The sequence below is a fragment of the Gallinula chloropus genome, assembly GCF_964237585.1.
Source record: "Gallinula chloropus genome assembly, chromosome: 5".
In the NCBI taxonomy this organism is placed as follows: Eukaryota; Metazoa; Chordata; class Aves; order Gruiformes; family Rallidae; genus Gallinula; species Gallinula chloropus.
In genome coordinates, this window is record NC_140090.1 from 55,197,244 (window position 1) to 55,341,422 (window position 144,179).

At 39.4% G+C, this 144,179-nt stretch overlaps 1 protein-coding gene across 1 annotated transcript; it reads right to left on the reverse strand.

The window, feature by feature from the left end:
- Positions 1 to 30,557: 30,557 nt before the first annotated feature.
- On the reverse strand, positions 30,558 to 111,302 carry RET (ret proto-oncogene; the record flags this gene model as incomplete). Its single annotated transcript, XM_084264293.1, has 20 exons — positions 30,558 to 30,715; positions 32,615 to 32,762; positions 34,340 to 34,439; positions 36,324 to 36,461; positions 40,435 to 40,505; positions 43,115 to 43,237; positions 43,346 to 43,560; positions 45,034 to 45,141; positions 48,818 to 48,965; positions 50,106 to 50,362; positions 51,811 to 51,930; positions 55,648 to 55,758; positions 56,604 to 56,729; positions 57,424 to 57,682; positions 61,914 to 62,113; positions 62,559 to 62,760; positions 64,437 to 64,678; positions 65,162 to 65,452; positions 67,113 to 67,364; positions 111,257 to 111,302. The coding sequence occupies 20 exons, from the start codon at positions 111,300 to 111,302 to the stop codon at positions 30,558 to 30,560; spliced, it is 3,315 nt and encodes a 1,104-aa protein (XP_084120419.1).
- Positions 111,303 to 144,179: the final 32,877 nt, after the last annotated feature.

Genomic DNA, 144,179 nt, shown 5'->3' on the forward strand with positions numbered 1-144,179 from the left:
TAACGCTATATTAAAATACTCTTGTTTAAAACTTGGTTGTAGAAAATAAGTGATACTTATTAAAACTTATCCAGAGATTTGTTAGCTCTACATCCATTTCAACTCTGTTGTGTAATTATAGTTTGGGGGAAGTTCTGGAACTTAACTTCAGCTTAGTTGCAGTATGTTTATGCGATTTGAAACAACCTGCCCACTCTAATACTCCTTGTATGTGCGTTAGCCAGATTATCTGATGGCGCCAGCAGCCACAAACCCCATCTTCCTCCATCCGTGCAAATAAGTCACGCTGCCACAATGCATACCGTGTGTTTACAGCAAATGCCTTGCAACATTTATCCCCAATTACATCCCTGTGACCATTTCTCCCTTCCCATTTAGCTTCCAGCGTCAGGATACTGCTTGGGAACCAGATACCACATATCACTGGCATAATGACATTCAGCATCCTCACTTGCAAGAAAGCTCCAATAACAAGGCCTGAAAGACTCGAGTCATTTATAGTGCCAACATCAATGTCTGCAATAGCTGATCCTAAGTTTGCATGCATGTCATGCAGACTAAGTTTTACAAGAGCTGCATGCCTTAAAGTTGTCCAGCTGCAGTCTACAAGACTGCTTGAAGCAGTTATTAGTATTTCTAGTGTTAAAGTCCCAGCCTATAACCCTGTTCACATCTAAAGTATCCATTATGTAGAAATTCTCAATGCACCAGCTTAAAGGCAATAGTTATCCGAAACTGAAACTTTCTTAGCTCAAGTAAAGCTAGTGGATGCTTTGGTACAAAATAAGGAACAGTTTTATCAACTGAATTGTAGATAACATCCTTTTAAGTCCCAGACACTAAGTCCAAGACAGAAGTTAGTCACTCCTCACTGCACAAACACAACATTATATAAATGCAAGTTAAACGCCTATAAAGGGTGATCAACACCAGATGTATCCTCAGACTCTTGACCAGGGTCCAGATGTGGTGAATAAGGGAGACTGAACTAAAAACAATTTAGAGGATAAAACCAGTTCACAGAAATGATGTCATTTCATCCTGAGCTTTCTTTAGTACAAAGTTGCCTAAATGATGTTTTTTCACATCGCTTCCTGAATTCTTGTCCTGTTATACCGCCAAGAGGTGAAGCCATGATTATTAACAAAGAACTGTATGTTTCTTTAAGCCTAGAAAAATGCTAGACTAATAAAGCCACTCCGTGCAGAAGCTGACATGTCTTAGATCACTCAAGGCATACTGAAAAATGATCAAACTACCTGACTTGCATAAAATAATGACAAACCCACTCCCAACTATTTTCTACTGAACAGCCTTAATACTGCTGTCAAGGACAATAATATTTTTGCCTCGCTATATACAGAAACACAGCCACTGTATCACTACAGAAATCAGCTTTCCAGGTTATGAAGAGATGCTTTTGGTACTGGGAATGGGGTAGGAAACAAGGCTGAGTCTTACAGCTCAGCAGGACACGGAGAGCTTTGTGTTTTTCCTTTACCTTTCTCCTCACTTTTACAGGATAATTAAAGCAAATGAAAGCACACACTAGAAAGCAGGAGCTAATATTTCTAGTTGAGACAGATTATTTGGGCTAACATGGTACAGTTTGATAACAGGCACTGCGGGCAGCTGCATACCACAGTTTGACACTGAACCTCTAACTTAAAGGCACCTAAATCACCTAACCGCCTACTCTCAGCGGCTCTAAACAATCACTGCTGTTAAGCAGTTCCAAACAGGCACCCCTGAAGCTGAGACAAGAGCCTAGCAGGTCTTTATTCAGTTGTTGCTCTACCAAAGAATTGCCCTGTGTTCAACTCCGATGAGTCACTAAGTTTCTTTAGGTCTCATTCACGTCTCAGAAGCAAGTGACAACAGATTTCCTGAGGTGGTGTCAGGAGGACACAATGTACCCGGAGATTAAGATTCCCTCAAACAAAGCTGGAGGCAATGAAAGAGCAACTCTGTTCTTAATAACTTTCTTAACCGCGGCCAAGTGTGCATCATCACGGTAAGCCTGGTCTAAGGAAGTCAGCACACCTCCAGCGCGTCCCCACTGACATTGTACAACACGAGCACTGCAGATTATGAACCACCACAGCTATGCCAGCCTGCCCACTGGCACTGTACCTACTTACGCTTGAGGGCTGGTTTACGAGCGCTGCCTTAAAGGGTGCTTAGGGAAGAGAAACAATAAGCCTTTTCTGAGGCAATGGAAACTACGCGTGGTGGGCTGTAGAGAGCTCCTGGTTCTTTCCCTTCTAGGCTCTAATTATTCCCTCATTAGCTGAAACCCTTTTCTAGTGAGCGAGCGACAACCTTAACAAGACAGCCTTTTTGCACAGAGATAGGCCTCACCTATTTATTTCTGACAGCTTTCGCAGGAACAGGCATTTTCCCCACTGCAGCTTCCCTGTGGCCTTTAAAGGCAAGGAATGTTTGTGCAACCAGTTATGTTAAACACCATTAAGATTTTGAATTGCACATGGAGAGCTGAAGGGGTGAGTTTCCTAAAGCACTGGTGACTGAGCCAATTTGGCATCTCTTTTTTTCCCCAGTATTACTTCTGCTGAGAACAGCCATCCTAACAGTCAGACACAGCTTTCATCTTCAGTCCTTCAAGGAGTGAGAGGAGCCAGTAAGAATCTTAATTCTCATCCCATCAAGAGAGGAGGGTTTACAAGGCCTCTTTTTCCACTAGCCTCTCTTTACAGAAAAGCACCAGTTTTACATATTTAAAACCCAAATTCAACATGAATTATATCTGGCACAGCACTATTTTAGGAATTCAGGTAACTACTCCCAAGCTGTAGAGGGCAATTACAAGAGAAAGCAGGCAGGAAAACCCCAGAATTAGCAGCGCACACAGGATCCCAAGAATCACAATAGGAAAGTTAATTCAGTGTCACATGGTACATTCTGAAGTTTATAAAAAAGACCAACTACCTGGAAATAAGCAATGATGCAGCAGCCCCTGGGATCAGCATTTAGCGTTTTAAGTTCCATATCTTTAAATTGCACATGCTCATAGTTCACTCGATTTCAATTCTTTGAAACAATTCTATCTGCAACACTCCCGGTGATCTCCAAAGAAAGAGGCATCTGAGTGTTATACAATGCTTAGAAAGATCTGCAAGTTTTCCAGAAGCAACTGGTTGTTATTCTTTCTGCATTTCCAGGGCCTTATGTATATTCAACTATGGAAATGTTTCTGTTCCTTACAAAAGAGCTCATTCATTCTCCAAGCACAAGGGAATAGACCAGCATGCTAATTGAAAATGCTTTTAAATTTGTTTTTATTATATTATTCTGTTTTGGTTCCTCGTTGCAAAGGATGAGTACATCTTTCTGAAGAGAGGAAACATTCTCACTTAAAGCAGTGACCTAATTCAGTATACACTTGCTTCATGCCAGCCTGTATGGATGTTCCTCATTTTAGTATATTCTGCTTTAGACATCCTTTTCATTCAGCATGCCCTAGATGGTCATAGTTTAGCTGCTTACGGAATTCCAGCCGATTTTCATAGTTATTTTATTGTTTATAATTTCAACCAGATGCCACAGATATTCACAGTTTCAAATCCCCTCCACACACACACATACTTCTCTCTTTGGCAAGTTACACAATGAAAATGTAAGGTCCAGTGTCATCCCCTGACTATTTTATCTTCAGAAGAAGAGTGTCACTCAAAACAGAGTTGTTTGTTAGAGAAACATTGCTCACACAGTTGTTTTTTCACTTGCTAAAACCAACACAAAAGCAAGTTGGCAGTCTTTGCTGTCATGGACAATGTTTTGCATAAACCCTAGAGTGAGAAACCTCAAACCATAACTTAAGTATGTAGAAACAAACCATCTCTGCTTAGTCTGTTGAGGTGCATCCTCAGAAATGACACAAAGAAATTTGTTCAGGGCTTTATTATATAGTTCTAGTCAAACGAGCACCGATGACAGGCTTTTCTGCTGTTTCAAAGGTTAATGGAATGGGAAATGCAAAGTTTATTTAAAAAAATCCAAGGGAAGAGCTGGGATCCATAGTTGTCACTTTCCACAGAAAACTCATCCTTAGCCTAGTACCTCACCCTTATTGGGCTGACCATAAATAACATCTCTATAGCAATTCCACCATCGGATTTGCTTTCAGCTACGGCTCTGTTACCCAGGCACGCGCACACACACACACACACTCTACAGGGCAGGAAAGAACTTGAAAGCAGCTATCAGTTTATGGAAGATCTACATCAAGAAAGCTAGCAGGAAAGTGAAAGTAATCACAAAATACTGCAGACCTTAAGAAATTCAGAATAAATCCTGAAGAATTTGAAAGATCTACTTAAACACATCCCAATCATTGCCCACAGCAGATAATCACATCAGGCACAAGCAGCAGCTTATTTTCAATTATTTTAAACTTTAGAGCATAATACACCTTTCCAGTTCATCACAACAAGCCAGTTCAGTTTGTAAGCACACAAAATCAGCTTTGCTACTCACAATATCTGACTGACACTGAAGTGTATTTTTCTTTCAGCCACCTCTTATGATTTTCATGCAAATTTCCTCATGTCCTCCTCTATACCTCCTCAGTATTCCCATCATATGGCATACTACCTTGGCACGCTCATGTGGACAAACCTGTGTAGGGTAAAACCTGCCAGAACACACCCCAGCATTCCTCAACAGGACAGAGCAATTCCTGCAGAAAGTTACTTTTCCAGACATTGCAGATCTAAATCAGAAGTCCAAGATTTAAAAAACCCAAAACAATGAGACATCTGCCTTGCGGGACTAGGTGACAGAATCATCTCTCCATCAGATCTCAACCTCAAAAAAATTGTGATCTGAATTCCCATATGCTTATCAGCTGCACTTGGCTGATAAATGCAAAAATTCAGCTCATGTCCATCCATCACACGGGAGACTCCAGGTGGTATCTGATATGCATTTGCCTGTGCTACCACAGCCAGCCACACCAGGCTGCTCATCAGCTAACAACCTGGGATAACACCAAGCTTTCACTTCAGCACTGCTCCTATTCACTCACCGGTTTGGTGGTATCCTGTCTCCCTCTGCTTTCTTCGTTATAAACTTCCACCAGTAAACCCTGCCAAAGCCAGAGTCTCAGCGAAGATGTGTGAGGAAGAGGACAGTGATAACTGATCACTAAGTGTCTTACTTCATTTTTAATTAAGGACGTGGAAAAAAACCCCACACTACCACACAGTCAACACAAGAACCACTGTATACATTATGAACAGCCTGTGATGAATTATAAAGTGCATGAGCATATCTGCAGTAGGTAACTTCAGACATTTGTTTGGTTCCTAAGTGGAAAGGAAAAACATTCATGCCTTTGGCACAGGGATCATAGTAGTACTCACAGTGTACCAGGAACAAGTAATCCAGGCATGGGAACCCGCAGGAAAAAGCTACTTAAGTGATAGGTGACAACAATGACAGCATCTAGTATTCAAACACAATATTCCCTTTGCAAATGGTTTATTTCATAAAAGCAACACTGTGTTTTTGCCAGCAGAAGTGCTCTGCTCCAAAATAAAATAAAGACTAATCCTCCATAAGGAGGAATGTGACAATCAACTGTAACATTCTCACTACACAGGGAATATAGACAGAGTTTGTTATATTCCTTATTTCAGGCAATAGATCAACTCACTCTCCACACTAGGGAAAAGCTTCATCAATAAGAAATTCTGCCATTTACCAGGCTTTTATGCTTTTTATTAGTTGCATCTTTTCAGGAGATGCAAGTGAAGCAGCCCACTTCATACAAACTTTCAGACTAAAATAGAGTAGGGTTTCATTTTAATAGTGAAGCTCAATTATTGTAACATCAAGTCTACCTAGGTTTAGGCTATGAAGGACAACCAAGCAGGTCTTGCTCTTTAGAGCCTTCCCAAACCCTCTCTTGAAATCCCCCCTCAATTTCAACTCATCCACTGGCATTTGTTTTCACAGTAACACCACAGATTGTCAGGGCTGTCTGAAGGACCTGTCCTGCTGCTGCACCACACACCCCTTCCCTACTCCATGAACATGACCAAAAGATATATCAGCATGCCAAGCCAACAGAGTAGGAAGTAATACTGAACACTGGTTTTACTGTCTCTGTTCCTAACCTAGAAATGGTGGTAATTTTGCCACAACAGCCCCTGGAAAAAGCAATGATGCTATTGTCCTCAAATGAAGAAAACTAACTGTACTGAAATGGTTTAAATGCAATTCTTACCTAATCTACTATGAAATAACAAGGGGAAAAAATGGCCTTTTGCTGGAGCAGTTTTATCTCCCATAAGTTAAGAGAAGTAAGCTAGTTATCTTACATCCCCACATTGTTGTTCCTATACAAGTTAAGTGAATAAATGTAAGAAAGGTATTGTTCACATTATTTACTTCATATCTAATCCAAAGTAAGCACTGAGCTTATGAACAGGAGCCCTGCTTTGGCTTCAGTGAAGTGAAGCCAGAGCAAGCCCATTTGTCTGGAAACTGCTGAGCTGAAATTGGAACTGGAAACCCAAGCAGCTAGACCTTACCTCGGCCGCTCAGTATTATCCTATTTCAGATAAGGCCAGGAAATAAAAGTCAACTCATAGTCACTTCACTGTTCCTGTGAAGACACAACTGCTTGGCAAGAAAGAAGCTACATGGAGTGTCCTAGGTGGAGACAATTGAAGGAGTTTGCTTTGTTTCCTTGCTTGTTTTAACATTATTATTGAATAGCTATCCTGAAAGACTCACTACCTTCATCTTCCATAAGATAAATAACTGCTCTATTTTATACACCTTTTCCTACAGCTCATATTATTATTTTGAGGGGTTTTGCATTACTGTAGGCACTATTCCTCTTTCTAAATTTGGCAAAAACCCGAACTCCAACCTTAGGGAAGCAAGCCTTCTTCCTCTTACTGCAAGTAGTCAGTACTATTATGAGGCAAGTACTTTCTACTGGTCTTCCTAACATCTTGTAAACAGTAATTAATTTTTTTTTTTACACAAGCATTAGGCAAGAATCTCACCTAATTTTAGTCCATGCTTTCAAATAATGTTATTAACAACATATTCTATGTGAAGGACTGTATAAATTATATGGTCAGCTGTAACGTGGCAGCAAGGTGGGTTCCTCATCCACGTCACACCAACCCACCAACCCCACCCAGCCAATGACAGCACTTTGCTCTGTTCACTGGAGGCCAGCAGAACTTCCAAACAGTGCATGTAACAATGCACAGTCAATCAAGGGCTCAAGGGGAGAAGGACAGTTGCATTGCTGTGGAGGACAGCATAAGTGAAACAAAATCACAGTTCTTAGAGCAACTTGATCTTATGTTCAAGGATGCAGTGAAGTTTTTATACTCCTTTCAGTATGACGCAGCAACAGGTGCAGCAAGAAGCAGAAATAAAAACTGATGCCCAATGGTCTTTAAATAGGTAATGCTGTAGGAGGGTTGTTGAGGGGGGTGAGGTATGTGTGTGTGCAGGAAGAGTCTGGTTTAGGACAGAAAAAAAACAGTTATACTTAAATCCTATCACCTTATAGTGCATGAGGAAAGGTAAAAGTGTCTAAACATCTTAAAAGACCTCCAAGTAAATATTTCCCCGTAAGAGATAAACATGCTCCAAAACACAACAGAATAGTAAAATAACTAGTGAACCTGGCTCAGGTGCACAGCACTTGCCCAGCATACCTACGTTTTCACTGGTGCCACCTCCACTAAGACACCCAAACACCAATAACAACCAGAACTGTCCGCTATGGTAGCAGGCAAACACAAAGAGCTGAGAATGATGTGGTCTTCTTGGAATTGCTTTGCCTAAACATACCACATCTAACTATGATATCAGAATCAAGTCCTCTTCTGTTTTCTCACATCTCTTAATTATCTATTTCTCTACATACTGAGATGAAGACAGTGCAGTTACTGTACCCTGAGAACAGTGAAAAAAATATTTATTCCAATATATGTAAGCTGTTGTACTATTTTTAAAGGATAGTTGTTATCCAAGTTCACATGCAGAAACAGTGGAATATTTCCCACTGCGTGAGGAAAGGAGATAGGTCATGAATTGACTTTCCTTACACTTGTAAAGCCAATCTGAAATGCTCTAGAGCAAACCAGTTTCCCTTTGAAGCTCTCAAAGGTGACTAGCAGGTGGTTATCACACACAGATTTCTTCTATTGCCCTATGAAAGGAAGAGATGGAAAAGGACAGTCCTTAGCCAGGGTGTGCTTTCTAACAGTTACAGAGCTAATTAGCCAGCGTTTTAAAAAGCACAGACTATCCTGTGCAAGAGTTGGATTTTCTTCATTTTCTGTAATTTTTTCTATGCTAAGAGCTATAGCATGTTAAAGGAAGTACAAATTCAGGTTTTGAGCAAGCTGTAGCAGCTGAACTGGAAACAGTGAGAAGTTAAATTCGAGCGCACCTGAATCTTTCTTAAAAAGACTCTCAGACTTCTATTAATACCAGTCTTAAAAGCAAAAGTGTAGAAAAGCAATTGATGTAAATTTCATTGAAAAGTTTCATTGGAGACTATGCACTAAGTACCAGAGGAACATTCCCATTGAAGTTATGATTTATTGCCAAATTTCATGGGGTTACACTGGACCAAGTAATATTGGCACAGATATCTCTTCATGGCAAGTTTGAAGAGCAGTAAAACTCCATAAGAGACCACTGGAAGATGTTTCTGTGCATTTTGTCCAACCAGCAGTTTGGCTTGAGAGTTTTAAGGTGCCTAAAAAAATCAGTTCAAAATACAGTTTGATACAGAAATCTTGAGAAAAAAATGGTGCCTTGAACATCAATCACCCTAAAGTTTTTCTTAAACAAACTGAATCAGGTAGCTTAAGTTGACCAGTAGTATTCAAAACTGGGCTAGTTTTGTTATACATCAGTCCACGAATCAAAGAACGCAAGAAGAAGGAACGCAACCTACAAATATTTTTAGAATGTCTAAAATTCAGTGTAGTAGTTTAGGTTCTGCTTTCAGCATAACACATCAGCCGTGAATATGTCACCAGAAGTGAAAGCTGGATGCCAAATGATTGAGAAACGTCTGGTGTGTTCCAGAAGCACAGCTAGATGCACTTACGTCATCTGTAATTTTTCAATTTGACATTATAACTAAGCTTTAACTTAAAAGACTAGCAATACCAGGCTTCACTGACAGCAGAGGAGCTAGCAGTTTGTAAAAACTATCTATCTTAATATTTGGTTTCAGCTGTTTTGTTTGCTTGGTTTTTTGTTGTTTTTTTCATTTGTTCTTTGTTGGGTTCTTTGTGTTTGTTTTTGTTTTTTTTTTTTAAGGTGCCTTGCATTGAAGGCCCCAGTATGAAAAACACAAACACCAAACACTCAACACTCAATATTACCCTATTCCATGCCTTTGTTTTGTTTTTCAAGCCCCTGAAGTCACTCTCTGGACCACTTGGACAACCCTTTCTCCTCTCCAGGAAGAGATGATCATTATTTGGAGGGGAGAGAAGCCTAGAATTTCTGTAAACTTCTGTTGAGGTTTTGCAGGTTCCTTATACCATTCTTCTGTTGTGCTCATATTTTGCAATTTTAAAAAAATAATAATGATTGGTTTGCTTCAGAGCAGTGACATATACATTGTTATCACAAGCACCTGCCACAAACTATTCAAAGTGTCGTATTTGACACATGGTCCCACTGGCAGCAACTTCTATTACACTATTCTAACATTTGTTTAAAGTTTTGTTACTCTCTCTTCTTGCCCCTTCAGACAGTTGACTTAAATCCCTCCCATTTCCACTCTCCAGGCAAACCTCACATCAGCAGGTAGGTAAAACTTATAATAGAAGCTCAGGACCTTCCACAAGTAAGAAGCAGCTCTGAAAGGTTAAATGCAAAACATTCAAAGTCACTGGGTTATGTCTGAAAGCTGAAAAAACCCCAACTTAAAGAAACACGCTTAATAGCACTTCATAGCAGAGCTTGTCCTGCCCAGACATTCTCCTGGAGCACTGCACACAGACTGTGCTGGGAACAGGCAGGCATCACCAGTCACAGGCCAGCACCAACTGCAACCAGTACCCACGTTCCTCCTTTGCAAATTGGACACCTCTTCAGAAGACTTCTATCCATATGAGAAGCTCCCTGTTCACATGAAAGATGGACTAAACCACTATCACTCAGCAGTCTTAATTTCCACTCTACTAGAGTGCTAGGAAGACATGTAAGCCATCTGCTGCCCCCAGGGCTGCGAGTAGTATCAACAGTGCTGACAAGTGTCTTATTTGTGACACCATTCCTTGGGGAAACCTCCAAGAGACAGCAGAAGTGCTACCACAAGTCATCTGAAAGCTATCACCCAGAAGACTTTTCCAGGACAGGTTTTACTTCATAGAAGTTAATGACTCTAAACTGCGCTCAGTGCTAGCAGTTTGTATTTTCAGAGTGTGCTTCAAAACACAAGCTCATTTCCCCCATTTTCACTGCTTTGATGCAGCAGTGTTCCCAACATGCTTCGGTTGCTTCCTGGGCATCACAGCTCAACACCTGCTCTTGCAAACGTAAGACAAACTCAACCCAGAAGAATTAAGTATTATTTCTACTGCTACTACAGAGACAATACACCTAACTAAACACCAGATGGGGAATGCAGTAACAAAACATCTGCCTGGTGAGCTATCTTGCTACAATTAACTATCAGCTGTTAAATGTCACTGGATAGACCCACATCTACAAAACAGAACTGATCACAGAGCCTCTGTACAGCGGCGCTCCAGCCATCACATTTAAACTCTCATGACACTCTACAATTACACACCCGCAAGCTAGAAACTGTTCTTACACGTCTCTCTTGCAGTCAGCATCTGAAAACTTATTAGGATCCTTTCTCCTTACAAGATTATCTGAGACCAGTCACGCAGTTTTTTAGGCGTCCTACAATTTTGATTTTTATATGAAAGCGTCAAGATAGTATATCAGCAAAAAGTACAAATAACAGTGCAGACCTATTAGCCTCCCTTTGTGGTTGATGTTGATTTGTCAAAACTAAATGAGAAGCAGATATCTATATAGGGATAAAAAAGCCCAAGCTGTTTAGAAACTTCACTTGGAAATATTTACAATGTAAATTTGTATTACAATGTATTGTATTTCTAACTGTGCCTTTGAGTCCTAGCTCTTCTGCTTTTTATCATTTTAGCTTTGAACATGAGAACCAGTCTTGGATCACACTCAGCTCAGAACAAAACAGCCACAAAGTATGGGGCAGGACCCATCTCCAAAGGATTCGTTAGTCAAAGAATTTTTCTTCTGTTCCACACAACTTAAATATCCATTTCCTTTCACAAAATGGTTTGGGTTGGAAGAGACCTTAAAGATCATCTAGTTCGAACTCTCCACTAGATCAGGTTGCTCACAGTATGCCAGTGAGAAGTAAATTTAACTCCCTTAGTTTTTGGGAGAACAAGTGCCAAATGTGTCTACCAGCCCAACCCTCTTCCAGCATCAGCCCAACCATCCATCCGCAAGATGCCCACACAACTGTGTTACCTCATTTCTGCACATTGCCTGTTGCGTACTGGTACTCACAACTCCTGGGTAAGCGTTCTTAACCCTCCATCTATCAAACTAACCCATTAACTGACAACTTATGTAATTTCTGGGCATAGCAGAGAAGCTGCTAGGAAGGACACGTGTGCTGGCTATCAGATGCTGATCCAGGCCTTCCAGACAGCTGCCCTGAGCGACAACCCACCAGAGAGCCCAGTATGGTAAAAGAGAAGGATCATCTTACAGAAGAGTGAAAGCTTCACCAGCGAAGTAGCACTGCCTGGTACAGGGGAGGAACTGGCAAGAAAAACAGCGAGACAGACCTTTATCACCCACCCATGAAAGATTTGTTTAATACGAAAGAGGAAGGTGAAAGGAAAACACAGGCAGACCTGCCCTTTGTCACCTCTTGCACCAATTGAGAAGACATGCCCACCCACCACCACAGGACAGGGGGCACAGATGGGATCCACTCCAAGAACCCCCTGGACACTGTTGGGGACTAAAGGAAACAATTAGACCCAAGCAGAGCACAGTGCTGGAAGGCACATATACTGCAGGCAGATGCTAATGAGTAAACAGGCCAATCACTGTAGTTGTTTTTTTATTACAGTTGGAGATGATTAAGAATGGCAGGAAATGGTTAGATTAAAAAAAAAAAAAAGTACATGCAAGATTTCCTCACACGATAGCTTCCTTGCCTCAAGACACATTTGGATGCTCTGAACTTCACTTTGAAACACTGATGGTCCATTGATGCTCTTTCCAACTGCTCACATTTGCAGTCACAGCACCAGCAATGGCTTGCCAGCTTTATTATCTGGCTGACTGGAGTCTTACAGTATTTGGTTTGTGAACTGGAAGAGCCTTTAAAAACAGGTAAGGTAAAGCAGGGGTCATCCCAAGCTATTCTTGCCCCCATACCTGGTTGTGAAATAAGTTGTGGAACAAGCGTCCCCCACCAACCTTACTATAAACAGAAGAGACACAGTGTGGCCAGCCTAGTGCCAGCCTAGAAAGAGTACAAGCTTCTCACCCATAGTTTAGCTTGCCATATGTTCATGTGCAGCAAAGTCTTCCAGTGTTATGAACAAAAAACTCATTTTCCTTTTTCCTTGTAACCACTGATGTTTAGTTACTGCATACAGCTTACAGTGATTATCTAGCTTCTCTAAGACAAAAGTTTCTCAGCTAGCAGCAACAATCAGAACCAACACTTCAGATAAGACAGACAGAGTTTAGGGTAGCCAAGAACTACTAAGCTGTCCAGTGCTATTGTCTACATTTTTAGATATGCACAAGATACCTGCAGCCTTACTAGAAAATTTTTTCAACAGGCTTAGACAAAAGCAGCACCTAAAAAAGGCCTCAGACCATAATCTGTCCCATTCCTTTAGCACCAGCTGACACTCATGACAAGAAGGGCTGCAACTCGCAGTACCGTTCCTGCCTACAGAGGTGAGCTTCAGAAAAAAAAAAATTAAGATTATTAAAGTCATTGCGCACTCTGAGATTTTTCTAATAAAGAATACTAATGGAAGAGCTGGGCTTTTTAATCAACATTCAAAATGAAATGGTTCTGGCAGGTAGGAAGAAGTGCTCTTCCACAAATTCTTCTTATAAGCCATGGGCTGTGACTCAGAAGTAAAACTACACTGCCTGTCTCATTAAAAAAACATTATATTTCTCTGTGAACATCTTCCGAGTTATGATCTTGTTTTCCCATTTCCAGCACTAAGCTTGCAAGAACATAATTATCTGCCTAGACAACACACAGTATTTTTCTTTTTTACACAATCTATTATGCCCCTGAAACATTTCCTTTCCATTGTACCATTTGAGAACTTTTTTTAAAAAAAAATAAAACCTTGCCCTTGAAATCCCTGCCTGTTTGCCATTTTACTTTTCCAGAAGCAAGACTATTACAGACTCTTCCCATACTTTTATTCTGGAGGGCTGATCCCCTAAGAGGTTAGAAGACAGATGCGCTAACTGAAAGCCAAGCACATTATCAGTTCCAGTGCCACCGAAATCATTAGCCAAAGCCTGAATTTCATCCCACCTCCATGATTTCACTTCAGCGCTATTTAAAGAGAAAATACTGCAAGCCACAAAGCTTGTTTCATAATGACAGACTCTTTCAGAGTTAAGAAAAATATTGTGCAATTGTTTTTTTTTATTGTAGAAAACAAACTGGCTTCATATTTCTCATATCCTCCTCTCCCAAGCTTAATTTTCTTTCTTTTAAAAGTTAAGGCCATTCTGGTGATCCTTTTTACAAAGGTCCATGGAACACTTCTGGCATGTGTATGAAAATAGCAGACTGTGGTGCACGGGTAGAAGTTGTTATGCCAGTATGTTTGTGGGTTTTCTTGGCAACAGACCACAACTGCTTATCATTTAACTATGCCCTCAGATGATGTTTCTGAGTTGGGAAGACCCATATCCTGGGGCTGGAACTTAACACTTGAAGAATTTAAATTCAAGAATAACTTGGTGTAACTTCTAGTGTAGCAGCCTCAGTGATAGGTTTGGGGCTTTCTGGTTGGTATTTTTTTTTTCTTCCCCCTTTAAGCATGAGCAGGACACCAAAACAAAGTCATGGGATCAAGAAAGGAAAGAACTATTCATGATCAACTGATCTTAATCACACTGAAATTTTCATGGCTTTCTTCCAGGAACAGACAAGCTAAACAATTTCTATCTGTGATGTACAGTCCTCTACTTCTAAATCATTTTTCTTCCTTCCATTCTCAGTTTACCAATTGTTTAGGACAGTGGTGCTGTAGCAAGTCTCCTGATCCTTATGATAAGGACTTACTGGCAGAGGAGTCTCCTGTAAAAGCCTCAGGGCATCACCAAGGCCCATAGCTAACACCCCTCCACAAAACACATCTGCCTCCACTGACAGCTACTGGGAATACTTCCAAGCTGCTGTCTTTGACAGTGTTTGGGGACTCACTATCTAGCTAATAAATCAAGGGAAGCCAGAAGTTTCCTACAGACACACTGAAGTAGGATAGGCACTCTCAGCTAGTTCAAGCTGGAGAAGTAGTAACTGCCTTATTTATGAGCTCTGGCAAAGTCTCCAAGACAAAAAAAAAACCAAACAAACAAACAAGAAATAACTTTTTAAAAAAGGGGGAAAAAAGTTTATGTTGTATGACCTTAGCTTGAGGGATATTCAGTCTGTGTTAAGACAGAAAGTTCACACTGTTTTGCAGCTCTTCCAAGTTACCCATCAGAGCAACAGAATACACTTAGACCTTATCCATCATCTACAAGCTTAGCAGAAGAGATCAGTGTCTCATTTTCTCCCTGATAAAGGGACTTGAGAAGAAAGAAAAACACCAACTTCAAAACCACAGATTAATGTTAGTCAAGCAAATCTGGATTATTCTTCACTGAAAAACACATAGCATCGAGTTTATGCTCACTTTAAAAACTGTCCTGCAAATGGCAACCTTCCTGTTTCTGCTTTAGGATCCCTTCTATAAAGGAGTTAGTTTCAAGATTAATAGACTGATAACAAGGACACAACTTTATTTTTGATGTTCAGTATCAAAACATTCCAACTTTCAGTTTACAACAGCACAGAATTTATGGAGCAAGAACCTGGCTACCAAAAAGCAGGAGATGTAAGCCGTAGTCAAACAAGCCCAAGTAACCCACTGAAAATAATTACGTGAGCTCTTATCATCATTTCCTCTATTGAGGAGGAGCACTGGTGAAAGCAATTGGGGTTTCTAGCCGTATAAACAGGTTAAAACCCGATCCCCACCCAGCCCATGCACCGAAATGGGAGATGACATTCTCAGCACCCAACTTCGCACTACTGCCAGTTACACCCGGTCACGAGAAGGTAAGGGGAACGAGAAACGATGCTCTCTCCGGCGATATTAAACCTCGCTGCAGTTCCAGCGCTGCCTCCACATACGTGCATCTCCACAAGCGCACTCTCCTGAACATTTAAGGCTACTCGACAGAATGGAAACGCAACCGTGAGGGGCAGGAGAGGTGAATTTTATTGTTGAGACAGCGCTAAGAGAAAAACCGAATGAGGCGCGTAAGGCCCCCGCCATACGGACGATGAGGCGCAGCCCAGATCCGCGACCCCATCTGCTCGGCTCCAGGCCCCGCTGAGGGGGCACCGCCGGCCGCGCCCGCCCCGCCCCGGGCCGTTAGCTCGGGCTCCGCACCGCCCAGCGCAGCCCGACCCGCTCCCGGCCGGGAGACGAAGACGGACCCGCCACGATACCGCTACTCGCCGGCCGGGCGGGCGGGCGGCTCCCGAAGGGCTGATCGGCACCCTCCCTCGGCGGCAGGGAGGGAGGGAGGCGGCCGCGGGCCAGCCCTCTCGGCGGGCCGAAGCCGGCGGGCAGATGAGGCAACGAGGAGCCGAGTGAAGAGCGCAGCGAGCCAGGGAAGGGAGCGGGGCGAGGGAGGTGCCGGACGAGGGGAGCGGGAGGACCGGAGGCGGCGGAGGGGCGCGGGTCAGCCGTACTCACCGCGCGGGCCCCGCCGCGGAGCCGCGGCCCCACTTCCTGTGCGCTAGGAAACGAGCGGGCGGGGCGCCTCCGCCGCGGCCCTTAAAGGGGACGGCACCGGCCGCCCCCGACCGCCTCCGGGGCGGGACCGGGTATCGGTCGCGCTGTGGGAGAGGGCCCCCACACGCGTCGCGGTGTCCCCCGGGCTGCCCGTGGGAGGCAAGTGGCGGGGCCGCTGCCTAGAGGCGGCTGCGAGGGCCCAGCCGGACCTCGCCATCTGCCGCCTGGCGTGCCGGCCTCCGCACGTCGTCAGGCTGGAGGCACATTGGGCGCTGGCGCTGCTCGGGAAGGCGGGAAGTGCGTGTCCGAGAGCCGCTGACAGGGGCGCGATAAACGCAGCGTGCCAGGCCACGGCAGGGGCGAAGGAGGGCGCAGCTGCCGCTCGCCATGGCTTGCGACGGGCCGCTCCTCGGGCCTGGCCCCGATCGTGCTCTGTGTCCCGGCGAGGGCCTCTGCCGCCACACGTTCTGCATGGGAAGCGGCCCTGCTGCTGCTCCCGCCCGGACATTCCGCCCGCTGGCTGATGTGGCTGCTCAGCCCGGACAGGGACTTCTCACCCCTCTGCGCTTGTGCTTTCTTGTGGGTCTGACCACAGTACCACGTAAGGTAGGAGGTCAGACGCTGCTGTGCCAGCTGAGGACACCAGAAGCCTGCTCCGCAGCCATGCCCATTTTCCACATGGCAGTGAAACCTAGAACTGTGACGTAGCCTTTTTGTCGGCAGTGTTTGGTCTACATCAAGCAGAATTTGCTGACAACTGCTTTCTTCTTACACAAATGTTTATTTACGGCTCTGTGTTTCCAGAGGAACGTTTTGTGATATTGGTTTTTTTTAAATTCTCTGCAGGACTTGGCTTGAAAGGAAGCCAGGCTCAGGATCTCCTGTGCTTACCAGCTGTCTGCATGAAGGGTGGCCTGTAACAGCTTAAAAGGGAAAGTAGGGGCCAAGAACATCATGGGAACCAGGTGAGGTAGTAAAGTTCTCTTGTAACTATGTATCAAATTGTTCTGGTCCCACTCATCATAAGCAGGGTTATGCAGGCTCAAAAGCAAGTAAGGGCTTCCTCTGTAAAGACCCGCACCCCCACTTGATATGACTTCTGGTTTGCCTGTGACTTCTCATTTGCCCAAACTGAAAAGGAGGGACTGTGTGCTTTCCAGAGCAAAAACCCTGATGGTTGCAGTGTTGGAGTATTGCTCTGCCAAGGACTGCACAGCACTGAGCACAGAGAAGCCCTTTGTCTTCAGGCAGACAGAAACCTGTTCGTTGATAAACATCTACACTACACAGCCTGGGTGTCCAAGGATCTGGTATGTTCAGTCCAGATTGCAAAGTGTCAGACAACAACAGTCTTGCCAGGGAAAACCTGAAATAAACAGTGATTTTTAAATAGATGGCCCACCCGCAGGGAAAGTGCACGTTCCTGTCCCTCAGATCTTGTCATGAGGCTGGCTCATTAAAGTTAGGTATCCATCAAAAATACACTTGAAGAGGCTCACAGAGAAGAGAGCTAGCAGAAATTTAGATATTCACATATGTGCTCCTGAAACTAGGTAAATGTGGGTTCATTCATTTTTTAAGCAGTATGTAAATATACTGCTATTTTAAGACCAACACCTCATGTGAAGTTTCAGTGTTGCGTATTACAGATGACTGTCGAGTACCCCTCTGCCCCTCCTTGTTTTCTGTGTTGTGAAAAATGTATGAGTTTACTATGGAGTTGGGTAATTTTACTGATGCTGGAGACTACATGGTTCTGCAGACATATTATTTGCAACTACAAACAGCATAACAGAATGGAAATAAATCATTGATTTCATTGCAATGCCTATCTTGAACTTGACAACCCTTCATCACCCACTGGTTGATATAGGAGAGCCTTCAGGCTTCCCAGGTACCACTCTTCTCCACAAGAGCTAGTTGCCACCGTGTGGGGAGATCTCTACCGAGCCTTAGGAGATTGTACACAGAATACAATCCTTCTCTAAGTGCTGGGTTGCTCTATATACCAGAATTCCTTCACTTCCAGAAAGATTATTTTTTTTTCGGATTTAGTGAAGGAAAGAGTAATAGGTTTCTTCATCTCTAGTAGTAACAACTTGAGTATTTGTAATATAAGAGGTCTACCACAACAGGAAAAACGTTTTGGCAGTGATGATGTGTGTAACTTCCTGACTCTTCTATCAGCATGAGCTATTCCAAGTTGAGACATTCCTTCATAACTCAGACCTATATTTATGCTGACAGATGCTGTAGATCCTATTTGGTATTAGTCTCACAGGCCCACAGAGGAATTCCTGGTTTATTTATGAATAAAGTAGGCAATAAAACATGTAGCAAATGTCTGTGTTTTAAGACAATTTCATCCTAGGGATTCTCCTTAGTGAAGTATTTCCAGACCTCCTAGAATACAAAAGAAATAGGTGTATAGTGGTGACACAGCTTTGAATTTTATTAAAATATGATGATTATTTTAGAGACATAGAGACAGACTAAAAATATTTTTCTAAACCTTGGTAAAAACTGTTCATAAATTGGTACAGTTAGAGGAAAGAAAGTAGCTGGCATTAGCTGAATCAAAAAAAGATTTCTCTAGAACAGCATTATGTCCAGCTTTTAGCAGTCTTTGTTTTTTTTTCCTTTCTCTTTATATCTAGCCTTTTAATTTTTTTTTTCCCCCAAGCATATGTGTGGGCTGGAGGGGAAGAAACAATAGAAAAAAGAGAGAGGAGATAATCTGACAACATGATGCTAAAGTGAAGTAATGTAAATGAGACCAAAGGAGAAAAGAAAAAACAGTGGATATTTTTGTTCTTTTATCCTCTCAAGTCAAAATGAAACATGTATGTGGACTAAGAGAAATGGTCTGTTATTTTGCCTGAAAATTTAGAGCTTTAATTGCTAACAATAGTCATTAGTTTGCCTTGACACAGGGCTTTTTGTCAAACACTGCAGCTCACTCAGCCTGAGTGATGGCACCAGTCCAACATGATCTCATATGAAGCTGCTTTCTTTATCCTTAATTGTTGCAAATTATTTATAACAGTGAATTACACAACTAAAAGTATAAAGAAATTTTAATAGCCTGCAATGAACCATCTTACAGTATTTTGAACGTCTTGATTTATATTTTCTTACCTTAAAATCCTCATTTTGAGGTTTTGTTTGCAATGATTTTCTGTAACCCTTTGTCACTGGTCCTATCCAAACACATCTTGTTGCTGTGGTCTATGAAATATGGGGTCATAGGAAAGGTGGTGCACTACAGTAGAATGTCTGGCTTAGGGAATGCTAACCTCGATCTCAGGCTCTGCTGACAATGCTGTAGAGTGTGAGCATCAGCCAGGTCACTGAAAGGGTGACCTCAGGCTGGCGCTGTGCATACCTCCCAAAGTAAAAAGGACATCATTGAGATCTTACTCTTATCCTGGGGCATCTACAATGACTATGAAAGGTAGGTGGAAGGTCTGGATATTTTACTTCACTGCTTTAGAGATTGCGTTAATCCCTTGGTTTACGATAGAAGAGACAGTACATACATAACCTTACTTTGTACCAACACACAAGCAACTTTACCATGCAGCAACCTTCCTGTATTGAATTTTACGGTCCTTTTGTTGTGCATTGTTGTAACATTTTGATTTTGTCAATACTTAGACTTCTGGTTTCTATATTTTTGAATGTTGAAGAACTCCATATATTTATATAGTGGTTTGGTGTCAAATAAATACAAATTCTTTGGTACTGTAACATTCTAAAATTCAGACTCTGAAATGTATAATTTATACAATGTTTTGGAAATGAACTGCTATAGATTGCTTTTTCCTACTGCTTCAGGATCACAGTTGCTAAATTAACTTCCTTTCAGAAATTCCCATCAGAAAACAGTCCGTACAGACTGTATCAACCAACTTTAAACTCATATAGAGTCTTTCCGTGCATTAAAGCAGACTCAGTAATTTTCATACTCATTCATGAAACTAGAAGGCATTCCATATCAGAAAAGATGATCAATACAATCACAGCTATAAGCAAACATACATAAGATTTAATAACTTTACTATCTGAAAAAGCTTTCTTCAGGTGGCAAAAATGCTTTTTATAGTCCACTTGTTTTTTTCTTTGAATAGTGATATTTTAGTTTAACTTCATCAATGGTATGGGAATCTGGAAAAGCATATGGAAAGTTCTATGAGAATTGTTAGGATATAATCTATCAAGATAACTTTTTCAAATCAACAACTCGTTAGCAACAAGTGTTTGCTGAGCTCTTTGATGGTACCAAATGGATCCCAGAGACGTGACTGTACAGGAAATGCAGGCCTCACTTTGTTTTGTGCTGCAGAGGAAAGGGAATGTGCAGAAGGGGAGTTACAGGGGTCTGGGTTAAGTGCCTGGGCTGTCCTGCCTGCTCCAGCTGGGCGCAGCAGGCAATATTCTGCAGCAGTGGCTGGTCATGTTTCCTGGCCACATGGCCTTGTGTTTGCTGGCAGTTACATTGGGTCATATGCCCAGGGCTCCACTGCTCACTTGGAACTGCACCAGGGTATCATACCCAACTAACCTGTAACATGTATGGAAAGTAAGTCACATACATAGTGCTGTAATTCTGCATTGGTTTATTTCTGGCTACTCCAAGACACCTTTACTGTATAGCCTCTGTCTAATAACACCAAGAAGTGCTTTATGTGTTTTTCTAAAAAGAGAAGACAATTTTGTCACAACTATATTGGCTATAAAGCAGCTCTGAAACAAAGCCCAGGCAGCCGTATTTTCTACCTAGAATGGAAAACAAATTAAGAGGACTTAGACTAGAGAACTCAATATTATGCAAACCATACCAAAAATGACACATTCCTTTTTTTTTTTTTCCCCTTCTCCAGTATTACAAAAGAATAACCTGTTAAAACTATAAAGTAATATATTTTAAGTCAGTCCTATTAAATTACTTTTTAAACTGTAGTTTTTACTGTCTCGGATGCAGAAAGAGAAATAAGTTAAGATTTTTATATATGAGATTGAAGCCAGGCAGTCTTTGACGAGCACTTCTCGTCTGAGAAGACAGCAGTATAAATTATCAAGGTCTTTTGGTTGGTTATCTGGTAGAGTTCTTTTTTGTATTTGAAAACCTCATGCACCAAAGCTCGTTATTCAGATAAAGATCTACATTAAATACAGTATCTTTAGAGAAGGAAATAGTTGGGTTTCCTTAATCTGAGATGCTTCATGTTTTATGCAAAATACTCTGTATATCAGTATTTAATATGCCGTATTGCCTAATCTGTTGTACCCACTGGGCCTGCACAGCAATCAAAAAACCCGCCTTCCACAGAGAATAAAGACAAAGCTGTAGGGAGGTACAGTACAGACATGATCATTCATGCTGACAGATGAGCAAACAGGACAAAACTGGTGTTCATTTCTCTGTACAACAGACAGGGCCAGAAACAAAGAACCTTCTCATGTGTTCATTGTCTGTATTGTGCTGGCCAATTTTTTGCAGTATCTGTCTACTCCACTCATTTTTGTTTGTTTTTCCCCCAGGCTTTTGTTTGTAACTGCCCAAAAACATCCACCACCCCCCAAGTCCAGCTGGCTCATAAAATGTTATGTTTGTTGCTCTTTGTTTCTACCACCGCTGACTGTTGTGTATACATTGTTAAAATGTTTTTAGGTGCAACATTTTTCCTATTTGTAAACTATTCCTCCCTTAAAATGACATTACTACTTTGATTTTATTAGTAGCACTTTCCTTTCAAGGACTGGAAAAATTATTGCAACATTGAAACAGTGTAAGACTGGGCTAAAGGAAGGTGGGGGGGCACACTGTTCCCTCCTAGAGAGTAGCATAAACAATCAACGTCAACCAGGAAAAATACCATACTGCAATTGAGCAGTGTTTAGATTTCCATGGAAATTGGCATCTCATCCTGTGGTGGAAAACCCAGTGCCTCATGTTAAAGCACGCCATTGGGAGGTCACTATTATTATAAAACCAGTTGGTAAAGATGACCTGATCGGCAAACTCAGGATCAGCTGTCACTGAGCTGCCTTCCTACTGGTCTCACAAGGTCCTCTAATTTTTGACTTGTAACAATTGTTTTATCTCATCTTTGATAAGAAAAAGCTTTGCTAATACGAATCTTGCAATGGCTCACATCTGTTGGTACAATGGAGCTCCAAATTAATTCAAAGGAAGGTTTTGCATTAGGCATGCAATCATAGGAGAGCTGAATTGCAAGACGACTTGAAATTCACTTGAATTTGTTCCCATTTCTCAAGAGCGAGGAAATTTTTTCCCCTTTTCTTCTTTCCTGATCCTATTTTTAGAACTAGAATAAGAAAGACCTGATCTGGCAGCCTGTGCCCCATTTAAAGTAAGGGATATCAGAATCAGAAGTATTTGCTAGAAGGAACTGAATGGGTTTATATATATATATATAAATAAAATGTTTCTCTTTAATTTTCATTTCACGAATGCCAGTTACCAGTTCTTTGACTGTGCTAGTCAAGTGACAATTTGTACTATTTTAAAAACCAAATCATATATATGACAGAGTAAGGACAGAGATAAGAAATTTTTTACACTGAGTGTTTCTGTGATGCCAGCATCTTAGAGACCATGTGCAGGCTGCATTACAGTTACTGAAGCATATGCAAAACATGGGGAACTTCATTACCAATGCAGACTGGTTTCTAGAACTTGGCCACGTGTAGCAGGTGATTAGGATGGTGCTCACATGTAGGCTGTTTATTCAGGGAAAAGCCAGCAAGGCTGGGGTTCTGGAGAGGTGAAGTCCTTGGCCACCCCTTGCCAGAGACAGGTAACCACCCACAGCAGCCCGGCACCAACTGGCACAACTTTCTGTCCCAGCTTCCCAGGCCAGCAGCAACCTCCCTGCTGCAGAGCAAGGTCAGGGCACAGCAAACATATTCCTGGGGATGGGGAACCACCAAGGAGCCTATTTGGGAAATAGGCAAGCAGACAAAAAGCTCTAACTTTAGTTTTTAGCATAATTCCAGTATCGAGATTAACTAGGGACTCTTGTTTAACCGTGACACGTACGGAGGTGCTGCTTAATTACTGAGAGGGATGTGGTATTTTTGTACACTCAGTTGCAATGTAGATTCTGGAATCAACATGCAAGGTACAGTTCTGTACCTTCTCTGCACCCCTGAGCTATGTGTTCAGGTCACTACTGTATGTTTGATGCCTTTTATAGTAATAAAAATACTATGTGCTATTCATATGACTGCATTTCAAGGTCTAATACCATGAATAGCATTCTGAGTTGCCTAATAAATATATGATTATCATTTGGAATGGTAATTGTTCTAAGTAATCTTTAGTTTAAGGACTAGCATTTCAAAACATTTATTTCATGTTTCATAACACTAGTAAACCATAATGGAAACTCAGTTAAGCAAGTAAAAATGATTCAATAATCATTATTTCTGTTTGGTTAAAAAATTGTTTCCGGTGTCTTTACAATGCTCCTCCAAAATTTTAAATCATATTAAGAAGATGAACCCATTACCAGCTTTCTCAAGGAATGGAAGCAGCCTCATCTGTCCTATCAGCCACCTCTTATACAGGATTTACATCCACCCTTTTGACCTTTTCCTTCCCAAAAAGATGTAAGGTTGTAATTAAGGTATTCCAAATATCTTCCTTTTTTGTGACATACTTTTGAATAAACAGATACTAATAAACAGATTCTTGTTATTGGTAACAGTTTAGAAAACAAGTAGGATTGGCATATCACTGGTCCTATTCTATGGACTTGGTCTCTAAGCTTACTTCTTCACAAAATCTGAAAGAGGAAGTAGAATTGTTATTTTTTCCCCAAAATAACTTTAAAATTTCCCTAAATATAGGCAAGCAAGATTCTTAGTAAACCACATGCTTCTAATACAAGTTCATTTGATTTGGTTTTATTAAAAAAATTTAAAATACTTCCATCCTTAAGCATAGTAAATTCAGACAGGAAATTGCATTGGCAGCTGGCTTTGAAAGTAGCACATGTTGCAAATGAAAATCAGTGCTCACATCAAACTCTCTCAGTGATGATCATGTCAGGAGCAAAAGCCCTGAACAGTTGAAAAATTATTTAAGGGTTTTAACAGGTACTTATGTGACCTGAAGAATACAGAAAATTCAGATGGCAAACAGCAGTGTTTGACTGATATCCAACTGCAGGCTGAGTTGCTACAGGAATTGAAACCTGTGGCTACATCACAGGCTAAAAAAATTCACGTTCGACAGTCCAAGTGTCTCAAGTTATTCTAGATGAGATTTCTACCAGCACAAGGCAAAAACTTAGGGAAGTGCATTTTTGCTCCAACCAAACCTGCTTTGTTTGCATCTGAACACAGACAGGAGCTGTTTTCCATCTCCAAAGTCCCTAAATGTGCAGAAAGTTTTATTTTGGCATTTCTAAACCTTCCTCTTGATGCTGGGAATTTGTTGAAATTAAAAATCCAAACTTTCTGGCTAGTGATGATTGCATCTTTAGAGACAGCTGTATAGATGGGTTAATGGTGAGAAGCCAGCATCAGCAGTGTTACAGGGCTTTAACTGGTACAGGCTTCTGTGGGAGGAGGCATGTTAGCTGCAACCCCACAGAGGTAAGGAGTACTCTCTCTTTTCAGAACAGCCTCACAGCTCAGGGCACAGGCAGTCACAACCCATGCTGTGTTTGTCAGGTACCCACTCTCTCGTAATGTCAGGGGGTTATGTGTACATTACCATCTCAGTTCAGATCAGGACTATAAAGTGAACCTCCAATCTTTGACTTCAGATTGCTTTTGTTCCATTGCTGGGTTTATGAACATGTGAGACTACATGTGTGCTTCCTGGTGAGCATCACTGTGAGCCCACCTTGCAACACATTCTGCATGGCCTGTGCCTGGGAGGCAGAAAGTTTGTGTTCTGCCAATTCTGTCTGGTCAGCTTATCCCTTCAAAAGCTTCAAGAGTGAGAAGATAGGGAGCCCCATCCTGCACAATATGAATAGAAGAAGGGATACCTATCTCCTCACCACCTCAGGTCCTTCTGCCCCTGCAAACTACAGACACAGAAAACCTGTGGGCAAATTAGTGTTCCTACCCAGATCAGACCAAATGGGGAGTAAGGTAATAGTGGAGTTATGTAGGCAAGAAAGGGACCACACATACTTGCTCTTTGCAGTCATCTGTTGTCTCCTTGACCAACAGACACAGTGCATGGTGTGCGGTAACTGCACAAATATTTTTGGCAGCAGTGTTGTGAAAGGTAAAAATTGTTAAGTCTCTACAGTATTCACAAATTAATTATTTCACAACTATAATTACAAAGGTAAGGCCTTAGATGTGTTGACCTGCATTCTCTTCTGTCCTCCACTGAGGAAATTATAAAATACATAAGACCTTAGTCCCACTATAGTTGATGTGCTTTCTAGCAGGGACTTCTGTTTCACTGCTGAGACCTGCCAACACATTTCTCAGGGAATAATCATAGTATCTGGCTCTCTTAATAACAATTTTGTGCAGAGTGAGAAAATGAAGCTGATACATCACATATTTATTCCTCCCAGTCTGTAACTTCATCCTCTATTCGTATGTCATCTTGTAAATGCAATAGGAAATGCACACAAAACACAGGGCTAACTTAACTTCCCCCAGGGACCAGGCTGAGGGGACCTGCCCCATCTACAGAGGAGGCAGGAGCAGTGGCTGTTTGTACCTTCATACCCTACACACATTTTGAAACACTGTATCTATGCAGACACAATCAGTGACCACGCAACCAGTGGTTCCTTCCAATAACTAAATCAATGTTGCAATAAAATAAGCATCTTCTTATATTGATATTTTGTATCAAGATTTGCCAATTAGCTATACTTTCCTTGTTAAAATCAGCTGCTGTTTATTAGTGAGGAGACCCAGGTCAAAGCCAAGTACTTTGTGAAAACCCCATCCGTGTTATATTTGGGAGCTGGTTAAAAAAACCCAAACCAAACAGAAGTGCCTACTGTAAACATCACTATTTATTCAAAATATGCACATTACTTGCTATCAATGTAGTAGTCTGAATCTCTACAGACTTCTGTGCTTAGCTGATTAAATGGAAAGCTTTTTCTCGTGTCAAGGTAAAAATGCACTTAAACCAGTTATCTTACACGCTAATACGTATTTGCTTAGATCAAGCAAGGATAGAATCAAACTCTTGGTCTGACACCTAATGACAACAATCATTACCTTGTCATTGATTTCTAAAAGTTACTAATTTTTTTAACTGCCTTGCAGATGAACACACTTTTCTTTCATTCTCTTTTATAATAGAGAAAGTTGGAAAATTATTTCTTGACATGTAAAGTACAACTACGGTGCTCTTAAATTGTTCATACCATTTTGGATTGGCCTGTAATCCATATGAAACAGCTTCCAGATGAGATGAATTTGGATTATTGTGAAATGTGTCTTATCAGCCCAAAGAAAGAAGTTAAATATTTCAGATAAGTTTAAGGAGAAGTGTACTTGTCTGGACATGGAGCCAATACCTTTAAGGAGCCAATACCCTCATACTTGATTTCAGAACATAATCAGCAAAATGAACTTTCGTAACAACTTGAAAATAATGTTTCAGCAAGTAATTTGCTGTGTTGCAATGCCATGCAACTCACCACAAGAAGAGAGGGACTCTTCATCTTCTCAAAATGCATTAAGAAAATACAATTCTCACTATCTTGTAATGGGAAGACATGGGTTGCTGTGCCACAGAATTAGAAATGAGAAACAAAGGTGGCTTACATGAATTTGTCTTTTCTGAAGAATTGGTAAATACTGAAAAATAGTGGATTTGCTGTCTCTTCTGGGTATACATTAGAGATATGTTTGTGCTTATCTGTCTTCTAGTGTACATTACCTACTCTAAGTTACAGGACTGTGCAAGGGATGAGTAGACCCAGGCTATTGCTACTTTGTCCATATTTTGATAGTATCTTTTGTACTTTCACTAGCAGGCAGTTGGGGCATACAATTTTAGCCCAGCAAACGATAAGGAATAATTTCTGAATGAACCCGCTAACTTCAGAGGGGCTACTGAAGATACATGAAGTCAGATGCAGTGGACACACATAGCTTAGGTTTTCTTATTAAGGTTTTACATACTTTTATACATCTTTAGGGAATCAGAGGGTTTTTTATCAGAAAGATAGCTCGGGCTGGAGGAGTCAAACCATTCCTCTCACTATGGACAATCTGCACTGTTCGGGGAACGTTGGTGCTACCCCAGAAGCTGGCAATGCTGAACTCCTCTCTGGTGTTCTGTTACGAAGTTACCAGCCTGGCTGCAGCAAGAGGGAGGGCTTTCAGAGGGGCTGGGTTTTGAAAAATTTCAAAATTACAAGTGATTTAAAAAAAAAAAAATAAAGTTACAGTAGAAATATCCTTTTTAGATATATTTTGAGGCTTGTATTATTCATATAACATTGATTATAAATCATTTTACTGTACATTTTTAAGAATTTAAACCAGATCCAGTTGAGCGTACCATAGAGAATTATTCATGTTTTGCATCGCAAACTCTAGATAAAACCAAATCATCTAGATATTATGTACCTTATATTATTGGGAAAGGATTTTTTTTTTTTTTAATTTCTTTATAGGAAGCAGGCTAATGTCTGCAGGTGAAAATCTGAAACCTCACAGTATGTTTTCTGCGTATCATATGTTGAATAAGATTGTAGAAAAGAATATTACAATAACTTCCTTGTGCTGCTGTGGTGACAAGAAGGACATGTGAGACTCACTCTATTACCCCAATCCTTCACAACTCAAAGTGCAGACCAGGTAAACTGTGTCACCCCTGCTGTTATTTAGAAAAGGCTGGCAGAAATCCTTAGAAATAAATATTCTCCCCAACTTGTACATTTAGGTGAGTCATTTGGTCCCTTCGATTTTGCTTTCCTTAAGGTAGCCAAGAGACTACGTTCTTTCTGGCACCAATGGAAACAGCCATCTGCAGTATCACTTTTTTCCCCACATGGGAAGTACATTTACTCTCTAATGGGGAACTGAAACAAGATTGTAACCATTCTGACTAACGGCAACACAGAACAAATAGGAAACACTTCAAGGGAAATATTTACAAAAATAGCATACACATAAGACATAAGAAGCTTTCATATCGTGAATGAATACTTGAAAGTAATAACCTATTCCTGAGCAGGAAGGGAGTAAAAATCAGCTGGATTACAAAACACTTGTTAAAGATTATCCATTAAGCTGCACTTAATGCAGGTAATTGTGGATGGCAGCTATAATTATGAACTGTATATGCAGAATTGATGTCCAGTAACATAGGTGAAAATAACTCTCAGTGAAACTTTTTGCAGGAATTAATAGTTGAAACAACACTGCGTCACTCTGCAAGTCTAAAATGCACGAATACTTTCTGCATCCGCTGTTTATTTCAGCATCACTTACGATCCCACTCACCTACTGTGCAGCAATGTTGTCACAGGGCTTTTCAGGTAACAAACCGGGCACTTGACATATCCCAGTTGAATACAGTTGCTGAAGATAGCTAATGAAAAGAAATTCTCAATTTAAGGAAGAATTTTAAAAAAAAAAAAGGCAGACCAAAGCCAACAAAAAATCTTGATGCTTTGATTGCTCATGACAAATAAAGAATTCTCATTTACAGACATAAAATACAGGAAAAGGAATGAACAAGGCAAAAAGTTACAAGTGCCGGTTTTGTCTCCTTTCGTCATAGGTCTCTCAGCAGAACAGAAGCCCATGTTATGGGCTTCATTTTCAGTGTCATTTATTTTGAAAGTACGCGTTCTGACACTTGCACCTTGCCACTGAAGGACACCATTATACCACAACTGACCCCCTCATGTATACACAGCTGTATCTGTTTACTGTACATAAGCATACACAAGACAGCAAAGGTTTGTACAAAGGAAAAGTCACTTTGCTTTGTGCTCGTCAAAAACCAGGACAGGATCAAGTATGACACCCGACAGTGAAGGTGCTTAATTCCAACACAGCACTTTAGATCCCACTTTTTGGAAAATGAAAACCTCTGTTCGTGTTTTGGCAGTCTGACTCTCTTGTTTCTGAAATCACAGACTTTAATGGAAACAAAGTTGCTACACAAAACATCTGAAAACAGCTAAATTGGATGGTGACAGGAGCAAGCTTTGGTAGAATTGGATTATTCAGAATAACCGTCACAATGCTAACAACGAGTCACTAGGATTTAAGTCCCAACATTTGTAGCAAACAAAAAGTTATCTTTAACCATATAAGATTACAAATAAAGACAAAAGTAGTGCTGATTATTTAGTCTTCCACATAGAACATGACCCATAGTGAGATCATTCTCCCAAATATCGTCAGTGTTGTAAGCACATTTTTATGCTTCACCTTATCAAATTCCGATGAGATTTTCCTTGTATAGTCTCATTAACAGCAGATATTTAGACCATTTTTGCTGTGTAAGTGTTGTTTACTCATGACTGTAAAGGTAATAGGCTTATTTGGAGCTATGTCATGGCAGTGTCCTGTGCATGGCAGTGTATCAAACTTGGAGCCAAGAGGAGGGCTCCAACTCATTGTACGTGACTGAAAACAAAATCTCTGTACTTGAATTCAGTCTAAAAATCCTGTACAGTCTATTTTGAATTCGTGAGAGGAATTATGATTGTACAAGATCGTACATTTAATATTAGTAAGATGTAGGTGAAAGGAAATTGTGTCAGATGAACACTCTTGATTGCCATCAGTCTATACAGCTTATCTTGTATCAAATTTATCTCCATTGTGCTAAAGGTAAGAGTTAAGACTAATAAAACTAACTCTCTTCTCATTAAGACAAGACAATACATTTTACAAGACTTCAAATGTTGAATCTCAAGTCCTCTATTGAGTTACTTAGTGTTTGCTTCCAAACCAAGATACAGGCTTCGTTAGTGCCAACATCATTGTAACAAATCTCATTTTATAGCAAGTTCAGTAAATTTGAGAGCATATTTCCCCCCTCCCTTCCATATATTGTTTGTGCTTCCTCCTTAGATCAAGTGGCTGCCTGCTAACAGCTGCTATAAAAGTAGCAGTTCAAGTACATTTTCCCATCCAAGAAAGCTGTAACACAGGATGGTTAAAGAACAGCATGAGTGAAACGCAGAACCATTTGCAGTAAGAAGTTACCAAGAGGAACCATATGCGAAATGGCAATCTAGAAAGAAGTACTGGAACTACAACTCTTATCCAGCTTGATATATTTTCTGAAAGGGGAAATCACCAGTTATAATCTTCAGCATGGATAGCACACTTTAGAAACTACCAGTAAAAGGGTTTGCTAATTTAAAAGTTAGTTGTTGGCAGTACAAAGAACGAGCCAATGGACTTTCCATTCTTTGCATCTCTGTTCCCCTCAGGAGTCCGTTACCTTTTACAAAGAAAATTTTAGCTATCAAACTTGTCCATAAATTTTGCCGCTGAGTGTGAAACCATCCAGTTAGCATATACACTATCATTTGCATATCTTGAAAACACAGAGTTAGTGCCATCGAATCTTGTGAGTGGAACGGGGCTCTCCTCAGGCCAGTTCGGGTATGACATGCCTAAAAATGAAAACAGATAATTTTTTCTGCACTGAAGAACCATAACTTCATGTGCAGACAGTAAGGCCCTTGGCAAAACTCCCTTCAGTATTTTAAGCCAGTCCACTGGATTTTGTCCCAAATCAATTCATATAAATGATGTTTCGAAAGCCCTGAAGCACAAATTCAGATGTAGGCAAAAACCCTGAAAAAATAAAGTGCTTACTTGATAAAAAATTGTGTGCGTGCACACACACGTGCATAATAAAAGGCTTATATTTTTTCTTCAGATGAGCCTCCAACTTTCCATAATTTTCTTTTTTAACAATCATGTAAGAATATATTGCTTTGCAAGAGGAAGTTCTTGCTGTACAGGAACTGCTCCAAGAATTAATAAACTCATTTGGGACAGGATCCAAAGTCCACTCCAATGACTGGAAGTATTTCCATTTACTTAAATGGGTGCCTTTCCTTTGGCTTCAGTGAGGTTTTGGGGACACTCTCACACCCTCACCAGAGGTCTTCTGCTTAATTTTAGGAAATCCCAGGAGCACAACTGAGTAAAGTCCAACAAAGTTCTGAGCACTCTCGTCTTGATTCAGCATTTGGACATGTGTTTCTGGCATGCAATCGTTTGCATCGAGTCCCACAATTGCTTCTCAGTTTAGGCACAAGTGATCACCAAATGGAAGCAGAGTGCTTAGCACCATGTTGATCCAGCTGTGCAAGCAGAGAACCATACCAGGGTCAAGACTTTCAAAAACAGAAGTCTGATTTTGTTGCTTATTAAGCATTCAGCATCTGCCATCAACCTCGGTGGCAACATTTTCTGTAACTGAATTCTTTTGACAATCTGGCCACTCAAGTGCCCCAGAGTGAACGGGAGTTGGGGGAACCCTATTAAAGAAAATTATAGCTAGGGTACAGATCAAAAATAGACCCAAAGCCATGTATTACTGGCAACTTTTAAGCTAAAAGATCCAGCTTTTCAAAAGTCGTACTGCTTGAAGAATGAAAAAAAATATCTGTGATGTTAGTAAATATCTAAAAACAAATAGAATATTTAATCAGGAGACAAAATGTAGGAGTTTTGGCAAGAACCATTTTTACTGTCCATCTCACCATCACAATATGAAAGCATATGTTCTTTTTAAAAACACTTGCTACATCATTCAATCAAGGCTTAGTACTGACATTTTCATAATAAATCAAAGGACGTGAAAACAGCTGAGTGTATTTTCAAAATGCCCATTGTTAAATCAATTTCCAAGGACTTTACATGTTGATTATTAGGTCTGTATATAATACTTATATACAGTATTTCTACCATCTGTATAGAATACTCTCGTTTCACTCCATGATACATTAAATAGACATTTCGGCTTATGGATTCAGAATGCATTAACAGCAGCTGAAATTTAGGAATCCATCTTGAGAAATGAAAAATGTTGCAGATGGGCCCTAACACTGAGCTATGATAAAAAACAATATTTAAAAAAAAAGAAGTCTATTGCTTAAATTAGAGATGCAGAATCTAACATAACTTTAAATGTTCTTAGCCCCCCCCAACAGGACAGTTGAATTAGATAATCATTAGCATTTTATATTTCCCCTGAGAATACTTCCCTGATCTTTTTTTTTTCTTTGATATCTAGTCATTTTACTTATTTTCACATCCTTTTAAAAAACATTTAAACACAGCTGCAAAATGACTAAAGGATGATCCTGATGCAAACTTTGACATTTACCAAAAGAAAAAAACAAACAAAAAAACCCAAAAGAACCTTCCAAGCAAATTTTGATTGGCTTCATTCAGACAAGAAACACTGTAATGGGGTTACAGAGTCTGAGAACAGTGCAGAAGAAAAATCATTTTTTTTGTGTGTTGCTAGAATCTAGTAAATGCATGTGAAATTCTACCATAGAGTTTGTTTTCAATCCATGTGGAAGGGAGGGTTCGAGGGAGGGGAGCATTATTACAGTCCACGAGTGGTGTTTCCTCTTCTGAGAGCCCATCATCATAAAGTAAGGAATCAGAAGGTGTGGAAGCTGCAAGATCTAAGTAGTCCTGAGAAGTGAAAACAGAAAAAAATGGGTTAATGTACTCGGCAGCATTGCTGGTTGGGTGTAAAGGCTAAATATGCGTCTGGTTTCTTTAAAACAGGTAACTACAGACCATACTGCATTGGTCTTTTGACAGTACCTCTAGGACATGAGTAGGGTCTCCCTTCCTGCAACCATAGCATCTTTGGAAGTGTCTGACTTGCCAGAATGCTAGACATGCTAGAGACATGTTAATACTTCCATTACTTAATTCTGCACATCACCTAGAAGTTAAAGGGCTGTGCTGATTTGTCTGACAGACAGTTCCTGCTATGCCTGATATTCACGTGTCTGATATACACATATAAATAGATATGTGCACTTAAAAGAGAAGGTACTCAGATCTCATAATTCTACAAAAGCTACTACATAACCATGTATAAATGTAGCTGTGGAAATATTGCCAAATAAAGGTTTTACTACTGTTGCTCTAAAACTAAATATTTAGGTCAGCCGTAAGAATTCATAGGTTTTCATCGATGCTGCTGAATTACTTCCATGCAGAAAAAACAGTGAAGCATTTTCAACTAATCTAAAATATTTTCTTTTCAATATTACTTTTCAACATTTACTGAACCTCAAAAAAGTAAAGTTACACAATTTTAGAAATTGAAAAAAATCTTCAGTTTTCATTCAGAAAGGCAAGAAGAAAAATTACTCATTTGCCAAGCTCTATTTTAGATTGGTTTGGAGTTTAAGTATGACATCTTGCTCACCTCTGTTACACATCTGTCACTAGATCTGCAGATTGTTTGCATACTGATTCTCAGCAGCTGTATTAGCTGTTGACAAGTCAGAGTGATTTCAGTGCAGCCTAGACCTTTCACTTTGCCATTTTGTATTTAGGAGTTATTTTTACATTCGCATTCTGAACAGAATTGTTCCCTTTTATTTAGTCGTTTTTGCACCCAATATAAATGCCATCACCTTCTCAAATCTGATAATTATTGTTATATTTCCACTAGTTTTCATTTGTAACTGCCTCCCCATAACCAGTGGGTTTAAAAACAAAAAGTGTTTCTGTGCAAGTAGGTCTGTATATATTTTTAGTTGTTAATATATGCAACTTGGACTTATTTTTAGACTTCAGCATCCATTCATTCAAAGAAAGTCTATACAGGATTATAATAGTTTTAAAGTAACTCAGAATGGTGGAATCATACAGTTTTCTTATCTCTGTTGCTGTCATATAACTAGATCAGAGTCAAGGAAATACTACATTTTTCTAGTTCTAGACTTCCTAGGGTTATTTATTCAAGGGTGCAATTTAGGAGTGACATTTCACAATAATTTTAGTATCTTTTTATATTTAAGGAAGCTAGACAGATTAAGGATAACTCATCTGCATTTAGGGTTGAAGTCAGCACAGACACTATACAAAGAGGTACCGCTTTCAAAAAGCTAGATGCGTTTGGGAGAAACTAGGTATTTTAATTCTTCAAAATTTGATGAAAAGTAAACTACTCTCTGAAAACCACTTCCCATTATTTCTATATATTCAAACACAAAACCTTTTAAAAACTCATGCTTTCCCACACTTACCCTACTCTTCACCATCATTTTCTCTAGTTCCTTGCTGATCTCAGCAAACGTTGGTCTTTTATCAGGTTCTTGTTTCCAACAGCGCAACATCAGGTTGTACCTGTAACCCAACACAAGGTGAAAAAAAGAATTGTTACAAGTGGCCTGTGCTTCTGCTGAAATAATTTCTAGTACTGAAGCTGAACTGTGGCATGAAGGCCATCCACAAGCAGATCAATCTTTGTTGTGTATTCAATTAAACATTCCCTTGAATCATCAGCTGACTTTCAGAAGGGCTTTTATTTTTGGAGTCTTTAGGATTTAAAACGGTGATGCAATTGACTGTCCTTGAAGAGCTTTAGGTTGGGTTTCTTTCATTATTTTCACTTTCTCAAAGGGCCACCTCATGTAGGCAGTATGCCGGATTTCTAATTGACTTTGTTTGCATATGTCTTTGAATAAGTTTATATATCAACACTATGTGCATCTCTCAACCTGGAAAACTCTCTTATTATATCAGAAAGTATGATTTTGTTCTTCACTTGTTTAAATTTTGTGAAGTTTCCTTAAACTTTTCTTAGAAGTGAATCCTAACTTGAGACTTTCTGCACAAACTAAGATTCCTAGGATCACTTGTATTGTTATTTTGATTATATCTATTCTTATTCTGTCTTTAACCGTCTTCTGTAGGATCCAGCATGGAAACAAGGGGGAGCAAAATTTAAAAATTTTGTAGTTGAGACAGACATTGGCCAAGTTTTAGATGTGTGACTCCCCAGCCTGTGCATTCCATGTTATTTTTCTAGCTGAAGTGCTTTCAGGACTAAGTGATCTAGTCACAAAAATGTTCTAATTGTAGAAATAACTGGCTTCCAGAACTACAGCAAGCTATTGAAAAGCACTGCAGTTTTCCCCCTCATCCATGATGTCCCTCTTACTTGACTGGATAAAGCAGAGAATGCATTTTAAGAAATATGGTCCTTAAAGTGGGCTCTCAAAGGCTGTCAGAAAAATTTCTGAGTAAAACAGACAAAATCTAAGCCAGTCAGAAAACCATGATGTAGCTTAAATTAAAAAAAAGAAACTTGGACGTGGTCAGCTTGCCTAACCTAGTACTTATCTATGATATAACATATGTTTGAGGAATTAAGTCTTATTCCCGGTTGGTTAAGATGTAACACACAAAATTATATATTAAGTATTTGCTACAGGATATTTGCCAGTCACACTTTAAAACTTCTACCTGGCCCTACATTCAGAAACTCTTAATGTTTTTTTTTCTCTGTATGTGGTATTAAAGAAAAATAACATTATATTATTTATATGGTATTTTCTCAGTAAGGATGTGGACTGAGAAAGTATCCTTCATATCAAAAATCGGTTAAATGGGTTGTCATAATAATGATAGCATGGAAACTTTCTAAAAAAGCCTGGCCATGACCAGATATGTGGGCTCAATGTAAGTTCATGCCTCATCTCCAAAAGCTGTGGAAGAATCACAGAAATAAGACGTTTCAGACAGTGTTTTAATAAGTCAGCAAATAAAATATGAACTATCCCCAAACAGCAAAGAAATTGCCATGAGCTTAGCAAGTCACAGAAAATTTATTTCCTCTAAGGTATAGATTTCTTGGTCAAGGTATCCTTTCTCCTGCATAATGCCAGGACAACTAATAGACAACGACTTATCTTGAATATTTCAGCTACCACTGTGTTTCATTACATTCTCCTCCTCTCCCCCCACCCTGAAGTTGTCAAATGTTTCATTCAATATCCTACAAATATTTTGGATGAAGTTACAAGCGCTCAATTGGCAATTTTTTTCCTGCACTGTTCACTAATTTCTTTATAGTCTTTGAGCACTACATAGTTTGATTGTATCTTTGCAATATACAGAATAATATTTATGTGGTATTAATTTAAACCTTTTTTTTTCTTTTTTTTTTTTTTTAATTATCTATTCTAGAGATGTCTTTTGAATCTAATCAGATCCAGAGCTACTTACATTTCTTCACTGCAGTTTTCTGGCCTCTCCATTCTATAGCCTGTTTTTAAGAGGTTAAAGAGTCTTTCAGGAGCAATACCTGGGTAGGGATTGCCTCCCAAAGTTACTATCTCCCATAGCAGAACTCCAAATGACCACCTGAAAAAGAGAAAATAAGCTTTTATTTAGAGTGGTAGGTTTCAAGAACTTAGTGTGGCTTTTACCCAACAAATATCTTTCTAGTGTTTTGAGAACTCGACTAAATTAGAGACATTGCAGAGACAAAGAGGCCGTACAGATGCAGATATACAGCCACCCCTGTTCCCAAATACCATTCATTAAACAGACCAGCAACCAAGACAGTCGAGGTGAGATATACCCCTCTAATATCCATAGACAAAAGCTAACTGCATCCTAGGAAGGCTCAGCTTCTCCAGACAGCAGGAGAAAGACCTTCCCATGTTGGCCCAGCCCAACGGCTTGTTGCTGTTCTGTACAGTACTCTTGGAGGTGCCTCTCTTTTTCCTTTGGCTACAGAGGGAGGCTAACCTCCCCGATTATCCCTTATAGCCCTATTCACAAATAACTCTCTAGATTTACACTGGCAGGCTCAACCATTTACCAAGGGACTGGTTTGCTGTCTTGACTTTGGTTGCCCAGGGAAGTGGTGGATGTCCCCTCCCTGGCAGTATTCAAGTCCAGGTTGGATGGGGCCTTGAGCAGCCTGATCTAGTGAGAGATGACTATGAGGTTGCATTTCTTTATATGTACAACGTGTAAATCATAAGCAACACCTTTGATTTCAGCTGGTCTGTTGGGACATTTCAGTGATTCAGGACTAAATTTTCTGCTTAGAGTTGATGAAAGAGGAGGAAACAATTTATTCTGTGAACTCCAAATGCCTAAAATACAGTTTACCATAGAACAGAAGAAACTGTTTTCTCAAGTGAACAGAAGAAATGGTGAATTTTTTAACCTACTTTATTGACAAGCTCAAACAAAAAGACCTTGCTTAATGAGTTGGAAATACTTAAATAGAGTTAATTGAAGGCATTTTTTGAGGGCAGGCTAGGAGAAGAGAAGCAAAAATGGTTTTTTGAGACACAAAGCATCTAGAAATTACTCTGAATCTGCTCAGCTGACAGAACTGCAAAATCTGGACAAAGGAAACCAGCCAACACTGTTTCACTCAAAGGGGATACTCAGTGGGATGCATTTGGAAGCAAACTGGCATAGAATTTACAACAAATGCCAGCTTTTGGTGCTCTTGTCATTGGGTAATTTCTGTGAAAAGCCCACTTTTAAGATTTTAGGAAGTGTTACACACCTAATGCTAAACCAAAAAGCCGTGTCTTACTTCCCCTTGAAAATTCTGTCTCAAAAACGTTCGCCACAAACCTCACCTCCTGTCTAACTACATTCCACCTGTGCTTCTCACATCTTACAGAGCAATGGTAGTCCCTAAAGTACAGCAGTACCACTTTCAGAATGGGCAGGGAACCCAAACTGTGTCTGAGGCACCCCTAAGTGGTGTACTGCAGTTTTTCTCTCCCATGCCATTAATTGAATTAACTTTTAATCACTCTGCACATTCTTGAAAGCTAATGAATATTTATAGCATTTTCATATGCCTTATTAATATACCTCCTCATACCCTTTTTGAAGCCAATTATGTCTGCCATCAGGTTATAATTCCGTCTGTGATTAATTCCCATAAACTTGGTAGCATGGCAGGTTTTATTTTTAAAACAGACCTCTTCTGCTTAAGAAGAATTTTACAGAAGATGGAATGAGGGATCATACAAGTAATTTCTTCATCAAAGCTCTTTAGTAAACTGGCATATTGGAATAGAATGCTGCAATGCTCTCAAATCATTATACAAATTAAGTAACACGGGAGGAGAAACACGAGATGAAAATTTTCCATTGTGCTGTTTATTGCTGAATAAAAATATGATCAGAAGAACCCAGAAAAGAAAACCATAATGTGAAGAGGAAGACAGTGGGCTAGCTTTCCACTGATGTCACTGACCTCTGAAGCAAAAAGAGGTTTTGTAAATGCTGGCAAGTAGTACTGCTATTAAGCACTGCTAACCACTAACTGTAGAAACGCTTTAGAGGAAAGAAGCTGGAATATAGAAACACAGAGTAGCAGGAAGAAAGAACATATTGGAATTATTCTTGGGTATATTAATATGTATGTTCACCTAAAATATAACCGCACCACCACAAACAAGAATATTCATTTTAAAATATTTCCAGTGAGTGTAATTATCTGAAATATCAATCAGTACCACAAAAAAAGTACTTCCTCTATCCGTTTGCTGCTGTTGGAACGGTATTTGTGGAACCTACCGCTCGAGAGGCAGCCCTGGCTGTGCAACTCTGGGTGTCTCAGCACAGGTCTTCAGGGACATGGTAACTTTGGAGCTGCTATGCAGCACTCAGATTACACCATATATAATGACACGAATAGTGAAGGTGGCCTCACCAGTGAGCCCAAGGCACCATGTACGTGTGGGCAGATACTTAGACCATTTATGCCACTGTATTGGCGCAGACTTACAAAGCACACTGCTCCATTAAGAATACCTGATGCATCTCCAAGAAAGCTGGTACATCAGCATGGCTTTACATGGAAATATTAACCCAGATCTGGGAAGCAGTAAAGCTACACAGCACCACATGCTGCCCAGGGCTCTGAGATAGCTGGTCTGATGCCAGCTGGACAGTCTCTGCATGGCATTGTATTCCATGTACAAGAGATGGGCTCCCAGGCTCATGAACAGCCCATCAGGAAGGCAAACAGGGAGGAAGGGTATTGGATCCAGAAGATCAATCAACAATCAAAGAAGCAGCAGTTCCATGACAACACAATCTGCTCTGGCCCCAAACTACAATGACACATCTATTTTGCAGAAAGCATATAAATTAAGAATACACCAAGATGGTTTTAAAGGAATTTTAACAATTCTGGGGGGAAAGTTATTGTAGAGAAGCAGGTCATCACAATGGAAACTCTGAGAAGGGTAAAGAGAGACCCAGAAAAGCATGTAAGCAGACATGTGATGCTCTCCCAGTTACCCCACTCTTTTTTCTTTTCCTACTCCAAATGAAACAATGTAAATGAAAATATTTTGGAAACTGATTTTGCAAGGAATTTCCAAGACAAGCAAAATATTTTATTTCACAAACTGCTCCAATATGCAGAGAGAAGAGTAAAAGATGAACGCACGTAATTTTAGAAGTACAAATCCAAAGCTTCCTATTTGCACATACTGCTATAATCAACGTGTTTTCTCCCAGTGTGAAATGTCATTGAGATTGGTAAATTTTACTCCATTTGAGTTTAAAGAAAACAGTAATTTAATCATATTATCTTTTCTCCTAAATAAATACTTAGTTTTACAGTGTCTTCCTGGTGACTGGTCACAAGCATCATACATCCCAGAGAGAAAGAAAAGAAAGTTCTAAGTTGAATATATAGACAAACTCTCCACTGGCTGGCTCCTTGCTTATCAGATATGTACACAGTTTAGCTGTGGTTGCCATGCCACTGGCTCATCACAGATGGGGAAGGAGCACATCCATCTTCAGGATCTCTGTTTCCCTAAACATGCAAATGAACTTGCATCTTGGCACTGGAACTGGAGTAGTTCCAGTCTAGTCAGAGCTAGCTGTCATTAAAATTAATTGGTTATGTCACTGATTTCAACAGGAGTGAGGTCAGGCGTTAAGTGCCTCTTCCTTTCTTCCCACCCCATCCCTCACCTGCCAGCAAATGTTACAGACAAGTGATGAACAGGAATTGAGAAGTTTGGGTATGACCATTCTCTTTAGCAAAGACTAACAATTAGTGCCTATATACCCAAAGCCAGCCATGTCACATGAACAGATCAAACCCTTGTTGTTTTCAGCAGAACTTATGTACCTAATTACTTCTGATAATCTTTTCTTCGGATTTAATTCAACAGCATCTTGCATATCATTGCCAGTTGATGGTGCCATCCAAGCTGTGTTGCTCATGTCCCTTACAGAGTAACAGCTTTGGTAACTATCTAACTTCTTGTGCTTCCTCGCTTATCCCCATAACCAAACATAAACCGTAAGGACTGCAAGAATTTACACTTACACATCACTTTGTGTTGTATAGATATGATCAAATAGGGACTCTATGGCCATCCACTTAACAGGTATCCGACCCTAGGAGGGGAAAAAAAGCAACAATGGAATTACTGGTCAGAAAATTTAAGTTTCCAAGTGGAAAACCAAGGTATTTCTCTTCAGAACTGTAACAGATACTGTACCCATACTCCAATACTTTCAAATATAAGAACAACATCGAGGAGAATAATTGTAAGAGGTTTTTTAATCACTCATTCATTTCATTCCACACACTTCAGAAATTTAATTATGTACAATAAGGTATCGAACACAAATGTGTACCTTCTAACAGGATTCAGCCCACTGCTTTTGGGAGACATGCATATGCAAAAATAATAAGGAATGATGATTAAAGAGGAAGAGCTCTCATTTTTATCAGGGATAATGCATAAATGGAAGCACTGAGAGGTTAAGATACCTTTGGCATCAGAACTGTACCTGGGCAGTCATATTCAGCTACTGGTTACTAAATTGAATCTACAAGTTGCTACTTTCCACAGGTATAAATTCACTGATAAAATCTCAGAAATCTGTCCGAGATATTCCTGAAAACCTAGTTTCGCAAAATTCCCAGATGTTTTATACCCTTCACAATACCAGTAGCATTCAAATGCCTTACTACTTCTCATAAAATTCATATCTATATCACCTATCTATCTATATACCTACCTATCTATATATATATGCAACGACTTTTTCAGTAGGATTTAAAACTTCTCCTCCTTCCTTCCTCTCAATTTTTTTCTTTTCCCAGTTTCCCTATGCAAGCAGACAGATCATTGTTGGGCTCTGAATACTACCATAGCAATGAGTGCCTCGGATGTCAAGAGAAAATAACCATTCAGTACATCAGCAGTGCACCAATTAAAGTGAAACCGCCTTTGTGTAAATGTGTCATCCTTAAAATACCAAACAACTGCTACAGATGAATGTAAACCACATAATTAGGAGATAGCTAAATGAATGTTGCAAAGCCCTTTTATACATCATCACATCTTCCAGAAGGTCTTTTGTTTTTTTTAATTTGTAACTTAGAAAACATTCACACAGACTGGCCCGAAAAACCAGGGAAAACAAGACTGAAAATTCACAGTACTGAGGGAAATCTTTTCATAAAAGTCTAGTTTTCACACACAAGAAATGCTGTGGGCAGCTTTCATTTTAACTCATAGAGGGAACTGAACCGATACTTCTACCCATCTTCGAAAGAGTCAAGAGCCAGTAGCAATAGCGAACATCAGTCAGGCCTGGCATTGATTTGTAAAAATTCTGCTGATGTCAGAGACAGGATGATGCAAACAGGCGGGGTTTGGCTTGCTGTATTTGGCAGTATTTTTTACAAGAATAAATGACAAGCCCCAACTTGTGTTCTGAGTTTCAAAGCTACACTCAAATGTTTCTTCCTTTTGGGAAGTAGCAAGATGAGTCAGTAACTCATCTTTCTAACAGACTTCCTTTGCACAGTCCTACAGGTGTGATGGTACCGTATGGTGGGCAAATCCTGCTGCAAGCACTGTGAGCAGACAGAACTGCCTCTAGGCTCCTGACAACAATTTACCATATCAGACAGAACAGAATTGCTTTAAATAACTCCTGGCAGGTAGCATTAGCTCTTAATCTACCCTAACCAGCGAAGTCCTGCTTTGAGATTTGGTACCTTTCATACATTTGGAAGTGTTTACAGGAGGCCTTTGCTTCATTCTTTTGCAGATGTGATAATTCCTGAAATTAAGATCTTTATACAAACTGTCTGCATTTTTTTTTTCAACTCCTTGGGATTTTTTGCTTTCTATTTTTAATTCTAAATAGGAAGAGAGGCAGAGAAAAATGGTGGGTTTTCTTCTGTTTCAAGCAGTGTGTTGAGGAACTGGGCAAATAAAAGGGCCAGCTTCATTTAAAAAAGGGCTACCCTCTACCTATAAAAATGTTAATAGTTAAAAGCTCCTGCAATGAAAAAGGTGTCATTCTTCTGTATTTACATAACTAAATACATGTTATTTTTAAGCATCCTGTGTGAACTCTTTAGCCTTAAGAAAAAGAAGTAATTTATTACAGACTATTTGGCACATGCTTTTAAAAAACAGCAGATTTCCTTCTACTCTTTACATATTGTCTTGCAGCTTTTCACAGAATCATGGAACCATGGAGGTGGGCAAGGACATGACCACTCTCTGCTCAGAGCATGGTCAGTCAACAGGAGGTTATTGAGATCATTTCCAGCCAGGTTTTGAGTATCTCCAGGGACAGATATTGTCTGGCCAGCCTGTTCCAGTGTTCAAACAGTGTTATGGTAAAAAGAAGGTTTTTTTTCTTTTCCTTACGCAGAATTTCTCTTTTTAAAATAGTGCCCATTGCCTCTCATCCTGGCTCTGTTGACTTTATTCCTTCCCATACGGTATTTATACACATCAGTAAGATCCTCCTAAGCCATCTTTTCTCCAGGTTAAACAGACCTAGTTCGGTCAGCCTCTCCTTGCACGTCAGATACTCCAAGGTCTTAATCCTCCTAGGAACCCCTTTTACCTTTCATTGACTTTCACATATTAGAAATGAATTGCTTTTGTTTATAAGTCGACAAGTCCTGCAGTATCAATTCATTGTTTTGATTAGGCAATATTTCCCACTGCTGTTTCTTAAGTGGACCGTACCTTGCTCCTCTTGACATATGAATCTTCTTCATATACATCACGGGAGAGGCCAAAATCAGAAATCTTCATTTTGCGCCCTTCTGCCACCAATACATTTCTGGCTGCTAAATCACGATGGACAAGCTGTTGAAAGAAACCAATAATGTTGTTAATGCTTCTTGTGGGGGAAACAACTGCTGACACCTCCATCTATCCCAAGGACATGCTGATATCACTACTGCACTGTCCTACCTTCATTTCTGCCAGGTACTGCATTCCCCGTGATATCTGCCAGGCAAAGGAGATCAGATCTCCCATTGTTAAGGCTCTCTCATCAGGGTTATCCAAGTAACTGGAATTTCTGTTGCCATCACTACCCACATAGCTTGGTCCTACTTTGCGACTTTCCCTGAGAAAACTGCGCAAGGAGCCGTACTTGGCGTATTCCACAATTAAATACAGTGGGCCTGAAATAAACACACACACTGATAAGTAAACAACTAAGAGATAGCCATGTTATTTTTTTCAGAAGGGTCTCTTCTAATCAGCACATTGTTTTGAACAGTCAGATGCTTCAGACACCCTGGCCTTTATACAAAAGACACTGAATTGGCCATGGGATCAAATAATATTTTTAGCTTCCATTCTCTAGCAAAGCAAGTGAGTTTCAGAGCAGAATTCAGGCTCTTGCCTGTATTCCCTCATGTATATAATTTGAGCCTAAAACAAAGAGAAAACCTTCTTAAAAAACTCATCTGTGAAACAGCTTAACTTAGAGAAACTTCTCAAGTGTGTGACACTGAGCTCACAAATCATCAGCTAATTCTAGTATTGTATTTAAGGTGCCTTTTCAGAGCACTTAGAAACATTCTGACATTTCAATCCATTAGTTTCTCCTCCCCATTACCCACATGAACAATATCCACTCAGTGCTTTAATGCTAAATACATTTGTCTGCTGTATCAAAGCCCTCCCATCCCATACGCTAATGAATTAACTTGGTATTTATTAAAAGCGTGTGACTCAGAAACAATTCACTTCCTTTGGGATGAAAAAATACATTGTGTTGAAAAGAAAAGAAAATGACCCTCCCCGCTGGTTCATTACCTTACTAAGACTCAGAGATGACTCAGTCCAGAATTACATTCTCTCTCTACAACTAGAAGTGCTGCTTGTAACAGCACCAGGTGGGCAAAGACGACAGGCCTTCGCCCAAGGTCGCAACATGCATACTGTGATTTTAGGCTGCATAATTACACATGCAAAAGGAAGATGTTGCCATGCAACTTCATTTAACACAAACAGGACTCGTTCTGAATAATTTTGATGCAAAACAATGAAAATCTGCTTCATTCACAGTTTATAATTTATGTGTCTGAAAATTTCCTGCCTTGAAATACACTTCCCAATGACTCTGTCTTTTTGCAAATATTTCACAACAAGAGGAGACAACAGTTTTGTGACAGAGGAGAACTGAGTGGCAATCTAACTATCCAGCTATATGTAACAAAATGATCTGCCCCGTCTTTTTTTTTTGGCTTTTGGGTTTTTATCAAAGGGAGATCCCGCTCCCTGGCTCAGGCCTTGAAGCATTGTTTTAATATGAAGAACAACAACAAAACCCCATTAAACCATAAGTACAGCCCATATTTGAAAATTACCAAGCGTCAACATAAGATATACTGACTGGAAGAGAATTGGTAGTAGATTGGTTAAATTTAAAATGGCTTCAGAATCAAAATGTGTATTGAAGAAAGCCACAGGAAGAGGAATTAGCTATATTGAATTAGCGTTTGCCCTTCCTTTTAAATATGTCCTTCATTTTTTCAGCCAGCAGAAAAATGTAAAAGGTGCTCAGAAACTCTAAAGCGGTGGTCCAAACCCATCAACTAGCTCTTTATTTCCTTCCTTCATCTTAATAACAAGCTTCTAATATTTACCATCTTGACTGCAGGCTCCATAAAGTTTGATGACATGAGGATGGTTCACCTGTTTCAAAAGGTTGAACTCTGAAAGGAGATCTCGCAGCTCGCTCTGGGAGGCATTTTCTGCAGAAAGTGTCCAAACACACAGTTGTGGTTAGGAAAGTACTACTCAAGAGTTGTCTACATACCATCTGAAGTATGAGATCAACCACTTCTACAATTCACAAGAGGTTGGAAAACTCCATACTTCCTCAAAGGAGAGAAATTTTTCCACTGTCCTGCAGTCATTTATTTCAGAAGCAAGTGGGATGGTAGCTGCTCTGGCATGGTAACCTGCTCTAGTCATCAATCTGCCTAGGTACAAATGACTACAGAAAGAGTAGAGCAGCCAAGAACCAGGACCACAGGTTGTAACTTCTTGAAGATGCCATAAAAGTCTTTGCAGCCTTTTTTTCTTGGGTTCCAAAGCAGCTTTTAAGGGTGAATCAGTGCAGTCAAAACTTCAGAAGTATATGAAAGCCAGGATCAAACAAAAAGAGACTCACTCAGTTAACTCCCATGATATAGCACTCCTCCTCCCAAATACGTTTTCTGACGGAGTAAAAATCCAATAATCTACTGTTCTACACGTACAGCACACATCCAGATTTAGAGTTCAGAAACTAAACATACAGTTCAGATTGATTTTACTGGGAGACACATATGCAGTCTTTGCTGATGTCAGTGGGAATCATACAACAATATATAGCTCCAAGAAGCTTTCCTAGCCTTCCGATCATTTTCTCTTTGCTGAATTCTCAAGGCTAACAAACTTCCCCTTTGAAATCAGTGGGGCTTCAAAGACAGCACGGGTCAGAGATAACTCTTTTTTTACCTCATCCTTAATCTGACACACAGAACCTCACTTGATGCTTCCTGCAGAGTGTTATTACTGGGAAGCTGACAAGTATGTGGTCACCTTTATATAAGGCTAATAAAAAACAAGCTCAGCCTCTGATCTTTGGTACCGTGCTGTATATTTTTGCATAAAGGCTGTAAGCACCAAAGGATTTATTTACATATCCATTTAAAATATGCATGCTAATAGTTTACCCTGGTCATAATAAATTTTTATTCTGTTCTACTGTATGTTCTTATCTGCTATGTATTATCTTATGGTCAGAACCTCTGCTCAGGCTTCAAAGTCTTCTACCCTAGTGAGTGCAAGATCAGATGTTGTCTCACTCCTGATAGGGACTACAAATATGTGAATTTATGTAAATCAAAGATGAACATCATCAACTTAATGCCTGCAAGAAAGTCCTCGTTTTCAGCTCTGGAACTGTGTAGCATGTGCGAGAAGAGAACAAAGTTTCCCATGTACCAGGCCTGTTTGTCTGCTGGAAAAGCTACCTTTGATAGTGCACAAATAGTGACAGTTAGCTCTGAAGCTTTATGCCCCTTGCTTTTACGAATTGTAATAATATCTATTTACATATTGGCTGGTGTTTTCCCCTTTAATTTTATTCTAATGAGGGCATTCGTACCATGCAGGAGGTCAGATGTAATGCCTATCAGAAAAGTGGTAATACTGGGCTGAAAAAAATTTCCCTCTGTTCCTTTAAACCTCTATCCATAGCTTCAAGACTATTTTGTCTCAGATAATTACTTACTGTTCCGTGTTCCCTCCCCAGTACATAACAAAGTTGACAAGGTAGGGAGAGTCCTACCTACACCAATCTTTTCTTAACCACAGAGAGTGCCCATCTATACAGCTCAGGCAGGTGACTGCTTCTATGCAACAAGCAAGAGGCTTTCCCCTTTAACATACTGGTATACTTATGATCTTTAAAGACCAGGCTGAGTAGAGTCCCTAATATCTGGACAAACTACCCCCTTTGCATCTGCTACAGTGAAAGATGGGTGATGTTGGCCTAATCCAAAACAACTGTCTTTTATACTTCCTGATAGCGTTATAAAGACCTCCTTGGACTAATGCAATGTTTCTTATACTTGAGTTGTCATGTGTTAACAGTAAAGTTAAACCAGTAACAACAGATAAATATTTGCAGAATGACTTCTCCACAGTTAAACTGGGAAATGGCATTTCAGGTGACTATCTGCAATGCAATTTACATTACAATGGGATTCATTAGAGCCTGAAGTATTACGGTAAATGTCAGATCAATTTATTAAAATAAGGTGCTTAAAATAAAGTGTTCCTCCTTCACAGTATCAATTCTGTCAATTCTTTACTTTGCAATAGCTAGGGAAAGCTCAATGATAAATTAGCTGCAAGTAACAGCAAGGTTTTTATCACTATGTCTTGGAATCTTAACTCAGTCGCGTGTTTATGAAAATGTGCAAGAAAAATCAGTGACATTAAATGCACAAATAAATATGAAATTAAATTATTACTAAGACTGTTCTTTTCATAATGATATACAGGTTGTTGAGTAGTACAAATAATGCTTCACTAGTCATCAGCTCTGAAAAGACTTGGTTCCTAAATTTCCTGGATTTCCTGCATATGGCCTGTTCTCCACTGAACCTCTTGCAACACAGACGTGCGCTTCATAATTCATTTATTCCTTGGGTAAAATGATGGGGAACACAGCATCTTCACTCTCAACCAGCAGATGTGTTGTTTTGTTGTTTTTTTTTTAAAAAACAACCACCTTGTGTAAAATAAAAATTGTAATAAGTAGTGTCACATTTTCCTATAATTACATGTTTTTACTTATAAGCAGCAGTGAATGGTTGAAGTCACTCAAAGTGAGCAGACCAGCTAGAGGAATCTTCTTGCATGCATCAGGCTTTCTAAAAGCTGTTTCCCTCCCCTCTTTGTCTCATACATTCCCAGGTGCCTGATATGTATGGCGCATATGAATTAGTACAGAAGACAGCAGAGAACAACGCAATTTTCTGTTCACATCTGTTTCATCTTTTAGACTGTGGTGAGTCAGTGGCCTTCTGAAGGAACTGGTTTAAGCACTTCCACTGATCACCTTCACTGTCACTCCATGCCTAGTGAAGTCCTTATTAGAAGCCAGGCTCAGACATTAGATATCTGAACTCCTATATGGCACTATAAAGGTGGCAAAAGCCATGCACTAGAACCGGTTCCACCTGAAATGTACGGAAATACTCAACACTTTCAGAGAACAAGCAAAACCATTAATTTCTTCATTTTCCTTTCAGTACAATTTCCATATGGGAAAGAAATGGGTATATTTGGGGCTGAAAACTATTGAACAGCAACAGGGACGAAAGCTCAGGGTCTCACATTATCATCTCTGCATTATCTAGGCATACTTTCCCCTCCCCACCAGCTTTAAAGTTTTAAGGAAAACTGAAGATACCAGGAGACAGCACTGGGTATTCAAGCCAGTTTGGCAGAGCAACTAGTAATTGAAAAGCAGATCAGAAAACATAAAAGTAGATGGAATTCTCAATTAGAAAAGTTACTTAATAGGTCTATTATCTCTCTTGACATGATTATAACATGCTTTATTTTAAATGCTTTGTCAAAGAAAACTGAGAGCACAAAAAAATAACAGAATGCTTCAGCAAGCCCTTACAAAATTAAGTCCTTGCACATCATGAATTATAATTTGTGGAAATTAACTTAATTGGATCAACAAATGCTAACACCTAAAGTAAGAAATCTGTCAGAATATATCAGGATGCTGGAAGAAATGGAGGCTGTGACAATGGTTGGTTTGAACTGAGTTTTTACTTTCAGGCTAGGCCCTCTTAAAGTCCATTTAGAAGTTACAAAGCACGGTTTTCAAATAAAAAGACTCAGATGTGAATGTACCTTTTAGCATTTTCACTGCCACAGTGGTATAGCCAGCCCGCCCCTTGAGTCGGAATGCTGTTGCTTTTACGACCTTTCCAAATTCTCCTTCTCCAAGAGTCTTGCCCAGAACCAGGTTCTTCCGAGGGAATTCCCACTTTGGATCTTCCTGCAGGAGAGAAAAGGAACCCTATAAAGATGAAGCAGGAAGAGGAATAGCTAGCTACATCTAAAGCATTACTGTTCAAGAGGAGAACATTTTTTCAGGGATAGGTACACTCCGGTGTATAGCGTTTGGTTGCTCTTTCTGTCAGTGTCAGTCTATTCCTGTGAGAGCTTCTGAACCTCTAGGTATTTTGAAATTATTTCTCCATTACCCTGAAGCCACCCACTTCAAAGCAGGCTGTATATACATAATGGATTGTATTGGCAGGTTGCAAAAATCAGATACTAACTAAACATGAAGCAATAGAGAATAAATGCTCACTTTCAGAGTAACTATGAATGCGGGACCTTGGACTTCACAGAGAAGTGAATCAGTTTCACTCACAGAATAAGGTTTTCCTCTAAGAGTTCAGACACAATGATCCTCCTCTTATGAAATTAGCGTTATTAAACCTTACAGTGGCAAAATGATGACAGATGTACAAACCAGACAAGCAATTAAAGCAAATGGAACACAAGGTGTGAAGACCCGTGTAGCTAACAGAGACAGATTCAATGTTGCCACAAGTGTCATATAAAGTGGCAAAGTGGCAGAGTTTCTCTACCATGTTGGTCCACGCACACACACCAGCTGGCAAGCATCCTGAACAGTAGGTGGTTCAACACAGAAAAAAGGAGATTAAATGTATGATAGTGTGACTGGGCACACATCCTTAGAATGCGGGTGAAACTCACACTCCAACTGATGACTACAGTCTGTTTTGTACTAAACATCCCCTCATTGTGATACCATGGCTTATCACAGAGGCTAGGAACCTACTGATTATTAATATTTAATTTCACAAAGTAAAACCACACTACTGACAAAAGTACCATTACATTTAGAAAAAAAACATTGGCTCAAAGTAGGTCTAAGATGTTAAATTATATTAAAACATAAAAATAGAAGAATATATGGTTTGTCCAGTTACTCATTAAGTATGTTCAGTTCCCTGCCTATACATGTCGCTTCCAGTTCAGCTATTTGAGTTGGATATTTCTACAAATAAATTGCATTTTGTAACGTTGTCTGCAGACATAAAGAACATGCTTTAGGAACAAGACAGGCTTAGAAGAAGAGCTTACAAAATGACATCAGGCTTACTGGTATTTTAAAGGTGTCTACAGATACTTGGTTCTCCATGGAATCTAAAGAAGGCCGGCGGACGTTAGTGGAAGAATAACTGATGGGGTAGGACTGGGCTGGGCGCCGGAATGTCATTTCTGCTGAGGCAATAGGTGGCTTTGGAGAATTCTTGTGGTAGCGATGGATGAAATAGGAAGAAAGCAGCACGGAAATGATGAAGGACAGCAGCACTGCCCCTGCTATCACAGTCTTGCACACGTAATCACATAGTTGCTCTGTGGAGCAAGAAGAGATTCTTAGGATTTGGCTTGTTGTTTTTCTACTTCCAATTCAGCAGCGTATGTAACTCATGCAGATGTGACAGAAACAGAACTCAAAATCATTTCAAAGCGTAGAGGAAAACCCATAGCTAATTCTCAAGGAAACTGAATAATTTGCAAATGTGCCCACTGCACCTACATTTATTTTTTTTTATTTTTATTTTGGACACCAGCAGGTAACTGCTTGCCTATCTGCACATGTAAGGATAGGTATCTCAACACCATAGTCCTGGTCTTTATAGATGTAGGCTACTTCTGACACTGATCTTTAAGGCCCAATCTACCATATATTGATCTTCTGATACTGTTTATCTCTCTGGAGACATGACTGAATTTTGGTTATGGACAACAGTGTATGGTAGGGCCATTCAACTTGTCAAATAAAATCTTCAAATGTGAATTGAATTATATAAATCGTTAGACTTTAAAGAAAATGTCTCTTCAACTTTTTAGAATGTAAAGACACTTCTGCATTGTATTTATGAAAAAAAATATTTCTGAAAAGATTGCCTAATGCTGCAACTGCTTCTAAAGTAATATGCTTTTATTTCCTCTCCATTTACTACTTCCCCTTTGGCAGAAGCACTTTCAGTGTCTTACTTGGGAAACCACATTTCTTTAAGCCTGTGTGCCTCTAGACAGCATTCCCAGGGAGTCACTTCTGGAAGGAACTGAGAGATACAAAATACCATCCTTGTGCTGTCGTTCATCAGATAATCCTGACTTCAGATAATTAGTTAACTTAGCTACATCTGCAACCTGCACCCCAGAAAAAAGTGGAAGCAGTACAATATCCTTCTAGATTAAAAAAACCTCCCAAAAACACAAAGCAAGAAGCTTTATTCTTCCTCTTTTTCTTCTTATGCCTATATAAAATTTACTCAAGGGAGTAAATTGATGTATATTCCAAACAATTCCATTTTAAATATGTATTTTGTGATATATTTATTAATAGCAATAATTATTTAAAAAACCACAAACTCACATTTGAATACTCATCTATCTTTTTCAAACAACTGCGAAGAGGTTTTTACGTTTAAACAAAGGTCAAGGACGAAAGTAGTCCACTCCTCTTGACACAATGGGAGCTGGCTATCTCTGACATTCTGAAGCTGAGATTTTCAGAAATGATTGGGAGGCTAGAATTACTTGTGAGTAACAGAAGTTGTTATTCTACTTCTCCTCTCTGTCTTTGCAAATAGCAAGTGAGTCTCAGTGAAATGCAAATGCTGTTGGCAATCAAAGGATGATCAACCTCTTTGTCATGTAATAATGGATGAAAAAGAATCTTTGGCCAGGTATTAGCAGTCTCTGACCAAAGATACTGCTCATTAACATGCCCACAAGTTTGGACCATAGTATATATACAGATCATAGATACAAAAGATAATGGTTAGACTTACCCTTGATATCATCTTTCTCACAAAAACAGTTCTGTCTTGGAAAGCAGTAACAAATCCCATGTCCTGATTTAATTCCAAGATTTCCAGTGCCTTTCCCATGACCACCAATAATGTTTCCACCTAATCAAATACAAACACAAGCTAAGATTCTCATGTGTAGTCTAGTTACAGTGACAAGGGGGAAGAAACCTCTGTTTTCCATGGTTTTATGCTAGTATGCATCTGACGTTTCATAGGGCAGCACAATACAGCAATAAAGACAGGCATTTCTGGGAATTAGGGGAGAGTCTAAATTCTGACATTTCTGAGATCCTGAAATGAAAGAATCTCAGACTGCCTGAATATCAGCCTGATTAACAGTTATCCCCATTATGGAAGATTAAGATTCATCTATAATACAAATATGATACTTATCTTTGCATTGCATAGTCAGGATACTTTCCTAGTTTCATGTACACTTTAAAAGCTTAAGTAGAATCCCATTAAATAATGTTAAACATCTGCTTCTTATGATCCACTCATGGCTGTACTGACTCGGTTTCCTCAAAAAGCTTTATGGTTCTGTATCAATAAAGTCATCTTACATTTTAAAATTCTCCCTAAAATACCTTTTCTAGCCTACTTATTTTAGTTTCTCTCTGCCATTATCTTAGGTGACATACAGTCCAGTGGTATAGACCAGCCTCAAGTCTACAGGCTCGAGTTCTGTTCCTGGTTCTGATGCCAGTTTCCTCTTACCTTGGGAAAGCAGGCATACTGTTCTAGGTATCACTTGTTCCATTGCCAAATGCAGATAATGATATTTAATGGCATTTGTAAAATGCCACGGGATAGTCTAGTGAAAGTACTCAGAGTAAGTGCCAAGTGTAAGCAACAGAAAATTAAGCTTTAGCTATCCAAAAAAAACCAAACCCCAGCATCCAATGTTAGGAAAAAGTGCAGCAACTCATACAGAACTCTTGATTTCAAGCAGGAGTTCTTCATGCAGAGAAACTGCAATTGTATTTCCAAGTAAATTACTTTTTTCCTGCACATATTAAAAAAAATTACCACTAGACATGACATCTTTTGTCTATAAACTGCCTTTAATCACATCCAGCATTGTATAGATAGAAAACAATCACATTCTGCAAGTTTAACTGCTCAGAAAAACCACTTATTAACACAGAAAGGGATTCAGAAGATGAACAAGGTGTGGTTTTTTTCAATATGGCCTTCTTTTAATTTCAACTCATTTTACTCCATCCCATCTGAGTTGACAGTAGAGTGAATTACTTTTTTACATTTCTTCGGATGTATAACACAAATTGAGGAAGAGGATATTTTTGGCAACAAACCACCTTTTTTAGAAGTGAAACAGAGACTTGAATGTTTAAGCAAAGTAGACAGATTTTGACCATACTTCTGGAAAGGCCACACCTAGTAAATTATTTGCAGCTCAGCTGGTTAATTTTGAAGAGACTGTGCTGGGTCACTGCTCACTGAGCTGACACTGGTTTGAAAATGCATCACTGTTCCCAAAAATTCTTATCCCTCCACCAGCCAACTTGACTGTGAAGACGTAAAGAAAACAATTTTTCCATTATCCTCAGAAAAATCTTATCTATTTATCTATATCTGCCTGTGTTTGAGGAAGGAGTTGAAGGGGGAAGCAAGGGATGAGCAGGTCAATCTAAACTGTTCTTGGTTGAGGGATTTGAAGACAGGTTTTTTACACAGCAGGGAAAGGAGGAGTACATTTTCACTGCAGGTGTACACTGGAAACATGGAGGTTCCTATACTCCTAGAGACCCAAAAATGTCTTTCACCAATGCAATGCTTGTATGGAAATTCCAAGAATCATCAATGTTGTTTTGAATTGTGTGGCATTTCATATGCTCCTGTTTTAAATATCAGCTGTTTTCCATTGCCTTGTGGTGAGAAAGAGCTTTCCCTTCTTTTGGAAGAAGGAAAAACAGAGTGCCTATACCACACACCGTGTAGAAGCTCCAGAAATTCAAAAAGTAAATCTTCTGACTGTTTGACAAAACCAAAGATGATTTCCAATTACAGCTGTAAACAAAGATAGGCAAAGCAAGCTAGAGACCTAAGCTCTATGGTGGGTATTTTTTCCCGATTATCAGAAAGCCAAAGTTCAGAGGAATCTACAAATATCAGTCACTTCCAAATGTTCAGCCAGATTCACACCCTACAACCAGTCCCAGAGCAGTTAGTTACTATGAAAAAGGCTCTTGCTCAGAATGCAGTTAGGCTGCCTCTATTTGATAGGCACAGGCACAGCACCACTAGCTTCAGCTGAGTGCCCTTGAATGCAATATCCATACTGTTGGTGTGAGAAAGAAATTTTGGGACTCAAGTACATAGTCATCATAACAATAGATGAAATATAAAAATAAATGGTTTAGCAATTGTTTGTACTTAAAAATATCCTTGATCTTAATGTGTCTAACACATCTTGGACTTTCTATTCGTTGTTTGCTGTACACAAAGAAATGTCCCCTGCCTGTACAACGTGATATAATGCGCTCCTGCACCTCTGAGATCCCCAAACATGCTCATTTCTTTGTCTGTAAATATTCAGCTTTCAGGCACCAGCCCAGATTCTGAATTGCATCAAATTATGTATAAAATTACCCAACTGGGGCATTAAAAAGGCACACATAGCATCTTGAAAGCCTGTCTTTCTTGCCTGCTTCTATTACTGAATAAGAGTATTTCTTTCAGGCTTCTGTCGAGCAGAACATCTGATGCTGCATATGTTGCACATTACGTGTTTTAGCATTGCAGCCTCTGGCACAAATATTTCCACTTCTAGAATGACAACTGATTGCAATTATTACCAATAAAGAATAATTTTCAGACAATTAGAGCAGTTACTTGCATTCACTTCAAGCGTTTCTGCCACTTTAAGGATTGTTTTCACACACTCTAATAAAATAATTATTTTTGTAATAAAACTCATTTATAAGTCACTTTCTTGCATGTAAGAAATATAGACATCTCTTTATTAATTGATTTTATAGAGGAACATAAATCCCAGTCTCTAAGAAAATGCTATTTAGTCTAAGACACCATTTTAAAACGTAAAATTGTAGTATACCATGTCAGAGACAGAATAATTATTCAAGAAACATCTGTCTTCATTCTTGAATTAGATACTGATAAATAAAAAGATCCACTTCAAAATTATCATCTCATAGAAGCCTGAAATTGCTCAAGTGCAATATACTTCTTTTTTTAACCTTTATATCTTCTGGGTTATTGGAAACTTGCAGGTCTATAAGTGGAAAATAGAAAACTGTGTTCAAGAATAAAGCAAATGCATTTAATTTCTTCCTTCATAAATGCTGTTCATATGAATCTCTGCCTGTTCCTTCCAATAGATAAGGCATTGGATCATTTCAATGATCACCTGTCAAATAAGGCCAGGTGCATTTCCCCAAATGATGCTCTGTAAGCACTTCTATTTTAAATTCAAATTTGTTTCTTCCTACAATTGGAGCTTGAATAGTTTCTATTATAGTGTGCCCAAGTTTGGAAATAGGGCATTAACTTGCCTAGAACCTTTTTCAGCAAATACCTCCACTGAAAAAACACTGCTTGCAAATTAACAGGTGCATCAGAACGAGAATTACTGATAACCTTATCTTTCCATCACTGTCAACCAGTAAGTGTTGGCTGACTGGCTTATGAAAAGAATAGGATTAGTCCCCGTAACCTTAACTCTCCTGCATGATTCAAACGCAGGCATGATAATGCAGAGATGCGAAATATATTGAGTTTGTAAAGGCAGCTGGAATCAAGCAGAACAAAGCCCATCCTAAAAAATTTCCATACTTGTGCAGTCTTGGGGACACACAGCCAGATCTTTGCTTTCAACCACATCACAGGTGCCATCTGGACAAGTCTTGATACTCGGGGTGCAGGTGGAGTAGTTTGTGGTGATCCCTGTTAACACAGAAACAGACAGCTGCACAAATACCACGAGGCTTTGAAGGAAACATAACAGCATCTTCTCAGTGCATGTCAACCAAAAGCACCAAAGCACAGGTTACTTTTCTTTTCAAAATAAGCACCTACAAACATAAGTACCATCTGCTGAAGTATCAGGGAAGACAACAGCTAAAAGCAACAGGAAGAATTATATTTTTCACCAGTTCTGGTTTTGACAGCCCTTCGGGCGTGCTGCTTGCAGTTACAGTAGTATCTGAAAAGAGCTAGCTGGCCATTTTCAATATGTAGAGTGACTTTCACAACTAAGGATGCCTCTACACAATTTCACACATACTTGAATATGAAGGTTACACAAGAAGTCAAAAAGAAGTAGTGACGTGTGCAGTTTGAAGGGATAAAGCTCTGGCAGAGAAGCACTGTTCTGGAGGAGTCAAGAGTACCGTCACATGTCAGATCTGTGCTACAGACCACAGAAAACAGACAACAGAGACACAGTCTCTGTGCTCACACCTGCTCTGACTCTCATTGATATGTTCCAAACTCCATTCATGGCCACAGAGATTATCTTGCAAGCTGTAAGTCACCCGTTCCAGTTACGCTGCTGCAAATCCAATTCACGTACCAGGTTCAGCATTACCAGGGAGAAGATCAAGAACGATCACTCCCACTGAACCTCACTTTCCTTCCTGATGCCTGTTTTGACTGGGTGTGGATTTTCCTAGCCCCAGCTTTTGTGTAGTTTACTATACCATGTTGTCCAGGCAGAATAAATCAGTCTGTATCTACAGAAGTCTAATGTGCTACTATGACAGAACAGACTTCACACAACATAAATGTACCTTTGCCACTCCCCTGTCTCCACTGGCACCTTCCTGTTAGCACACCCAGGCCACCGCACTCTTCGCATTCAGCACGATGCTTACTCTCAGCACAGGAGGTAGGGCAGTCCTCCTGTTTTCTTAAAACTGTTGGGAAGAGTATTTGCTATTAGCGTGGGACAAGGGAGATGAATACACAAGTGGGTCAGCCCAAATCAGAAGGGAAACTCCAATCTTAGGGGTAGATAGGAAGGAAAGAAATATGAAAAATGGAGAGAGAGACTGAACACTGACCCAACTGTGAGTAAACTTAGATAACAGTTAAAGAAAAGTCCAGGTGTTTCTATTCTGTGAAATAAAAGACAAACCTGATGGCATTGTTATCTTTGCTTGATAGCACACTGCCAACACCTGCAACTGTAGAAACGTGCTAACATACTGATAAGAGAAAAATGGGGATCATCAGTACTTATAGCCTCATACAAAACTTTAAGGGAAATTGGAGAATGATAATTGAATAAATATACTTAGGCCAGAGATTTGTGCTTTCATATACATACATGCACTGGAGTTTTTTCTTCCATGAGAATATGTGAAATACAAAATAAAGGTCATTGAGACACACAAAAAAAGATTCCTCTAAATCCAAAATGATCTTGAATGTTAGGAATTGCATATGGTACACCACCTTAGTTCTTCAAACAGTTATTTGTTAGAGGCAGATCTTATTCAGAACTCAAAATGCAAACTGATTTTCATTTTCATTGTTAATATCATCAATTTTTAGATCCCTCTACAAATGGAAGTCTTGTAAGTAGTTCTAATTGACTCGAGTACTTACGAGTTCCTTCTATTATGACAGTGAGGAGGGTTTTGGTATGTTTCCTGCTCTGCTTGTCTGTAGCTTGAATAGTGTATTGTATTTCCTTGCACTCAGGTCTTCGTAGGACAGAGGAATCATTTACATAAAGGCTTCCCCATTTGTCTTCTCGGCCTTGAAGCACACTGACAGGATAGCAGCTTACATTGGGGGACAGTAGTTTGTAGGTGATGTTCACACCACGGAATTTCATACAGTTTTCGATGCAGATTTTTCCTATCTAGGCTCAAACACCAACAAAGAAATCACAGATAACAGAAACAAAACTATGCATCAAAAATACTCCGTGTTCTGAAAGAAAACTGAGCATATTACACTTTGCAGGTTCAATATTTTACTACCAATACAGTATGTGAACATTTCAAATGTGATTTATTCCCGGATAAAATATGAGGTGAAGCATTAACATTGTCTTCAGACTAACAGTGGAAATGCTAAAAGCCCTGACCCAGAGACTCTGATACCTGGTGCCTCCTGCCGATGTTCAGCAGTGCACAGTGGGAACAAGACCCTGGGATCTGGGAAGTCTGAGTTCAGTCCCTGTTCTGTCCCAGGCTGATCACTGAGAAAAACTTTGGTCTTGCTTGAAAAAGCAAACAGCTCGGTGTGAACAAAGCTGAGGCTCTTTCAAGACAGAAATAGAAATTCCTAATACATAATTTTCATAATACTACAGTCGAAAAGTTTCTGGCCAGCAGCACTGCCTGAAAGCCTTAAAAAGGAGCAAGAACCTCATTGTTTCCCATTTGCAATTTTTAAAACATTTTTATGTAAAAATGAAAATATGTTGGTTTGCCATATTTGAACTTCTGCCTGCCAGAATATCTGTGCTGCAGCACTCTTCAGTCTGAAACAATTTATCTATGCAGCACAGGAATGTAAAGCCCCGTCTCCTGTCCAGCTCCTACAGGAACTGATCCAAAGCTCTCTTTGCTTTTTTCCATTTTCAAGAGTGGGATTCGGACCAGGTCCAGAGGCACTGGCTTTCCTTGCAGGAAAAACCACAATGTGAAGGGTGGGGTGTTATTTAAGTGGGGGTGGGGTAATGGTTTCTTTTCAAATCCTGCAGTTAAGATGTGTTTTCAAGTAACAGCACTTCTGGTAAAAGCGTATCTGTACATCTTGGCTTTAGCATTCTCATTAAAGAATGTAAAATAAAAAAAAAAAAGGCAAAACAGTTTTTCCTAGTAGGATGTGTGCCTATGAAGCTGGACTATTTAAAGTCAGAGAGGAAGCTTTTGCAGTCCCAGCAGCGTACTTTGTCATAGGATCATCCCACTTCATCTAACTCTTTCCTATTCACATCTTAGACTGGTCACTTGGCACCATGTGTTGGGTTTTTTTGGTGGCAGAATAACATACAAAGACCATTGAAACAGTCAGAAGCTAGGCCATTTCTTCCACAGTCTCCTCTCCACAGCATGCTGGGACTGGCAGGAAGAGTAGTCAATACAAGACTTCAGCTATTCATAAACTCTGTCTAGACACAAGGTCTAGACAGGTCCCTTCCAGAACCACACTGTTTTAGCTTTGGTGCCACGTCACAACTGGCAGTGTTTTGCAAGAGCTTAGGTGGTGTTAGTTGGAGGCAGTGGGAGAATATAATGATGTTCCATGGCATTAACTTCTATATAGACTAAACTGTCCTTTTGCCTACTCTGTCATAAATGATTTTTCCAGACACCTTTCTCATCAACAGAAATTTCCTGCAGAGGGGATGAAGAGAAACTCCAGGGTACCTGAAGAGCAAATCATCCTTTGAGTAGCACATGGGCTACTTTTGCTTTCTCTATAACTTGAAGAGAAGCTAAAAATGACTCCCTCCCCACCTCAAGAAATTCCTACAAAAAAGATGGGCTTTCTCTTTTTGCCCAATTCCACTAGGCAAAGCCCAAGCTTGCAACTTCGCCCTCCACCACAGGTTCTGGAGTCAGCACAGCTCTCATGTGGCAGAGCCCAGCACCAGGGGAAGGAGGCAGAAGCAGTTTCTCGTTGAGCAGATGAAAAAGAGCCCAATAATCAGGATTAACATAAACACGCAGAGAAGTAACTTACAAAGGTGCGTTTTGCAAGACATGTAATAGTTAACACAGGAAAACCATTATCAGAAATAGGAGTGGAAAAATCCATCTTTTGAGCTCCAGAGTTTAATAAAGTCTGGATAATGATAATGATAATGTTCCTCTTCACTGAACTCCAGGGGCATTTGGACACATAACCTCTCTCACAGTCTCAGCCAATGTTATTCATCATTTGTCTCAGCAAATGTCAATAGAGCTTTAAGTCTTTGAGAAGTTAAATGCCACTGGGCAAGCCTGTACTGTCAGGCCATGCTTCTGTTATTCAATTCATTTAGCTGCTCAAATAGACAAATGGCATCAGCCCAGCAGTTAATAATTTCTTCACGCTCTTGTGTTTTCCTTAGGGCAAGAGACAGTTCAGCCTTCATACTGATTTGGCCCCAGTACTTTTCCTCACTACTCTGGCACATCACAGCTAATTACGTAGACGACTTTAATCATGTGAAGTGCTGGGGACTAGGCTGCTTCCACTGACTTGTGCTCCAACCTGAGCACACTGTCAATTCATACCCAGCCTCAGAAGCGGGTAACAGAAACTGACCGACACCATCTCCAGAGCCAGGATGACTTTTGCATTTTGCTGGTAAAGAATCAGAACAAAATCTCCTCATGAATTTATGTTTGGGCAGCAGAAAGAGACATCTCTTCCCACAGATTTGAAATTGCTGGTTGCCAGCAACAGTTTTCCCTGCTACTACTGCCACCCAGTGAAACTGCAGAGTTCGTGGGAAGTGCCATTGTTTCCAGAAACCCTAAAATTCCCTGTCCTGAACACATGCAAAGCCAGCAGACATAGAAGTTAACTGGTTTTGTTTGTTGGTTTTGCATTCTGGAACTAGAAGACTGTATACTGCCAGACTTCAAACAAACGCGCTCAGGCAACCCAGGGCACACAGAGATAAACATAGCTGAACCACTTAATTTGGAATGAATTAATTCATAACATTATTGTATGCACGTACCTATATGTAAAACCTGTGTGTATATATATATGCACACACAAATAAAAATAAATTCATATATATATGCATACACACCTAACAGTTAAATTCCATGCTTTTTACACTAATGGTCATCCTGTGGCATACATACAGTTGGGGCCCTCTTACATCTTATATACATATGCTGTTATTTCTTTTAGGGGAAAACCCACTGATTTTACCATATATCTGCAGGTAGGGGTTTTTTTACACCACTGAGAATGAAGTTTTCACAATCTGGCACTACAAAAACCCCAAACCTAAGATCAAAAACATTGTCATCTGCACAAAAAGCACAGAATGTGCTCCGAAGTTTCTAACGGACAGCACACTTAAAAGTTGCGGCCACAAGGCATCACAAAATGTTGTAAAGCAGCAACTTTTTGTAGGAACTCTTTGTGTGAGTACACTCAGTTATCTTTCTCTACTTTAGGATACTCAGTATGAACTGTGGGTAAAATGTCCCTTGATTACGCATTAGCACTTTTATTGGTTATGTAAAGCCTGTTCCCTACTCTGAAGGGTTATCAGGCCATAGGGCATTTCATCAGATTAAATATAAGAACATGCAATATACCTAACTTTCCTTTTTCTTTCTTTTAACAGTTAGCCAGAGGCTTAAAGATTAATAAAACTGAGTTTTTCCTTAGGAGTCTTCTAATAAATTGGTTTTCTCTGCAATTGGGATGATCATATTTTAGTCTCAACCCTCTTTGCTACAAATACAGTGGCAGTCTCATAGCTTTATTTAGTTACAAGGTATACTTTACAGCAGCTCCTCCAAAGATCTTCACCACTGATGGTTTTAATATTCACTTTCATAACATTAATTATATTGAACTAGTTCCTTATTAATGTCCATGTTCCATACAAATTACATAGTAATTTTCAGCTGATTAATGTCAACCTGTTAGAAAGTGTTTCTGGAAGGCATTATTAATGGCAATGGTAGTGATTAAGCTAAAATGAGGGTTAAATTAGGAAACACACTAATTACTAACTAGCCATTATCAAGAGAAAAGCCATTAACATACTGGAATGCGTAGAGCTGGGTCTCAAATAGCCAGGATAAATTTCTTCTTTTGCCCTTGATATTTTTCCAGTTATTTATGCCTAAGCCAGTCAATGGTTACAAGCCCTTCTGTCTCTGTTTTTCTGTATTAATACGTCCAATGTGTGGCCCCTTTTCTGTTACTTTGTGATGGGAGAACTAGTGTCCAGTCTACCAGCTACTCGCTGCATCCAGCAGCAGTCATATTGATAGACGCTTTTCATTGAATTCTACTTAATACAGCTACAAACCAAAGCTTTAATGCATCTCGCCCCAGTGATCGATCTACTAAGGCCTATCACTAACAGAGACTGAAAGTATAATTAACACAGTTCTTACTTGTGCGAAACGTTCAGCATTTCTGTTCACTGTAAACTGGTAAGTCACATTTGGAAACTGAATGCTGACAGGAAGGATGGAGACATTGAAATGAAGCATCACTGTTCTTTCTGGCCCATGAAATTCTGTGTCATTCACCAAAACATCCAACTGGAAAGAACGATGCTCTGTGACTGCAATACTTTTATTCAGTACCAGTTCTGCAAAAGAAAACATTAGTCTATTAGCGACCCATGTTATCTGCAAATGTGTATTCTAATACTGCAATCCCCCAAAATTACATCAAAATGATATGTTTCAAAGTTAATCCCAAAAGGAAATGCAAGAGGAGTTAAATGCAAAAATACTGTGGAGTTACATGCTCTTTGCCATTCAAGATGTTAGGAGAGTTCCTCTTCCCTTCTAACGGTCATGCTGAGAACCCTACCATAGAACCTCTCACATCAATATATACCACATGACCCCGTGCACTCCCTATCCCAGAGATGCACAAACTCCATGTTTTCAGTATATGTTTAAAACTGAGTGTTTGCCTAACTTGAATTTTTTCTGCTTTCTTCAGCTCAGCAAAAAGACTAGAAAAGTTCAAGAACTCTTGGTCAGTAACTAATGAACAACTCCTTTATTTGAAGGAAGAAACCTTACTGTACTCGTGTTGAGTTCCCCTCACTTGGCTGCCATTTGGGCTGAAGTGGATTTCATCAAAGATGTGCTCCACCCGAAATGTTTCACTTATCCAGGGATCATCAGTAATGATGGTTCCTGTGTATTTCTTTCTGCTGTTTTCAAGGGGATAGATTGGTGTGGTATCTGCATCGTACACAGTTAGTGTTGCAAGAACAGTTCCCTAGAAAGAAATAATAAATGACATCGCTGAATGACTTTGAAGCTTTTTTTCCCCCTCATACACGTTAGAAGATTTAAATATTGGTCAAATAAAACCTTACAATTTTCACTCAAGGCACTTTAATTTCAATTAATTTTAAGCTTCAGGTCACTGCTGTTTCACACGTATTTGGATATGGGTTAGAAACACAAAATAAGGTGGCATTGGAAAAGAACTTGATATAATCATTTGAGTCTATGTCTAACTAGAGTGCTAAACTTTTGGGGTAGGAAATGAATGCACATGCACAGCTCTTGATTGTCTTTTCTTTTTTGCTTTTTAAAAACCATAAGCAATGTCTTTCTACGCTACTAAAAAAAGCAGGTAACGTGCACCTAAAAGACAAGGAAATACATTCGGACATGTCAGACACATTCCCCGAGGTGACAGAAGTGGCCTGGGCTGGCTGCCTTCTGCTTAGTCTACTAGACTGCTGTTCTTTACCCAGATGCTGAAGCCACAAGGCCTTTAAAATTTTCATTGTCAATTCTGTTGTTTCAAGTTTGTTCACTAGAAAAGATTGAAAGTTTCCAAACATGCTGCTTTTTTTCCCCGCTATAGACATGTAATTTCGAAGATAATATTTGACTTTATAAAGCAGATTTGAGATATTAACTTTCTACCATTCAGAGTTAAATCAAACTCCCAAATCTCAACACTCAGAAGTTAAAAGGAACGGCTTTATGCCCATGTAAATACGATGCGTTCATAGGGGTTTTAAACAATACTCGCTCTAGTCGGGAGGTGGCAGCAAACGCCCAAAATAATTCTTGTCCCTTCCAGATACAAACACGAGCAAAATGCACTTCGAGAGGAAATTTGACTGAAAAAAAAATAAATTGCCGATGTTGAAACAAAAGTCCTCTCACGAACACCCCAAAAGAAGCATGTTCTCTACACCACTGACTTACAAAGGGTTGTTGCTCTAGTGACAAGATCCAAAGAACACCCCTTGTATACTTCTCCACTGAAGCAAGGGGTATACGTGTGCGTGTAGGGGGCAGACACAAAGACATCCTGGGGTTTGGACCTCTTGAATGGTCACCTTCGGGCCGTAAAGGAAAAGTGGGAGGGCACCATTAAAGCAAGATCCTTAACAGCATGACACTGGAAACCACCATGTTTCCAGGTGCAATGTTTGTCTGCAGCAGACAATTGCTCCTCTTAACTTTCTGTTAACTGGTACAGTTTCATAATGTTCTGAATGTAGTTCTGATATCTTCTATAGATTTGCATATGTGGGAAGGATACAGCCATGCACCTGTTGTAACAACTCTCAGCTTTAGTCACCTGGGGGAAGCATCCCTGTGACAAACACAGAGGGGAGCTCACCATGGGGAGATAAAGTGATCTTGACCACAGTCCTAGCAGTGGTCCATCCTGACTTCAAGAACTGCTAATACCTCTTTATACTGTTTAAATCCTGACCCAAAGTCTTTTTACAGACTTTTGGAGTCCGAATAAAATATAACTTGGAGGAGAGGAATTCTACAGACAGAGTTTTATAGTCACAGCTCTGAAAAGTGTAGCCAAATGTTTGGTGCTGACAGCCATTACCCAGAGCATGGCGTTTCCCAGTCACCACGCTTCCCACCATTGCACTTTTACTTCAGGGAATAAATAGAGAGGAATATTACCTCCTTCCTATTGAACTCCACGACAGCATCTGCAGTATCAGTGCCATTGGGAAGGAAGGGAGGAGAGTCATCTTCATCTAACACATTCACCAGGAAGGGCACCTCAACCTGCGTTTCCCTGAAGTCCTCTCTCACGATACATTTGGCAATCAGCTCATATCTCTCTCTCTCCTCTCGATCCAGGCGCTGCGTCACACTCACGCTGGTGGTGTTCTCATTGTACCGGAAGGGCATACCCTCAGCTGAAAGACACAGTATAAATAGGGACAATCACCTTCCCATTATAGGACTCTGAGAGCTTTCTTCTTTCATATTCTTTAGTAATCTGGTAAATCCATTTGAACATCATGACTGTGTGATAGAAGGCAAAGCCAGAAGTAAAACAGAAGGAAGTTGCAGGGTTTTATCAGGTTAGGCAGAAAACATGGAATAGATGGGAAGATCCTACGGTCAGTCTAGAAGAAGCAGAATTTAAAGCTCGGGATAGTCTCAATCTGCTCTTAGCAGGTGCAAATTTCTAAAACCAATCTTTTTTTCCTTAGGTAAGGAGACAGTCCTCCTTCCCATCTGTGTATCTCAAAGGCAAAATCTTCAGACACAGCTCGTGTTTGTAATGGAATTTCCTTTATAGAATCAACTTAGAGGATCTACCACAAAATGGATCAATAACAGTGCAGCTGTCTACATCTGTTGCTGGTGCCCAAGTGTTTCAGTTCCAGTTTTACCTGCCAGAAGTTTGTAAGAAATGCTGAGATTCTGACACAGATGATGAACAGAGGGTAACTGGAGCTGATGAAATGTGCCAGGTGGTTTATTCTCTTTGATGTGAAAGGAGAGATCCATTTCTGTGAAGCAAAGCTGCCTTGCTGTCAGGGAACTGCAAGCTGGTGCAGTAGCATTGATCAAGGAGAGGGAAACCATGGCGCGTGTAGTAGAATCACATTCCTTCTCTTGGAAAGGGTGGGATGAAAGGAATACATGCAGCACTACCTTTGATAATGGCATCCAGTTTCCAGCTTCAGAAAAGAAGAAAACCAAAAAAGAAATACTTTATGAAAGGTAAGCCAACATTTCTTTTACCTGTTTTGTGCTTTAAGTCCATTATTACACAAAACACATACAGCCCTATTACATAATAAACCAGTTCCTGAACACATCATCTGCTGTTTGTGAGACTCTCAATTTTAATAATCCTGGTAAGACAAAAAACCCCTATAGGTGTTACCACCAATTTTATATTGTAGAAGTTGATGGAATCATATCAGCATTTTGTCTATAAGACAATGACATAAAGCATCAGTAATGAGTTTTTTGATTGGACTGGTTTTTGGAGGGACTAGAGCAGAGCGGGGTGGCATCAGGGAAGAGTGTGCAAAACAGTAACAAACGCTCAGAACAGATCTACAATAACTGCTGGCATTTAAGTAACAGCATTCTGATAGTTGATACCAGTTGAGGATATGCATGAATTGTTTATGCTTAGAAAACAAATTGTTTCATCATTATGAAACATAAAGAGCTGGTCAAAAGATAACATGGAAGTTAAAATGAACCTGTCGTATCTACTAATACAGCCTCAAGCCGTAATTATTTGGATTACCTTGCTTTGACTACAGGGAGAACGATAGCATCTCTGTAATAGATCTAATTCACTTGAAAAGCTGATCTAGGTCACTTTGATCCATAGGAACAAAACAAGACTCTCGAGTTTTACCTATTCTTCCTCTGCTCAGTCACAAATAGCTATCCAATAGTCATGAACACCAAGTGTGAAAACTTTGGAGAAAATGAATGAGATACTAAGCACTCAGTAATTAAACAATAAAGGACTAAGTGCCTGAAGTTGAACATTTAAGCATCAGGGCACCCAAGTCAAAGGGTAGGGTTGATATATGGTTCCTGCAAACTCAAGACAGTTACTAGTGACTCCCTCCACCAGCAGAATTTCTGCAACTGATCACAGTGGTATGCCATTAACTCCTCAACCATTTCCTCCTCCACCATCTAATGATACCTAATTTCCTCATAGATCAAAATCACCAAAACCAATTTACCTCTACTACATAAAAGAAGGGAGAAAAACACAGAGATAATTTGTGTCTGTAGTTCAATAGTAAACTTCCCTAACAAAGCCAAATCTCAAGAGAGGGAGAAAGGTACACTTAACCATTTCTTCCAAGAGCTGTTCGGTGGTACATGCAAATTTACTTTGTGAATCCTCCTTACCAGAATTTGAGGACCATACATATATGCAGGAACTAATCTAACATCATTGGTATGGGTACTAAGCAGCCATCATTAGCACAGTGGAATTGGCTTAATTTGCATCCACAGATGAATAAACTGCAAACCTCACTGTAAAGCTGTGACTTATACAGCTGTGAATTGGCGAGGGAGGTGTGGGGGGGTGTGGGGGGTGGAGTGGAGGTAGTGCAACTTCCCCACCCTAGTGGAGTCCCCGATGTGAGCAACTGAATCTGTCCCTGGCCAGTGTTTGCTTTGGCACACTGATCCCTGCATTTGCTGTGGGTTTCGTCAGGTACTCATTTTAAAAGGGCAGATGTGTTTTTTCCAAATGTGATGCTTACACACTGCTGGATAGCTCTCATGATCTGAACGCTCTTTGCATTTACAACAGACACTTCAATAAAGAAAAGCTATTCTTCTCACACTTACACAGCATGTTAAAGTCTTCTCTATCCAGGCTTTTGCTGAGGTAGAGAAGCCCTGTTTTTTCTTTGATCTGAAACCAATGATTTTCATGGGATCGTGCTCGAGAAATGACGACAATCTGGCACAGACGAAAGTGGGCCACTTCCCCATGTGAATCCTTCAAGGCGTGGATGCGCAGGAGTGGCGTACCTGCTGGCTGATCAATGTAGACATTCTCTGTGTACTCTTTTCTGGGGAAGTAGAGACCAAAGGTAGCTGCAAAGGAAGGCACACAAGAGAAGAGGTGTTCCCAGTTACATTATTTTTGCACTAGAGTTTTCTTGAGATACCGTTTCTAAAGAACCAAAAACTTCACTCTCCAAGGATTAAAAAAGCATTTAAAAAAAAAGATGTGGAAGAAGGCAGAGCCTCATCTGTTGTAAATAAATATAGTTTTACTACACTCCAGCCAGGAACATAGCCACCAAAAATTTGGCCTATGGTTTATGTTCAAATTACAAAATCATCTGCTTTTTGAAAGCAAAACTGCTTTGCCGTAAATCTGGGCCAGTTTAAGCAGAACACTTAATGAAGCTCTGCTTGCCAAATTTTACTTAAGTTCATATCTGCAGCTTTCAACTGCAATGCCATTATCTCACAGATGATATTCAAAGGAGAAAACTTTTGATGAAAACACACACTTTAGAAGCCTAAACACCCTCTCTGTTGAGAGAAAACACATGAATATATCAACGGCTCACACGCTTTGCCTTGGACTACATAGAACCCCTCTTACATAGGAGTCCTTTTGTGGCCTTTGTAACCAGGCTGCCATGATATTTTCAATACAGAAAATGGGAATTGTTTAAATAAAATTGATATGAAAGTCTTATAAGTATTTTAAATATGACAGACAGGAAAGCTGAGAGTGTATTTGCCTGAAGTGGGGAGGGAAATGTACATATTAGTTTTAATACGCTGGCTGTGACGTTATTCTCTGCTATGTTCCCCCCCTCACAGATATTGCAGACATTGACATTTAGTAGGTCCAAACTGCCCCTCATGCCTATTTCTTCAGCATATCTCAGTCACTTTGTAATGACCTCCCTGCCCCGTTCCAATGCTTCCAGTTCTACGGCTCCCAGATACCAACACAGTGGAATGCCTGACAGACAGGGAGGGTGAAAAGTGATGCTCATTGGGCTCATATGCATTAACACACAGAACTGTCAGCCTTGTACTTCCCCTGCACTGGCAGTCGGTACCTGCTCCCATATAAAAGCAAACTTGCAAATCGCAGAATTTTGTGTCCATTATTCTGAATTGATAAGGAGTAAGGAATATGTCTCCCACAGCTGCTGAACACATGGAAATAATAACAATTTCCATATGTTGCTAATACAAGAGCATCTTAGCTTAAATCAAGCCAGATACAACTGAAAACGTTGGTAATATGGCAGTAAAATTAGGGATGTAATGCCAAAACATCTTCAAAATAGTATCAGGCTATAGCACATATTTATTTTTTATTATTATTGGAACCATACACTGTTCTACTGAATGAAGAGGACCGCAAACAAATTGTAAACAAGAGACCTCTAATTTCATTTGGAACTGCCACAGAAACCACTGTACCTTGCAATGATTCGTGACATCATCAGTATCCCTGGATGCAATCACATCCGTGAGAGTTACAGAGGTCCATTATGTTTTTCACATACACTTTGCAATGTATGAATAAAGTGGTAAAGTAATACTGTAGGTGAATTCACTCCTAAGTAATTAATTCCAAGGGAAGCCAATAATAATCTTTTTGAGAGTTTTAGAAAAGCATTAACTCCTGACATCCCTGGATTCTGATTCTATCTCCAGCTTTTTTATAAGTTAGATTCCTGAGCATTTGTAATACATTTCATAATTTTTTCAGTCCCTCTGTCTTTTGGAAGCAGAAAAACCTGGTCAATATGCACCGCTAGCAGTCCTAATGAACCGGTTCATTAACAACCAGAAAAAGTGATACCCCAACAGCTAGCCCAGCACCAGTGCAGGCAGATAGATTTCCTTGAGATATTTTCTAAAGAAATCTTGGTTCTAGAATAATGAAAACTTCCTCATAAGAAATTCAACACTGAAAATTCACTGCTCAAGACTAAAAAATTATTTTTAATCCACTGATGCATACAAATGAAGCTTATACAACATTAGCATTGGGATAGAGGAATATTTACCTATTTTGTTTTAAAGCTGGGATGAATGGTGGTAATGTGGGTAGTAGTGCTGCGTGCTCAGCATAACAAACACATCATGAGATACAAGAACTGCCATCGTGGCAGATACACAAAATCACCTCCAGTAAAAGGAACATACAGAAAGTAGAGAGAGAGTGTGTGTATATGTATATATATAAACAGTATGGATGTGTAAAATGTGAAATTGGCATAGGGAAAAACTTGAATTGTAATTATTTATTTCCTTGTCTTAAGCATGTTTACAATGCTTTGCTCTACAAATCTGGGCCCACATGGCACGCTAGTTTTGCACAGTCATGTTTAATACGTTAATAATTATGTGTAATTATAACAGACCTTGCTACTTAAATGTCTGAAATTTTGCATGCACACCTCAGCAGAGTTCAGCATTCTGAATGCTCTGGATTTGAAATAAAAAAAGTACTATTTGCGCCGCAGACTAAATTTTTCTGGCATGAGTTCACAGGAGCAGACTGTGAACTTCTCCACTCTCACAAAAAAAGGGGGAAAAAAATCCTGTAACATAAAGCATTTGATTTCTCTATGGATAGCAGAAATACAAAACAACATTTTCCATTTTGAAAAGAGAGGAGGATTCCTTCCTAAAACAATTTAGAATTTGCAGAATTAAGCAGAAATGTTTTTGACAAATATAAAAAACACTTTAAGAAATTAGGAAAAGCCACAGTAAGAAATTTAAGGAGATGTGAGATCTTTTCTCCCTGATACAAAAGTAAAAGACAATGAAACTAAATTCTGTCCACCAATAGTGTTAAATTTTTAGAACAGAGTGTACTTCTAAATCAAGGACAACACCTAAGGAGAGTTTTAAGTGACATCCATTTCAAGTGAAGAGGTTTTACAGCACTGCAGAATCTTAGATGTTAAAGTAAATTTTAAAAGAACTACAAATTTGATTTAGCCACGTAACAAGATTCACCCAGTGTTGCTGATCTTGAAATTACTGGGATTTCATAAAGTGGTTTGTGTCATGCTCCAACTCGATTTCAAGCCCTGAAAGAGAGGAGAGGTACGCAACAGACTGCCCAGGTCACAATCACGCTTTACATATAAATCTTTGGAGGCTGATTTTGAAGGAGACCTTTGAAGTAGAAACACAGGAACCACTTCTCCTGAGCTGTGATCATTCCTTTAAGCCCTAGTAAGTTAAAACCAGATTCAATAAACTTGCCATCTGGCAAGTATGCTGCAGGAGGAAGAGGTTCTAATCCTGGCCACAGTTCCTCGTATCTTGGAAAAAAGAAAAAAAAACGCAAACAAACCAAAACAAAAAATCAACTCAATTTCCAATGACTTGTGCAAGCTTCCTATGGAAGCCAGATGGAGTTTTTATTGAATCTGCCATTTAAATAAAGAGGAATTGAGATGTTTACACTCACACCTGATGGTTAAAGTGTTTTTGCTTAGGAATTAAAAGGAGAGAAACATTTCACGTTACAATAGTGAAATACATCACAAGAAGGTTGTGCTTTGTAACAAAGTAAAATAATACATAGGGCGAGTTATTAAAATATTTTTTAATCTCTGAACTTTTTAGAAGAGTATGCTTCAAGCTCTTCTCTCTTCTACAATCAGGGCAGAAAACATGGCAATCTCTGATGGATGGGCAATATTACGTGATAATAGCATATCAGTAACATACAGAGGAGAAAAGTGATCATGTTTAAGCGGATGTAATGCTACTGACTAATAGCTCCTACAGGAAATAGATACAGTTATGACAGCAGTTCTCCAGTCCAGGGAGAGAAAGCAGATAAAATGGGCGCGGGGAAATGAGATTAAATATATTTTTAAGCCTCGGTGATTGCCTTCTGAAATAAGGCAATTTTTCATGTGGCTTTTTTCAGTCATGAATGATTAGGTAAATAATGCCTTTTTTGATACAATTTGATCTTTTTTTGAACAAAATTTGTTGCAGAAACTATGTTTCTAGTGCTTTTTATGGTTCCCACTACAGACTTGAGTAGCATAGGTGGACTACTCTTGATGAAAACTATTACACTGACTAAAGCATTATACTTTTACCATCAACAGTGATGAGGAAAAATATAATTTAATGTTTTAGTCCAAAAAAGTCATTGAATCATTTAGCTTGGGAAAGATCTTTAAGATCAGAAAGTCCAACCAAAGTGGTGTGAATTTTTTTATGAGTAAGATGACTTCACTGTGAAAGAAAGCCTCCCAAACAATGCTTGCAGCCATCTTTCAAGGTAAAATTACAGACATAAGAAAACACTTTTTGAAGCAAAATTATCCCAGTCACAAGACTTGCTAAGGACATGCTTAGATAACTGGGAAACCATCTCAGCTCTACATGAATCACTTGCAGAATCAAAGCACATTGGAGATGAGGAAAAGAGAGGACTGCCAGCACACAGTGGGGCCACTGCTCAGGAGCATCCTCTGTCAGCCTAGTCCTCAAAGCAAAGGACCTGTCCACAACATCTTCTTCTAAATAGAAGCTGGTGAAAGTTGTAGCAGCCAGGGAAGTGCCAGTGAGTGAAATGCAGCAGCTACCTCACTCTTGAACCTGGGATTGAGAACCTGACAGCTAAACCCACAGAAACAGTGAAAGCAGCGCACTGCTCAAATTCAAGGCCCACCACTTAGACAAATGACTTACCCCAAGATAAACATACAGGTGTCTTATGTTGCTCATAGTGAAAACTCAGAGCTTAAATGACCACTGCCTGGTTTCAGCTACACCATGTGTATGAACACCTATCACATCTCTTCAAAGTTATTTTGGATCTCATTACTCACATCATCTGAAAAAGGTCTGGCTAGCCTAAATGTATGTTACCATCCAGCTTCTTTATACCAAATCATGTTTTAAGTTACACTTTTTTTCACTACATGAAAACCTTTGCAAATTTTATAGTGTCTGCTGGGAAAACACACATTTAAAAATACAAGCATTTTGTTGTGGTTTTAAGAAAGTATTTAAAAAAAATCAGCAGAAAAAGAAATGAATGAGGGTGGGTTTTTGTTCGACAAGTAATATACACCTACATATCCTGCATCTTGCAAAAGTTACTCAGATCTCTGCAGCATTTTGAAGGACAACACAACAATTTATTAAGAATAGAGCAGACCTCATGCAATCAAAATCCTTAATCAAGAACTGACATGCATCTCCAAGAGAAGGGGTATGCTTTTAATGCAATGATAGCCCTATCATTGTAACATACAGCATTTAATGATATAACAGATGAACATGGAAGCCTGCTGTTAATAATCCCCCATTTGTTGCACAGCATCAGGTTTCAACAAGCAATTATCTGGCAAGGTTAGTTTTGTGTTCCTGAAATAATTATCTTTACTTTTGATGAGTAGCCATTATGTTCCATTACTAGTACTAATATGCCCAACGTTTGATTCATCAGAGAACAAGAGCAGCAACGCACTTGTATATTTTAAATTAAAGGACTTGTCCACTTAATGCCCTTCTAGCCCCCACAGAATTAAGACATAAACTCGCCGCCCTCATAAACCAAAAAGTCAGTAATTTAGAAAAAACACATTTATTTAATGGAAAAGTAGCATGAAACAGCACTGCTGGAGCCGGTGCTATGTAGATGGAACACCCTGCAAGGTATTCGAGACAACATCTGCAATTTAACACAGGCTGATCCGTCCCATAGGAATAAAAATGGTTTTGCCAGCATTTAGATGAACATCTCTTCAGTCAAAGACAGTTTAACACAGCAAACCATCTCCACATTACACAGGGAATTGCTCCAACCTTTCCTTCAGTTCAGCAGCAGGATTTTAAATGAAGAACTCCTCAATGCACTATCCATCACTGCACTGAGACTCATTTAAAAGGTAATCACAGAAGAAAAACTATTTCCAATAGACCTGGCTGTACGTCACCAGAGATAACCACTCAGAGCATCATCAGGGCAAAAGATAGCCATGGTTTAAACAAAGCACCCTGAAAAGCCACTTGAACATCTCTAAAAGGGACCTGTCAACAAGGAACAGCCCTGGAGCTCAGCTCATACATGCAGTTCACAAGCTGACAGTTTCCTTTTTTAGGCCAGGGTGAGAGTTTCAGCATTGGAAACCTCAGGCTGGGAAGAGCTCGTGTCAGGCATCACCTCTCTCTGAGGTCCTCAGCCGACAAGTAATGGCACAAGGCAGCCTGTGCCAGACGAGGACACAGCACTGGTGGGGCAGGGACCCCTGGACCACTGTGCTCCCCTCAGTGTGCCTGCACAGCCAGGGTAAGGCAGCCCCCCGACCCCAGTAGGTGTATAGCCACTGCTCGCGGGAGACTGCTTCTTGTGCAAACACAACTATTAAATGTTTCTCCTGGTTCTGTACAGAGAAGTCAAGTCAAAATCTCCTGTCAGCTCATTGAGCTCAGGCTGCAGCATTAGTGCCCTAGGTATAGCTCCTCGTGCATTTGAGAGTCACTGGAACAATGACTTCATTAACTAGCAAGCCATTAATGTGGCTCAGCAGCGTGACAGTACTTATTTTTAGGTGTGTTATTTTTCAGTTGATCATTACAGGCATTGTAACAGATGCAATATGAACCAGAGAACATAAAAAAACTGTATTATATAAAGTGAAAATTAAATTAATTCCTGTTTGTATAAAGCTGCTTCTTGGGTCCCAAAGCTAGAGGGGATTGATGAAAGATCACCATAGAGCTTCATACCAGAACTTTCTGAAAGTACATTCAAACTTTATGAAGCTGGGTAATTGCTAGGTTTCACCTGTTGTGTACATTTAAATGTAGCACAGTTGTTAGAAAATGGTAGAATGAGTTACAATATTAGCAGTATCAGTGGAACACATGTGTTTTACAGAATACAATACTTCCAGAGGGAACAGGTCCTTACAAAGTGATCGTAAGCAGAAGCAATACTTAACTGGAATATTTTCCAGGACTGTTAAACTGGTCTGCTTTAAGTTAATTGCCTCTCTTGTGATTCTCCTCACCAAATTCCCATGCTCATATTGAAAACAACCCTGAAATTTAGGCTGAAAACATAGAAATTAAGTAGATACAAACATTAGATTAAAAAAAACCTCAGTCAACTACCTGTGTTAACCTCCTAGTAGGGAAAATAAGAATGAATTCCACAAGATAGTAGGTTAGACCTGGTAAAGGTCAATGCTGGATCAGGTAAAAAGGAAATTTGCTTCCCATATCAGGCATTAAATCAGTCAAGATCAAAGGGTGACCCTAAATTTGTCCAAAAGAAAGTACTGCAGTTGGATTTGCACAAACTGTCAGGAATTTCATTTTTGTCTCAATTCAGGAATGGAAAATCTGTGCAACAAGGTACCTACCACGACATGGGAAAATGCTTCTACTAAATCTCTGCAACTAGTTTGCTAATGCCCAGTTCAGACTGAGTTCAAACCTATGCCTACACTCCTCTTTCAGAGCCTGTATTTCTACGTTAGGTTCAGAAACCCACTTTTGAACTTCCTAAGTGTAAAAAAGGCTAAAAGCTGCCCTTCTTTCTTTCTCATGGTTTGGTGGGGATTTTTTTACTTTAGCAAGAAGGCAAGTTTTTGATGGTTCATTGTTCTAAATATCAGTGTTCCTAAAGCTTAAAGCATCCCTCACAAAAATTAGCATGCACGGAAAGCTTCTCTAAGAGATTGCAGGGGGGGCTGGAAATTCTTCAGATCCTGATTCTGTCAATCCTTCTCATTTGTGTGATTAAATACTCCATTTTTAAAGCATAGCTTAATTGCTTGAGAATAACTGCATATAATTTTGCTCTGCATGAGTACAGAGCTGAAATGCAAGACAAGGAAACTGACTATTATATTGCAGCACAAATTACATTAATAAATGTTTAATAGAATTTATTTACATCTGGGCCAGATTTAGAGTGTTTATAAGGCAGCATTAAAAAAAAAAAGATGATGACATAAGGTTTCATTTTCATACGACTCCAATTCAGCTCTGTTCAGACATGATGTATCACGTTCCACACTTTGTATTTCCAATGATCTCTTCACGTTTTGCTTGGACAAGTAATTTCAAGTTTACAAACATCAGAGAAATGATCTTAGAAGGAGAGCCCATGCTAAACGCTGCAAAGCTTCAGTGTTTGCTTGGCCTTGCTTACCACAGGGGACAGGTAAAACAAATCTTCAATTAAAACCTGTGAAGGTAGAGAGGGAGTGTACACAAGTGTGTGCATGTACATATTCAGTATGTATCAAGATTAAAACAAAATCCTAAAAAAAAAAAAAAAGAAACAAACTGGACTATGTATTTGTGAAAACATACAAGGATACCCACAGAGGTCTGTATTTCAGCCATTCCTTTGAATAGCTCAGGCAGAGCAGCCAGTAGGACTGCCTGGAGGGGACTCAGTCTGGCTATAGGGAAGCAAAAGGAAACAGCTACACTACCATGTCTGTACATGAGAGGCTTTCCATACATCTCAACTCAACAGTCATCTGCAGGACCATAACACCCATGATTATAAACAGACAAAAAACATCAATCCCCAAATCCATAATGTCAAAACATTAACTTTCGTATTGTTGGATCCTAAAGTAGCATCTCTAAGTGTCTATCGAGTATATAGACAAGAAACAGGATTATGAATAGATTTAAATTGTGTCCCATGTACAAACTATGTAGCTTTTTCCAACTTTAATATCAAAGGTAAAGTGGAAATTTTTAAAACAACTATTTTTATTTTTGTATGAGATAACTTAAAGCACATTTTCATAACTAAATAGCACCTTTTTTCAGTGTGAATTGATCTAAAGCAAAAGGAATGTTAAGATAAAATTAATTTATTTTTAAAAACAGTGCTAGGTCTTTGGAGGTAGACAGTCACAAAGAACAAGGAAGCACCTCTAAAGAGATTGCTATAAGTACTTCTCTATCACTGTAACATCTTGTGTAATCCTATGTACCAATTTTTATTCTTTTTTAAAGCTAAATTGGAATCATAATGGTTCATTAAATGCATTTTCTCAACATATTCTCCCCCCAGCAGGAACTGGATAGGGCTAACCTAGCACTGCTGAAGGCATATAAATCTGAGATGCAAATAATCAAAGGTTCGTTTCACATTCTAAATGGTCACCTGTCTCCTGCATTACACAGGTTTGTAGGAAGGAGATGAGATTATGAAGAAGGCAGGCAAAACTGAGAGCTAGTATTACAATACCATCTATATAAAACTCGCAGCTCTGTTACAGACAGGCTCTGCGACCCTGGTCACCCTATCTACTGCTTCTTTTTAGTCATGTTCTTTTGCTTGTACTAGTTTCAATGAACCTCGACAAGCCAACACATCTGAGGTTCACTCATGCTGCTCAGATCTCTGGCATGTGTAATTACTCAGCACTATATAACAAGGGATACCAAGACAAAACAGTGGACCCAGTCTGTGTTTTATTTCTCATTTTTTAAAATAAAGGCCTATTTTTCTACTCACTGTGTGCTTTCTAGAATGTGTTTGTGTATTACGTATACACAGAGATTATGATACATGAGAAGCTAGAGAAGACCAGTGATGAATGTATCACTGTTCTGAAATAGACATGCTAGTGGTAAATCTCAAACCCATAAAACCCTTGACTAATAATGCAGTGACATACACGTGCTCTAAACTCTTCTTATACTCCCATTAGCTTTCACACATGCTTACACCAAAAATGCTGAGCTCATATGCACAATAAACATTTTAGTGCTGATTTGGAGAACAAGGTACTGACAAGTAAATAGAATTTAATTTCACAAAAATGTAAGATTAAAATAAATCACGAGCATCTCTCATCCGCGGAAACTGTTCAGCATACTCGATGAGATGAAAGGATGCTCGAAGGTAAAAAACAGATAAGCTTAAATTTGTTATCTTAGTCAAAAGGATATCAGTATCACAATGCATTTCCTACATTAAGATAAGAATTCAGATTGCTGCACTGCTTCCTTAATAAAAATAATGTACTAAACTTTCACAATCCCAGTCATTAAGTGAAAATGAACAGAAAAACAAACTGTTGATTTATGACAAAGATTTGTATATGCACACAAACTCCTGCATTACATTACTACTTTAGCTCAAGTTTCCCCATTTCCTTTCCTCCAGCTGCACTTGATTCTGCACCATCAAAATGAACACAAGCCTTCCTGTCAGTTCTAAGTAGCCAGAGTCAGACATCGGGGATCACTTTCTGACAGCTCAGTCCAACTCCGATGCTAATGACCACAAACAACTCCATTTATTTCCTATGCCTATGCCATCTTCCTAGGACAAACACATTCAAGTGTAGCATGTACCAGTATTTCTCACAAATAGCTTTTTTTCCCTCTCATCATCACAGGATTGCGACAATTAACAAAGTGATAACAGTATCAGTTTTGGATAATTGCACAGGTTCTGATTCTTCCTGACAGACAGCAGTGGCTCCTCTACTCACCCCATGCTAAGAGGGGGCTGACTTTCAGAGAAAAGGTGCATGCAGCACCTTCTCGTTTTCTGGAGAAAAATTTTACAGCATCTTGATCGATTTTTACTTTAGATTCTCCACTGTTGCATTTTCTATATTTAGTGTAGATGTGTAAAAATTCACCTGCTAGACCTTATGTAGTGACAGAAATACCACTGCCTGAATTGTGCTTTATCCCTACCTAATATTTCGTACTTCCCTCATTTTCTCCAGTTCCCGCAGCTCATGAAAGCAGGAGACAGCAGTATCTGTACTGCCTTGCAGTAGGAGGCAATCAATGAAAACTTTTGCTGCTGGTGGTTGAAAATTTGCCAGAAAAACGGTAATGACATGAATGCCCATCTCTCACAGGAAAGTGCTGTTATTAAGAGCTGCTATTCTCTTCCCAAACACTCAAGGGAGCTATGAGCCTGCAATTCAATTTTTCAATCCAGGAAGTGAAATCTCAGTGTAATTGTGAGCTTATTTATTTATTTAAAGTTTTGCCATGAATTAATAGAGCATTTTGGTTTAGTTTACTATATTTTTAGGTGATCTATAGAATTGAAAGCAGGTTCAATTCAGATCTTCTCATTTTGTTATTTTTTTCATTTTTAGTTTATCATTATTTCCTTCTAAGAAATACAGGTATATGCTTCAAATAAAAATCTATAAATACTGTTATGACACATCTGCATTTGAACCTCTAATTTCTTAAGCCACCCTGGTAGAGAATACATTTTCCTAAGTGCCCTCATAATACAGCCCTGCTTTTAAAATAGTTTAACAAAAATCTACATTACACCTGCCATCATTAAAAAAACCCAAACAAAAAACAAGAACACGCCCCATCCAGCTGTGAACATCGCTGCTTAATGAAAATGAAGAACTTTTCCTTTGGGGACTTTTAGCCATTACCACACAGTAGTTAGTCATTATGCTGTTGTCTTAAAGCATAAGTGTTGTCAACAGAAGGGCAGAAATTTTATTGACAATGCTTGGATGCAGGCTGACCTAATACTCATGATGTGTGTTTGACACTGATGGCTTTTTTAGACAGCTCTTATCAACTAGCTTCAAGACAGACATGAACTACATTGTAGTCCTGACAAGATACAGGAATGAACTAGAAAAGTCTAAAAGAAAGAGAGCAGCCATAAAACCTGGAATAGCATGCACCTTCACAGGAGTTTACAAATCTTGATTTCCCTTTGAGTGATCTTCTGGGTTTTAGCCTGGCTAAAACCCAGTCCTTTGCTACAGGGCATGTCAAACAATCCCAGACACCAAACAATCCTTCTCTGATCATTAACGACTGAATATGCTTAACATATTTCATAGTTATTTCAATGCCTTTTTTCACTATAGATTTTTACTGTGAAGTTAAATCTTTGCCCTATGTTTGTATCCTCCACTGCAAAAAGAAGGCAATTCCTTTATATCTCTCATACAGTCATCACTTTTGATAAAGCTTTCACTAATCAGAAAGCAGCAGCATTTCTCTTGGGTAACTTCTGATCACTTGTGGTATTTAATTACTTGCAATCTCTACTACGCTGAGGTCTGAACCGAGTCCTGGGTTGCACTGATGCACACAGATAGTCCTTGATGTTGACATTTATTCTGAACTGTAAGACTACTGGAGGAGTCATTCCCATCACACATCTTTTGATGTATCAACAAAGTGTAAGTGACAGCCCCAGAGTCAAAGAAAGTACTGTCGCCGTTCAGCGACGAGCTGCTGGGCAACCTGACCCAAAACGAATATTGAAGCACAAAGTTTATACATTTTCATTTTTCTCAGATGGTGAAAACGATGCTCGCTCTCTGATGCTTTCTCATCTGTTTCCGAGCTGAAAACACCCCACTGCCATCTCCAGCCACAAGGAAGCAATCGGGTCTCGTTCTAGCACAGTATCACCATGCACATTTTATCAAGGCATTTTGATTTCTCAACTCCTCTGCAAAGGTGCTTGCTGCACCATTTCATCAAGAGCTCGTGTCTTAAATTTAAGTGGCAGCAAAACCCCTCACCTCATTTCCTCTGCCTGCCCCCTTTCCTTATTTAGGCAGTAATATCCACAGGCTAACAGACTAAAACACATAATGAAAGCAGAAGTTCAGATTTCAATTGAATACCACAGAAATGTAAATTCAAAATTGCAGGTTGAGTCCCTCTGCTCAGAAGCTCTTCCTCACCCTTAAGCCCCCCCTGCCCAAACACACTGGCATCAGCAGCCTAGCAGGGTTTTGTGTCATGGGTAAGGCTCAAGTGCATTGACTTTTCCATGAATGCTTTTCATAAAATAGAGTTTCACTGAAGCAGGAATAAATAGCTGCTTGGCCCAATGCTTTTTGTTGTAAAAATGAACCTAGCTTAAACTTAATGCATACACTTATTTATTCCCATTTTATCATCAATGGTAACTATTGCATTTTATGCCAAAAGCAGACCGTGACATACAAACCTTTCGAACTTTCAGATTTCTTTCTATGCAACAGCTACCAATAAAACACTCACAGGAGGGTGTGCTCTTCCTTTCATAAACCTTCCCTGCTGACAGGTTCAGGCTAAAGACTGAAGCTAAACCTTTTTAGAATTTCTGAAGTCAAAGAGACAGAAAGAGAAGAAATGGGGAAAAAGCCAAACTTGCCAGACTAAAGTCCTGGGATTCTCATGCTAAACAGCAGTAAGAAATACTGGATCAGGGAATTTCAGATCAGAAGCTCCAATCTGCAGTTGCAGTTTAAAAAATGGAGAAAGAAAATATGTCATGATATGTAGTGTTATCTGTATATCTTTGCATTAAAAACTTGAGCAGAACTCCAGAGATGATTCTTCTGGAAATAAAATGTGAGCTTAAGCACCATTTGGTAACCTGAGCCTTATGGAAAATAGGAAACCCTATTTCAGTTTTAACATGGATCCACATTGACTCTAAACACTGCCACTAAGGATGTAATGCAAAAATGCATGAAAGAATTGACTAAGCCAGGTATCTAGAAACTTTTGTAACTGATATTGTCCTAGTTTGTGGCTGTAGTGTAGAAGTTGTAGTGTAATCTTCATGTCAGAGTGCCTCTGATGAGCACAGAGCATCAACCAAACACAGGTGCCGATTTTTCACATGTATTTGGTGCCCATTTCTGTGTGAAGGCACAGAAAAATGTACCAGGCAGCTGCCCACTTTTCTAACAGGACTTCGGTGTAAGAACAATGATGGCAGAATTGCTTAAAACTATTTTGTGGCTTTCCTGTTGCTCTGCTCTGGAACGAGCATTGACAAGTTCTGTTGGCACTCACTGGGAGTTCCTACACATTGGCTGGCAAAGATGAAAGTGGTCAGAAGGAAAATAAATACGCAAGTGTCAGTGCCTTGCATATTTCTCCACTTTTAAAGCAACTACTAATTTAATAAATGTTCATTTCAAGGAAAGAGATAAAATGCGGGCTTTATGCTTGCATGAATCTGTCTGAAGGCACTGCTGTTTCCAGTGACTATTCCCTAGTATTTTTTATGTTATGGGAAAGGGTCTGACCTCCCATATTTTTCCATGCTGTGGAGAAGACTTTGCTCAGCTAGCTAATCCAATCAACTTCTACATTAGGAACATGAAGCAGAATTTCAAACCCTCATTTGGTTTCTGATACAAAAGGGAATGCCAATGAAGCCTGGCACCCTCACGGCACTGGGCTCATTCCTCTGGAGGTATTCTGTGCATGTCTATCTCCAAGTCCTTCAGCGTATCAATTCCATTTACTGCTACAAGTACAGCAGTCCACTGAGACACAAGACAATTGCAGGAAGCAATTTAGATGAAGGCTACCTGATCTGCTCCTTAGGTGTTCTCCTCACTAGTATTTTTAGGGACAGTATCACACATACAGTATTTTTATACTACATAAAACTTTAAGAGCACTGGAAGCGCTCAGCCTGTAGCCCCATTTCCTGTGACGCAAGCACTATCCACTTCCCTGACCGACTGCACTGCCTCCCACACACCCCGATACGCTTGTAGAACTGTGGTTCAGAAAGACTGAAAACAACTAACAGGCATCAGATGCTTAGTTAGATTATAGTTAGTGCTGAATTGAGGATGGAAATGTAGGTAACAGTATATAAGGGCAATGATCACTGGGGGAGATCTGCTATTTGCCAACATTTTTGAATAATTTTCAAGCCCATCATCTCACCTGTCTTGCTAGAACAGGAGAACCTTGAGAACCACTGACTGGTGATTATGTCTCATTAAAGGATGCACAGTGAGCTCAAAAGTTTCCTTAAATGCTTCAAGCTTTAAAGATCAGGTATTTCATCATCAGTCTTGGCTCTTAGATCGGAAACAGCTTGAGAAGAACTGGGTGGAAGGTATAGGTATAATCAGCTGGGAGATATTTCAGCTATCACTGCTGTGCCAAGCCTGCCCAAGGTCACAAAGGAGACCCTGGGCACAGAGCCCTTCAGCTCTCCTCCTCAGAGGCTACAGGTAAATGCACACACAGGTTCCTGCTTCTGTGTAAGGAACACTGAGCCTAAACAAGAATATAGACTCAGATAATGGACAGTGCTGGCACACCTTACGAAAATATCTACTTTTAATACAATCATTGGTCTCATTCAAACTTGCTGAGGTCAAGAACCCTACAGATTTATAAGGTTTGAGACTACAGGCAACACTCTGCAAATATTGAAGACAGGATAAGACAACAAGTTTCAACAGTGACATAAATGTGTGAGGGTATTGCTTACACCTAAGGAGAGAAAGATGTATGCTTGGGGACTGTTGCATAAAAGTGTTCAGTCAATGAGAATGTGAAGAATGAGAAAGTGCTACATTTTATGAACCTATGCTAAGGAAAACATACTTAAAAGTCTCAGCTCCTACTGAGCTGAGTAATGATATATGTTGTTTTAAACTTCTTTGTCCAGAATTCAAAATGGTATTTGGAGTATTAGCGCTATTCTAAGTGTTTAATGTGTTTCTCTGCAGCTGTAATTCAGTTATACTTTGTTTTTAAGGTTGGACAAAACCCCTTTTAAACCAAAATTAATGTAGCACATCGATTGTAATTCTTCAATGATCCTTGTCCATTTGAAGGAACGCCACTTTACCAAAAAGCCCAGTGGAGTCAGTCAGTCTACATATCATTAAACCTGCTATTTTTTATTGGATGCCATAAGGACTTTGTGAACCTACCCAACTCAAAGCTCTTTGGCTGACCCATTTTTGCTAAAATACCGCTTCTTACAAAGATCACGTTGTTCTGACTCCCAAAATGGGAATGCCTAGCTGCATATATTTTGTTTTGTATTGTACGTTATACATTTGATTGGTAAACCTCAGAAAGGATCTCGCATGTTGCTGCAGTGATGATCAACAATGTAATTTTAAAATTAGATTTATTCATTATGGGTTTAATTCACTTTTCCCTGAATAAAGGCAGAGTAAATCAACTTATACAGCTGCATGAGCAAAATATAACTCTCTTCTGGAGCAAGAGACAGAAAGTAGAGTTATACAGCAGACCTCCATGGTCATAAGGCTGAGGTCCAAAATAGAATGGGCAACCACCATGGCTATACAGCTCAGATCCAGAGTAAAGTGGCTTACTCCCTTGCAGATCATATCCCTGTTTTCTCAGCATTACCCTTATCGTGGTAGACTGGGTTTTGGGGGTTTTTTAGATACCTTGTCCATCTCTCCATTTATCAATATATTTTCCAATTTAAAAGGAAAATTGAAAAAGCACAGGTGGCACTTGTTCAGAAACTGTGGTCTCATGCTATAGATTTTTTCAAAATGGCACATCACAGAGTCAAAGAACACCTGAGGTTGGCAGGGACCGCTGGAGATCACCTGGTCCAGAGCCCCTACTCAGGCAGGGTCATCTAGAGCCACTTCCTTTTACTTAAGATAATCTTTTATGCTGAGCCTGAAAGAATGCCAGCCAAAAGACATATTGATCACACCAGGACTTTTACAGTGCAAGTATTATTTCCTAGATTTTATCTTTGATTCAAGAAAATTAAAGAAGTTATACACAAGTGAATGATGACCTTCCTAAACTTCCTAGAAGTATTTCTTTTCATGAAATGTGAACAACCTGCCAAAGATCATCATGCTAAATGATTAAAACTAGGAACTTTTTAATGTGGGTCTGGATTTGGTATTTATAAAAGTAAACTTATATACATAAAATCTACACTTAATAAATACATATGCTAATACAAACAGGACTGCATAGATCTTAATTATAATCAGGAAAAAAAAATTGCTTTAAACTTTAATCATGTTTCTTCTAGGGCAGTTTGGATTAAACCTGTCTCCTCTTAAGTATGCAGAATATCCTGTTCTCTAAACCAATCCTTTTACCCTGGAAAGCTTGTAAATGAAGCTGCTAGCTAACATTCAGCATATCACGCTGTAAAGAGTCCAATACTTAAAATACAGAAGCAAATCAAGGACGAAATGAATGCTGCTCATGTTTCTATTCACGTTGAAACCATTTACATCTCAACACCCGAAGTCTGTATCAGTTGCCCACAGACTAGAGGACGTACTAGCACATGCTAACTCACAAGCATGAATACACACCTGGGAAAACCAAACAAAAGTTGCAACACAGATACACACAAACAGACTTTGACCCTAACCTCTCAGATACAATCAAGAGCGTGTTTAGCGTAACTGCTCAGATGCTGTTCCCTAGATAACGTATTCATTGAGTGTGTATAGACTTTATTATATCCAAATACACGGCTACATCCAGTGAAGCTCATAAAGTAGTAATTAGCTTTTCCAATGTTAACTTCCTAGAAGCAGCCTTGCAGTTTCACACCCTTCCTTGGCTCCTGCGCAGCTTTATTTCCAAGTTTTCTTTGAGTTGTCACAAGATTGGCACCTGCAGTGCTCCAGAGCTCAGGCAGACAGAAACCCCTCTATTTCCATCTGAACCGGGCTTCTAGTTATCAACAGATAAAAGTCAGTGAAATTGGATTGTTTCCTAAAATAATGCACCACAACGAAGTTTCCAGTCCTGGAAACACAGATCACAAGGCCAAATATAAGCATGAGTGGTTCCCCTGAAGTGAAGGAAGTTACTCACACGCTCTGTTTTGAGCTTGTGCCTCAAGGCTCTGTGGCCTCAGGGTCACAGACCTTTGCTGCTATCAGTAATACCAGCAAAAGCAGTTTTCACCCTCATTTCAGTCTTTCACTCGTCCTGCACCGCTGCCTCAGCGGTGCCTACACATTGCAGAGCTGTGGATGGCTGAAGGAGCAAGCTGGCTTTAAATAAACTGCCCAGCAGTAAGGCTGTATGACAGCCTGGACCTGTGTTGCCCAGCCCTATACAAAGCAAGTGAGAAGGGCCTTTGCCCATCCTTTCTCTCTGACAGAGGCTGCCAACCAAAGATCAGAAAACTTAACCTGTTCTTTAAAAGCTGCTGCTCACAACCCAGCCTACTGCAATAAGCCAAAATATGCTGAGCAAAGACGGCGGTGGTTCAAGGGGATCTCCTGGCAGTTTTTCACTCGCTCTCAGAACGCCATGTGTTCCCCAGGACAGGAAGGGCCAGCAGCTGGGGCCAACACGCAGAGCGCTATGGGACATTGCCAACTGCCAGTTAAAGCTGTGTGGTTTCACTAGATCAAGCTCGCTGGCCAGTACTTCACCAAGGCTGCAATCAAGAGAGTCTACTTCATCAGCACAACTGACAGGACTGAGGAGACACTGGTGCTGAGTTGTTTGCTTGGGAGACACGTGCAACTTGTCCACCTGCATGAAAAACATACGCTAAGGTCTCTTAATGAGGACTACATTCAATAACTGATAAGAGAACAGATTGCTGTTTACCGCTCCCATGATAATCCAGGCAGACTGTTGAGTAAAGATGGGTCAATTGCATGTATTTTCATTTTTGTTTTTTGCAGTTCTTCTGGAAATTGACAAAAGAAACACAGCAAAACCCCAATAAAAGAGTTGATGGCTTTTGTATTTGGAAATTACTTTAGTCTGCCTTTGGGATGATGAACTTTCTCACACATTTGATTGATGTAACTAGCTTAACTGATTAATCACTTTGCCTCCTAGCAGTTCCTTCCTGCTTATATCCAAGGAAACAGTCAATTAGGACTATAATTAATTCTTCCTCTCGTGATGGGGTAAATTTGGAAGGTTGTGACCACATGAATGCAGGCAGTGCAGCTGGTTAATCTGCAACCCTGAGCCTCATGCTCCTAATGAACAAACTACAGCTCTTGTACTTCAAACAACAGACAAAACACCCAAATCCTCTACAGTCTGTTTGGATGCCTACAAAATAGCACATGGAGGAAATGCAACATTTAATCAGGCAGTTGCACTGAGAAACTATGAATGTGCTTTTATGTCAAAGCTGCATCAATGGGCAGCTCAACAGAAACCATCAGAAACTACAAGACAAAATACTGGAAACTGTAAACCAGGATTAAGCACATTGAACAGTGGGCCATGCACAGCTAGAGAAATAGGATAAAAATTATTAGCACAAAGATAACAATCAAAAACCTTACATGGATATAATGCAGATTCTCCATCACAACTTTTAAGCCAGTTTTTCTTCCAAAACAAGCACCACCGTGACAATAGATCCTGAAAAGCAGAAATTATTTCAGGGAAACCGCAGCCAGAGGCTTTTGAAAAGTCAGGCTACACAGCTACCACATGCCTTTCTCACCCTCAAGTAGAAGTGTTGAAGGAAAATCTAAGGAAGAATTCAGAGAATATTTTAGTAGGTTGACTGCACTTTTATAATTTCCAATTATTTATCTGCATTACAGTTCAGTAGCATTGACCTCCTCCTCTAAGGTATCCTGGATCTGGAGTTTATTTCATTATTTTTGTGAAGCAGTTTTTGGAAACATGTTCTAAGCATCTTACAAGTATTCTGGTTGGTCCAATCATGTTAAATTTATAATACTTCAAATTATTTAATATATTTTATACTGAATAAGCTCATGACAAGCAAGCTAAAAAAGATGCCTTACTTAAAAATTTTTTGAATGAATAAAGAGGTGATACAGAGTTCCACATACACAAATTTACTCTCAGAGTTACAGATCTGGATCAGACTTCAGGCTGAGAGGTTTGGCTTCCTGTCCAGATCAGCTGCAGATCGATTTCACAAAATGACCACAATTCAAGAGAAAGATATGAAAAATCTAAACCTCTGGTTTGCTTCAGCCTTAAAATAGGCTGAATTTACATTTAATTTGGCTCTGTACTTGACTCCTTGGAGCATTCCAAATGGAAATCTCTTTATTAACTCAATCCAAGTCGGCATTACCTCCAGTCACTCAGTTCCATCCCCCCCCACCTTTTTTTTTTCTTTGAAGTCCCAGCAAAAGGAAAAATTGCTGACAAACGTGCTGTGTACCATCACTGTTCCCTATTGCTCATATTATTTACATGGAAACAGCAAATGGGTACTTAAAATAATGATAATAGTAGGTTGGTAATTTGATCACAGATTCCAGATGATTTTCAATTTTTAGGGCTTTAACCACAATAAAATTTGATTTATTACATTTTCTCTATTTATTGTACCATGAATGGAATAAAACTGTGTCATAAAAGAGGCAGCAAAGTAAGACAACAATGACCTTTTATTACCCTGCATGTGTATAAACATGTGCACCCAGAAAAGCACTGAATGTACTTTTAATTAAAATCCAAAATGTTTCTTTTCAATCAAATAATATTTTAACTGATCGCTCTGAAAAAACACAAGTTAACTTAATGCCTCCCCCCTCCACCCCCCCAACCCCCCCATAACCAAACACATGTCCCAGTGAAATTTGCCATTATTCTTTCCAGGAGGAGATCAGCTATGATTTTTCCAGTAACTTTAACAGAATTAATTCCAATTCTGTTTTCCTGGACAACATACTAGGAAAAAATGGGAAACTGCTTTCCTGAACATTTCTTATGAGGAAAATACCATTAAATCAATCCTCATTGATACTGCAGCACCAGGTTGAGCAGACAAGCACCATATTCTACATGCTATTCTACTCAATTAATTTGTTCTTTATCTTTGTTAAAACTTATAGGTGATTGCAAAGATTACAGGTCTAGTAAGGTATCGTACAAAAGATACTGTAGAACAGCTGGGTGGCCACAGATACAAATCAATTTGTATTCCTAAACAAAAAAGCGATTCTGTGTCCAATGAGTACGTACTATTTCAATCTAACTGCTCCCCCACTTTCCTATCTGTATTTTCCTGTGTGTTCTTGAAACCATGGGAATCATCCTGCTGAACTCTTTACTGTTTTTAGGTTTTGATCTCTGAACTGAATTTGTAAATGACTACAAATTTGTCTGTTTTCCGTGTAAGGACAAGTGCTACAGCTGTTCACAGAACTGGCGGGGAAAAAATCCCCACCAAAAGAGCAAAACCAACCAAGAGTGAAAATTCAGAATTAAAGTAATTTCCTGCTATTGGTTAGATATTATTAAGGGGGGGGGTGGAGGGTGGGCAGACAGGATCAAAGTAAATGAATAGTTTATCAGGATTTTTGTCAAGAACATATGTGAGATGTGTTGGAGACATTCTAGTATCAACCTAAACACCTTAGAAAATTAAGGTATTCTACTAATAGGTTGACTGAGACAGATGTAGGCTGGGAGCCTAGCAATTGGTTCCTGATTCCATCAGCACTTAGAAATAAAGGAAGCCTATCTCCTATCAGGAAGCCATGCAAACGGGAAGCCTGCTGCACTGATCACTGTTCCAAGACACTGATCTAACAGAGAAGGTTCCATAGATTGGGAAGAAAAGCCTGGACCAGAGCTCTTAACAATTGCTTGAAAAAACACCTTCTTAGAGTAGCATCCTGTATTATCCCACACTGTTGAAGAGATCATTTCAGTTTCCTTTAGTTATGTACGTTGTCAGGTGGTTGGACGAAAGGAAAATCTGATTGTAAATGTTTTTCCTGCCCCTACAATCCCCCATGAGTATTCGGTACACTACTTCTGTTCTCAAAGTTACATCCACTGAAAGATGGCTCTAAGGTCTATGAAAAAAAATAAGGTTTCTGTCAAGTGTCTGATGGGGTACTGCCACTTTGAGGACCAAAACATCCACAAAGAATCTCACTGTCCAAGGTGTCCCAGCCCACATATCCTGTCCAAACCCCAGGAGCATAGAACAGTCAAACACTTTTTGTGCCAACTGGATGAGTACTCCCATGGTTTGGTAATATATGAGCAACAGGGGGAGGGGGGGGAAGGAATCATGGGGTTTTATGCATTCATATTTGTTTTACAGTGTAAACAAAGTTTTTAAATCCCCAGCATATTTCCTTCATCCCGTTTCACAGACTTTATGCTCTTTTCACAGTATCTGACTTAGGACAAGAAAAAGCATTTCCAACACTAGGTTGATAAGTATTTACTTGTCTAGTGAGAAAAGTACAGGACAATTTGATTGTGTAGTTCTACAACAGCTCATCTAAGATGCAGAAAGGTTCTTCCTTGCAGGAGGTTTTAATAGAACAAACAACACAAATTACACTGTGTGGTTTCTGTGTGGATTAGTGTTCCCAAGCCCTTAAAATCATAAATGTGAAATAGTATGTCCTCATTACAGAATCCCTCCCCATCATTGCAGTACTAAGTGGTCTCACCATGTTTTAATGTCTTCTCACTTCCTCCTTGATTTGTCAAGATTATTATTCCCATTTTCACCTGGATAACTGGAGTACAGAATGGCTAAGGGCTGTATCTAAATGGGTTTTGCTGGCAAAACTATGTCCATTGGGTAAAATCTTTAACACAGATGTGTCTTCAGTACAGACCTAATCCATCTACAATCTGTGCCTTTAAGGACATAATTTCCTTCCCAAAGAGGAGCTGAAAGTAGTAAGGGGGTGTGTGTGGGGGAGTTATGATCCAAATACAAAGTTCCTCTCTAAGAGTGCTTTGCACTGACAGCCCTAATAGACTGCATACCAGTGGACCCCAGGGACTTAACCAAAACCACACACCCTGCTTTGTCACAGGCACCTCATTTAACTGAGGTCTAATAAATAATAGATTAAAGCCCTGGCTGCGATATCATCTCCTCTCTTGCTGTGAGTCTCGTAAAATTGTACAAAAAAGATTTTTAAAAAAATTAAAATGGTTTCTTTATGAAAGCAAATACAAAGTCTTACAAATAAAAATAAAAATTCAAAGCATTAGAGCAGGACTTTGCTCAGATGATTTCTGCTAATGGCCAAGGCACGCTCTGCAGTGAGCACTGCAGGCATCTCCAGAGCAGCTGGAGGACATACAAGCACCCTGCTCCCATGCAGTACGTGGGAGTAACCGGGGGTCTGTAGGGTGCTGGGGGAGCTTCAGAGGCTCCTCAGCTCTACATGACCCAAGACCAGGGCTGCAGCCGGGATACTCAAGGACAAGGACTACAGGGCATACTGCACAACTCCCTTCTGTGCAGGGATCATCATCCAATTCTGGCTTCAATTTCATGGATTAGGGCAAGGCAACAGTGATGTTCCTGAAATAGTTTTGACTTTGGCTTTTAGGTGTCCTTAAGTTCCAAGATTTTAACTGATTATTTTTTTAAGTGCTTATGCGCGCAAATAAGAAGGGTCGGATAGGAAATGTTCATCACAAGCATCAGCAGCTGCTACCCAGAGATGCTACTGATATGGAGACAGCTGGGTACACATTTCTGCGGTCATTTCCTTGATGAATAGAGAGTGCACTGTTGCATATAAAAATGGCATTGTGAAGTCTCTCTGAAAACGCTTTAGATTCAATCCTGACGTGGATGACTAAGACTTATCTTTAAGACTCCAAAAATCTGTCAATCCTTGTCCTGCTGACATTTCACTTCAAGAAGACAATAGCTTTCACCAGCAGGTCTCAAACCTCTGAGAAACGCAACTGATTCTGCAGAAGGTCACAACTGCCATGTCACTTAAGGGCACAGAGGAGAGAAGTTTTAAGAAGGATATGGGTTCAGCCAGCTAGGTCCTTGTTCCAGCAGGAGCCAGAAAAACATGTCGCAAGCCCTCTGGGAAAACTGAGCTGTGAGTGCTCTGGGCAGGCAATCCAGAAAGGTCAGCAGAACAACATATGAGAGGAAATCTTCTCCTCAAAGGCCAACAGGGAAAGGGGCAAAATGTGGGCATGCCGAAGCCTGGTCCTGAAATGTCATTAGTCAAGAGGAAGTTAATGACTCTCTCCCTCATCCACAGGATGTGTTCTCCCCCCATAAGCTATCATTTAAAGACTCAACTAGTACTAACTAAGCATGCTATTAGCTGTTTATATTTAATAATACAGGAACAGAACTACAGTCCTGGCCTTGCCAGGCCTCTTGATTAAGGGCAGCATTGTAACTAACAGTGCCTTTGGCACTTTGACAGTGTCAGGAGGTTAGTGCAAATTTCTGACAGGATTTGTACATCAGTGCTTGCTGAATCATTGACCAACCATTCAATAAATAGATTAAAATTCCTGTGGTTTCAAAAATAAATTAGCAAAATGATGACATTTTCTCACAAGGTATTTCTCCCGACCTTTAGATGTGGTAAAGAGCGGCACAGCAGCTGCAAATCTTGGATGGTTGAATTTCTCCATTGTATCAGCAACATTCAGTAACTGACACATGGGCGCCCCAATCAAAAACCACCCAAGAATGACTGATACACCAGAATCCCACAGTACCGAGGGAAACTGTCAGTAACGGAGAGAGCCGATGGAAAACTCAAAGGCACTACTAAATCAAAGTAATCAAGGTCATCAAAAAAGAAAGATCTCAGAGCAAGGACACACCAATTTCTTTTGATAGAAGCCACATTTACACCCCATACCAGGATTTGGACACTTAAATCAGTTATGACTGTCACAGCCCCAAAAACAAATCCAAACCAACAACCTCCCAACAACCCTATAAAATCACAAAAATAACAATCCCAGCTATACAAAATTCAGAAGATACCACCTGCACTAACCAACTACAAACATTTAAAGGCTGTAAAAATACAGAAGCAGATAAAGCAATACCAAAACCTAGGAAAAACTGTTTTCCAAGGTTCCTTCCAGTGAGATGAATGAGACCGCGGAAGAGCCCTCAGTGCTTGGGACAGGTTGAACCGAGTTGGACAGAGCATTGGAAAAGCACGCTGCAGGGAAACTGAAACCAGACACCTTCAAAGGTCCTTTCCATCAGCAACATTTGTTATTCTATGATTATTCTATAACTAACAGGTCTAATTTGTTATCCAATTATATAGTTTCCACATTTTCACTAAAACAAGGCTGAGATATTTGTCACTGCAAAACTCCTTGCAACAGGCAAGCCACGGTAGCTCAAAGAAACAAGATAAAACAGTCAGATGTCAGAGCTCTCCTGCTGAGTGCTTTAGTCTGAGCGCTTCGTTTAGCAACACGAAGATGTTTATGCTGGCTGCAAGAGGACTTCAAATGGCTTGTCTACAGAAATTACTTTAGAGGAATATTATACATGACATCATCCAACTACATTAAGTCAGTTCAATTACTGCTAATCAACTTAGAATATATCTGTGTAGTTATTTTTAGAGGTTTTACTGAGGTTTATTAGGAGAACATATTCTAGCACTCCCCCTTATTAAGATGCCATGATGTTCAGCTATTTTGAAAAGGAAAATTTGATTTTTATGCTTTTTGTGTAACATTTTGACTTCTCAACAGTTTTATCCTTTCTTATACTCCTCAGGGTTAGTTTATTCCGAGGACAAACATCCATTCATTAACAACGAAAACACAGTGGTTGCACAGAATTTAGTTAGGGGGCAGCCTACAGATTGTCAGGTGTAACTGTCCAAAAATTTCCTTCTCCCTTTTCATCTGAAGCTTGAGGAAAACACTCAAAATCCTGACAGCATCCATTGCAGTTATGCTTCTTATTTTCAGAGTTCAAAATTATATCTATTACAAGTTCAAAATTATATCTATTACATCAAAGACAGTCAATTTCTCAATAAATACGCTTTTACCTTTGGGATGTTGGATGCTACTCGGAGAGGACACTGCTGCTTTGTTTTACTGAAGAGAAGCTTTAAGTTTCCATTTGCGACTTAGGCAGTGCAGCACCCTGCTCCAGAGCAAGGCACAAAGCCCGGTCCTCGGGCACTGGGACAGCTTACACCATATGTCAGTGTCAGGAACTCATTGGGGGCTCTGTGCACCCCTGCCAGTACTGTAGGGTGGGCAGCTGTGCATGGAGCCTTGGCAGCACAGGCTCCACGCTACCTGCCGCTGTACAAAAGATATTTAGCAGCACATGGCTGTGGCAGACTCTTCCACCATACAGCCACTACACGGGAAAACTTTTCTTCTTGTACTTTTGGGAGCAGAGAAGGGAAAATCTTTTCCAGCCCCTCCAGTCTCCTCTCTCATTTTCTATGAAGTAAGCATATTTTAAAGTCATCTTCTGCTTACCTGTTCCACATGGATCTCCTGTTACCTCTCATGCAATAATAAATCAGGAGTGAATCCATAAAAATATTAAACTAACATTAGTGGCATGAGAGCAAGTTAAAGAGAAGGCAAGTTTAAAAAAAAAAGTTACCTTCCCACTCCCTACTTCCACACTCTCTTTAGACTAGTTTTTATTACTTGACCAACATTTTCTAAAGGTCTGTTTTGCTTTCTATACACATGTAACTCCCATTACTGCCAGTGGAAATTATGTATGCACATCAGTAGCAAACCAGACTGCAGGATATTTAGCTCTCTAAGGTATCCATGTCCCTGTTACAGTCATGTTTCAGGAGAAAAGCCAACTGTATTTGGAATTCTGCCTTTAAACAAACACCATATTGCAGTGGACACAAGTACTGCCTGATTCTTCCAAATGGAAGAAATATCCAAGAAAGAATCCTACTTAAAACAACAAAAGAGTAAATTAACAGCATTTATGTTTTTCCACCATTCCCACAATATTGTAATGTCACATGTGATGAAGTTGGTAAGAAATACCTCTATAAGAACTGGTTAAAAATTTACAGCAATGCTTCAAAACAGCAAACAAAACTATAATGTTTATTTACTAGAACTAAGAGCACTTTTCCATTCATAGACTACAAAAAGCTTTACAATATTCAATCTCTACCACCATAAACTGGAGAAGGAAATAAAGGGTGAAATGGAAGGGATCTGGCCAAGAACTGAAAGGACAAGGAAACCATTTTTACTAACTCTTCATCTGACATTTGGTCCACTGCAGACTGTCAAGCATTTCTCAATGAGCCCGTATGATGCCCCCTCAGATGCAAGAGATCATGTAGGTTTATTCTTTTCCACATAAAGAATCCTGATACACACAAATTCAGACAGTGACCTGTTCATTCAAGTTCTTACTATTTTCCAAAGCATGAACAAACTTCCCTTCAGATACCTACACTAACTTTCTTTTTAAGACATTTATATTCACACAGGTTTTAAGTACTCTCTACTTCTAAGGCTGAGTGAAAAATGCACATTAGCAGCATCATATTCATTGTTGTATGCCTGAAAATCAGAGGAAAGCACTTGATTTCCAGTAAGAGCACATTTTTTCATTCCACTACTAATCATCTGACACAGCAGTGTTTTCACTAAACCTCACAATGTTTTTATTAAGAAATTAAATCTAATCATGAACACAGGGCTATGAACTTCAGCATCTTTAGACACCAACACTTGTCCTGCCAGGTTACATGCCATGGGATTATAAAAGCAATCATGGTTTCTAAAACTCTGTATTTCCTCAATGAACTTACTTGCTCTCTCTGTGCCAGAGGAAATTCTGACAGGATCTCAAAACCAACACAAAAGGTGAAATTGAACTTAATGAGAGTTTTGCAACTGAAATACACAAAGCTTGATCCTAATCAAAGTTACTTCACTTCTATCACTGGAGAAAAATTCATAATAGACCATAAGTTTCCTTTGAATACTCTATTCAATGAAAACAGACCCGTATTAGCAGTGTATCAGAAGTCACAAATGCTAGTCTAAGCATTGCAGCTCCAGTCTTCTCCTTTAATCTTCTCTAACTCATATGTATCTCTATGTACCAGGTTGCATTTGTCCCCATGTTTTTCTTGGTAACGCAAACATCTCAAAGACCCTAGCCTGAAAATTGCTCTATAAATACCCAGAGCATCAGTTTCACTTATAGAAGTGATTAACTGAATAATCTCAGCTGTTAGTACCTTGAATAGGAAATAAAATGTCACTCAGCAAGCCATAAATCATGAAAGCTGCCAATAAAAAGCACCTGAACCATACTACAAATCAAGAGGTATGCAAGCTTACTATCACGAAAAAAAAGCACAACCTTGCAACGAAAATACACTTTTCAGACAATAGCCAACTTTATGCAAAATATCCTTGCCTGATTTGTCCTGAAATGGGTTATAACTCTGTGGATACAAGCAGTCATCAATTTTTTAAAAAAAATTTAATTTATTTTTAAGGTGGTGGGGGGGAGTCATAAGGATAGATCCAAGCCCTCTGAAGGCAGCAGAGCTTGTCATAATGTTTGGACAAAACAGCCATCCACCAAAAAGTTTATCATATTTCCTACTACTTCATTTATTTATTTATTCCTTTATCATTTAACATACTGTCATCAAAGAACTGATTGATTCTCAAGTAATATATTAAGGAATAAGTGAACCTAATTAATTAATTTAGTAAAATTTACTACTAATGGAAATATATCTATCATAACAGGATTAATTTTATCAAGAACACTGTCAATTAGCTTGTAAAGAAATACTGGAAAATAAAAGCAGCCTTGCTGGCCTATCGTATGGTTTTCCATAAGGCATTTGTTAAACAGTGCAGGTATATTGTGATAATGGTTTTCACTGTCAATCTGTTTATTTCACCAGTGCTTTTTTTCCTTCTATTTTCAATTAAAGCTCTTTTGCATGTGGTAGCATAGGAACTAAGACCACCTTGGTAAGTCAACTCCTATTCTTGCTTCAAAATGAATTTAGAGGAATGGCACTGAGTATTGCTTTCTTTATCTTTGACAGAGCCAGTAGATGTATAGCATGTTAAAATGTACATTTTAACACACAAGCTATCACGTTTTTCACTTTTTCACAGTACACACGATACACAAAAACCATTATGGATCTAGCAGGCTTTTAATAAATCAAACATCCTGACAAAGCAAGGTATCTTAAGTTGCATTGTTCTCAGGAAATTAAAAATGGTTCATGGTGCACGATACGTATCAAGACTTGTGAGTAATTATAATCATAGCCTAGCAGAAACAATCTACTTCATAATTTTTATAGTGTTTGTGACTATCAGACCTAAAAGCTGCCTAAGTAAATTCCTTCTATACTCAAAAGATTAAGAATGGCTGTAATCTCAGAACAGTTAGCTCTCCTTAAATTCATCTTGGACATGGCATATTCTAAGATTTTTAGGAGCCTTTTGAGCGGGTTTCTCCAATCCAAAAGCAGTCTTTTCACTGCTAAGCTTCCTCATGAACCTGATTCTGAATTTGCACATGCTTTGCTCTAGGTCTTGCAAGATGCCTTGCTCCAGAAGAACCGCGAAAATCAAAGGGTAATGTTCTTGATCCCACTCCCACATTTGCAGTAAATAACAATTTCTCTGAGGCAACTTGTGTCAACAGCAACAATTTGGCTGTCAAATGAAATAATTAGCTTTTGCAAACCCAGGTGATGAACAAGGGAGTATGGGTGGAACTGTTGTGCAAAGAAAGCTAGATACAGCTTGTTTCTAAAAAAAAATTACCTCTCTGAAATATCCTTCTATGGCTTGTTATTGCATTCATTTTTTTTGGTCCTTTGCTGCAGCTGTCTTTTAAAAGAAAATTAAGAAAAGCAAACACAGGTGTTTACTCAAGGATCAATTCACCTGCTGTTCCACTGCTCCAGCTGCCCCTGCCACCTCACTACCTGGTCCAGCCGTACAGCTGGGATGACTCATCTCTGCATGAGTACATTTTGAAATGATGTATTTTCAGGGGTTTGTTTCTGCAAAAGGAGAAGGAAGGATAAAAACCTTTCCTTAATGCCACATCACTTACCTATTTTGCATCTTTTTTTTTTTTTTTTTAGGCAGAAAAAGCACAGTGGTTGAATCCTTCAGGCTTCTGAATGCCAGGCTAATGTGCAATTCACCCCTTGATAATGAAAGGCATCATAATTCAAGGGCATCTGCATCACCCTCCTCCAGATAACAATTTACTGAAGCAGTGAAAGGGAAAGAGCTTTCAAAGTTTGTTGCAAAATTTCAGATCTGTGTTTGAACAGAGTTGATGGATTTCCAGAAGCAGAGTGGAGTGATCTGCTTTGAATTAGCCATTATCTTTTACATCCCTCCATGTTTCCTGTCATCACAAAGGAAGATGAGTTACCCTTTAACTTACTGCAGAATAATCTCTGACTACCAGCAAAGAGGTAGTTAATGCTATTGGCAAGGATGATTTAGGAGACTATTTCAAAGCTCAGTTAAGTATAAAAACAGAAGTCATACTAAAGCAGCCCCTTTCATTCCTCACACTGAGTGCGAGGGAAGGAGGGTTTAATACCACAGCTGGTGGAGATGCGTCAGTATGACGAGAAACTACCGTTTCTCACTTTCTCACTTACTATTGTTGCTAAAAATATAATATATAAAGCACGACATCAGTGCCCAGAACCATCCTTGACCAGATCTGACAGGTCTAAGCGTAAAAAGAGGAAATCCTTACCTTACAGATCAAGCAGATTGTATAAATAAGAAATCTCTAAAGTGAGGATCAAACTATTAGCCTGACAGCTACAGACAGACCAGACAAACCTTTAGTATTCAGAAGAAGGCTTGTTTCTAAATTTATCTGTTAACATATTTTAAACCTCTTATACTTCAAATTCCCTTAATTTCAGAAAGTTGCTTTACTTTCTGTGCCTTAAGAATAACAGCAAACAAGTGCCCTCAAGTCATTTGATAGTCAGAAGTTTTTCGTTGCTTGGATTTTTTTTTTCTGTGATTGGCTTGTTATTCTTACATCATTAAATGTGTATACTGAAGTTTTTCCCATGCAAAACCAAGCCTTTCCCCCAAAAAGGGGGCAGCTATTTATTGAAAATTGTGTTATGGAATATCATCACCAACACCAGGGCTTCCCAGAATTTTATACCACTGTATACCCCTTGATCCTCATACCCTCTTTTATGATAACATACAAGTTTATCATTAAGGTTTTAATTGTAATCACTACTGAAATAGTTGTCTGGTACAGCTTCTTGGATCTTCACTATGACTGACAGACCCTCAGGAGCAAGGAGCCCACAGTTCAAGAACCAGTGATCAAAATGTAACACACTTTTTCCTGACTATTCAGCTGCCTGAGGCACAACACAGAAACACTGACAGTGAAAGATCACCACCATCAGCGTATCATGTTCTGAACTGAACCATAATTTGAGAAGTACCATTCCAGAGAGTAAAACCAAATGAATTTGTATATGTTTACCTATGTACTTGACAACAATTTAACTCTTAATTTTATAATGATAAATCCAGACTCCTGCAAATGCAGAGCACCTTAAACACACCTGATTCACCTCCCGCATTTTCAAAATAACAGTAACATTAGTGACACAAAATCAGCAAAACAGTTTAATTTCTAGTATACTCCTTTTATGTCAGTCTGCAATCCTCCACTTCAGACATTACCATATAAGATCTTGCTGTTGTAAACCAACCATAGGTATTTTAAAACAGACACTGCAAAATTTCTGTGTCTAACTCCATCTGTAGCATTGCCGGGTGGTCTTGGCCAAGGACCTGAAGACCCTGTTAAATATTCACATAGTTCTCACAGTTATCATGATGCCCATCACTGGCCATTGGTTTCCCACAACTATCCAAACTGATAATTTGTTTATCTAAACAGCTCTACCAAAACCATCAGCAGTGAGAGAGTTGCCAATGACCACATTTAAATTACTTTTTAAGACTTCAGCCTTAAGGTCTCATTGAGATAAATGAAGCAATCCTTCCCTTCTACAGCTTTCATTCCAAAGTAATTTGCAAGCTCTGGAAGTTGCCACCAAATTTGTGTCTCATTAATTGATGTCAGAAAAAGTTACCACGGCAGAAGGAACAGAAACTAGTCTCCATATGCTCTCCAGAAGCACGTATAGCATCTTCAAAAGAAAACACCACCCTATTAATAACAGTGGCAATTTCATTCTTGTCTTAAGTATATTACAGTATAGAGGTTACCCGAAATCTAGGGGGGGGAGGGGAGAAAAACACCTCAATTATCTTCATTAAGTGATGCTAGAAAAGACTGATGCCATTAAATGGACTGGTGAACCATTATGGGAAAATCTTGCCCACTCTGCTTTTGACAGTACTTTCTGCATTATCAGTGGTGTGTTTTCCTGGGTAGAGGGAAACACTGATCTGACATTAGCAACGGAAAAGAAACATGCATTTTAACACCAACTGTGCTGGAATTTCCCCAAGCAAGTAAAATAAGTGTATAAGATGGAGAGTAGTACTTTGAATAATCTGTAATGTTTTTTTCATTATTAGTTGATTTTCTCATTGTCGTCTTTTGGCTTTAAGCTCATTCTTTCAAAGCAGGGCTACATTTGGGAGCTTTGGTCTACCCTAACTATGTGCAGGCTCCTAACAAAAAAGGCTACAGGCATGGTCTCTGCACAAATGTCGGTGTTGTTCACAATTGAGGTAGTACACTCCATGATACATGGGTGTATCTGCACCTATTGTCTACTGAGATCTAAGGGCAGTTGTAATTAAAGTTGCTGAAAGGAGGTGTTTGTTGTGAGAAGGGAAAGGTGAGGCTTCTGCAGTTTCTCCGAGTCAACTCTGTGACAATAATGCTCCTTCCTATCTTTTTAATTAATGAAAAAAGAGTTAAGGCTCAAGGTTTCCATTCTATTGTGAGCCTGATGGTGCTCACAAGCTATTCAAAAGCTTGATGGGAAAAAATAAAATCCAAACAAAACATTCCTCCCAGATACAAATCACATGTCTAAAAAAAATCACAGATGATGTGACAGTGTCTGCACTCTTTATCAGGATGTTTGGAAAGGTAATCATATAGACCAGTACAATTTCATTTTCAACAGCATTTCCACACATTTGTAGGTTTCTGTCCAAATGCCAGAAAAGGTGACAGGGTAATGATTCTGCTTTAAATCAAGACTAACCAGGATTGAATTCAGTCCTTGGAAATGAGGAATAATAGTCTCTTTCTTCTTCATAATGATTTCCTGCCTCTATCTTGCATTCAGAATGGGATACCACCTATTGTTATGCCATGCTGGCACACACAGGGTAAATTAAAATCTTCTCAGAAGGAGAAATAGGATAACATTATAAGATTGCACCATATCCCCCCTCTAGTTATATTTGGTAAAACACCTTATCAGTTCCTTCCATGACACCAGTACTGCCAACCAGCAGCAGTTAAGTAGCTCATGCCCCAAGCCCCATTTTAAATTTAGCACATTTAAACATAAACACTTAATTTGAAAATGTTGTGGAATTACAATGAATGCATTGTTACCATGAAAGATACTAACCAACAATGAAAAAATACCAGCTGCAGTTCTTCAAAAATTGAAACATAGCAAAATATTGCTTTTATCAAAGTGAAAACCAGAGAAGAGTACTCAGCAGCAGATGTCAAAGACAAATAAATGGTCCTGGCAATTGCAGTTTAGGATTCAGAGTGGAAAATATTGACAGTAGAGTTATAATCCCAGCACTGTTTTTGTTCATGGTCTTTTTGCTATCATTAAATTCTCATTTAATAAGAACTGCCTAGCAAACTATAAATCCAGTTTAAGTCTTAAGAAAATGGATCTTCAAATCCCATGTCTACTTCCACAAATACTGTCACTCCAATGTATTTCCCTTTCTGCCTGAAGAAAACAGCACTCCCTCTATGCTTCTGGGTGACAAGGTTAGGCTGTACACATATAGACTTTTTCAAGGCTCTAATTAGAAATGCTCAGTGCCAGTGTGAGGTCCCCAACTCATTGCCTGGGATTTGAGAGCACTAAGCACAGTATTAGAACTTGATTTTTAGAAAGACAAAGACCACTACATATCAAGTATGTCCCTGGGGATATTCTGGAAACCAGAAACTCTAGAAACATATCTTGACATCAAAAGCATCTTGCTCCTGTCTATTCAGCTGTTGATGATTAAAAGTATATTGTGATATCAACTCCCAGATTGCACTGACCATAGACTCAAGTTATCATGATCTTGTAAAGTACCCCGATTGATCAAACACCAGGCATTAACCAGCAGGCATACAAGGGCTCCATTTGTCCTACTTCTTACACCCTAAGGACAAAACGGTAACAAGTCAAAAGTTTCCAACAGAGATCATATAATTCACCCAAGGTAGGACTGACTATACAAAAGCAACACCAATACACCATTGTCCCACCTGTTCTTAACACGCTCCCAGTGACAGAAACCCCACAGGGACTGCAGACAACTGATTCCTGTATAATACTTCTGCATAAACTGAAAAAAATAATAATTCTGTGCTTTCTCAGTTGTCTTTGTGAAGAAATCATTTCTATTTTTCTTCCAAACCAACATTCCCTAAATTTCTTGTTATTATCCTCTGCGTTCCAAGAACTATGAAGATCAAAACCGGATACTGCCTAGTCATCAGGAACAAATAGGCCACTGGGCCAGATGGACTTCTACTGTGAGTCCTTGTGGTAATTCTTACAACACCACTACCACGGATTAACACAGGAAGAAAAAAATAAAAACAAAGTGTTTTGTCAGAGTGAGTTTTTAGAGCAATAGAATATTTTTATAAAACACTTATTAGTCTCCTTATTACTCTGAAAAATGCAGTACGATGTTAAAGCTAAACTGAGTTCAAGATTACCAAACTAAATACTTAAATAATGTTCCTTTCCCTTATTGTGTCCTAGAAGTTGTGCTGTGGGCAAAAATTTTCTGAAAGGCTAGAGACTTCTATTGTATACTTTCTTCTAATTTGCTTTCTAATTATCAGGTAAAGTAAACTGACAATACGGTGATGCCAAGATTTCCTGTACAATTTGTTTGATAAAGAGAAAATCTCCCAACTAACTACATGATCTAAAAACACAAACAAAAATAGTCTGCGACAGCCAACTAAAAAAAGGAGGGAGGGGGATATAGCAAGTAGTAAAACCTTATGGTTTCTATTCTTATTTTCTTTAGGCATCTACTGTCCTGAAACCAGATTTTAATTTCAAATTTTATTAGAATACAATGTAAGAAAGGAAAGAGTTAAACACAGAGTCTTTCTCTAACAGTAACAGGCTCACTTAAATACATCAATATTACAAGAAAAAAAGTAATTTAAAAAACGTTTCCCTTTTTGACAGAGGTTTTATGGATGAACTATCACAGTCTTAAGATGATCCTGCTTGTTGTTGAATTTACAAAAATTAAGATTTTATAGTTTGGATTCTTTTCTCTCTCTTTTTTAAATACGAAAGAATCTGGAAAGTCTATATTATAAACTATCAAAAAATCCTTGGCAAAGCAATTTAGGACAACAGATCTTCACAAAGGCAAAAAGTTTATCAAAGCAATAAAACTGTTTAAAAAGCTTTCTCATTCAGAGCACGTCAGCAATGCTGAATTTAAGTATGCAGTAAAATTTCTATTACAGCTATTTTGTGTCTTCCCCCCATTACTTTAAATCTTGTATTACTGAACCCAAAATTTAAACATTCCCATTGCTTTTTTGGTTTCATAATTGGGATTGGGATGAGCCATTGTACCAAAGTAATCAGCTTAATTACTTTTCATTTCCCTGACATTCACAGGCTCAACTACAAGACCTCTACCCTGAATAGCTCAAAAGCAGTAACAGGCAACCATAGTTTCTTTAGATTTGCTTCTGTCTTTTGAAAGAAAGACACTGTGACTATCAGAATACAAAGAGGTACCTAGTACGTAACTCCCAGTTCAACAACAACACAAGTGAGCCAAGGTAGCAGAGCACCAGGAACCATAGTCCAACATCTTCAGTTCAAGGAAACAACAGGCCTACAGAAAGTTTCAAGGGCAGTTCTCACCTCATAAGTAAATAAATATATACACATACACACAGAGAAAAGTTTTTTCATGCTGTCAGTGAAAAGTATCTCAAAAGTGTATTTTGGTCACATTGAGAAGATGGTTAGGAACACTGTATCTAACCCTCAGGTGACAAGGCAGGACAAAGATATCCAAATTAGCTTAGCACTGCAAACTAAGGCAACGTGGAGCTCAATGCTCAGCTCAATGCTGACTAATGGAATGCTAACCTCACCTATATTCCTAATAATAGAACATCCTGCTTCCAAACTAGACAGGTCTTTTTATTCTGCAGGAAGCAAAACACGTTTGAGATGTCACATGCATTTCATTGCCATGACAATCATCAGTCTAGAAACCCATCAAGAAAGGGAAACTTTACAGCGAAGGGTAGTAAAGGGAAATTTGGCACCACAACGCATTGCCACAGTTTTAACTTTGGGAATTTCTGCGCAATTCTTTACTGGGCTTTGATTCAGCAATCCAGGCCTAAAAGGCTTTGCTGACTCAGGATAAACATGAGCGCATGCCTAAGTACTTCAGAGATGTAAGAAGGCTCTGTTAAAGCACTTTACAAAATTATGTTCTACTGGAGGTGCTAAAGCAGCACATAGCTGTTGTTAATAATGTGTCTTGGATACTTTCTCCAGAGGGTCTGTCAGAACTTCCCAATTATCACAGTGCAATTTCACATGGCAGTAACAAAACAGCCAATGCTCTACTCCCAATTTGAATTTTTAGGCTTTGGGGGTTTTTTCTCCTGAAAAATAAACTTACTTTCCTAGCAAAATCAAAAGTCTAAGACTTTTCCTGATGTAAGTTTGTGTATCCTCTCCTTTCCCCTCCTGTTATTTAGATTTCATGAAAAGCACTCTTTTCTTAGTCTTGCAGACCACAAAACAATGGCAACACAATTTAGAAATATTTTCATACAATTTCCCAGTGTTTGTTTCTCGGCTTCATGGAAAGAAACCTGATTACAGCCCTAGAGTACATGCACATTTCAAATCCCCTCCTATTTTGAGATGACCAACTGTGATAAATGTATGTATTAATCATTCTATACTGGGTATTCCCATTCAAATGGACATAATCCATTTCATATGAAAAGCAAGATCAGCTGTTTAAAGCCACAGATGACTGTCAGGGGCTAAATTTCAGTAGGCCATAACTTTTCTGTGACTTTACATTCCACTTTATTTGTATTAACTTGAATTCTTCTCCCCTCCCTGCTGTTGCCACGCAAAACAGCAGAAATAAAGAACTACTTTTAATCCAATAGGTAATTTTTGAGGAACACAGTGGTAGGGGATGGAAAAGATAACCTAGAGAATCAAATCCATTCACACCCACACTTTGTAAACCATTCCTATTTCTTACATCCTCCTTTCTCTTTGCACAGAAATACTTTTAAATGTCTACTCTAGAGTACAGGATAAGGAAGGCCACCTTACCAACCAAGGCAAAAAAATTCCAGACACCAATCAGCACAGATGTATCCTTTTAGAGGAGTCAAAGAGAGCTGCTCTGCAACATCCTTGTTAGGGACCAACCTAAAAGGCTCATCCCCTGATGTACAAACAGTGCAATAAAGAACTACTCAAATTTATGCATCTATTCTTCACAAAACCAGATAAACTTCTCAGTGTCTATAAGTCACTGGGAGATCAGTGACAGTATCATCTGTCACTGCTATTCCAAAGCTGACTTGGAGGACTACTGGATGCCTGCTCTAATTCAGCAGCAAAACTAGTCCTTAAGGGTTACCTGGCCTACTGATGTCAATATATGTTGTGCTGGTTTTGCACATTAAAAGAACAGATAATGGAACTATTCGTATCAGAAAACTTGGTGTCTCTGAATTAGGAGAAAAACATAGATTTAATTTTATTATCTGAGAGCAAAATTTGTCTCGCTTAGAAGCCATAATGGACACTAAAAAAACACCCATTACAGCAACACAAGCAACTTTGTTATACCAGTTAAATATAATGTTTAATTAGTTTTCTAAATGCACACACTGAAAAGCCATTAGACAACCATTAGGAGTAATATACCCATTTTCTTTTTACAATCACCTGATTTAGTTAGGCAAATTTCTCAAGTCATTCAGTCAAACAACATTTGTTTTGGCATTCTTATCCCAGCAAAGTTTCCAATTCCCTTTTTTGACTGTGTTTACTGCAACTTTCCATTAAGCTCTAAAGCACTGATGATCATCATCTTCATTTCGGTAGATTTACAGAGCATTGCTTTCGGGTAAAAACGTGTCCAGTATGCTTATGGTCCCATTTCAAGATCCAGGAATCCAAACCTATTCAGCTATTTTTATGAAAGAATCTGTAACAAAAGAGTTTGGTGGGTTTTTTTTTTGGGGGGGGTGGGGTGGGGCAAGATAAAACATCTGAAAAATAAGATAGCTTTAGATACCTTTGCAGTCCCTTTATAAAAACAGCTGAGCTCCGAAAGGAACGAAATCCATCTGGCTATTCACACCTCAGCTGACTCACTATTTTATTAATGAAAGCTATCTTAATAATGTCATTAAGTAGAAACATATCTACATGAAATTTGTCAGAAGGCTCACGATGACTTTGCCAAAGCATCATGCCAATATATCTCACTGATAAGATCTCCTTGTAAGATAGCTACTAAATAGATTTTTATTCTACTGCTACCTACATCTTCTCTGATGATGATTTATCTCGATGCATCATCACTCTAGAAATTCTGTAAAATTTCAACAATTTAATTCAACTCCAGCATGCCCCAGTATGGGGTTATGTGATATGCCATCAAACATGCATACAACATGCAAAGGAGAATGTTATTGATGGTGCTATTCTACTGAAAGCTGAGAGACTGAGACACAATGAGCAAATCTGTAGTGCAGCTGTTAACTGAACGTGAATCCTGATCTAACCAAACTAATATGCAAACCTCAAATCTACCCCTCTCCTATAGCAATTACTTTATTTATCCTTGCAATGCTTCAGTTGTTTGCTTTCCAGAATCTATGTGTTTAGAAAATAAAAAACACCACACAAAACACGAAACAAAAAACCACATCTGGAGAATAAACAACTCCAAAGTTTCTTTTGAATAATTTGGTGAATTAAGCCCTGCTTCTGCCAAATCAAATGAAAGTAAAAAGTTTGAAAGTGCCTCAACCCTGAAAGAGTATGCTCTTAATATACACCTTCCTCATGTAGAGAATAGGCATCTGTGTTAAAGTAAGTTTAGCAATGCTAGTACAAACACAATGGGCAGTGTTGAGCAATTTGTTACTTTTCAAACCAAGAAACAAATCCAGTCCATCACCAGCTGGCACCACTCTCAGTTCTTTGCCAGGAAGCTGAAGGATGCCAGCGTATGAATAAAGCAAACCCTCTCCTCACCACAGACAAAGTCTAAACGACCTTTACACAAAAAGGCTCTCTAGAAAACACCAAGCTCTATAGCGTGGATTTTTGCAGACTCATCACATATTTGTGCTTGACAGTTTGATCATGGAGAAGAGCACAGTCCAAGGCAGTAACTATGAATTCTTGTCTAGTGTTAGTATCTCTCCTTCAAATACGCAATACTGTCAAAACAGAACAGTTGCTATACGATGCACTGAGGAGAGTGCTACTATTTGGTTTCCCTCAAGCCAGCTACCTCAGTTCAAATCCTAAAAAGACAGAATTAGTACTCGCCTCGTTACCAGCCTGGCCAGCAGTGCCAAGAATGCAAGTACAGCAACAAGTGAACAAATCCCTTCCCTCCTGGCAGAGGCCAAAGCAGGGGAGAACGGAACAAAAATACATGTTTTCTCACCAGTCACGTTCTGTCATTTCAGTTAAAAATGAAAAATAAAAAGAAAAATTAAAAGCCTATACTGTGACGTAGAGTCGTGGGCGTGCTACTGAACGTGCATCTTGCATTCAGGTGCTACAGCAACGCTGTCACACAAGCTGAATGCTTATCTTAATACTACAAGAAATCTTGTCTGTTAATCAAAGCATAATGAACAAGTTTCTTAGCATTAAAATACTGGCTTTTTGTAATCTTCATACTAATTTCCTGTATGATAGTAACAGACCCCATGAATGAAGACAAAGACCATAACTCCAGCAGACTAACTGGAAGAACTAATCAAGACAGTTGATTGCATATTGCCCTGACACATGCCCTGAGAAGACTGGCAGGTAGGTAAATGCAGGCATCTGAGGGACAGAATGTACAGCAAAAATTGCAATGGGAAGTCAAGGGAATTAAGTACAACACAGATGTGGATCCCATTAGCCTAAGTTAAAACACCTCAACACAGTTCAACCCTTTCTGTGGAATGGCAAGGTTACCAACTTCAGCATAAAAGTTAGTTTTCTGAAGGACTAAAAGGTGAAAGACCCAGGGACAGAGATCAAATAAGGGGAGATATTAAGCTCACAGAGGTGCCAGACACCTTCCCTGGAAATTAGCAGGATCTGGGATGAACCTCTCAATCAGTCCTGTGTGAGTGAGCCAGCAGTTTCACGGTCCATGCAGGCAGAAAGCGTGACTGGAGGAAGCGCTGATGCCATCAGCCTAGGGAAGAGCTAGACATTAAGATGCTGAATTTCTGGGCAGAGAAAAGTAACAAAGTAAAAGAGAACCAAAGTGTTATAAGTAACCTTCTTTCTCCTACCAGAAAGAGCAGTGAGGTTTGAAATTTCCTCATAACTTTGACCCTCTCCAAAGAGGACACGTAAGAGGTAATGAAGTGCCTCAGTTTTCTCCACAAACTCCTTCTACCCTTGCCCTATAGTCAGCAAATCTAAGTAAAGAAAAAATCAAAACCACATATTGTCTGACCAGATCACTGGCAAAATGACAGACGCACAAACATATTTATGTCTAGCTTTAGCCTGGTCCCTGACTCAAGCCAACAGACTGTGCTCCACCATTTGATCTGATTAGCAGTGTTTTGATCTAAAAATGTTAGTGCACGGGCTTTTATTTTTTTTTTTTTAAGAATCACATAGGTGTTCTTTTCCTAGGGAAAATACCAGTTTTCTATCATGAAATACAAATATTACAGGAAATATCTAAACTTTGGGGAGAAGAATGTCAATATTTGCACAGTTGGTTTCTAAAGTCTGTCCTTGATCTGGATGCACGAGTTGAGCCAGGACTTGTTGTAAATTACTTGTTGCAACCAGTCAAAACGAAACATTAACAGTAACCCAAGCAGCATGAAAAATGCTGAATCAACCCCATACAGTTTAAACGAATATCCAAACCAATACATTCATCAGTAGATTCATATCACAGTCAACAAAATAGAAAGAAGTTTCCATAATCTGTATTCAAGAGCACATCTGTTAAGTAGCATCTCTATTTCCATGTAGAAGCAGGTTTCCCTTATATTTTTACAAAACTTGTGTAGCGCAATGCTTACAAACTTAATTTTATTCACCAAAAATAGGTTACCTCTTCAAAAATATTCCCTTAACTTTCCAGACAAGGCAATTTTCCCAAATCTTTCCCACAGACACTCTTTTCTACGCTTAATTGAACAAGGTCCTTCTCTTACACCAGTGAGCTTTCAGAAATTAATCAAAGCTCCAGTGTCAAACAGCCATGCAGCACGGTGTGCAAGGAAACATCCTGAAGCCCTGTGACTGACAAGATGTTAAACTTCTGAGAAATACTTGTGCACGCTCCGTAATAAAAATCTGCATTTCTTTTAATTGATATTGATGGAAGAAACTGAAGTCTTCATTTGAGAAGAAATGTTTCTTTTATTTTCTCTATTTCTAGGCTGCTGCATGTTAATACCAGTGCCTGCAGGAGACTCACGCATTGCTTATGGTGCAAAAGCAACAAGGCTGCAGCCTTTCTGCGTCAGAACAAACGGTCCAGTGTGCTTTTTGAAGCCTGCTAATACAAAAGAGCCAAATCTAATCCTTTCAACGAACAGCACGCTCACCAGATTGATTAATCCAGCTCACTTGGTAAAAGGCAATCATGTTCCAAGTTAGAAAAAACCTTTGGGTTAGTTGTGAGCACATTTCAAGAACTACTGCAGTTTTAAGCTTCCCAAAACACCACAGTTTGATAAACCAACAATGCATCAACAGGAGGTGAGCATAACACTGTCACTGCATATCAACTCTGGGTGAGAATCCTCTATGATAAAGTCTTGCCCAGGTGAAAAAGATTCCTTCACAACACCCACCAAGAGCACAACCTAGTTACCACTGAAGAATCTCTGTCTTTCCCCTAAGATGGAACCCACTGAAGTTTCTCGGCCATCATCCCCCTGCCAGGAGACCACAGCATCACACATAAATTGGCTCTCTTTCTAAACTGCAACTCTATGCATGCAGGAATTTTGCTAATACCTCTAAGACATAACAACTCATCTTACCCCTGTTGTCAACTTGGCTTTTATGACATAAATAGGAATTAGTGTCACACATCTAAACAATGTGAAACAGTGCTTCTCCAGCAACAGCCGCATGACATTACTAATATGCTAGACTTCTTGAAATAACTATGAATACAATTACCCTAAAGTGCGACCCTAAATGTACACAACTTTTTTCTTCCCCATGATTTTAGTAAAAATTAGGGGGAATCAAGTATTAAGCCTCACCAGTCAAAGCTGAGAGGGCCAACTAAATTAATATTTGCAATTATAAGTATAAGCAAGTGGTATTAAAAAAGTCTACTTGGCAGTCGATCCTACTCAAATAAATTAACTCCTATAATATTCCTCCAAGCTATAGACAGATCCAAAAGTTAACAATTTATGGTCACATTTAATAGCAAAAAGTCTTTCCAAAGGATTTCCAACTGCTTAAGTTTGATACTTAAAGAAGAAGGGTTTACATATCTATCTTGCCTTGGGAGGACTCACAGGGACAGCTCCCTTTCCCACCCATGACTTTAAAAGTGAAATTCGTATAAAGTTATACAACTAAAACTAAATGACGGTCCAACTGAGACAGAAACAATGAATAAAAAAGCCCCAAAACAGATGAAAAAGCAGCTCTGAAGTTCCATGCACCAGGCACTATTTACTAGGAACAGTATTCTGTGGCATCACAGCATGAATAGGAATAAGTTCATCTGTCCAGCTTAAGTAGAAATCACAACAATCATTTTGAAACACATGCATGTGACTCATTTTTGGCTAATGAAAACATACCACTCAAACTGAAAAAATTAGGTAAATTGCATTCCTCCTAACTCTGTCAAAAACATTAAAGAAAAGAGATTTGCCAAAGATAAAAGCAAAGACGGCGTGATAGATCATCCATCAGCAATACAAGTACAGATAATTCTTCCTGACAGTGGAATGACTTGGGATACAACATATTCTGTTTTGGTTTGGGGTTTTTGGTGGGTTGTTTTTATTGTTGGAGGTTTGGGGGGGAGGGGTGTGTGTGTGTGTGTTTAAAGTGCGTATTCCACATATTTTATTCCCTAACACCTTAGATTTGAGTCCTAGTGAGTTTTGATGAAGATCAGGCCTAAATAATAGTGTACCAGGAAGAGAAAGAATAAAAGCAACTAGAATAATTTTACCACACTATAGAAAAAGTGAAATAAAATTGAGGCTTGATAATTTCTGCAAGTTACAGAGACAAGTTTAAGAACGTGTGAACTAATAAAATCAGTTTGAAAAATAATGAGAGGCAAAAAAGTTGCACATTTTATGGAGAAGCTAAAGTACAACATTAATATTCCAATGTACTCTGTTATACCAACTAGTGAACTGCTGGGGCTGTTTTGGGTATTGTTTGGAGGGTTTTTTCATAAATGCATTTTTGTTGTACAAGGTTGTACTGGATTCTCTAGCAAACAACAACTTTGATTTACTCATGTAAACATCGGAAATGCATCGGCAAACAAAGCCATATGGAGGAAAGAGAGATAAAATGGATTTTCTGTTTGCTTTAGAAACTTGACATCTGTGGATAGCATCGTTTAAGTTGTAATCCAATAACTTTTCATATTTTGGTCATTTTCATTTATCAGTCCGAACCCCACTTTATTTGATGATGCAAAAAGCTCTGGGTGGACAACAGAGAAGGAATAACGTTTTAGAAACTTAAAATAGGAAAGCACGTGAATATTCTTCCCTTTCACATCATAAATTTAAAGAATAAGGAAACCTCACATCTGTTCTAACTTAGCCTTAGAGCTTAAAAACCGAAAAAAAAAAAAAAAGCATTAGGGTTCTTTATATCTTGATTATATTTCTGCAAAGATTTGCGGAGCGGCCCCAGTTGCCGGTGGCATCGATCACCTAAGCCCCGCAAACTTCCCGGCTGGCTGGGCTCGGCGGTACTTACCCCCGCAGAGGAGAAGGAAGCCCGCCGTCCGCCCCGCGGAGGGCATCTTCCCCCGCGCCAGGACTCCTGAGGCTCCGCCTCGGCCGCCGGCGCTCCGGGCAACACCGGGCGGGCTGCGGGCCGGTCCCCACGGGCTCTCAGTCAGGCCGGCCCATGGCCCGGGGCGGCGGGCCGCGATGGGACGTACCAAGCCGGGCGGGGACGGGACGGACAGCGCCGGGATGTCTCTTCGGATACGGGCTCTTTCCGTCGGTCCTCCTGGGTCCCGCCCCGCCGCCACCGGCCAGGAAAAAGCGCCCTCGTCCCCTCAGCGGTGCCGGCGCCTCTCGGGCTCTGCGGGGAGAAGCCGAAGTCACGGGCGAAGCCTCGCTCCGCCGCGCCTGCCGCTGAGCACCCCACGCTGCCCGGGCGGCGGCACCGCCCGGCTCGGGCCAACCCCCGGCCCCTCCTCCGCTCCCGGACGAGGCCGCCGGTCCGCGCAACCCGGGGCCGCTCGGGGCCGCCCCCGGCCGCCCCGCATCGCCGCCCCGCCCGGCGGACAGCCCCCGCCCCGCCCGCGGAGCCGTCGCGGAGGGGAGCGCTGGGGGCGCGGCGGCGGCTCCGCCCCGAGCATCCCCGCGGACGGCGGGCAAGGTGCGGGGGGCTGGGGCGGCTCAAAGCGACAGCGCGGAGCCGCCTTCCGCGGGGTCCCGGTGCACTGGCCCGAGTCCCCCGGTCCCCGTAGGAAGGTAACGGGGCGCGGGCGGGCGGAAGAGGCGGCGGCGGCGGCTAGGGGGGAGAGGGAGGAGGAGGACACGCGAGCCGAGCAAACACACCAGGTGCGAGACAAAGCAGGGACAGGCGCTGCGGCACCAGGATGTATCCAAGTGGCCGCCGCCTCCCCTCCCACCCACCCCCCCACACCCCCCGCCCCGCTTCGCCCCAAACACATTAAACGTGTTGAATAATTAATCCTTGGGAGAGGAGACAATTTTTGCTTGATGGTAGGAGGATGCTGCAAGAGATGAGCTCTACCTGGCAGGCAACCAAAGTAACCCGGAACGCAAGCATCCCGCTTAGCGGCAAAACACCACTTTGAAACCGCAAGCGGGGGAGAAAGAAAAATATTAAAAAGACGGTAAAAAATAATCTAACCAAGCCAAACCAAAATACGCGTTAAGGGCAGGTCGGGCTCGCCGAGAAAAGCAGTCCGAAAAAGCCGCCGCTAACAAACACCGCCCAAAGCATTTGGTTCGCCGCTGCCGGACCTCCCTCTGCCCGGCAAACCCCGCCGCAGCGCCAGCGATCGCCCCTCGCCTTGTCGCGGTCCCAGACTGCGGCAGCCGCGCCGGACCCCGCCGGGAAAGCTCCGGGACGGGGCGGGCGCAGCTCCGCACCGCCCGCCGCCACGGCACCCGCGCAAGCTGCGCGCTCCTGAGCGCCAGGCAGCGGCCCCCGCCCTCCCGGAGGGACCGCACCGCTCTCTCGGCTGAAGGAAAACCCTGCCCCTTTCGCTTCGCTTCTCCTCCCCAGGTCACTTCAACCTGCTGGGGAAGTATTTTTCTTCCCCTCCTTCCCCAAAGCTCTGTACGGCTGATGCTGCCCCGACACAGCCACACTGCTCCAGAGATCTCAACGTCAGGGTTAGGCACAGATCAGCAGCGGCACAGCTCCCATCTTTCCCAGCCTTCACACTTTGAAACGCCCGAACAGCAGCAAGGAGACGCACACAGTAGAATGATACTCCGTGTAATTTCACGTAGCAAGAATTGCTATAGATTACTTAATGCAAATCAAATAGGAAGTTATCGGTCTTGCCTAGTAAAGAGCTCTGCTTAAAATACACAGAGGCAAAGAGGCGAAACAAAAGGAATCACCCTACCGATGCGATGCATTCCCATGGTCTGCATCGGGGTTGGGAAAACAGAAAGGCAAGTGCGAGCACCTGAAGGCATAATAATGAGTTTGAGATCAACACTAGCGACCGCCATAAATTAACTGCAGTTGAAGCTGCCTGACATAGTATAAAATAAACTTTCTGAATACTTACTTACATGTACAAGTGTTTAAGGGGCTTTCACAGCTGCCTAATAGAGGGAACTGAGAAACATATTTGAGATGTCTCCATAAACCAAGGGAAAGCAAAGAAAAAAGCATAGAAAATGTTAACATTAAATCAATCCTTTGTGGAGAAATATCCTATGTTAAGCTGAGTTTTATCTTAAATCATATTTAAAAGCTCGCACAGTATACAAATCAATATTGATGCCATCTAAAATACACCACTATCATCTGTGCTGATAAATGCCAGTTTCCATTCAGGACAAAGTGACTTCTTGGAAGAATTTCAAGGACTTCCAATCGCTTCTGGCATCTCAGCCACTGAAGCCAAAGCTGTACTACTCTGCCAACTTCAGGCTCTGCTCCAACACATTAAAACTGGGTTTAGATGCCATCATGTTCGTCATACAAGGAGCAGAAGTAAGGTCACCAGAATAATTTTTTCATTTGATTTCCAAGCTTTTAAGTTAAGCAGATTTATAAGTTTTCAGAACATCATAGCTTACGTACAAGCACACATGGGAAAAAGTTGCCAGCTTGGATGAGACAGGGACTAAATACCAGTCTCTTCAGTGTTCCAGCTACTGCAATCATCACTCTAATGTTAATGTAGTCAACCATCCTTCCTGGAGCTGTTCTCCTTTATGGTCTCCAGTTCACCGTAGGCATTCAAAACAAGGAAGAGTGACGGTATAACTGAGGAAATGCAGTTCATCAAGGAAACATAGCCTACCATAAGGAAGACAAAAATAACTGTAGCATCTCACAAACCCCTGCAAAAGCCTATCAAAATGGAGGCATTTTGAATTTTGACTCAGAATCTGAATTTCAGGGGGAAAAACAGAAACACATCCTGCCCAGCCTTGTTTCCACACCCCTGAAGAGGCCCAACACAGCCTGTGAAGCACATGCCCTTGAGTTTTTAGAGGACTACAAGACTGTACCCACCTCCTTCTAACAGCTAACTTCTGCTCCAATATGCACAAAATACATGCCCATGTCATTCACCCAGTTTCTTTGAAGACCTTTTGAAAACTGAATGAAAATCACTGCAAGTAAATGGGGAATAAAAAGCTACCATTCCTTAATTCTGTAGAGCATCTCAGGCTTTATGGTGACATCTGCCATTGCTCTCCTAGCAAAAATACTTTGGAAATAAATTGATGCTTTCCTGCAGGCTGGTGCAACCGTGAAATTATGGCTCATACTCTTTTTCTTTTTTTTTTTTTTTTTTTCCTTTTGCTTTGAGTCATTCATTTGGCAGGGCAGGCTGAACTATTAAATTATTGTTTTGTTTGGGTTTTTTTCCTTTTATAAAGGCACCCTGAGATGTCTTGATATGATAATGCTTCCTGAAACTGATGCTAATTGATAACTGTTTCTTGGTTTCATCAGAAGTCTTAGATCATGTTCATTTAGCATCAGTACACTTGAAGACAGCTCCAAGTCTTTTCCCAAGCATTCATGTATGAACATGGAAATATTTTCACAGGTGAAACTCCTCCTAAAGCATTACGTTTGATACCCAATTCTCTAACTTAAACACTTTTTTCCCCATGCTATGAGCTTGATTGTTGCTGACCCTCAGATTCCAAAGTGGTATTGTTGGAAAAATAACGTAAACTATCAAAACTGCCTCTTAACATTTAACACTACTTTGCAATCAGACCATCAAGTCTTTTGTACAGTTACAACTAGGACAGCACTGAACAGATATTATTCCTAAGGTACAGCTGAGGCAGATCAAATTTTGATCCTGACAATGACAAAGATTTCATCTGCATGGCATTCTTAATTCAAGTTGTTATATATACATCTTTTTTTCACACTCCGTAGACTTTATTTTCTTATTCTTTTGTCTGCTCCTGTCTTTCCCACTTGTTACATACAGCTAAAATTTAAAGTGAAAGAGCTGAGCTACAAGCAGCATGTTTTCCTTGAGTACTCATCCAAAAGCACTATGAAATGCTCATAAACACACACTATTAGAAGAAAGCAGCAAGCCTATGCTAAAGGAAGTCTCCATTGCAGCACCTGGAGAAGGGAACAAAGACGATGCTTCCTTTCACATCAGGAGGAAATCAATCATTCTTGTAGAGAAAGAATATCACCAGTTGTCCTAAATACAAGAAGTTTTAACCAAGGGGTCAACATGGTCCATTTCATAGACTTCACTGCAAAACCAGGATTTCTGTAACAACAGTGACATGGGACCGACAGAAGTGAAAATACTGTGTGAGGGAAACCAGCTCAGCTTTCATATCGTTGTTCTAAGCACAGTCCTGGAAGTGGTATGAATGCTACCTATGTGATCAGTTAAGAGGCATATGAAGTACATGTTCATCATGATGCACATCAACACCAAACTGCTGTATTTTCAAAAGCCTAAGTTTCAAAATCAGTCAAATCCAGATGTGCCTTTTGTAAACTTCAGTGGACCATCAGGATTACAGGAGTTCGATTAAAATAGAATGTAAACTTCTCACAGCAACCATGAGCACTGCCCCATGTGAAAGAGTCTGCAACGTCACAAGGCTGAGGTGCACGTCACAGGGCACCCAGCAGAGCTATTCCATCCCTGCAAGAACATCCCCTGGCTAGTATCAGGGACAGCTACTGGGCTGGTGACTCACGATTATGTCATTTGCACAGAGAATCCATTTTGCCTGGAACCATACTATAACACAATTCCAACAGTTGTAACCAACAGGCACCTTGGCATTGAGGCTCAACATTTATTGCATTACTCAAGAGGCATTAATTTCCCTGGGGTATTAACAGACAGTACAATAAATCTCTTCACAACAGTGTAAGCAGTTAAGTTCTTCTGAACTTGGAAGATCAGCTTTTTCTAACTTTTAGACAAACATTTTGAATCTGCCTGGAAACATTATGAACACGTACAAGAATATTCACACATCCCTCATCAGAATTGAATGGTAGGGGGTAGATATTATTCCAGAAGTTATAGTACAACTAGTTCGAGCAAGATATTGAAACTGGCAGCTGAGAAATTAAAACCAGCTAACAAAATATAAAACATCTTTTGTTGACTCTTCTCCAGGTCCGTTCCCAGATAATGTACTACTGTGATCATAATGATAAAAAGGTTATTTTCATCCTTGCTTCATAGAATTCAGTGTCAACTCTAACAGCCCACCTGAGAGATGCGAAAGCTCAATTCCCTCCTTATTCATAAAGAACTTGCAGCATGGGTTATGGCCAAGGCAAGCTTCTTGCTCACTGCCTGGCTAAAGTACTCCCTACAGCCATCTTGAGGGGGGGAAAGGGGTGGGTGTTCAACATATAGTCTGACTTACCTACCATGTTTTACAACTCATCAAAACCATTTTGGAAGTATGTAAATGTTTGAGAGCTTCAGCTTTTGTTTTGTTTCTTCTTAAACAGTAATCTTGGCTGCAGAGAACTTCAGCACAACTGCAGCATATACTGGAAATTTCAAACCTGAAAAGCAAGTCTATGGACTTTCAAATACAATCATTTTTAAAGTAATTAATAATGTAGAGAACCTAATTTGAAGCATACAAATGCTTGGGGTTTGATATGAAATGTAGCTAAATTGGACTGATAAAACTGTATCTTCGTTGAACAGCATAAATCTGATTTACTTTAAGTTCAGCGGTCTTCAATCCTAATGCCTACCATGGTGGGAACCAGGTGGTTGGAAAAGGATAGTTGCTGCTGACTTACCACCTTACAGAATTCTTATACAGATCAAACAAAATCCATGACAGAGTGTTTATTGAGACCAGGACCAAGGGTGCTAGACATGATCTCTCAAATCATTCTGTCTACCTCAAAAGAAGCTACCAGCAGCAGAAGTGCTACACCCTGCTACTCCTAGGTATGATCTAGCAGCAGAAGAAAAAAAATTACAAAAAGTAAGCAGTTAATCTTCTATAACTTCTTTGTAACACAACAGCTTTTTGTTAACAGCAGGTAAGGTCCTCAGTTGTTGTTAACTTTCATAGGTTCAGAATATATGATAATTTACACTACTGGTGGATTTGCCCCAATACCATAAAGGGAAACAGTGACCTGACAAGTTTCTGCCTCCTAAAGTCTTCAGGTCAAATTCTGTCAGGGAAGAGCTGACAGAATCATGACCATTATACAGCACACTAAAGTTAATGAAGAGAAAATCACGTTCAATGGAATAACAATTAATTTTGTCACTATAGGAATTAGTATAAAAATATTATATTCAGGACTTACAAGGGACTTCACCTCTAAGTTAACCTGTATTGGGTTAAATGATCTGCATAATCTGATTTACTTTCAGCACCACGTGTTACTAAATTGCAATAATTGAAACCAGGAAATATGATCCTTGGCTAATTCAAGAGATCTGGATTCATACTAAAATGTATCTTTAAATATATGGTATCATGGACATAAAAGAAAGCACTCAGATAGGTCACACATCTTCATTCGCGCCATGGTTTATAGAGGCACGTTTGCCTCTGCATTCTATTGATCTAACAGGATGTGTTTTTCTATTACAGATGCACACAGTCTCTACATTTAAAGAACATTACATTAAAAATGAAATTGAGAGCTTGCCTGTGAGGAAATGTGAGAAGGGAGATTGCCCCATACATTTTTTATTTTCTCTCTAGTACTTCTTCTGAATCTCATTCAGGAACAGCTAGAAGTCAGTGTCACAACTGGTGTCGGAACTTGTAAATTCCTGGGGTGTAGCCTAAGATTTTAACCTCAAAATAGCGTAGCTGAGCCTAACAGAGGACTCTGCTTTGTTCTTCCTGTACATATACAAGAAAGCTATTACATATGCTCTAACAAATACTCTGCGCAAAGGGGGTAAGCTCAGATTGAAAAGTTAAATTTTGTTCCAATTTTGATTGCTTAAAACTAGAGCACTGTCCATGAATGTAAGCTTTCACAGTATGTCATTTTCTAAAATCTTCGAAAATTTCAAGATTGCATCATGTAGAGGCACACTGAGTGCTGCATGAATTACCAGAAGAGTTTAAATGGCTGAAAGCAAGAATTTCAATGGAAAAAAAGCATTCTGTTGGACAACTTACTGTATGTAGACATGATATATTTTAAATACACATGATGCAAAGCATATCAGTACAACCTCTTTTTCCTTACACACTATATGAACTCACCCACCATAAAACAACCAAAGAAGCCCCATGATTCACATCTGTCCCTTAACTTGAGGACTTAACCAGCACTAGAAGGTTCTGAAAATCATCATGAGAAAGGGATGCTAAGTCACGGCCAGCCAAGTAGAGATTCACCCCGAGACTAGAGGTCCCTGACCCTCTAACATCTTGCATGGCCTTAAGGCTCTGTAGAGCTGAGAACACATTACAGACAAATGGGCCACTCTGGGATTTTAGCAGAAAGTCTTCAAAGTGCTGTGTGTGCAAGTTCCTTTAGTCAGAGGCTTAACACACAGGCAGATGTGGGTTGATTTTCAAGGACATGAGAAAAACCCAGTCCTCTCTTCCCTTAGGTCTCTGTTCAAAATGCCAGGTCATGACACGTTTTCAAAGCATAGACTGAAAGAGGATTTCCTATGAGTTTTTTTAGAAAAGACATACTTAGCTATATCAAAGTGAAAAATACCACGTAAATTGTATTCTGGGCAGAAGAGACAGGATCTCTGTCCTGTTAACACTTATCTAGCACAAGGCTTTGTCTGCAGTTTTTTAGTACAAACTGCAACAACAGCACAAGATAACCTTAAACAAGACACTGCCTGTAACATGCATATTATAGAAGTATTATTTAAAAAGTACTTTTTGTCTTGGTCTTGCAAATCAAGTCACCAAGGACAGTCCTGTATTTATTCTTCGTGTTTTCAGATAGAAGAAAATATTTCTGGTTTAGTAAAATTCCACCTACTTTTGCATACAGGCGCAGAAATAACATAAGTCCTTAGAAATTCATTTTACTATTCCTTTGTGTCTTGACTTCCATGAACTTGAAGACTAGGAATCAGAACCCAGGGGAGAAAGACAAGAGGAGCTTTCAATGCCTAAAGCAGATAACCGTAAGTAGGTTACCATCATATTTTTAATTTATGCGTATTACAAGATGAGATGACAATCATATATATATATATATATATACATGTCTCCCACTATCAACGGCCAGGCAGTTTCTCTTTTAAGTTAGCACAGTCAGTTCAGCTACTTTTATTTCTATTTGTTCGGGCTGTTGAGCATCCTGTATTTGAGCTCAGAGAAATTCACCCTGCTTGCAATTTCTCTGAAGCAGCACATATGAAGGTAAAAGTTTCTTGTTTCTACCTCATAACTACATGGTAACCCAAAGCAATTCAACACAGCCATTTGTTTTGTTAGCAGATACAGTAACATTTAACCAAGAGCTCAGTGAATGCAAGCAAGGTCACAGAGTTGGTGTTTGATTCAGGGCAATAGCAATGGAGCGGGCACACCATCCTAATTAGAAGAGAAAACTTTGGAGTATTGGCTATTTTTCCTTAGACTCTGACAAACAACATTCATGAGATACAACCTGAAATCATCCTTTTTTCCATTACACTTACTACACTGAAACATTGCTCAGTTAATACCTGGGAGAAACTAGTGTGACTGATACAAGTAAACAGAAATCAGGTAAATCAATGTTCTACCAACTTGCAATCAACATTTTTACAGCTCCCATATTTCTAAGTTAAACCAGATCTCTTTAGCCCTCCTATAATAACACCTCATGCAAATGAGGCACAGCTGGTCTCTCCATCAATAAACCAACTGTTGAAGGAGTAACAAAATATATACAACTAAGGCATAGACAGGACAAAAGATTGTGATGAAAGAGAAACTGTGCAGTGAACCTAAGAAGTCAATTCAGAGTGCCTTGATGTGTTACATCAATAGGTACCAAGGAAGTGCTCCCATGGGGGAGGTGGTTTTGTCTTCATTTTATGTTGGTTCCTCAGCAAATGCTTTGCATAAGCTATCTCTGAATGAAAGGGATATCTCATTTATAAAAAGCTGCAATTCCTTTAACTACTACCTCTGGAGACTCTAAGAGGTAAAATTCTAAAGCAGAGAGCTGTAGGGCTGTTGACATACAGGACATTGACTTGTGCAGCAGGGAACTGCAGTCTGCTCTCACACTGGCAGGCTGGTTGCCCCAAAGTTATGGTGGGGGCATGGAAGCAGCCTGATTTGATAAAGGCTCCCTCTATACTACAATTTGACTCTCTATATAATAATAACAACTATTTATATACTATTTTGGAGGGAAATTTAAGCAATCCCAGCTCTATTTAGAAAATACCATAGAGGTGTTGTAGTCGCTCTTCTCAAGGGGTGCTGTATGTCTACCTCCAAAAGATGCTTAATGTCAAACCAGATTAGACAAAGATATATATATATATATATATATTTATGGCACACACACCTCCAAAAAACCCCCCAAACCCAAATCTGTCTGAAATAAAGCATACATATCTTTTTATGACACTAGTCAGAAAAGCACTGGCTAAATGCACCGGAGGCTTAATAGAGGCTTCTAAGAAGTTAGACAGGGAACTGCCTTTGGTGAATCTACTTTTGTTATTTTGAATGCCTAGCACAATAATTCTTAATGAGATTCCACAGATAAGAGGACATGAAATTAAACATTTTGCATGGAAGTACAAGGTTAGACATTAAGCTGACAGTTCTCAATACCCACCATCTAAGAGGCCAGTAGGAAACGGTGTCAGAATAATAAGACATTCACAAGAAAGGGCCATAGATTAAGACTCTTTAACCTTGTTAACTACACTAGGAAAACACTGGTTGTCACGTGCTGACATTTTTGTTCAGCAGAAAACTGAAAACAAGAATGCCTGCTGTGTCAGAACTAATTTCCAAGTCACTGGGGACTTGAAGAAGTCTAAATAGACAGAAAATGACAAGAGGCTCTAGCCCAAACTGACTTGAACCACACTGTCAGAGCATGAAGTTAATAATATTCAGTGTACTTAGTTTTTATAACTGCTTCTAAGCTATTAAACAAAACCCCCAAAGTACAATCCAGAAGTCATCTTAAACATCCTATAACTTTCAACATCTTCCATCTTGTATTTCAAAGCTTTAACATCACTTAACAGCATCCCACAGATCCTGAAGATGCAGGTATTAGCTTAGGAGCCATGTTGAATTAAACTGGATGTTTTCAAACAAAGCAATTTTGCTTTGCACGCTCGTTTTTAATCCAAGATGTTTTTTCTAAATACATCTGAAATACCGCTGTGCCTGAGTCAACAACTTGTCTATCCCTTTAAACTTGCTGTGATTACTCATGGGGTAGAACACCTGAGAATAGTTTTCCCTTCAGGATATGCTTGAAATAAGACCCAAAAGAAGTTTTTATTGATTGTTGCCATAAGAAACCTACAATGACTTCATCAAGATGATTCAGAGGTTAGCTTAGGCAGAGTGACTTAATGTCGCTACAGAATCCTACATGAATAGGAATTCAGAATATCTCTACTATGTGATCACACTAAAAATCTGTCCTCTAAACTTCTCTTTTTTGTACTTCCAACTTCCTCTATGAACTTTGAAGTACTCTTTCAGCTTGTCCACATCTTATTGTAGTCCCTATATGATTCCCCTTTCCACTAGATGAGTCTTCTGCTAACAAATGTTCAAGTCCTTCCCTGAAGACTGTACACTGCAGACACAAGGCCAAGGCTAACATAAGACAAGAGGAAGGGACCTGAATTAAGGACAAGTGTTGCTGCATAATGGAGCAGTGAATACCATCCAGCAGAACACCCTCAGTCCTTGTCCATGTGCTGTGCAACAGCTACCTTCCTAGCATCGATGAAAGATTGGGATTGACTTAAGACTTCTTACCCATATAGAACCCACCAGTATCACCTTCCTGATCAAGTTAGGGTCCCAGGTCCAGCTTGCCTCCTAGACTTTGGTACTAGGTGGCTGCACCAGCTGCAAGTCACAGAGCAGTGACAAAGCCCAGAGTCTGCTGGCAGAGTCCACAGGAGTGGCCTTGTTTCACCAAGCTGCTCAACAAGCCTGGAAAAGTGGTTTTGGTATCACCCCTGACCCAGTACAAATTGGCAAGTAGCTCACATATGGCTCACATCAGCCTGCAATCTTCCAGCATCTAAACCTAGCTCCAGGTGTTACAGCCTGCAGCATTTAGGACAAGAGTAATGATCAAGTTTAAATGCCAAGGCAACAGTCAGAAAAAATTTCTTTCCCAAACAGGATGTTTCACCTGTTCAAATACTTATCCCACAGTGCAGCAACCTCAACTCCAGAGCTAGCAGAAGGGCCTCATCGGCTGCACTGGGTTCTGGTGAATAAACCCAGTGAGTTTGTCACCAGCCAGTGGAGACTCAGAGCCTGGCTGAGGCAGTTGTGCTGTGTCTCCACCATGTGAGTGGACGTGCTCTGAAATACTGGGTCTGGTATGACAAGCTTTCCTTTTACACATCATCTGCTTCACTGCTCTTGCATAAGGGTGATGTAAAGCTCAGTAGATACTTGTAGCTGGCAATATTACACATACAAAGTAATTACGGTAATACTCTTCACATTTGCAGAAAGCAGGTCATTCATTAGTTACCTATAATAGCTGAATGGCTCAAGAAACAATAGGCATTAAAACCACCAGGTAGCAAAGAGAAGAGCTACCCTGCTGCTGCAGGGGTGCAGTATTGCTCATTTAGGTAATCACTGTGGCAAAAAAACACTAATACTACTGTTTTCTGTCTTGATAACAGAGAAATAGTAGAACAACATATTTGCTTTTGTTGTTACTATGCAAAAATCCTTATAACTTATATTTCTGTAGTACAAATAATATATTGTTCATGGAAAGAATTCACACATCTGTTGAATTTAGTGTTGCATGAGCATTAACCACACATTCTCTGTTCTAAGAATTGTATTTTCCACCTCAAAAGGGACTCTGTAAAATACACACTTACTCTGAGAGACCACAAAGGTGGACCATAATATAAAGTGAGTTGCCCAGACTCAGTAGCATAGCTGGGAACAGAGCTCAGAGTTAACATGTACATACCTGCTCGTTGGACCACAGTGTTTAGGGGGCAGGAGGAGTCAAAGGAAAACTCACCCGACTGCTGGAAGTTGGTGTGGAGCCTCTGGTAAGTTTTCTGTGTACATTCCTCATTCCTTGTGCCTTGCAGACCTCAGAAAGCACCCACTACTTGCCACGACTGAAAATCAGTTGCCAAACTTATTCATCTCAAGTCAGATAGATGTTTTCTCCTTAAGCCTCCATCCCTTGAAAATCACAAAGATGTGACTCATTCCAGTCCTGCAGGGGTTAGTCAGATTGCTAGGCCCATGGATGAGCTAACAATAGTCTTTGGAGGACTTCAGTCATATTGCTGTGTAAATGTTCTGGGTCACTAGCCTGTTAAAATGCAAGTCTCAAAACAAAAACATGTAAGCATGAACATTTTCTCAATCAAGAGAAACAGTCAACGCGGTCAGTGACAGACACTGGAACATTAAATAAAACGATATTAGATGCTAGAAGAGTATAAGCCTCTGAGATGAAGAAAAACCCCTCTGAATCCTGGTCCATATGCCAGGACAGTAGTACAGCTCAGTGTATTTCCCCAGAAGACTCAGTTTAACAGCTTGCTTTCTAAGCATGCATTTAAATTGCTAATATTAATGGCAGCTAATTGCTCCATGCAAGATGGGTTGTTGCTCTTGCAGTATTTTCAGGCAGTCTGCAAACTTGTTTCTGGGATATATAGACACACAACATATTTGCCAGTCCATAGATACTACCAGAACATGCAATGACACACATGTGTGGAGAATCAGGATCCTATGAGCCAAGTTGGTGTCATCACTTGTTTACTGTGATGGGTCCTGCTAGCTGCAGCAAAGCCTGCCTCAGATTTATGATGAGCAAATTCATGTGCACATAACTACCCACGATAACAGTTTGCCTATTCAAAGTGGGGAGAATGTTTGGGTGAGTGCATACGTGTGGATATAAATATGTAAGTGTTTGAGTTGAGGTGATAAGAAAACTGTCAACAAGCTTTAGGCTTATAATTTAGTGAATATACAAGTATGTATGGATGATGATGCAATCAGTGCTATTTCAAACCATAGAAGTGTGACAATACTAATCTCTGTCTCTTTCATCATAACAATGTTTATTTGTTGCAAATGGCTGTAGATTTCGAAAAACTTCGTGGACTCTCACACCTATTTCACAGAGATTCCAAATAATTTTTATCAGACTAACACTGATCAGCAGTACTGTTAATATCTTTTTTCCCTGACAGATGTCAGGATTCTTTTCTCTACACACCCTTTTACTCCTTCACTCCCTCAGAAATGATGAAAACCCTCTGCATTTTGATAATAAAGTATTTAGTTTAAATGAAAAATCACAATATAGCCAGTGTTAGCCATATCCAAAAAAAAAAAAATCAGTGAGGATTTTTATTAGTCAATCATGTAACTAATTAAAGCCATTGATTGATAACACACAACACTGCAACAAAGTTATCTTACTCCTAACCCAGCAAAATGATCTGCCTGCTGCACATATAGATAGTATGGATGACCTGCTTACAGATAAGTCTGCAACTGCTGACCAATCTATTTTGACTTAGTGGTAGTATTTCCCCAGCTCAGCAGTTCTGACAGATCACAGCTTTCAGTCCAAGACATTTGTGAACCATCTCTTTGTTAGTCACAAATAGCAAAGTGCACATCGATAAATCACACCCTTTGTCTCTTTCTTTTCCCTCCCCCATTCAGTCGCTGCTTTTTCTTGTCAAACCAACCCAGGCTGAATGCTCCTGAATCATCTCTATTAACCTGTAAAAAAATCCAAAGAACAGGTCCTATGTAATAGAAAATGACCTCAAATAATTAACATTTTTGAAGTGGTTTTTATCTGAATTTTGTCCAAGCTACATAAATCATCATTCATCTTTCCTCTTCCTGGCAGTGCACTTAGACATAGCAAGTCTTAAAATTATGACATCACCATCCCATGATCCTTCATTATAAGTAATTAAAGCAGTAATATGCCTCTTCTCATGCACTAGTCATCAAGCAGACTTACTCATATGAAATCTCAGGCACAGTGCACCTGAGGTGAATCAAGAGAGCACAGGACTCAATGTTTTTGGTGAACTGCTGGTACCTTTGTGTGAATTTATTGCTGCTGAGAGAGTAGTGCATGTTAACATGCAGGGAGACTAAATTCTGCTATTAATCCATGAGACAGGCACTGCAGAGGTAATATTAGGTTTCCTATACACGTATAGTATCAAGGCCTTGACAAGGAAGGAAGGAAGGATTTAGTTTAGTCTGTGCCTCCTCAGGTTTTGGCCTCTCTCATAAACACACTGGCAAAGCTATCAACAGTAATGTCTGGACAATATGTTCGGTGACAGGGACAGTACCCAACAGGAACTCTGTTAGACACTCAACCTTTCAGCAAAGACAAATGATGATGAAAAAGTTTCTTATGCTGCTCAACAAGTTTTGGTCTGAAATCAGTGAGCCACATCAGCTACCCAATAGCAGAATACCCATCCAACAATGAAGTCATTACAGGGTTTTAACCTGTTATTACATGGATTCCAGATTATTATTTTTAATCATTACAAAATTACAAAATATACACTACTACTTTCTACATAGCAAACAATAAAGCATTTGTCTTTTGTGAGCAATTGCAACACCATTATATTTTAATTCACATCCCACTTGGTGATCTCATTTATGTATGTAATAGCAACTCCAAAATATGAGGAAAAGACTTATTCCAGCTTTAGTTGCTTCCATATATATAAGAGTTTGTAGTGCTATGGCCACAGCTATATTGTTGCTACAAGCTGTTCTGGCTGGGGATTTTTGTCCCATTCTAGATTTCATTGTCCTGGCATCATCAACACTATTCATGTTTCTGAGCTTAGTTAGGTGACCACTGTGTTTAGACCAAAGGTTTCTTGCAAACAGGCCAATATGCAAGACAAAAAGGCATCTAGGAAAGGAGAAAATTCTGTCAAAGTTGTTCTTTATCTCTTGTTTTACCCATGAAAAATGAATTCTGGGTTACAATTAAATATTTCTATTTCTCCTGCAACTTACTAGATGAAATGGTGCTCAGTATCCACGAAAACTTGGAAGACTGGCTATTCAGAACATGATCATCTAGAATAACACCTGGATTTATTTGGCCATGTTGATTCAAACTACCTGCACACCCTTCCCACACCTACTTTTATCTTTCAAGTCTATCTGCTGCCTCCACCCATCCTGAATCCACACGACGGCACTAACCACACCTGCATCAAAAACTGTCAAAAAACCACCACAGTTTAGAGCCCAGCATAAGAAAGAGGAGAAACTTCACCAGATGTCAGTTAGAACCTACCTTGTATCACACTAAGTGTAAATTCTCATTTTAACCTTCTCTCCAGTTGGACAACGTGAATAGAAGCAAATCTGAGAGTACCAGGAGGAGCCAGAGGTTGGGGTCATGGCTCTGTAGGTATGATCAAACTTAGGCAAAGTCCATGGTATGCTTTTAGGAAAACATCTTCCATTTCATCAAGAAGCAATGAAAAAAAAAAAGAAAAAAAAATAAAAAGCATAAATTATTCCATATGGGGAAAAAGATTACATGCATCTGAACTTTCTTGTCAGTCTTAGGTAATCATAGAATCATTGTAGGGGTTGGAAGGGACCTCGAGAGATCATCGGGTCCAACCCCCCTGCCAAAGCAGCTCCCTAGGACATATCACTCAGATATGCACAGTAATGCACAATTCCTTCCATACTTCTACAAAGGTTATACCCTGTTCCAGAGAAGATTAGACATGACTGTCCTTCCTAATATTTGCCTATTTATTTCTAAAATAGAAATTCCAGAGCCTGATGAGGCTTTCTGTTACAGTGCTTTATATCCTCAATATTAGAGGATGAAAAAAAAAAATTCCTTATATCAAATATAAATTTTCCTTGCTACAACTGCACCTGTCTTGTTTTACCAACTGTATTTTCATCTATCCACAGTAGAAAAAACATATCATTTTCCTGTCCTTGTATCTACACTCTCAGTGATGTCCAATGGCAGGACAAGGGGCAATGAGTGCAAGCATAAGAAGTTTCCATGTGAACACAAGGAAAAACTTTTTCACTGTGAGGATGACAGAGCACTGGACTGGGCTGCCCAGAGAGGATGTGGAGTCTCCTTCTCTGGAGACATTCAACATACACCTGGAGGTGTTCCTGTGCAACCTGCTCTAGGTGATCCTGCTCTGGCAGGAGAGTTGGACTAGATGATCTTGAAGGTCTTTTCCAACCGTTCTATGATCTTTTGAGGTCCCTTCCAACCCCTAACCTTCTGTGATTCTGTGATTAGATCTGTCATCAGTTTGACCTTATTGTTCAGGTAAATAAACCAGAGAGAAATTATGCTCCAGTATTTTAGGAGGAGAGAGAGAAGAGAGGTAAAAGCAAGGAAGCAAATCAGCTTTTCAGACAGTGTTCATATTAAAACAAAAAACAAAAAACCCCACCAACACAAACCCAACACACATAAACCCTCAGAAAACCTTCCTAGAAACTCCATAGGAATACTACCCAAAGAGATAAAAGATTTTCTCTAATTTAGAACTCAAGATACAATGATGGGGATCTTTTAATAGCAGATATTATCAGTGACCCTTCAGTCTTATCAAGTATTCAAAAAAATATATTTCATAGCTGTATTTCACCACTACCTAGGTTGGATAAAGAGAATTTTATATTTTTGAACAAAAGATACATGATTGGCTTTTTGCCTTGATATGAAAACCACCTTTTTCTTTCCTCCTATCATTATCATCTCTTAATTAATCCAATACAAAAGGGTTGCTTAATTAGTTAGTTCTTCCATTTATTTAATCTATTTACCAAGCAACATTTTTCATTAAAGAAGAATTGAACTGCAGGCATTAAAGTGTGATCATGTCTGTAAGATTAATGTGCAATGCATATTCAAGTATGTACTGAAGCTTATAGATAATATTTTTAAAAATATATATTTCCTAATTATAATTCTAATCCATTTCTTCTCTGTGTGAGGAACATTAATAAAAAAGGGTTTATATTTCTTTGTTTGAATGAACATTCAGTTACAATTCTGGTTTATTTGTTCAGACTGCTGACATTTCCATGGTCTTTTATTAAAGACCTGATTAACCTGCAGAAAGAGCACAGTGTTTGTACAGAGCTTATGTTCTCTAAGTCTATTTCACACCCACATATTGCCTTCTGCTAGGGGAACACTGGTAATGTCAGCATCCCCTATCATATGACAACACCTTCAGAGAACTGACCCCTCTTGTCAATACCACTGTGCCAGGAGCCAGAACACAAGTATACTGGAGTGTTAGCCTGAGCCTTTGGTCAGTGCTACTGCTGGGTTCTGGGCATGCAGGAGATAATGGACCACGCAACTCTGCTAACATATTTATCCATGTTGCTGTCCACTGTGCCAGTAGCCATAATAATCAACTGACTTACAGCAGGCTTGCTATTTCTAGGCAAAAGTATTGGCTTAAAATAACTGAAGTGTTCTGTTACTCCCTCAGATGTGATTAGGATAATATTCTTCCCCAACTGATCACTCTTTCCCTGGCTCAGGTGCCTGCAAAACTCAAAGCACTGTCTGCATGGACCCGGAGAAAATTAATAACGGGGAGAATTTACCTACATCCTTCTTAAAGCAAGCTGTCAGGAAGATGTTGAATCAAATAAAACCATTCTTTACAGCCTCTGTAGCTGTTCTCCCATTATGTGAGGACTCAGGTTATGATACTTAAAAACAACAGCATAACCTAACCGACAGATTGGTACTTCCTCTTTTACCTAAGCCAAGTATTCAACAGTTACAGACTCTAAATTCAAAGTATAATTATTAACATAATTATAGTAACATGAGATCCACACTTAAGATGCAAAATTTGCAACAGGTTATAAAATTCAAGATACAACCCTAGTTGGACTAGACAATCTTTTGCGGTCCCTTCTAACCCCTAACATTCTGTGATTCTGTAGTTAAAGTTATTAGCAACTAATTTAAGATATGACATTGTGGCAACTAAATGGAAACAACGTAATTGTGAGAGGACATGGCAGGTAGAAAGGACACAGAGTTGTGTAATTACTAAATCAAAGACAAGTGCAAACCTGAAGTGATTAAGCTTTCTCTGAACAAAATCTTTTCATTTTATTGATCTATTTTGCACAGGCTAAACCACCACAAATATCTTATAATTTAAAAAACAGTATCACAGTCAGGAGTTTCATTTTTCAAGGCTGGCTGCATGTTGTTCATCTCTCACTTGTGTAGGATGTTTATATTGTTTCCCAACTTTGTATTTCCTAGAAAAGATGTGACTACATGCTCCCTCACCCCCAAAAAAATTTTGCAACTGTTAAACATATACCTAAGGTTTATGTTCCTCTGTGCATCTTCTCTCAGTGCTTCTTTGTGATCGTGTGATCAATATTCAGTAACTTAGCCAGGTATTCAAGGAAGGCATGGACCTGCATAGCTTGTACAAGTTTTTTCCATCTTAAGAATCTGCCGAACACAATAATGCTTGTAGAGAAAATCCATACAAAAACTCCATGAAAATCTCTTATGCAACAGGAATATAAACACAAAATTATGCTTGTATATCCACACCTACCCATTAAGGTACACTGCAAATTCAGGCTTCAGTAAATTCCAGATCCTTTTTTTTTTTTTTTTGACTCAGATAAATCTCCTCTTGCCAGAGAGCTACACATTCTACTAAAGGGCCTGCCAAATCCGCTCAGCAAAAGCTCCACGTGACAGAAACATGAGTCTTGGAGGGTGAGAAGAGATTTTCATGCATTTTCTGTCTCTCTGTACATTTCCTCTTTAAACTCCTCTTATTCCCTTTTATTTCCTCTGTGTCTGTTAGCACCTCAGCTCAGCCTGCTTCCTGAGTGTTAGCAGTCCCAGGAGGCAGGAGACAGCAATTTCCAACCAGCAAGGTACATATTGACAATCCAAATCTTCACAGTGTTCTGGGTGTGAAGATTATACACACTGGAAATAGCAGGGTAGGAGGAGAAAGTTTGTCTTTCAGGACCAGATGAATAGCAACCTATATTACCATGCAATTTTCTCAAGACTAGTGAGTCCTCTAATAGTTTGGGGCCAAATCTTGAACAGTGTTGTAAAAGTGTTTAAGTGTACGTATTCACTGAAGTTAAAGACCTTAAAAGGGCTGGATACTAGATTTTTAAGAGTATACAAAACCAAAAATGTTAGTGAAAATTATACACCATATTTTTAAAGCGTGACCCTTGACAATGCTAGATATATCAGATATTAAACCAGAACTAAACTTGGTCTTAGCTAAAAGAGCACTTGCCTGTATTCAGTTTTGAGCAACATCTATATCAGATCGGCACTCATAGCCCATACAATGACCTTTTTAAAATGCATTTTTAACATTTGGTTTTATATAAGCAAGGAGAAAACTTCAGCCCAGATGCTGCCTTTAAAGGAGTGCTTTTGTACTACAGAAGGAAGATGGAAGCATCTCACGAGGCCACAGTTGTTATTCAAAAGAAAACAGAGCATCTATATTACTTAAAAGTATAAAAGTCTCATTAGGATGTCAAAAGAAAGTTCTTTTCAAAGAGAATTAACCTTAAAGAAAGAGTTGAATGTAAGCTAGGGCAACACGGTATGTTGTATATGTATGAGATCTGGGATAAAAACAGGGTTTAATGGAGTTGATTGCTGAAAAGGTTTCTGTTTTTATTATGGAAAGAACATGTGCTCCTAGTCCTGGCAAAAGAAAAGTATAGAAATAGCTGAGCAGCTATCACTGATGTCTAGAATAGGGCTGAACGTTTTGCAGCATTTTGCAAAGGCTTTTCTTACCCAGCTGGTTTTAAATGATACCAAATACAAAGTCCTTTGGACTTTCATCATTCTAGCAAGGGAGAAGGGTTGGAAGAGTTTAATACCTAACCCTTAATCTAGTTGCTCTCTGTTCCAAGGATGCAGGGAAATGGCTGTTTCAATCTAATCACTTTCCCATTTCTAAATTCTGCCTCTCAGGACAACAAAACAACAGCATTCTTCTGCTCAATCAGAAAATGAGACTCCAAGAAATGCAATATCAAATCTTGGAGGGTGAATATTAAAGCAACCTTCTTCTCTGTACAGCCAGAGCTGCAGTCAAACACGTATGAGTTCTGCTGACAGTGCCTTCATGCTGGCTCCAAGTGACAGTGAGTGAAATAATGTAAGAAATATCTGTAGGCTTGTCATGTGCTAATATCCTTTTGATAATGCAAACTATTAATCCTAACCCAGGTAAAGAGAAGAAAAGAAATTGGGTTCTTATCTTAAAGAGTCCACATTGGCCAGATGAACGATTCAAGGTTATCCAGTATTGCTATAAACAAAACAAACCTATTGGCTCCATTATGCTGCTAAATTCCCATCTGGCTGACAACATTTTCACCATACAGAACCAATTTATTTTTGTTTTAAGCTTTAATTAAGTATTATAGATTGAAGTAATTAATAACTTTAAAGTACACTGACCACAGAGAGCCAATACCTCAATCCAGTGAAGCCTTGGGAAAGGAAATGCATGAAATAAAACAATTTTTTCCCCTCAGTCTCTCCTAGTAAATCAAAGAAAGGATTTTTTTATATTAATTGGCAATGAGTCTATGTCTAGTCTGACTGCTGACACAGTTAGTCATAATAATAAAAAACATTTCTGTGGGAAGTGAAAATGCTGTTTGAATGTTAATAACACCTTCATTTTCTGTCCTGATTGATTAGTTTGAATAAAATTCAAGCAGCAATGCTCCTACCCCAGTTGCTTATCTTGGGAAAAATCACAGAAATGAAGTAACATGTGAGTTAGCAATGCATGTAAGTGACTGTCTGCATTGGGAGTTCCATTTCTGACAGTTTTGAAAAAAACATAAGGGTTATTAGGTAGGAAATCATTGTAGAACAAGTTTTCCATTGCTTACATTTAGCACAGATAGAACTTTCTTAGCAAATACAGTATGGAAAAGGCGATTTAGTGCAATCTGGACAGTAAAATTAAAATTACTTGCCCTATGTCCTAAAAAATGTGAAGTATTCAGACCATGTTTCAAACGAATAAACAGATAGCATGTTCTGGCTCTCTCCCCTAAACCTCAAAACCTCAAATGATTAAGCATAAATTAGATAAATCTTTCAAAAATCTGACTCAGCTTGCTGATACATGCAAAAGCCACTATTGGTGAACCAAGTCTATGTATTAGTTTTGCATTTCATTATGAAAGTCTGGGCACCACATCTTTTAAAGATGTTTAACGTATTTACATTTCCATTTTCCAAACAGTTGAGGAGTTATGCCATTATTAAAAGCAGTATTCTTAATCTTCTGACACTCAAAACCTCAATTTTAATGTTTTATTCATATGTTAAATGTGAGCGACCAGTCCTCTTCATGAAGTTCAGAGCATTAAACTTGTGTTTATACATTTGTTAAAGGCCTTATAGGTCATTTGAGTTCCTATTAATATGGAATAAAAAGAGTTTAACAGCATCCCTTACAGTAAGAATTTCTGTTACATAACCTGAGTTATTGTTTCCATATAACAAACATTTTCAAATAGACAAATGAATCATTGGGTATTTGCTGTTTATCTTCCTCTGTAAGAAGTAGTAGTTCTTAATAATATAACTGCATCTGACAGCAATGTGCCCAGTAGGTTTGGAAAGAGGAATTGAGGTTTGGAAATTTCATTTCCTTAGATGCTCCAGAATTAGAGCATTCGTACCTTAAAACTATGAAAATCAACCACTTGGTTCCTCCTTAGGATAAAATAATACTGCCCATGCAAACATCATGGATGAAAAATCTGAAAGAAAAACATATTTAGAAATTGAAATATGAATGAAAGGATAGCAAGCAGTAATTTGCAGTTAAACCCCCATTTTCCATATAGGACAATAAGAATTAAAAGGGAAGAAATCCTTGTTTTGAAAGGCTTGAAAACTGAAAGATTATTTCAATATTTTTTGCTGAAATCAGCCCTGGAAATCAGATTTTTAAATGTTTTGCCTGCCCCCTCTCTTGGGGTTGAACATCAACAGTCCACTGCTGTGTACTCAGAGTGTTGAATTATGACCTGCTGCAGGAACAGTACATTTGGCATCACAACTTCATAAATTACAAATTGATATCCCTGAACAAATACACAATTAAGTAGAGTTTTTCCAAATGTGTCCAGAGGAGATTCGGGATTAAGCAAAAATGATGAGTGATTTATCCCTGACTTCCCTTGGAAATATATACCCAATTTTCTAAGCGGTTCATGTTAATAAGCACTTAAAATACATCAAAGAACAGCCTTTTAACTTATTTGGATGGATATTGTGGCATATTAGATGAGCAACAGGGGTTTATTCACACAGCAGTTATTTTTCAGTAAGCCAAACCGTTCTGGGAACAAGCTTATGGTCCTCACTGCTGAGGCAACTCCTGCATAATTCTTTTTTTCAGCAACAGTGATTTAGTTCCAGCATCCTTCCCAAGATAAATGACAGGCTAGCCACTCTACCAGTTTTTCAAATCAACATCACATAACATTAGTTTCCAAAGGACAGAAAAGAAACAAATCACTGTAGTTAGAGGACAGAGATGTGACGAAAGAAAAAGCCCTGTCAGATCAATAGCAAGGAATGCTGATAAGCCACCACCATTTACAGTGGACATTTAGATTTACTTTCCCAACTGCAGGGGAGAAAAGTATAGAAAACAAACCAGTAGCACAGTAGCAATATCTTGTTGCATTGATTTTGAAGAGATCAGAAATATCCATGGACCCAGATCTTCAAGCAGATGTACCGCAGCACTGCTGCGGTTAAGGAGAGAGAGCTGTGTTGTCTCCACGCTTGTTATGGGTTGTCCTTGGAGCTGAATGCTTCAGCTTTAGCAAGAGGGATGCAGTGAGATTTAACTTGGATCATTAACAAAGACCAGTAAACCTTTCTTATGTGTGAGGCAAGCACAAATACCAAAATTCAGGCAGCTAGTTGGAAACAGATGATTTGTAGCTGATTGTCACCACGAACTACAGAAGATGTACACCATGGTAACATGGACACCATTAGTAAACTTTACTAGACACATACAACTTTACTAGAAGCAGAAATGTTCAAAGTATTTAAAATTGACCAAAAGTGCTTATTTGACCAAAAGTGCTTAATTCAAATTTCCAAGAGAAAGGGATATAATGTTCCAAGAAAGTTTCAAAAACTATCTTACCATTTGGATGCCTAATTCAACCATACCGGCTCTTTCAGATCTTGATAAATCTGTTATTTTATAAACACAAAACAATAATTGCTTCAATGCATTCAAGTTTGGATAGACTTCTAAGTATCAAGGAAAGACAGAAGGGCAACAAGACCAGTTTGATCCTTACTGACTTTCATGCAGGATTAATATGTTTGATTTGGAAGTATCACAGAATTAGAATAACTGCGCAGAAGTCACACTGAAACTGTAGCTGTCCATTTTATAATACTCTCACTTATCTTAAAAGTCTTATGCGGAATTGTTCTGAACACCTTAGACCATAACCACAACAAAAACTACAACAAAACTAAAAACAACACACAAAACCACACACACACAACCAACCACACAAAAAAACCCAACCGCAACAAAGACAAAACCAATATTCAAAATAACAACATTTTGGGATGGGGCTTACATAATAAAAGTACTCTGGACAAAGAACAACTTTCAGGTGTCAATCAGGAGGCATTAGGGCAGAAACACTTAACTCTCTAGTTCCCTAGGGAACTAGTTTTCCTAGGGAGTCTGCTTTGGCAGGGGGGTTGGACCCGATGATCTCTCGAGGTCCCTTCCAACCCCTACAATTCTATGATTCCCTGTGAGGCCAGGGTTCATTAAACGACCTGCAAAGACAGACAGAGATACTGATATGTATCACTGGGTCTTGGGCTTCTTAGAGCAATATAACCTTTTGTTTTCCTTTATATACAGAAGACTGCTTGCTAAATGATTTCTTTTCTTTTCTGGGCCAAGATCAATGCATAAAACCCTGCAATCTTTAGAAAGTTACAATTATCTAATAAATAGATATTAAATAGCTCTAGAAATTTAAAGAAGGGTAGCAGAAATTTCTTAGGCTATTACTAAGTGTCAATTTTCATTAGGTTTTTAATTAAAGCAACATTCAATTCCACTTTTTTCCCCACTATTGCAATATTCAGAGTTTTAAAACGTAGAAATAGATAAACAATAAAAACATTTAGCCATTACATTTCCATAAAAATGAACACATTTACTTTTTCTGCCTAGAACTGACCTAGGTAACAGTCAGAAGGTACATTTTTTCCCTATTAGGAACTGTAATACTTCAGGAATCAAACCAAGATGTGTACTCTCCAAGACCATTGCTTCCCATGCTCATACTGGTTATTTCACAACTAAGTCTAACCTTTTTCTTTAGCTTTCTTAGCTATCCATTTTAAACTTAAATGTTGTCACTACCAAGATGTCCAGGACTTCCTATGATATAAATTAATTTTTGGTATTATAAACAGTGGCTGTTTTCTTATCTGATTCTGACAGTGGACTTGGAAGAGTAAGAAAGCACTAGTGTTTACACATTGATTATAAAACAGCAGAAGAATTAGGGGACAAGTAGAAATCTTTTTATCCAAAGATGTTTCAGTGTCTGGACCTAAAACTTTGCTGGCAGCTTTTACTAGAAAGAAATAAATACATACATGAATTTGCAAAAATTGTCAGAGTACACATTAGGGAAGACCAGGCCAACAACTTCTGCAGTGGTGTCAAGGCTAGCTCCAGCGTGGGGTGGGATGCATGGTGCCAAGGTTCAAAGGCCTAGGTGGGCAAAGGCAGGGAAAGAGTGATCCCCCACCTAACAACATAGATGCACAATAAGTTACAGCTAGCTAGCAGCAGCTAGCAGGACCCAAAAAGCTTTCTGCTGGCAATTTCTAACAATTAGTTCAGGTGCCAGTGGCTATCTTAACAATTGTTTTGACTGACCCAAACCACATGGTTTCCAGCATTTTGTTCATCCTCTGTACACATATTAAGACAAATATCAGAATCTCCCCAAAAATAAGAAGCCAGAATTTTGACAGACTATTGGACCTTACAGACACGTGCATGAGGAGAGATGATCACTTGAAGTTCCTCAAAGGTTTGCCCAAGAACATCCTAGGAGCCAGCCATCCAAGAAAATTTTCACAGAAGCATTTGTCTTTGACATCTGGAATTACTATTTTGGTCCCACTTAGTGCTTGGAAAGTCTGAAGGCCAGATCTGTTGCTACTTCATTTAGGAAAGCTGAATAAATAGCCAGGTCTGCAATTAATTATTTTCTCGAGGCATCAGGAGTGGATACTGGAAACTTTTACACCTCACCACATCCGTTCTTTAGCATAACCAATAACTTATTCACGCCTTCACCATTCACAAAAGCAATGCAGTTATCCAGGTCACATGCCAATATCATCCTTATAGCACATAATTGAGAAGCTATGATGCACAAAATATTTCAAAACTTTTACATTGAAATATTATTTCAATGTCACATGTAAAATAATTCTTTGCATACAAAAATTTAAATTCTACCCAATTAACAAAATCTAATATTCTCTTGATACATCTTGTGGAAATGAAGCATTCCTAAACGTGTGAATTTTGTACTGGCAGAAGTTTATATTTCACAGACTGAGGCCACAATTTCTGTGCCTTTTTCTCCTTTTGCTAGGAAATTGTTTGCTAAGCAGGCTCTTGTAAACATGCATTAACACCTTATACTGCTTCGTTTAAGAAATATTTTTCCTCTCTCCCTCCACAGCATTTCTATTGAAGTTCATTGTTCTACAAGTTGTATTGATGTTGCTGTGCAAAGTTCAGACCTAGCAAAGCTGCTTATCTGCATACTGCAATACTCTAAGTAGATGTCTATTGATTTTTGCTTCTCCTTTAAAACCATCATGGCTTCTACCATTTTTCTTAAACACCCAATGTGAAGGAATGGAAGATAGTACATAGACACACAGTTTTTCAAATAAACTTGGAAAGTCTTAAAACTAGTTAACTCCCCTTTATAAGAAATGCATTTCATGTGTTTCATGAAGAATATAAAATAAATCCAACATCTTAAGTGAAATTCCATTTATTCATTAAAGAAATAAATATTCAGAAGGACACTGTGAAATAATATATCATGTTCTACTCAATATCATATGAAAATAGTTGGGGTTTTTTTTCCCCCACACTTAAAGAGCTTCTAGAAGTATAGTAGCCTTACTAGATTTTCTGGACATAAGCACTTTAAAAGGCACATATTAGAACCATTCAATTATGAAGACAGACAGCAGTATTTTTAGCAAGACCTTTCTAGCAAGCCATTTAAGATATATTACACATAGGTGCCCAGAGTCCTGTCATATATCTTGGATGATATGTCTGCAAGAATGCTGTAGTTTCATGACAATTTCTCAAATTCTATTCATAATTTGCCCATTTTTAAAAGTTATCAGCTATTTTGGTCTTCAGAGTCCCGTCGTTTTATTAAAAAGTTAATTTTTGAAAATGGCAGCATAGCTCTTAGCAGACAGAAAGCTTTAGAATTATGCTTTCTTTAATGCTCACCTCAATAATGATCAAAAAGACGAACATTCGGAAAGACAACCTCCAGTCTTGATTACTCCTAATAATTCTATAGATGAGCATTTCTTCAACACATGACAAGAACCTACTGTCTTTCAGCTATCAAACAACTGCTCCTGATTTGATATCTCATGGTGCATTTATTATGTTCTGGTAGAATAATCACTTTTTTACATTGTAATCTACCTACTGTACTTGGTAACTTTATTGTGTTGGCAGGCAAGATAGATTGCCAAAAATCTCATCTTGAGCACCACAAGATTACTTGCTCTGTCCAAAAAAAAGACCACTAAAGACCATTACTAGGATCTTTTCCCATGCTCAGAAGACTAAGTTCAGGTCCTTATTCTGGTGACTCATGATTCAGTTGTGATTTGTCCAGTTTCTCAGTTTCATGCATGCTTTTGAAAAAGAAATGTAGGAACTGTTTGTAATGAAATAAAACCTGTCATCAGGTTTGGATTATGAAACCTACACTTGGGCCCTTTAAAAACTTTCTCCATGATCCCAGGCTGAGTGACTGCGAGCAGTTTTATGATTTCAAGTGGAAATGATGCTGAACTCAGAAGTTTTGTATCATTTAATGTGACACCAGGCAAATCTTAGCAATTTTGGATAACATTCTGTACTATTCCAAAGGTTCAAACATGAAAGTCAAAAGAAGGCCAGGGAAAGTACAGAGACAGAAAAGACTGCATGAATCTCTGGAAAGAAAGTAGTATTTTTGCCTTACTTGAAAAACAAGTAGAAGGATTTACACAGCTGGAATACTCAAGAGTTTCCAATACTACGTAGTTTGCAATTTTCACAGCATTTACTTTCAACTTGGTCAAAGGGTATTTTTACTCATGGTCTCCTGTTCATCTGCTTCAAATGACCAAAATAGTCTCTGCAAGTTTCTGTTATCAATATGATACACAGACTGCTTTTGCTTAAGTGCAGCATGTTTACAGCCCGGGCAAATACACAGAAGGGCATTACTCGCTCAAATAGCAATCAACAAGAACCTTGTCTTCCAGCGTGGACTTTAGAGGAGGGTGGCAAAAGGTTGCATAGTATAGGCATATCCTGTCATTTACTTCAACTTAGATCTTACCATGACCAAGGTCTTAATTGGAAGTTTAATTAGATGCCAGCTCTCATGAAGGAGCAGTGGTTTCAAATATTTTCCTGATTCTCAGTAATATTCGTTGCAGTGACTTTAGATATTTGTCCACAAACGATGTCATGATCATTTTGAATTGTGAAAGCAAAGATAAATAAAACCTTTGCTTTTGTATTTAGCCACTTCTCTCTCCTGACAGCAAGGGGCAATAATATATTTGGCACCATTAACACATTAACCAAATCATGTCTGGTTTGATTAAGACATCTCAAATGACTAGAATTAGTACTAGTAAAAGCACGTTGATAATAAACCAAATAATTTTATGTTTTTCAAGGACTATAGTACTGAGGCTATTTTTAACAGTTGATTTGGTAGACTTTTGATGGATTAGCTTAATTTCTATGAATTGCTGGAACTTACAGGTTCATAGATATTTCTCTACTAAAAAATGTAGATGTGAAAGTCAAACATTCCATGTTTGACAGCTAGGCATAATTTTTATTAGCTGCTTAGTAATGATGAGAGAATCTATATGGAGATCAGACTTGTGATTGAAAAGCATTTCATATTCATTTCCTAGGCAAACCACGGTTTCATCTGGAAGTGATGTGGGTGGTGCTGGATTTCAACTTTAACAGTAGAGTGAAGAAAAAAAAGGAGAAGAGAAAAAAGGCACCTGGAAAAAGACTAAACACAGCCCTGGAGGGATCTGCCAAATTTAATGTGATCATAAACATCACCCTCCCCATTCAACACTAACAGATACGATTTCTGGTTAAACATAATATTTTCTACTATATTTCCCCATAACTATCAACTTATGTGCATGCTGCTTTGGATTTGAAAGCACTTACCAGAGATATTTTTTGACAAGAACAGTCCTTGACTTCACGTGCATTCAGCTAGGGCAGCCAAAATAATCCTTCTAGGGAGAAGAACCAGGACATGGGGCCATGACAAACAATACCTAGCGTAGAAATCACAGAAAATAAAAAGCAAGAGAAGGAAGGCAGGCATCAGCATCCATACCAAGCTGTAAGTGTTCTTATTGATTGAATAATCAAAAGGTGAATTGCTCAGTAAGAACAGCAGTTAACCTATACAGTAGTAACAAGGAACCAATTCTGATTTTAGGTGTGGATCTGTTGCTACACCAGAATTACAAAGACTCTATGGAGGAAATTGTGTTAACTTAAACTTTACTGAGGTAGAAAACAAATCTAGCTTGATAGTGGCATAAATACATACATTCAGCTGTAGAGAGTAGGTTAAAAATACGTAGAAATGGGTATTGCTACAAAAAAAGATTTTGTATGTAATTTAATCTTATCTCACAATTCTGTAGACTGAACAGTCTATGTAGTTTTTCCTCTCATCTGTATCTTTTGATTCTGAACTTAATAAACTTCTGAAAAGTCTCAATCCTTAATTATCTGGGTCACTTTTGAAATCAGGATACAGTTCCTACACTCTTTTGACTTTTAAGTTAATTTTTTCACCTCCAAACTACAATGTGATGATACCTTTTATTTTATCTTTTGAATGCTGCCTGGAATTCTAGGCTTACAATCATAATTCTAGGACCGTGGAAACAAGCCTAGTTTCCGTAATAACATTTTTCCCTTTGTACTGATTTTATCCAGTATTGTGAAATCAGTACAGCCAACAATACAGAACATTGAAGCTTTTCAGATGAAGCACATACTTTTTAACAGAGCTTTTATTGTACAATTTTGCTACTATGAAAAAAAATAGTTTCTGTGGTTTCACTCCATAGAAAGAAGCTGTGTTTTTAAGTAAATATTTGTTTATGGGAAAACAACAAAATACAGCCCAGAAGACTGAATGTGTTTCAGAACTATGAAAAACACAGCAAGCCAAATGAAAGTTAAACACAGAAAATATTTCTACCATCTCTGGCTTCAAAAAGCCTAGTGTATTATTTGGAGGCACACAAAAGGTGCTCAGGCTGTACACATTGTAATAAAAATCTTTTTGCCCACTTGCATTCTTTTCTCCACTAAAAGTAATTGGTTTTATTTCCTCATAAGTGAGGATCACCAAATTCTTATGTCTTATAACTGCTGCATGATCAATATTACAAAGTAAGTGTTATAAATGCAGATATTTCACAGTGACTTAGTTAAACTGTGCTTAGTCTTTTACTGGAACTTTGCGTACCCCTTGCCCCGATTTTGAGGAAGCACTGGAGAAAAATGAAGGGAAAACAATTTGCAACTGACTTCGTCTGGATTCTCCGAGTTATGTCCACCCAGCCAAGAAGGTAACTACACCTCTCCTCCTGTCTCTTCTCATGCACACACATACGTACACATACCAGAATATATTAAATTATTAATACTTCTGTTTTATTTACATGTCTTGTCTATTTGATATGATGTTTTTCAGCACAGGAATCATGACCTCCTATGTCTGCATACAGCTGCTACCAAAACCCATGCCCTAATTTTCCTGTTTCTGCATTATATATTAGTATAATATCAGCCTACTACAATTACTGAAACCATCACTAGGAAAGAGTCCCATGTTTTTGCATCACAAGACAAACATGGATTTGTATTGCTACTGATTTTATCTATTAGCACCCAGGGAATTGTTCCACGTGATCAAAATAAGAGGGTGATCTATGCTGTTTCAAGATCATATCCAAGAAGGGTAATCAAGAACCCTATTCTTAAAGTTGTTAACACTCCGAGTAACAATTTGACCACTTCCATATTTCTGCATGAAATATTGTCCAGTCACTACAGATGCATTGGTGTGACAGGTGCTTTTTTGGTGGAGAGGATAAATGGCTGTTTTAACTCTAGCATCGTAACACAAGATTGAAGCCGTGAGTTCTGATCCATGTCAGTGCTGTTAGCAGCTTTAGGTCTGATCAGCTATTTCAAACTCTCTCTTGGCTGCAGCTTGAATAGAACAAGGGAGGACACAGTGAGGCAGAGGATACTGAAAATAAATCTTGGCTGGTTGCAGTGGCTGAGGAAAGAGTTACACCACTTTATCACATACCCTTTGCACAATGTTAAATCTAAATTAATTAAATAAATCAGTTGATGAAATCACCCTATAAATGTGACAGCACATCATAATTCACTGCAGCTGCATGAGCAGGGAGCAGATGGAAGACGCTGGATTTTTCTTTGAGCTGAAGTGCCACTTTGCTGGTCCCACTCTATCTCTTTTAAGATTACCACAAGTGCATGTGTACAAAGGGCCTGATTCTGCAGCTGCTTCTTGCACAGTACTTCACTGTCAGGAACTTTCCATGAAAACAAAGCAGCTGCAGAACTGTACCTTTCTGGTTTTGTTCACTCATAGGAGGAAAATCCTGGCCTATGTTACACTGGTGGAACTGAAGACAAAAGTGGGTTTTAAGTTTAATTGTATCCATTAACAAGTGAAATGATCCTCCCTGTTGTCCTCTTGGTATCCATTGTACGTTAAGCAGATTTCTTCTAACAAGGGTATTTGTTTCCTCTGAAGTTCAGGCTTCAGTACCAACCAGCAATCTGCATTTGGTCATCTCAGGCAGCAGCCTCAAAGAGAATACTACATGCTTTAGGCGAACTAGAACTGAAACTTCTTAAGCCATCTTTGCACCATGCAAAGTGAAAAAGGAGGAAGTAAAAAGGATTTTGAGTAGTCAGTATGTCCCAAATGAAAATGGAGATGACTTGGAAATTGCTTCAGGAACAATTTATAGCTGTGCATAAGTTGGAACTGCCAGGCAAGCTCCCAGAATCAGGCTGACCACCTCAGCCAGAGCCTGTGCAAGCGAATTCACTGCACGTGGAGCTGCATGCTGCTTCCAGAGGAAATGACCAGAGCTGTTTTAATTCTTAAAGTCTTGATGCAGTGATGTGGGAGAACAGGAGGGTGACAGGCAACATTTTAATCTTCAGGTTCCAGGGGAAAAAAAGGGCACAAAGCAGAGCGACATATGTTGTCCTCCTCAGAGGAAACTAACATGCCTGCTACTCCCTGTCCTGTGGAGGGATAGTAATGCTGAAGTACCAAATTGGGTTGGTTTGCAGCAACTTGTAGCCTCACCCAAATGTGTAGCAAAGGAATATAAATTCTTCCTGGATTGAAGCTTATGGGGTTTTTTCAATTCTCTCTGAAAATTGTCCTCAGGATTTGATGACTAGCAAAGGTAATATCCAAAACATGAATCTAGTGGAAGAGGAAAAACCCAAGGAATTTGGAAAACACCCATATCTATGTACTCTGCTCTGACCAATGGAAATTATTCCAATACAGCTGAGGCTGCTAGAAGGTTGGGACTTATCTCCCCCTCTCATTTAAAACTGTAAGTGAAATGAGGATTAATATTGCTAATATATTAAACATTCTCATAAGTATCTGCCCAAACACTACTAAAAATAATAAAGGACAGAGAAAACCACCCTTACTTTACTGAGAGCACTGCTTGATGGTGGTGGTATTCATGGACAAAGCTCAAGATGCAGGAGAGATGGGCATTTCTTTTTCCACTATGGTGCCTGGACATGGTGCCCACACAGGAACTTCTCTTTGCCTCCAAATTTACCAGTCTGCATCTGCATGGTTTATAGACGAAAACACACAACATGAGATAATGCAACTATTTTAAGGTGAACACTAATCACAAACAGAATCAGTCTTAAAATCTAAGCGTTTCAAGAAGCCAGGTTGGTACTGACCTGTTGAAATAATAGGCTTTTAAGTTCTGAGAATGGTTAGAATGATTTTGAAATCAAACCTTTGGTGTGGGATACAACTGAGAGGGAATGGGACAGATCTGTAATTAGAGAATGAACAGAAACAGTTATTTCCAATGGTTCTGCATTTCGGCCACTAACCTGGAAACAAGAAAGTGCACAGGAATGCACTGAAAACGTGGCTAATTTAATGAAGTGGTAAAATTAGAGGGTTTTGTTGCTGTCAGGTTGACTTTTTTGTGTGTCATT